Raw genomic sequence first — 140,807 nt, forward strand, 5'->3', positions numbered from 1 at the left:
ATTCACGCACCCTTCGGGCCAGAGCAGCGGTGGATTTTCCATCCCATAGCCTCACGTTTTCTCCACAATCACGCAGAAAGAACCACAGCTCAGCTCGTGGGGTGTACCTTCTCTCTCCATCTGGGGAACGTCTGCGTTGGGTACCAGAACCTCTGATCTGTACTGCCGAGATTTGGAGAAGGTCTTCTTTAATCTCTTCTCTGAGCTTCTTATGATTCTCCTCTATCTTATCCTCTAATCTCTGCAGACGTGTTTCCACCGCTGCGATTCTGGCATGTGTTGGGCCATGTACAGCATCTGCATAAGCTCGGAGCTTCCTTGCCATGTCAAGCACGGTCTCATCCATGTCATCCCGCTTCATAATAGCTAGAGCAGATGCATATTCATGTGGCCCAAGTCGTACCAGTTTTCGCCACATCACAGACGTGCATGGTACCAAGTCTGGATTCCTAGTTGTTATGTCATCTGAGAATATAATCTCCGCCACTGCCATTTCCCTCAAGCGTTGAATCCCTTGTTCTATGGTTTTCCACTGTGTTTGCTGCATGTAGAGATCATCGGCACACAGGTATCTTTGTGCTACACTGTCCAAGACCCGTGCCCAGAGGCTGTGAGGGTTAGCCCCCCTCATCATGCCTTGGTCGATGACAGGATCATGTGACAGGGATCCCAAATGCCTCGCTTCTGTGCCGTCCAGAATTGTAGCCTCAACTGCAGCATCCCAAAGACAGACTAACCAGCTAATTATGGATTCATCAGATAGTCGGGTGTAATCCTTCCTTAGGCCATGCAGGTCCTTCAGGGAGAAGGACTCAATATTGGCTTCTGATCTTGTGCCAGTTGCTTTGACTCCTGATTTTATGTCAGGAAATGTTGAGGGTCCTTCTCCTGCATCATCATCATCATCATCCACTGGTCGATCGGTCTTGTCTGTGCACTTCCCACTTCTAGTGCTAGTAGCAACAGCCATTGGTTGAGGCTTATTGTCTGGTTTAACTGCTGGCTTAGGCTCACTATGTGGTTTAGCTGCTGGCTTTGAGCCTGGGGTGTTGGCTGCAACCTGAGCGACTGGGATAGCTCTTGATGTATCTCCCTGCCCCCCTTCCTCTGTCTGCTGCCCTAGAGTATCTAGCAGTGTGCGATAAGCATATGCCAGGGCCCAGCTTACTGCAATGATCCTTTTCTCCTTAGGGTCATCATGATATTTCTCTTTCAGATATTTCCCCACCTCAGCTGGGTTCTGAATTTGTTCATGGGGAAAGTCCCAGACTACAGGGTCAGAGAATTCTTTCAGGATTTGGCCCATATTTTCCCATTTTCCACCCCACTCAGGATTCTCCACACGTGGGTCTACTTCTGGGTCAGGGTTCTCATCAGCTCTTCTAGACATTTCGGCCCTCATTCTAGAGAAGCTGCAGACCATATAGAGGAAGCTTACGAGATTAAATACCAGAAAGATGGTGTCTTTAACATTCAAGGGAAACTGAACATTCTCCAAAAGTGACATAACAGGTTCAAAGGAGAAGAAGGAAAGGAAAGGAAAGGCTGGAAAGCCTCATTCCCTGCTCCTCCTCTAACCAGCTGGGTGCAATTACTAATAAATTCCCAAAACATACTGCTAGAACTGGGATGCAGGGTAGGACGAAGAAACCATAAACCATACATATCGTAAACAGACGCCAGTATCTTTGTAAACGCCCTATAAATCATTATCACCAAGGCCAGCACAATAGCTAATCCAATCCGTGCCCCTTTACCGCAAAAACTACGTGATAGGGACAATAATCCTAGTGACCAGAAAGGTATTGAAACCTCAAAAAGGTCTAGAGACCAGAGCCACATAAAAGCCTCCCCAAGAGACATTACAAATTCAAATAACATGGCTACTGGGTACTTTAACCTACTGCACAGCAAGCACAACCAATCTGCAATCAATAAAGGGTTTTTTTCCACTTTCTCAAGCCTCGCATTGGGCGCCACTAACTGTATTTGTCCTGGTTTAGGGCAAGTTTGGGAGATAACCCCCAAAGGGGCTTCTCTACAAAAGCAGATTCAATTGCCCCTCCCCCCTCCAACCGGTTCGGGAGAAAATATCTCCTTGGAGAAAAGTGGAAAGAAACCTGTTTATTAAACAATAGAAACCAAACAATATTAAACAATAAAACTTCTCATTGCTCCAAAGAAAAAGCAAACTCAGAACAGTCCCCTCCCCAGGTTGCAGCTCGGCTCACTCAGTCTCTGATCAGTCTCTCTGGTGCTGGAAACGCCGCGGCCCAGGCCCAGCCAGGGGGGCCACAGGTGGAGCTGCCGGTGCTCTTCTGGGTGTTCAGTGCAGAGCAGGCTTGAACAGGTCCAAGAAAAAAGGAAAAAAAATCACAATTCAGAGAACTTCTTTGCCTCAGCTAGCTAAAACTAACTAAAAGCAAGAGAAAGGGAAAAAGGAGCTCTGTCCGGCTGTCTGTCCATCCGCAGACAACACAGTCCAGGAGCAGGAATGTGGAGGAGTGAGAGCAGTCTGAAAACAAACTGCGCGCTTCTTCCCTCCCCTCCTCACTGTCTGGAAGAGAGTCTTAAAGGTGTAAAACTTATTATTCAGTATAAACAGAACAAGACGATTGGGGATAAAAGCATCATATAGTCAACCCAGTACACCGGGCCGGAGGAAATATGTGGCCAGTATGATCCAGTGAGTTGTGTTTTGGTTTTCCCTGTAAATAGTTTTTCTTTTCCCTTCTGTTACCAGTATTGTTTCTGTTCTTGTTTGTTCTTTATCTTGTTGCTGTTCCCAGTAAATTGTTCTTATCCCTGCCTAGGATCCTCTATTTTTGTGCTTTCCATGGGAGGTGGGAGGGCAGCGAGCAGCAGCGCGGTTTTAGCGAGAACAGGAAATTGGGGAATCCCATTTCTGAGCCCCGGCCCATGGAAACCAAGCATCCCAGCTTGTCCCAGCCTGGTGGCCATGGCAACAGCCTTGGGAGCGGGTCCCTGGCTGGGGCTGTGGGAACCTCTTCCCTCTGGTGCCCAGGGACAGGACTGGAGGGAACGGCTGCAGCTGAGTCCCGGCAGGCTCAGGTTGGATCTCAGGAAAAGGTTTTTGCCCAGAGGCTGCTGGGGCAGTGCCCAGGCTCCCCAGGGAAGGCTCCCAGCTCCAGGGCTCTCTGAGCTCCAGCAGCGTTTGGCCAGCGCTGCCAGGCCCAGGCTGGCATTGTTGGGGTGTCCTGTGCAGGGCCAGCAGTTGGATTCCAGGATCCTGATGGGTCCCTCCCAGCCCAGCCAATTCTGTGGATCTGGGATCCCATGACCCTGGAGATGGGGCTGCCAATGGTTGCCATGGCAACGGGCTCTGGCTGCAGGCCTGAGCTGGTGTCCATGGCACCCACCCCTGGCCTGGGGTGTGCATGGAGCTGCCAAGGGACTGAGCATGGCAACAGGGGGCTGGGGATGGTTGCCATGGAAACTGACCATAGCAGCACGGGACTGGGGATGGTTGCCATGGAAACTGACCATAGCAACAGGGGGCTGGGGATGGTTGCCATGGAAACTGACCATAGCAGCAGGGGGCTGGGAATGGTTGCCATGGAAACTGACCATAGCAGCAGGGGGCTGGGGATGGTTGCCTGCTAAGGATCAGATTTGTCACAGGCCCTCAGAGGGGCTCCATGGTCACTTTCCAAGAGTCTCCAGGCTGTTCAAGAGCTGGAATGTCACAGGCAGAGACAGGGGCTCCATGGACACCTCCCAGGGGTTTCTGGGGATGGTAAAGAGCTGTGTGCTCAGAGGCAGTCACAGCCATTCCATGGTGACATCCCAGGGCACCTTGGGCTGCAAAGGCACCCATCTGTCACAGGCACTCACAGGGGCTCCATGGTAACATCCTAGAAGTCCCCAGGCTGCCAAAGAACCGGGATGTCCTGGACACTCACAGGGGTTCTTGTCATGGGCACAGTGGCAGCTTCAGGCAAAGTTTATTAGAGAAGCTCCTGTTGGGTCACAAGGCGAAGAATAGCCCACATAAATCCCCAAATGTCACTGTTGAGTCAGAGATGACACAGACTCAGATGAGAAGGCTAAGGGCCAAAAGCCACCCATTTGTTCAAGCCTATTCTTTTATACCTTGGCTTGCTACAGGTGGACTTCTTTGGTCATTTAATCAACACATTTCACATGACTGGCTAATTAAGATAACACCCTTCAGTAAACCACTTGTTTACAATTCTTTCTCTCCAGCTCCCTAACAGTTCCCAGACCAATGCATGGGAAAGCTTATTTAGCTTTCTCTGTCTTGACCAGACTGTCATACCCACACCCAAACACCCCCAAGGACCTCCAGGCTTTCTAAACTCCTTCTGAGAGAGGAGCCTTGGAGCATCTGTCCAGTCCCATCCCCAGACTTTTCAAGCATTCATGTGGAAAGAATTTTCAAGCTGGAATTAAACCTTTATAGAATTTGTCCCACAGGATTAAGGATAGCAAACCAGAGATATTTATATAAATATCTCTTATGGTAATGATGAGACAAAATTATCTTAATCAGAAATATTTACTCCAAGATATAAGAGCTGTAACATACTATAACATATTATCTTATATAGAGCACTCAGAAGTGATTTCAAAGCAACTGTATTAAAACAAAACCAGTAATTAAGCAGAGATTGATGTCACTCCCCCAGACCAATGACCAGGGGCAAATCCCTTTGGCTCAGTCTGCAGCAATGACCTTGAGTGGTGTCCCCACTGCAGGGAGGAATCTCCACACCCCCAGGAAGGGAAATGTCAGGAGATGCTGCCACTAAAATTTGGGACGGGGTTTTTCTCATCTCAAGTGCTGCCCTGTCAGTCAGATGTGCCCAGGCTGGGCCAGCTCAGCAGCTCTGCAGAAGCTCTCAGTGGTGTTGCTTGGTTGTTCCTTTCTTTGGGGATTTTTTCAGTTCTGCCACAGCTTCAGCTCCCTCTGAGGATGTGGAACTTTGGAATGGAGCAGTCAGGCTGGTTTCAGCATTATTCACCCCAAAAGCAGCGTGACCCCCTCTCCTTCATTTCCCACTGGGGGCTTTGCAAACAGGGCCTTGCTGGAGCCCACTGCAGGCAGAGCCTCCTGCTCCAGCAGGAACTGCCTTTCCTGTGCCAGGAGCAGGGCAGGTCCCGCTGCAGGAAAAGCCCCAGGCCAGCCCCAGCACAGGGAAGGGCTCGGGCACAAGGGCAGAGTGCCGTGCTGGGAGCTGTGCCAGGCAGAGCCTGAGGCACCAAAGGCACCTTGGCAGCAGCAACTGCTTGCAGGGCATGGCCAGAAGCCTCCCTTGGCAGCCCGGCCTGGTGGCCAGCACTGCAGAGCTGCTGCCTCAGGGCTCATTTCTGCCCGGGCTCTGAAAAGCCACTTCTGCTCCAGGAGCCGGCCTGGGAAGCCATTGGCCCCAGCACCCTGGGGACAAGATATGAATGACAAAACTCTTCATGCCAGCAGAGACAAGGCAGGGGCAGAGGAAAGGGCAGAGCCAGGCCCAGGGGACAGGGCTGCCATGGTGATGGCTGTGAGGTCACTGCCCCTGCAGCAGCCTGGCTGCCCTCAGCAGACATTCTGGCCAGAAGCTTTGTGAGGGCACCCAGCACAGCAGAGAACCCACACAACAGGAATTCTGTGCTTGGGGAGGGGAAAGGGTTTCACTATGTCAGGCTGCACAAAGCTCCTGCTCTTGGACAATTCTCTGGAAAAACAGTTGCAGTTTTGGGCCACTCTCATAATTGTAAAATATTTTCTTCTTTTAACAAATGTAAATCTACCCTCATTCAGTTGAAAGATGTTGGCCCTTGTCCTGTCACTGCAAGATTTGGGAGAAAATAACTTTGACTACTATTTTTCCATTTTCACAGACCTTGGAGAAGACTGAAAAATCTCCCAAGATGGGGTTTGGAGGCCTCTTCACATAACCAGCAGGGAGAGGCTGATGGCTCTGGGCTCAGTGGTGTGGAGACTGAGGACAGAACAGGAATAGCCTGGGAGGGAGTGAAGGGTGGTTTCAGAGAGGCTGGAGCTTTCCTTCATAGAGAATATAAGCATGAGAAGGCAATAATGGCACCAAGGGCAGCTGGGGAGGCGCAGACTGAATGCCATGAGAAAGGAATTTCCCTGCCAGGGCAGGGCTGTGGTGCAACACATCCCCCAGAAGGAGCCTGGAGCAGCCCAAGGCTTTGTGTGGCAGGCAGAGGCAGGCAGGAGGCAGAGCTGTCAGCAAAGGAAGGGGCCAGCCAGGTGGGGCAGCGGGGGATGAGGACAGCCTGCAGGGACAGAGGCACAGGGCAGGGACACCGTAGGACAGCCTGGGCTGCACAGGGCACAGGGATGGGCAGCAGCTGCCAGGCCCTGACAGAGCCACCTTGGGCAGCACTTTGGCCATGGCTGCTGGCCCTGGGCCTGAACCAGGAGGGGACAAGTGACCCTGGCAGGCCTGGGGCCTCATGGCCTCCTTGTCCCTGCTCAGCAGCCTGGCAGGGGCCGCCCCATGCTCCTGCCCCTGGCATTGCACATCCCCACATCCCAGAGCCCATCCTGGGAAGAGCCCTGAGCGAGGAGGGAGGGATAGGATCTGCCTGGCCAGGGGCTGGGGCTCAGGCCTTGGCCCTTTGCATTCCTGAAACACATCCAGGTTTGCTCAGCACCAGAGACACCTTTCCCTTGCTTGTCTGAAGCTGTCATCACTGCCTCCAGTGTTCTGCTCTACCTGGAACCTGGGGACACTTTCACATGAGTTTTATCCCTCAGTGGACCCCATTTAAACTACAAGAAATGTCTATGTTTCAGCTTAACTTGGAGTTCTTGAGAAGCTTTTTGAGCACACTCCAAGGGACGGAGTCTGATGCAAAGAGCAGCAAAGCCCCAGAGGGTGATTAAAGTCCTGGTGCTGTGTCTGTGCTGCTGAGCTGGGCCGGGCTCCTGGCCCAGAGGCAGCTCCTGGCAAGGGCAGCGCTGCAGAGAGACAGCTCTGGCCAGGAGCAGCTCCTGTGCACAGCCCAGCAGGGCTGGGGCACTGCCAGGGCAGCTCAGGGACACGAGCAGGGCACAGACAGAGCTGACAGGGCTCAGCACTGGCAGGGGCTGGGGGATGTCCCAGAGGGGGCTGTGTCACAGCGGCACCTCTGTGGCTGTGTCATAGAGGCACAGAGCAGCTGTGATGTCAGAAAGAGACTGTGTGACAGCACAGAGTGGGCTGTGTGAGGTCACAGACTGGGCTATGAGACCACAGAGTTTATTGTGTGAGGTCACTGAGCAGCTATGACATCATAGATGGGAGTGTGTGACATCACATAGTTTCTTGTGTGAGGTCATTGAGCAGCTATGACATCATAGAGGGGACTCTGTGACATCACACAGCAGGCTGTGACATCATGGCATATCTGTATGACACCATAGAGCAGACTGTCAGGTCAAAGTATGTGCTGTGACATTACAGAGTGGCAGTATGACATCACAGAGAGGGTTTTATGACATCACTGAAGGGCTTGTGACATCACAGAGCTGGCAATTGTTATGAGTTTTGTTTTAATGAAGTTGGGGAAGAATGGGGGTTGCTCGTTGTGGGGGAAGGGAAGCGTCCAGGACTTGGTGGGGGCTGGAGGTGGATGGTGATTGGACCAGGGCACCGACCAATCACTCGACGCCCTGGGGAAATGATTGGTCCAGAATGAACATCAGTAAGGACCAAGCAAAGCGCCCGAATTCCACCAATCGGTGCGTGGATCCAAAACCCACCAATCCTGGACCAGGGACTGTTATAAAAAGGGGGGTTTTTAGGTCTTCGGGGTTCTTTCGGGTTTGTTCGTGTTGGTGTTCATGTATTTTTGAAAGAACCCAGCGTGTGAGAAGCACACTGCTTTTGGAATTTTGAGCTGTTGTGAAAGACCTGGGCTTATCTTGGGTCTTCTGTTCTCTTTGACTTATTTTTAATAAATGAGAGCCTGTTTCAACCTCTCTTCTAAAATTTTGCCTTGTTCGATTTATAACATCTTTGGGGACTCGTCCGGGGTCAGCCACGACCCTGAAGCGGTCCGGGATAGCCCGGGCCCGAGAAGACGTTTCCAGCCACATTTTTCGGCTGCTCGGATCTTGGACTACGTTGGACCGAGGAGGGGAACGTGCTGACTCCCGAGGTCAGAGAAAACGACAACAGCTCAAAGGGTAAGCCCTCTGAGAAGGAGCGGGGCTCGTGTGGTCCATGAGCCACACGAGTGGGGTTTAAGGCATTGGGGGTGCGAAGTGCGTGTGTGTGAGCGAGACTGAGGCTGTTAGTACAGACTCCCGAAGCGAGTGTGGACCTCCTAGTACTGCGGTTCCCCCCGCGAGGGGGCCGGCTGGGATAGGAGGGAAGCGAGTCTTGAGGAGTGAGTGTACCCCTAGGGACCCCCGGGAGTAGGGGAGACGGGGAGTACCTACCCGTTCGTTGCCCTTACCCGCATAGGCTCCTGTTCCTCCTGAGAGTGGAGGCTCCTAGGAGTGGTCTTAGTCAGTGGCCCGAATTGCTCCCCTCGAACTAGGACCCCAGTTGAAGGGGGTCATACAGGGGGGCACGCCTGGCACTCTGAACTAGGACCTCAGTTAAAGGGGGTCATAGAAGTGTCTGGGTGGGGGTTGGTGAGGCAGATTTGCCCAGTGGGGGGTCTCTGCCCACTAACTAAGACCACCTGGAGGGCTGTTCCTCAGAGGCAGACTGAGAGAAGTCTGACTTCTGAGGCATTAGGACCTCAGGTGTGGGAGAAAATACTCCCACACGGAGACTGCAGCTTAAAGCAGCCACCGTGCGGGAGAGTGCCCCTTTTTCCAGGCCAGGGAAGGGGAGGGTGCCCCACCTGAGGGAAATAGTAGGGACCTCTGAACTAGGACCCCAGTGGAAAGGGGTCATAGGGGGAAAGTAGGCTACCCCGAGCCAGGATCCTAGCTAAAGAGGGTCGTAGGGGTAGCCGAAAATATCTTCACAGGAGCGGTGACCCACAGGGTGAAGGCGGGCCACCGGCTGTGAAAGGGCCTTTCCAGTCGCTAGGGCTGGAAAGGAGGTTAGAACTGACCTGAGGTTAGGGAAAATTTTTGGTTTGTGTACGAAACTTGTTTTGTTTGTGTTTAAATTGAGTTTGAAAATATAAGGAGGGAGGTTCTGGGGTGAGGGCTAGCCCAAAAGTCCCCAGACAGCTCCCAAGCAGTGTTTTTAAGTAATTGGCCAGGTGGTGGCCATTTTAAGTTTACTTTGAGTGTTGTTTTAAGTGATTGGCCAAGTGGAAGCCATTTTAAGTTTTATCTCGGTGGCTTTAAGTTGTGGGCCGAGTGGCGGCCATTTTAAGTTGGTAAAGTAGTGCTGTGTGAGGGCTGCGAGGCAGCCATTTTAAGTTCTCTTTTATGGTGCTGTGTGGTTGTGGGCCGAGTGGCGGTCATTTTAAGTTGGTGAAATAGTGTTGCGTGGAGGCTGTGAGTCAGCCATTGTACGTTTTTGTCGTATTGTGGTCGAGGGCCGAGTGGTGGCCATTTTGGGTGCGTACTGTGTTGTGTGTTCTTTTACTGTGTGGTGATTGTGGGCCGAGCAGCGGCCATTTTAAGTAAGCGAAACAGTGCTCAGTATAAGTTTAATAAAATTGTTAGTTAAAATTTCTTTTCAGAATATTTTTGAATATTTACTTCTTTTAAAGCAGATTAATTTCTTTAGTTGAGTTATTTCTAGTTTATTACCTTAGAGCTGCTATTTACTTTAAATCCTTATAGGTCCAAATACAATTGATTTCCTTAAGATTTGTTATTTTTATTACAATTCCTATATTTTACTATTTCAATTTACTGATTTATATTAGCCACCTTTATTTTAACTTCCACGTCCTGCTATTTTAATTTATCATCCTATATCAGTTATATTTAAGCTGTAGTATTTATTTCTATAAAATCTGCCACTTTATTTTGATTCTCATCATTAGACGCCATATTTATTTTATTTCAGTTCCATTAAAATCCGCCATCTTTATTTCAATTCCCCCACTTAGAGTTTCCCACAATCAGTTAAACCTGCTATTTTTATTTCAATTCCCGCCATCTTTATTTTAACTCCCACACCCCACTATCCGATTTATTTTATTTAAATCATCATATTTTATTTAATTTCTATAAAATCTGCCATCTTTATTTCAGTTCCCATCTTAAGTCATCATATTTATTTCATCTCATTTCCCACACTTGGTGTCTCCTATATTTGGTTATATTTGATCTCTTTAAACAGTGTTGTTGTTGTGTGTTATAGAGTAAGAGGCACAGTTTAAATTCTAAGCATGGGGCAGGGTACAGGAAAGAGTGCAGTTAAGAAACAGAAAGTGAAACAGACCCTTAAGAATATACCACCTAATAGTCCATTAGGGAAGATGCTGGATAGTTGGGATGATGATGAAGGATTGAAGAGTTTAAATAGAATACAGATGATAAAATACTGTACTGAGGTTTGGCCTCAGGAGAGTATTGCGGAAGGTCCAGTGTATTGGCCGTGGTATGGAACAGAGGAAAAATGGTTATGTGAGGCCCTAAATAGGTACGTTAACACCCGACTAGATCCATGCCAACAAGAAATTAAATACGCAAGATGTTGGATGGAACAAAAGAAACAAGAAAGAGAAGTAAAGATATATAAAGTCTCGAAAGAAAAAGAGAAGTTGATAAGTTGCCAGAAAGGAGGTGGGACCCCTTAGACCATCTTCCTCCTCCTCCAGATCCAATAGAATACCTCCCATTACCTCCTCCTCCCTCAACAGCACCAGTAAATGATTTGCCACCATCTCCTCCGGAATTATACTCCACAATACCAACCCCAAAGGAAAAATTAAGACAAGACCTAAATGTAGAAACAACAAAATCACCTCCCTCCTCAAATAAAGAACAACATATTGCAGATGTATCTTCCTCTGTGCCATCTCCCCTCCCAGTGACACATGAGCCTGAGCACTCAAATTTATCTCCAATTTCGCCGAGTGCATCAAATTCTACTCAAAGTACCCCTACCCCAATTGTAGTTCCTAAAACCTTCCAAAATCCTCCTTTTTATTTTTCTTCTATATTCCAGCCAATCCCTCAAAACGTGTCTTCTCCCATTTTTGGTACTCCTTTTTATATACCCCATGTACCCCAAAACCCCAAAAGTCAAACAGGGAAAGAACATCCAACAACCGAAACAGCTTGCTGCTGTAGAAATAAGGAAGAACATAAAATAAACGAGAAAGACAAATATGTTGAGAGTCACCCATACAATACTAGGTTCCAGGCCAAGAAAATACAAGAAAATCTAAAAAAAGCTGAAAAATTATTTCCTTCAAGGGAAGTACCTATGGGTGGAGCCAGAGGAGGTATAGGCTTTGTGAATGCACCCTTAACCGCCTCCAAGATTAGAAATTTTAAGACAGATATTAAACCCCTTTTGGAAGACCCACTAGGTATTTCCCAGCAATTAGATCAGTTTTTGGGACCTAACATTTACGTGTGGGAGGAGCTAAACTCAATCCTGGTTATATTATTTTCTTCCGAGGAAATACAAATGATCAGGGCAGCAGGTATGAGAATCTGGGAGAGGGAAAATCGAGGTGGTCCTAGAGGGGAAGATAAAATGCCTCTTAACGCCCCTGACTGTGACCCAAATGAAGAGGAAGGAAGAACAAATATGAGACAATACCGGACCTTAATAATAACGGCAATACGGAAGGCAGTACCAAGAACCAATAACGCAAGGTTAGCTTTTGACAGTCACCAGCAAAAGGAAGAGTCACCAAGTGCCTGGTTAGAGAGGTTAAAGAGAAATTTCCAGCTATATTCAAGTGTAGACCCAGACAGCCCAGAGGGACAAGTGTTGGTTAAGATACAATTTGTGACAAAAGCATGGGTTGATATAAGAAGGAACTAGAAAAGATAGATGATTGGCAAGACAAGGGAATGAATGAATTGTTAAGAGAAGCACAGAAGGTATATTTGAGGAGAGATGAAGGGAAGACAAGAACCAAGGCGAAAATGATGGTGGCAGTAGCAAGGGAGAGTGCAGGATTTGGAAGCAATGGATTAGCAGGAGGAGAAGGGGGCAGGTATAATGAGTCTAGAGGAAGTTCCAATCTTTGATGAAAAATAACAGGAAGAGTTACAAAAACATGGTGCAATATTAAAAGAAACAGGAAAATGGGAAATGCCAGATGGGAGGCAAATACTAAACAAAGCACTCACAAGAAAGAAATTAGAAGACCTGCATGCATCAACCCATTGGGGGACCCAAGCGTTACATGACCATTTCATGAGGACCTATGCATGTATCGGAGTATGGGAAATTGCAAGAATAATAATGAGGGACTGTATGATATGTCAGAGAATAAATAGAAAAGTGATGAGAAAACCACCTCAAGGAGGAAGAGAGTTAGCAAAAAGACCATTCCAAAGCATCCAAATAGATTTCACAGAACTGCCTCAAGTGCAGAGATACAAGTACCTATTAGTAATAATAGACCATCTAACCCATTGGGTAGAAGCATATCCGACCACCAGAGAAACTGCAGAAACTGTAAGTAAGATCCTATTAGAACAAATCATACCCTGGTACGGAATCATAAATACCATCGATTCAGATAGAGGTCCTCATTTCACAGCTAAAATAATACAACAGCTTGTAGAAGCCCTAAACATCACGTGGAGATTTCATACACCTTGGAGACCCCAGAGTTCTGGAAGAGTAGAACGAATGAATCAAACTCTTAAGAATACACTTACCAAATTAACAGGGGAAACGAAAATGAATTGGCTGAAATGTCTCCCTTTAGCTTTACTAAGAATAAGGACAAGACCGAGAGCAGATGTAGGAGTATCCCCATAAGAAATGATGTTTGGGCTACCGTTTTTAACAACCCTAGGACATGCAGGAACATACGAAGAAGGAGAAATGAGTGTAAGAAAATATATAAAGACTATCACCAGCACCTTAGAAGAACTAAGAGTTAAAGGATACCTTCCTCAATCCACTCCTATTGATTTTAAAATTCATAAATTTCAGCCCGGTGACTGGGTGTTAATCAGAGCCTGGAAAGAACAACCCTTAGTCCCAAAATGGGAAGGCCCTTTTCAAGTACTATTGACTACTGAAACTGCTGTGCGAACCCAAGAACGAGGATGGACACATATAACCAGAGTAAAAGGGCTGGTTTCTGCACCTAAGGAACCACCACCGACTTTAACAAAGTCTAAAGAGACCTCAGACACACCGCCAAGAGACCCATAAGCTATAATTCCTAAAAATTGTTATATAAATGTTTAAGTGAAAAGTTGTTAATATGTTTTTAATGAAATTTAATGTTTAGTGTGAAAGATGTAAAATTGTAAAATATATTAATTTCTGGTATCTCTTGTTTCAGATCAGAAGATCAAAGGAAAGAAATAGAGCATTCTCCCACACATCTAGCAATCTGGCCCTAAAAAGAACAGAAGAAACAAGTTGATAAAAAAAGGGAAAGTGAACTCCTGCAACAGTAACTGGTAAGAGTAACACGTTAAGAAAAAGAGCGAGAGGGGGGCAAGACCGGATCAAGTTACACTCTTGCCACAAAGAGTTGCTGATCCTCTACGGAGGGGAGACATGATTGGGAGAGTGGCTTGTACCGGACCCCCATTCCTAGGAATCCTCCTACTTATGATCATCGACAAGGGAGAGACAGAACCATGCGAGAAGTGTTACTACCCTTTGTATGCAGGAGAGTCTCGGACTGCCGTCCTCAGGACACACACTAACCCGAGTCCTAATTGTATCAACTTTTTGTCAGTAACAACTTGTATGGAGGATGGAAAAACATATTGGCTATTCGAAAATATAGGAAATTTTAAACAAAAATTGTTGGGGGAATGCCCTATGAAAGAGAAGTGGGTCTGTTCTGAGAAGAAACCCATTGAAGGACAAGTAGGATATGAGGATTATGAACCCGATTTGATAAAAGAAAAAGAAATAAAATGGGTGATTAAAAAGGGACCGAAAATCCCAACTCTGGGAGGGAAAAATCTATTCCTCGACCTAGCGGAAAAGATAAGTCACGAATTTAACATCTCTAACTGCTGGATTTGTGGAGATACTTGTATGGCTGAAATTTGGCCATGGGAGGGAATCCCCATGAGTCCACAGGACGTACTTAGAATTCTAGACAAAGAAGGATCCGAGCGAGACAACCGACCGGAGGAAGAGGCATGGAACCTACGATCCGAAATGATTGGTGAAGAGTGCCTTTGGAGGAGGCATCCAGAGTACACCGTGTATTTGGGTGAGATCCATTGTAAGAGTTATTTAGTCATGAATAAAACCTATCAGTGGTGGATTCCCAAACGTCCGCACTTATATTGGTCAAGGTCCAAAAGATCCCAATGCTCTTATATAGAAAGAGAAAAGTTATATGAATGCCCTACCAGAGAGCCCAATCCATTCTGGGATGCACCCCAAATTGCCAAATTTTGGAACAAAACCAACTATAACTTAGAAAGCCAACTTCAGTTTTGGAGAGCTCCAAAAAATTTATATTGGCTGTGTGGAAAAAGAGCGTATGTAGTCCTGCCAAAAGGATGGGCTGGGAGTTGTACCCTGGGCGTAATAAGACCCTCCTTCTTTCTCCTCCCCAGGATAGAAAGGCATCATTTAGGGGTACCTCTCTATGATGAGTTAGCCGGAAAAAGCGAGAGTTGTCCATAGGAGGCACTCAACAATGGGGAGAGGAAGAATGGCCACCAGAACGTATCATTGCCACCTACGGCCCAGCTACTTGGGCTCAAGATGGGTCATGGGGATATAGGACTCCTATTTACATGCTAAACAGAATAATCAGGTTACAAGCTTTATTAGAAATTATTTCCAACCAATCCACACTAACAATAGACCTCCTCAATGCCCAATCGAGGCAGATGAGAACCATGATATACCAAAACCGGCTAGCTTTAGACTACCTTCTAGCCGAAAGAAGGAGAGGTATGTGGGAAATTTAATTCCTCGGAATGCTGTATTGAAATAGATGATCACAGTGAAGTAATTACCAATATCATGACTAACATCAGAAAATTAGCCCACGTCCCTGTTCAAAGGTGGACCCCATTGATACAGACTGATTGGGGAAATTGGTGGAATAACTTATTAAAAGGTGATAGGTGGAAGAAAGTACTGATTGTCTTAGGTGGTGCCCTAATAAGTATCATGTTTCTTCCATGTATGATCCCATGCCTCATCCGGGTCGTTACGAGAACTGTGATCAACTCCCTCGAACTCACCCTCAAAAGTGGAGAAAAAGACAAAGATGCTAACAACATTTTAATGTTACAAGGACAAGGGATGGAACCCAACCCAGTGGCAGAGAATGATGAAACTGCGGCAGAGACTTACAGAAGATACCAGAAATTAAGAGAATTGTACACTATCAAAGAAGAAACTATTTAAAAACAGTTCAAAATGAACTGTTTGGAGAAACTGTTAAAAACAGCTCAGAAATGAACTGTTAAGAGACTATTTAAAAAGACTGTTTAAACTAAAGACTGAGTGGGAGTTGATGCGGGTTGATGAGGGCTAAAGCCTGATCAAAGTTTTAGAGGGGGAGTTGTTATGAGTTTTGTTTTAATAAAGTTGGGGAAGAATGGGGGTTGCTCGTTGTGGGGGAAGGGAAGCGTCCAGGACTTGGTGGGGGCTGGAGGTGGATGGTGATTGGACCAGGGCACCGACCAATCACTCGACGCCCTGGGGAAATGATTGGTCCAGAATGAACATCAGTAAGGACCAAGCAAAGCGCCCGAATTCCACCCATCGGTGCGTGGATCCAAAACCCACCAATCGTGGACCAGGGACTGTTATAAAAAGGGGGGTTTTCAGTTCTTCGGGGTTCTTTCGGGTTTGTTCGTGTTGGTGTTCGTGTATTTTTGAAAGAACCCAGCGTGTGAGAAGCACACTGCTTTTGGAATTTTGAGCTGTTGTGAAAGACCTGGGCTTATCCTGGGTCTTCTGTTCTCTTTGACTTATTTTTAATAAATGAGAGCCTGTTTCAACCTCTCTTCTGAAATTTGGCCTTGTTCAAATTTATAACAGCTGTGACAGGACAGGGTAGGGTGTGAGGCTATAGAGCAGACTCTTCCATCATAGAGGGTGGCTCTGTGACATCAGAGAGTGGGTTGTGACATCACCAGATGGCTGTGAAACATCATAGAGGAGGCTGTGACATCACAGAACAGACAGTGACATCACAGGGTGACTTTGTGACACCACAGAGTCTTCTGTGACATCACAGAGCAGCTGTATGACATCACAGGGTGACATCCCAGAGTGGGCTGTGATATAACAGGAGGCTGTGTGACATCACAGGTGCTGTGTGACATCAGAGGGGCTGTGTGAGGTCACTGGGGAGGTCACTCTGCCCCAGGCCCCCTCACAGTTCCCCCAGAGCAGTCCAACGCTGCTCGTGCACAGCGGGGTCCCCTGTCCCCCCGGGTCCTCCCGCCCCCGGTGCCGCAGCCTCCCCCAGAGAATGTTCCACGAGATCGACCCCAGAGCCTGACACGGGGAGGGGGGGCCGGGGCCCTGGGGGGTGGGACAGGGGGACAGGGACCCCCCGGCAGCATCCCTGTGTCCCCCAGGGCCAGAGCCTGGGCCAGGGCTCCTTCACCCTGTTCTGAACGAGGGCTTGAGAGCTCTGAAAAATCCCTGGCTAGGGATCAGCAAAAACCAGATTTAATATTAAGGGACAGCACCACAAAGTTCCTTGGCAAGAGTCACTCTGCTCCTGACTGGACACTTCAGGCACAGCAATCAAATGAACAACAACTAGGCCAAACAAAATCTAGGCAGTCAAACGAGAATTGAAGCGTGAACTGTCCCTGTGTGTGTCTGTCTGTGACAAAAGGACAGTGACGGCAAGGACAAAAGGAATACAACCCAAAAGCTTAACAGAGCTCAAACTTAACAGGACTTAACTTATACCTTAACCTTAATTTCTGCCTTAAACTTCACAATTTAGCAAAAGAACAGCACTTAACACTATTTAACCTTACTTATAACCTATGATATTGCAATATAACAGTGGAATAACATTAACAATATTTATATCAGCTTATAACTTACATTAAACTTAACAGAAGTACAACTCTTAGCAGCACCTCTTATAACAACTTAGCTTAGACATCATGACTTAACCTCACTTACAGGCCTGACTGACTCAGCTATGCAAGGCACTCCAACCCCTCCGAGAGCAGCATTTCTGCCACATTTCCCCAGCACAGGCACTCCTGTGTGCACACAGACACAAAGAGTCAGTGCAAGGCACCTGTGAGAAATTCCCCTGAGGGCAGGAAATGCTCCCTGTGGATGCTTTGGCATCTCCCCAGTGGGTGAAGGGTTGAGCCTGGAGGAGTGGGGGGATCAGCCCAGGCTCCATCGTTGTTCAGGATCCCCGAGTGCAGCAAACGGGAGAGTTCCCGGCTGGGAGAGGCCCCACTCAGAGGGAGTCGCTGGCCTAGGAGAGCTCCAAGGGGCTCCTTTTGCAGCGCTGTTTGTAGGGCCCCTAGAGAGGGGCTGCAGTCACAGCAATGGTTCATCCTGGCTGCACTTGGCATCAACAGCTTTCTTTGGCACTGTGCGAACAGGGATGTTGTGCCACTGAGGGAACAAAACCAGTTCCCAGTGCTGCTGCTACAGCAACCAGGAGCTGGTTGGACAGCAGCAGTGCCTGGAGCAGACAGTGTTTGTGCTGAGCTGCAGAGGAGCTGAGCCCAGGGGCTGTTGGCCAAGGCCAAGGCCCAAGGAGCATTTCTCAGCTTGCAGCATAACATAAAGAATGCTTGCTTATTTCAAATACATTACCTGCTTGTAAGCCTTAAAATACAAGGCACAGATCTCCATTATTAAGCTTAGAACTTCCTAATATCTCACTAGATATACTTCTCTGGAGCTTAGGGAGTTATTTTAGCCCAGCATTAATACACAGACCATTGTTCTACTTGTGCTTATTTTTATACTTCTTACATAATTTTCTGCTGACCTATCTTATGGCTACTGCTTAGCTCTAATCACAGTTCTCCTGTCTCTGAGGCTTGCCTTTTGCAGCTTTCCCAAAACCCTCTGATTTTATGGATTCCTACACAGAGGAGCTGAGCCCAGGGGCTGTTGGCCAAGGCCGAGGCCCAAGGAGCATTTCTCAGCTGGCAGGGCGGCCTGAGAAGGGGAGGGGGGAATGCAGCAGCACAGGGCTCATGGAATGCATGGACCATTGTGACACCGTGAGGCCTTGTGACACCAAGGGACCATTGTGACACTGTGGGGACCAGTGAGACCAAGGGACCATTGTTACACCGTGGGGCTTCATGGAATCATGGAGAGCACTGTGATATTTCGCTCGCCTCATGGAACAGGGGGACCATACTAAAGCTGTATGGTTCCATGGACACTAGGGACCATTGTGACACTGTGAGGCCCCATCTACAGAGGGTCCATTGTGACACCAAGGGGCCTCATAGAACTGTGGAGACCATTATGATGCTTTGGGGTGTCATGGAACCAAAAGACCATTGTGACACAGTTGATGAGTTCTCTTAGAAGATGTGGTTGTAGATGCAAGGAGAAATGAGGTTAGAAATGATAGGTAACAGCCTGTCCCTCATGCTTCTCTCTTGCCACAGACGACAAAAGCAACAGCCATCTCTCCCCTGGCTCCTTCTGCTCCTGGACAAGAAGCCAAAAAGGAGCAAAATGAGCAGGACAACCACATGCGTCCAGCTGTGCTCACAGCACAGCCCCATCATTCCAAGAGACTAAGTGCCAGTTGTGGGTGCTGCTGTCTTTAGTGCAAGGCAGAGGTGCAAGTTTCTGAGCAGCCAGCACTTGCTGTTGCTGGCCGAGGATGCTGAGTGCTGGAGTCCTGCAGGATGTAGCCATTTCCTGTGGGCAGTGACAGCTCAAAATTGGCCTTTAACCTGTCATGCTGAGGCACCGAAGAGCTGGGGGCTCTGGATGACCCTTTGGCTGCCTGACTCAGTGAAGCTCTATTTCTGGGCTTCTGCAGTGCTTTGTCCAAGGGCACACATGGCAGTGCTGGAGATCCCAGGGCTATGTTGGTTTTTCCATCGTGGAAAGGTGTGTTTGGCTTGTGGAAGTGTTCTGCAGTATTCCTGAGGAGTTCTTCACTCGTACAGACTCTTTTGGCCCAGCTGTCTTTTGGCTTTTGATAAGCTGCAAGGAGATGACTGCGCTGTCCCTGAAGCTGTGGGGGGCCATTTCTGTCCCGTGTGGCCAAGGAAAGGAACTGCGCAGTTGCGAAGCCTTCTTGTCAGGCAAAAGGCAGAAGTGGCGAATTTCTGTGGCTCTGTTCCATGGTGAAGTCTGCAGCTTTGGAAAGTGCCTTGGAGCCTGGAGTGAGGGTGAAGCTGCAAGTCCTTGAGTGCTCTCTTGTGTTGCTCTGCACAGGAGGGACGTATTGAAATGGAGGATGCAGTATTTGAAGTCAGATGGGCAACTTTTTGGCTGGCCAGCTGCGTTGGCCAAAAGGAGCCAGGGGTGCTGCCCGTCCAGAGCAGCTGAACGTGAGGCAGCCTGTGGCCAGGTGGCCAAGAAGGCCAAGGGCATGGTGGGCTGTGTGAGCAGCAGAGGGGCAGCAGGAGCAGGGCACTGAGCGTTGACCTGTGCTGGGCAGCGCTGCGGCCACAGCTGCAGTGACTGCTGTGTGCAGTTGTGGCCCCTGTGAAGCAGAATGTCACTGAGGGGCTGGAGCGTGTGCAGAGAAGGACACGGGAGCTGGGCAAGGGTGTGGAGCACAAGCCCAGTGACGAGGTGCTGAGGGAGCTTTAGTCTGGACAACGGGTGGCTCGTGAGGGGACCTTCAGCTTCTACTCTCTCCATTGAACTATTTTAGCCACTTTTTGTAGTTACTTTTTCCCCCCTTTTTTTTTAACTGCTATTTTGTCTTTGCTTGGAGAATGAGGCTTCTTCATTTTCTTTTTTTCCCATCCATGCTGCTTTTCCTCATTATTTTCTGTCCTTTTACAGGACTGGTACTGGTTCTGCTAGAATTTTAATTTCTAAGGTGTCACTGCTGTAGAATGAAATAATTTTGCATGACAAGACATCATTCAGTGCTAGCACCTTGGTGCAGATGAAACTGTGTATTTCTTGGCCAGCCAGTATGGCATTTGAGATCACTTTCAGGTTATCAACGCCTGTGGCTTTTTGCAGCCCAGGGAATCAATTTGTTTTGTGTTCGGGAATTGAGCAGGATATCATTGGCCTTTTATTCCAACCGGTCCTCAGAGATCAGAGGAGCTGGGAGGGGCTGGGCAGCATTTCTGATTTCATCCACTTCAGCAGTGTCAGTGTGGTTGAGTCCAAGAGAAGAACTTGCTCAAGCACAGATGCAGAAAGAGTGCAGTTCTCAGTGCAATGCTCTGGGTCAGATCGTTTTCCATAAGTACCTACAAGCTCCAAATTCCCCAAGAGTGTGGTTTATTGAAGCAACAGAACAGCAATCTCAGGATTGCTGCTGAGTGGGGGCACTGCCTACCAAGTTTTGATGTGAGAGAGGACAGTAAAGACAGATTATAGTAGTGAGATCTACCTGTCTGTCTGTCTGTCTGTCTATCTATCTATCTTCTATCTATCTATCTATCTATGTAACTTTTACATAATTGAATCTTCCCATCTCTGGGCCAAGGATGTTGGAGGTGCAAACCTCACCTAAAGCATCCCTTTCAGGAGAGGATTAGAGACATGTTCCGTGTACCAGTTCTGAGCAGGCAGAGATGTTTCCCCCTCCAGATATGGGTTTTTCCCCCTCAAAGCTGTTTTCCTTCTCCGGCCTCTTCTGCCCTGAAGTCCCCACTTAATTCTTTAAATTTCTGCCTGTCCTAGAGAGGTGGAACAATTCCATGGTTAGGTGCTGTTTGGTGACTCTGCTCATACATGCATTACATGACACATGGTTTCCTTCACTGGCATCCCCAGGGGTGTGTAAGTGCATTCGTTAATTGGGGCCTTATGAGAGTCTCTGTTACTGCTGGTCAGAATTCTCAGTTGACAAAAGAGGGAGAAAAAACACCTTGGTCCTCTTCCATATACTGAGGCGGCTGTAGAGGCTCTGTGACATACATCAAAGTATCTTTGCACGCATCCCTATCTCCTGAATGACCAGGATTTCTAACAAGAGTGTAGATGTCAGGAAGGCAGGAATGCTGGTGCAGGCCCGAGGAGAACGTGAACTGCAGAAGTGTCTCTCCCAAGGGCTGAGCTCAGCCAGGAAGCCACCTGCAGAGCCAGGATGGAGCTGTGGGACAGGGCTGGGTGTCAGTCACTACTGAAAGACAAAGAGGACATGGCAGGAGCAGAGGGAGGCCCTCACCAGAGCCTTGAGGAATGCCACACCTTCCCTGTCAGCTGCCTGAGAGGCTGTTGGAGCTTCAGTGCCAGATGGCCCCTGATTGTAGTGCCAGGGTCACTTTGGAATCTGTGCCTCCCCACGGGCAGAGAATGACCCAGGAGAGCATCAGCACAGTGCCTTGGGAATGTGTGAGCCCATCAGTCTCTGAGTCTTGGCTCACAAATATCACATGGGAAGTTGAAACCCATTTTCTCTTGCTTTCTGTGAAGGTCTTTCTAGAGAAAGAGCAGGGGCAGACTGCTTATCAGAGATGCCATGCCAGGCTCAGGGAGAGCTGTTCCCAGCCCGAGAGCAGGAAGAGCAGCTCAGGCAGCAGGTGGAAGAGCCATAGCAGAATGGCCAGGTAAGCCTGACTGGCCAGGTGACAGAGGGAAGGGCAGGAAGAGGGGGATAAAACAGCTCTTGGGACTGAGGAGGCCAGGAGTCCCACAGGCACTGAAAGCACAGAGCCTTGGAATCTGCAGAGATCAGCACTGGGACAGGAGGTTTGCAGTGGAAGCAGAGGTGGGTAGGGAAGCAGAAAGACGTGGCTGAATAGATGTGATTTTGAGGCTGCAAGAGGAAAAAGCTGAGCATGATGGCAGCTCCCAGTCACTTGCTCTGCATTTGTGTGTACAGAACATCAAGGCAGAGCCACAAGCAGAGCTGCCCGAAGCTCAGAGTGCCATCATGGCAGTGAAGAGAAAGAACAAGGAAGACATGAGAAGAATTCAAGAGGAGATGAATCTCCATCAGCACAGGGGCGATCAACAAAACCAGGTGAGAGAAAGAGTGGCAGCCACTCCACTCATGAAACTTCCTCTCCATTGTTGTTTACAAACCATCAAGGAAGATGTGCAGGCAGAGCTGCAGGAATCTGAGGCTAGGAACAAGGCAAGGGAGAAGAGGCTGGAAGAAGAAATGAAAATCATCAGAGAGAAAGTTAATCACCTCCCTCAGGCTCTACAAAAGCAAGTGAGTGAAGGAGGGACAGCCACTGCAGTCACCAAACTGATGCTTTCTGCCCTTCTTGCCTTTCAGTGCAGAGCAGCAGGGAGTGGGGCCATGCCTCTGAGTGCCATCCTGCTCTAGTATATATCACAGTCACTCTGAAGGACATTTCCTGCTGGATCTCAAGTGCTGCCCTGGACAGTGGGACTTGTTCTTTGGCTTTTGGCCAGCAATCATCCAAATTGATTCCTGCTGGCATGTTCCTGCTCTCTCTGTTTCTTTACAGGGGAACATGGTGACCCAGAGGAGGATTGAAACAAGCTGTCTGTATCCCTTGTATATCTGTTCTTTCCCTTTGCTCACAGTCAATGACTCTTGGCTGAGAGGGACAAGCTGTGGTCTCTGATTGTTTTGTTCTCTGACTTGAGGTGCAAGTGTCGACATCTCACCTGGCAGACCGCAAAGACTTCCAGCAAACAACGGGCAATGAAGGGCCCCAAGGTTGGTGTGAAGCACAGGAACTGTCCCCACCAGAAGTGCTACAGGTTCAGCACACCTACATGGACTCTGGCACTAAACCTGCTGCTGCAGCATTACCTGGGGGAATCTATTCTGTTGAACCTGGGAATTCGAGCTGGGGCAGTTTGTTCATCTCCAGGTCTGACAGCAGCATGGCTGCTCCGAAACTGGAGATTGAGAAGTACCTGGAGATACTGGGTTAGTGTGGCGTATTTCTTGTCTGAGGGACAGTGTACTCTGTGCAGGTGTCAGCACAGCTGTACCAAATGCTCCTCCTGAGTCTGGTGTCCCACTGGGGACATTCAGGACTCCCCAGAGGAAGTGCTGTGCTCTGAGGCAGCGAGGGAGCGCTCTGGGTGTTCCTGCTGCCTCTGAGGGCAGCTTGGACTGGCTTGGCTTTGCCTGAGCTTCCCTCTCTGCTAAAGGCTGAAGCAGCGATTGTTTTTGAACCAGATGAAGGCTGTGGACAAGCAAATCATCTGGACAAGTCCTGTGTGCTAGTGGCCAAACTGAACACAATTTTTAGCTTCTTAAATTCTCCTTAGATTCCTGACTCCCAAATAGTCATCAGAGCAAACAAACCTCACAGAAGTTGACTGGTTTTGGAGTTTTGTCTTTTTGGCTGGGGATTTATTTTTGTCATTTTGGTTGAGGGGGAAGGGTTGTTGTTTTGTTTTGCTTATTTTTGTGGGGTTTGTTTGTTTTCTTTTGGTTTGTTTTTGCTATTGTGGTTGTTACTATTGTTACCCAGCTGACCACAAAGGGCTCAGAGTCCCTGACAGTGGGGCTGCCTTTTGTATCTCCTGGAAGCTCGGATCTCTGCTTAAAAGTGAGCATCTTGTATTTTGTTTCCCTCAGAGAGAATGGTGACCATGGAAAACCCTGTGATTAAATACACAGAAAGGGGACGTATTGGCAGCGGGTGAGTCCAAATGCAGTTACTTCTACACAACCATGGGCCAGGAGTTTTTCTGGTGGAAATGTCTATCCAGCATGAAGTCAGGCCAGCTGGAAACATCTTCACACCCTGAGGATAGATTGTCCCATCTCTCAGTGCTGCTCAGAATTTGTGAGTGTGCTCAGAAGGCTTTGTCAGAGACATCTTCATGCTGCCGAGGTCTTGCCTGCATCAAGGAGCAGGACCTGGAAGATCTCCTTGTCTCTCAAGTGTAGGACAGCTCTGTGTTAATTTCTTTAGCATTTCTGTATGTCTCACAATCATACTGACACACTAATGAAAAAAGAAGAATCTTGCTTGCCTGAAAGGGCAACCCCCTTATCAAAGCTGTCAGGTTACAGTTCTCAGGAACATTTCTTTCCCATGGTTTGCTGAAGGAAATAATCTGTGGTTAGGATAGGAACCACACAGTTTAGAAACTGAAACCCAAGATGAAAGAATAAACTCCCTTTAGGAGCTGAGGCAGTGAACCCCAGTGCTTCAGGAACAGGCGCAGTGCCCATGCACTTGAGAGGAAAATGCATCATCTGCCTTCTGGCAGAGCCCTCCTGCATCCTGCAGGTTCTGGGCATTTGCAGGAGACATCTCCTGTGTGGGCTGGCTTTCACTCCAAGAGCTAAACAGCTTCTCATTTCACTGCTTCTCTTTTGTTTCTAGGTCTTTTGGAGAGGTGGTTAGAGCACTCAAGAATGCCACAGGAGGAGAGATAAATGTCAACAGCCCTGTGTTTTTGGTCTATAATTTCATTATTTTCATGAAAACATGCATTCCCATCTCCACATTTTTGTGTTTCTAATTATTCATATACCAAAATACTTCTTTTTTAACTCTTTATTTATTGCAGTTGGTAATTTTTATGTCCTCGTTCTTAAAAAAAATCCACAAGCCATTTTAGCCTCTGGCTCTCAAAGGTAGTTTCCTACCTGTCTGTTTTAAATCAGGGCTACAATTCTTTAATGCAATTGAGACAGGTCCAGGAAATGCACACCAGGCACACCAGTGATTCCTCTTGTAGAATGTCATGGCCCTGTCATAAGCCTCTTTTCTTTTCTTACCCACGCCCCCCCCAACCCCCCCCCCCCCCCCCCCATCAGCTCAACATTTAGTTGCAAACTTAAACAAGATGAGCAAAATAACAACATAACAATGCTGTTGTGGGCCTTTGGGATCACCCTTGCTGATCTTTCTGCTTTTTCTGTTGACCAAGGCTCTGATCCAGGCAAAGAGATTGCACTTAGTGACACAGAACCATTTGGCTGGAACTCTGCTGATTTCTAGTAACAGCTGGAGGCCTGGATCTCCACAGGATGCTTTGGCTGTCCCAGGCTTTGTTGGCTTTTGGCTGCAAATACCATTGCCCTTGCTTTCTTATCCAGACATACCATGGCTTGGCAAAAACTGCCCAGTGGGCCATATTCCAAAGGCAGTTTGGGCTGGAGTTTGTGAAGGAAGGAGACCCTTATCCAATTGCAAACCACATTAAAAAATTTGTAAAAGAGAACTTCCCATCCTTAACAAATAACTGACAATTCAGAAGTGGACACAGAACTTATTTACAGAATGAAAAGAAAGGGAATTTTCCAATGGAGCTGTGGGTTCTGTAGTTTTTATTCTGACTCCCACTCACAGATAGCACTGGAGAAAGTCATGTCTTCTGCCTGCCATGAATTGTTTGGCTGCAACCATCAGAGGCATCAGTCTGGAGACAGGCTCGGCTGATGTTAGGAACAGGAGCTGCCCCAAGGAGAAAAAAAATGAATGAACTTGTACCTCCCAAACCCATCTCCCCACAGGCTCCAGCAGGATTCCTTTGGTTCTCAGAAATACAACAGATATAGGGCTGAGAAGACCATTTGGATCTATGTGATCATGCCCAAGACCACGCTCATGCTGTTTGGGTTTTGCCATTTTTCTTTTCTATGTTTTCTGTATTCTTTGCACATATATTGGTATCTCTGTAAGCTACTCTATTAGTGACTAGTTTTCCCAATACTTTTCCACGGCCTTTCCCTAAGCAGAAAGACAAACCTCCAGAGCTCCAAGCACTACTGGGGGGGAGGTAGAAGGCCCCAGTGCTATCTTGGTTCTTCCTGGGACAGACCCCTCCAGACAGCTGGTGAAGTCACCATCCCTGCAAGTGTTTCAGAAAAGACTGGATGTGGCACTGGGTGCCATGGTTTACTTGAGGTGTTAAGGCATGGGCTGGACTCCATGATCTTGAAGGTGTCTTCCAACCCAGTGATTCTGTGATTCTGTGACTGAGGAAACTTTCCCTGCAGCCCTGGAAAGGGCTCCGGGAGCCCTTGGCCAAGGACAGGGATCAGGGCTCAGGGAAAAGCAGCAAAGGGCTCAAGGCGAAGGCGAGAGGGCAGAGCTGCCACAGCGTGGCCCAGCAAGAGCCTCATCTGCTCCTCCTCAGGCCGCGCCATCCACGCTGCCGTTTGCGGCGCCGGCGGCTCCTCTCGCTGCGGGGCTCCAGCGCGTCCCGGGGGCCGGGCCCGTCCTCTTCGGGAAGCGCCGGAGCCTCGGAGGCGAGCGGCTGCTGCTGCGGCCGGGCGGGGAGAGCTGCGGCCGCGGCCCCGGGCACGGCGAGCTGCCGCTATGGCCGGCTCCTGCTGTGGCTCCTGCCCGGCGGGCACAGACACGGCCGAGGGCTGCCCGGGAGCTCCGTGCCGGTCCGCAGCGGGCCCGGCTGGGCTGCTGCTCTCCGCGGCCTCTGCCCGCCGCTGCCGGCCCCGCCGCGCTCCCGCTGCCTCTGCCGCAGCTGGGCCCACACGGGAGGCGGCACATTCCGGCCGGCTCGCAAAAGCCCTGCCCGCAAACCCCCCGCATGGCCTCGGCTCAGGCACAGGCTGCCGGCGTCCTCGCAGCTGCGAGCCGGGCCTGGCCGCTGCCGGCCTCGGGCAGAGCTCCCGCCTGTGTCTCCATGGCCACGGCTGCTCGGCACAGCGGGCTGAGCACAGACAGCGCCAGGAGCAGCTCTTCACGGGCCCGGGCTCCGGGCACTCCGAGCTGCAGGCAGCACAGAAAAGGGCTCTTTGTTTCACCTCCTCTTTCAGCGCTGCTAAGAATGTAGCCTGCAGCAAGCTGAGAACACCAGAGCACGGAGCCCTTTGCAGGCAGGGCTGTGTCTGCTGGAGGGGCAGAGGGAGCCCAGCAGGGATCAGACACAAACCAGCAGGGCACTGAGGAGCCCCTGTGGTGGCAGTGAGCAGCTCCGGGCTCTGGGCGCTGCTGCTGGCATTTTCTATTGAGCCATCTCCAAGGTCTTCTCTTGTGCTCTGTATTTCTAAGTGTCTTCCCTCTTGCTTCTTGGTTTTGCTTGTCTTCTGCACCTTCATTTCTCCAAATTTTCCTACCCTGTCAGCAGCAACCCCCATCCACAACTGGCTATGAAATATGAACCAAGCAGCTGGCATCAGCAATGTGTAGAATCCAATGGCTCAGGAATTCTTATGTCAGGGCCCTGTCTGTGCCTTATGCTTGTCAGCACCTCCTTCTCTGTGCAAAAACTAGTGATGAGTGGAGGTTTTTTCCTAAGAGCTCTGAGAAGCAAATGATGTGCTGGGATTCTCATGAGTGGATCCATTAAGTTCATTGCTGGGAAACACAAAAGAATGCCAAGGTAGCAGATCAGCTGGGAGCTGGTCACTCCCTGCAAAGGGCTCATGTATGATGTGGGAATACCACGTTCCAGGGTGGGCAAGAAGGATCAATGTGCTCAAGGTGCAGCTGCTGAGGTTTGGGTTCACCTGGAGCACAGTCACGGGTGGTGAGCACTGGAAGATGCAGCTGCAGTCCCCATCCATGTCCCTTTCAGTGATGGCTTGAGGGTGTCTCAGCCTGGACCCAGAGCGCCCTGGGGGGCTCCTGGGGCTGGCTTTGCACTCAGGGTGAGGATGGCCAGGAGCCACTGAGGCCAGCAGTGGGGACCAAGGCTGGGGCTCGTGGCCTGGCAGGTGTGGCTCTGGGAGCTGGGACATGCCAGGGCATGGCTCACTGCCACTGTCCTCCGGAGCCCTGGCTAGCTCTGTGATGCTCCAGGGGCAATGGCGAGAGCAGGGAAGTGGCTAGACTGGGGTTTTGCCTGAGCCAGAACCTCTAAGCCAGCCTGGCAGTAGAGACCCTGGAGGAGCCACAAGCACCGAGTGAAAGAGGCAGAGGAGGCTCTTCTGCAGTGCAAAGTCCAGCAAATTTATTAGGAGAGGCAAGGACAGGTTACACAGGACAGAACTGCCAAACGGGAACACAAGCCGACCTCTCGCTCGGCTCTTGCTGTCTGGGAAGGTGCTGCGAGCTGTGGTGGCTGCACTCAGCCTTGGCTGGGAGGATGATCTGTTTTTAAAAACTCTTAAAACAGGGCGCAGGCACCATATAGTAACCAATAAACGAGTCCCAGGGTGTGGTTTTGAGGGCTGAAACAAATCAGAACAAGGGGAGGACAGAGGGTTGGGATAGGGATTGGATCTTAGGGTGAGGTACAGGGAACTTTCTGGAACAAAGGGCAAGGTTTGAGCTGATGGACAGGGCAAAGGGGCCGGGTTGTTTTGACAGACAGGGAAAAATCTGGGAAGGAGGGAGGGGATTCCTGGAGGGCCAGTTGGATAGGAGGGCATAAGGCAGGGGAGAAACTAACTGTGATAACTCGGGGAACACCTGAACATACGACAAGCTAATAGAACATTGGACTCAATAAACTAACACGCCGCAACCCAGGAATTGAGGCTCTCAGCAGCTGCGAGGTGGCAGTGTTAGAGCACGCAGCAGCTGGGGGAAGTCATCTCTCGGCTCTTGCTGTGCGGGAAGGTGCTGCGAGCTGTGGTGGCTGCACTCAGCCTTGGCTGGGAGGATCATCTGTACCAGGGAGAGCAGAAAGCTGCCATGGTGAGCAGAACATGCTCAGAGCACTGCAGTGCAGAGAATGATACTGCCCCTGAAGTGCAAAAAGCTTGAAAGCATAGAATTCTGTGCAGCACTGTGGTACAAATTTTCTCTTCTAGGACATGTCCCTTTTTGTATTCTGTAGACAAATTATCAGGATTTATAGAATACATTGGGGCTTTTTCATAAGGGTTTTGGGAGAACTCTCAAGTTTATTTTTATTTACATTTTACATCCAGCATTTATACGGATTTTTCTTATTGTTCTTTTGTAAGTACTTAGGGAACAAATACGCAAGCATTTTTAATCCTTTGGGATATTGTGATTTATATCTTCAGAAAGAGAACCTTGTTGAACAAGTGTGAAGACACCGAGAGAGGGAAAATAGCATAAAAGTCTTTTAAAACAGGGCATATAATGAGGACTGCAGAACTGAGTAATTCCTCCAAGGGGGGAATTAGCAAGGTATATTACCAAGAGTTACTGCCAAGATACTTCCTGAAATCAAGGGAAATGTGACCTGCAGCCATACAAAGTACAGCCAAAGCAAATGAAAACCCTTTGGAAAAGAGGGAATTTTGCCAGTGATATCAATCTGCTGGGATGACTGAGGGATGCCCACCATCCTTGCACTGCATTCCTCAGTATCTGCAGTGTGCTTTCTCCCAATTTCTGTCAAGTGAACAAGCAGCTGCCGTTGCTTTACCATTAACTTCAGCTCTTAGGAGAATTACCTAGCATCATAAATGGTTTTTGGAGCTGAGCAGGACTTTCCCAAAATCTTCTACAAAGCAGAAAGGAACCACACAGTTACTTCTGCTGATGATAGTGAAGGGTTTCGTGAAAGGAGATGTATGAGAACATTGCATTCTAAAACTTCCACATTCAAGAAAACATGAATGCACTTAGAATAAAACATACAAGGCTAGCATAACATCAGAACAGGATAAAATGAAATTACTAGACTGGAAGTGATGGATCAGAAATTAAATGTATAATTTCTGATACATCTGCATGCATTTGCAAGCTAAAACAGAAAAAGAAAGACAGATAAAAAGGAATGAAGATTTTAAAATTGCACTGCAGGAGAGTAAACCACAACTATAAACAGAGCTGAGAGATTCAGCTTGGAGTTGTATTAGAGTGGAATCCATTCACTGAAGGTTTCTGGTGCACACAAGTGCACCAGACTGAGGGAAAAAAGGAGCAAAGTTTAATTTCTGAAACCCATTTAGATTCCTGGAAGCATTGTCTAGAGATCTAAAAAGCTAAAGCCTCAGAGAATCTGAACCTAAAACCTCCCCAAATCGATTAATAAGGTAGGATGGGCACACCTCTGGTGTTTTCAGAGTCAATGAAACTGACAAGGAGTGTCTGGAAATTAGGAATGCCAACCCAGATTTTATCTGCATTACTTTAAGAACACCTTAATAAGGCACATTAGGAACTCAACACTAACATTCTCACCCTGCTCTATTTACTTTACATTTGAATACAGGCTGGTAGATGTGGGAACTCAGTACATCACTCCGGATGTCCAGAGCTACCGAGACAACCCTTGGGGGGCTCGGAGGCCCTGGAATGTTGCCAAAGGTACCTGGTGGCTTGACTTTGATCCTTTTAAAGAAATGACACCTGAAGGTGAAGAGATGAGAGAATTTCATGTCTAAATGGTGAGGGGATGTTATTCACTTGTTAGAGCTTAAGTTAGAATGCACTGTACAGGGGGGTTTTATGTATTGTACAGGGGGGTCTAGAATTCTGTGCATGGATCAGGAGTCCCAAGATGGAGGAATTTGGGCGTGCCCTGTCCTTCTTCTTTCTTCTCCTTGGCATCCATGTTCAGGATGATGTTGGCATGTGTGGATTGGTTCATAGAAAGAGTACACTTGCCAACAAGGGCAGAAAGTATTGGGAAGTAAAGGTAAATATCGAATACGTAATTTTCATTATAAAAGAGACAACCGCCTCGTGGGCGGGAGAGAGTGCCTTTGGCTGTCCTGCTGAACAGACCTCGGCTGGACAGACAGAAAATCTTTGTAGATAAGAAATAATAAACTCGACTGAAGACCGAAAGCAAGAGTCCAGACTCCTTCTTCGAGAGCGCGGCCTACCCAGAACCACTTTTTCCCGTGCTGGGGCAGAGACAAGCAACAGCCGACCCCGGCATCTGGCGTCCCTGGGTGGGCACGAAGGGGGGCCCGAAGGTGGGCACGAGGAGCGACAGCTCGAGCGGAGAGCCGAAGAGTGAGCTGCAAAGAGAACACCCAGGTGGGCAGCACCCGAGCGGGCAGCTCCCAGGCAGGCAGTTCCCGGAGCTGGACTCATTCCCAGGAGAACACTGATAACTCCTTGGGAAGGCAGCCAGAAGAGTCTGAAGAAGCAGCAGCCAAAGAGAGAACACCGCACTCCACTTCTCCCGAAGAAACCTCGTATCAGAACAGCCCGGATCGGAATCGGAAAGGCGCCTCCGAATCCATCTCCTGTGACCTGCTGGACGGGAACCGGGAGCCTCCAGACTGCTCTGACGACACAAATTCGGTGAGAAGGTCAAAATTAAGAAACATGGGGAACACACTCACACAGGAACAAATAGAAACATTGTCAGCCTTACAAGGCGTGACAGAAGCGTACGCAGAGGGGGTTTCTAAAAAGGAGCTCAAAGAGTTATTATTGTGGGTCAGATTTAATTATCCGTTTGCAGAAACACATGTGTTGTTTGAGGTGGGCTTTTGGCAAGAAGTTAACAGACATTTATATTTTTTAGCTACCAGAAAGGAAGAGACGGCTTTCAAGCTGTTATCTCCAGCAAGAATTATGTTAGAGGCTATCTCTGCAAGGTGTCGGAGATCAGCCAGGGAATTAGGTTCCACAACTCCCACAAGGGCGGGGAAAACAGAGCATGGCTCGGTGCAGAGATTGGCTCTGGTTCCAATTGGCCCGGGGGGGACAGCTCCCGAGGGAGAGGAGCAAGGGGAAAAGGCACTGCTTTCAGCCCTGTCATCCCAAAGTCCCAAGAGACCTCCAAAACGCCCTGAAACCCCGGAAACTGAGGGGGGTTCAGGCTCCGATTCAGACGCGAATACAATCCCAACCCCAGAACAGCTAAGATCTTTACCCAGCGAGATCGAGGGGTCGGGGACGATTGTTCCTGAATTTCGAATCTCGGGGGACGAAGGGGCGGGGGAGGCGGAAGAATCGGGAAGGGGGGTCCGCGGGGGATTGAAGGGAGATGGGGAAACGCTTTCTCGCGGCGGCGTGGCGGCGACGGCGGCGGTCGCGACCGGCGGGGGGGGCGCGGAAGCGGTGGGGAACACGAGTTTTGGCACGGGTTTTGGGGGACCCACACCGGGGGTGGCGGCCTTGGCGGGCGCCGTGCCAAAGACGCACGCGGGGGGCGAGACACGCGGGACATCCGGGAAGGGCTCCCAAATCACAGCGTCCACGTCAGACGCGGGGAACAAGCTCAGAGCAGCCGCGGAACTCCGAGCAGCACCCGTAAGTAGACGTAGGGGACGCACGGCGGTGACGCAGGACCCGGAAGTCGAACCGCGGCGGTCTGCTCGCATCGCGGAGCAAACACGGGCACGGGCGAAGCAGGGATCGTACACACGGGTACGGGGTATGGACACAGCATCAGAGAGGGAGGAGTCGGGGACAGACACTGGGGAGGAGACATCAGAAGGGGAGCGGGGCGGAGACAGTGACGTCAGTCCAGGGGAGACGGGAAGCATTCCCGAAAAAGCGCACACGCGAAAAATGCGGGCGGAGCGCGGTCGGGGGCGGGTCCGATCCTCGGTGACGTCCCAGGCGAGGAGGGGCCGATCTCGGGGCTCCGTATCCCGGGGCTCCACCCCTTCTCCAGTTCCAGTTTCCTCGATCCCAACCCCTGTGGTTCAGACCACTCCCATCTCAGGGCGGTGCTCAGGTGTTCAACCTCCATTGCTGGCTCAGTCAAAATCCGTGCAGGCTCAGGTTCCACAAACACAACTGCTGCAGCCAATCGATGTGGCTGAAGAGCCGATCGAGCTCGTGACGTCATCGCACCTGTCCAGGCAACCCAGTGGGGGGATGACCGAAATGCAGGGCAGAGCCACAACGTTATCTCGTGGCAGGACTGCAACCATGCAGCAGTTTTTTCCAACAACGTATAAAGGGAAGGCAACGTTAAAGAAAACAGTACCACAGTTAGAACTTAAAGATACATTATACGAGGATCAAGGGCAAGAAGAAGACGTGATACGAATCGCAGCATCAGAGGGAATTCCGGCAAGGATGTTTTCAGCAGCAGAAGCAAGAAGAGGATATATGCCATCATTTGATGCGATGAAAAGGATGCAGACGCAAGAGTTTCAAATTCCTTATTTAAGTCCAGGAGCGAGGCCAAAGACCTCGAGTCAAAGACTGTTTGAAAAACAATCACTGTTGACATCGAAGACTCCACTGTGCATGCAATTTTAAATGGGCGATGCAGAAATCAAAAGATTTAATAATTGCATTGTTAGCTTTCCCAGGAACTTGCACAATTCATTTTCCACAACACAGAGTGCTGCAGTCGCAAATATGTTACAGAGCAAAGCCAAGAATAAGTGAAGAACCTCTGGACGGGATCACAGTATTCACTGATGGCTCAGGGAAGATACACAAGTCAGTGATCACATGGGTGAACTCAGAAACAGGGAAATGGGACTCGGATGTGAGGATGATTCAGGGTTCTCCACAAATTGTGGAATTGGCAGCAGTCACTCGAGCATTTCAGTTGTTTGAACAACCTCTCAATTTGATTACGGATTCCGCATATGTCGCGGGGGTAGTCAGACGCTTGGAAGGTTCACTCTTGAAAGAGGCCAACAATGAAGTATTGTATTCACATTTGGTGAGCATGAAAACTTTGTTGGAAAATAGAGAACATGAATATTTTATCACACACATCAGAGCTCACACAACACTTCCAGGATTTTTAGCAGAGGGGAATGCTCGAGCAGACAGGTTGACAATGCCCATTTCACATTGTATGTGTTGAATTTCCTAAATAGTTCATCTTCAGAACCCAATCCTCCGATCTTGAGACATTTCTCAAATAGTTCACAGGCAAGATTAAGGGAGAATCCTTTAGTTTTGGTCAGAAACCCAGAATCAGGACAGATAGAAGGTCCTTTCAAACTAATCACTTGGGGCAAGGGTTTCGCTTGTGTTTCCACAGAGCAAGGTCCGAAGTGGGTGTCGGCACGACACGTGAAGCCGTTTCGAACGCAAGAACAAAAGAACACAGATCCCGGAAACAGAGAGACAAGTACTCAGACAGAGGAGGAGACTCAAACTACAAGCAATAATCTAGAAAAAACAGAAGAATAAAAGACTTTGGGGGGTTTTCTGAAAAACTTTGGGTGGAAAATGGTGATATTTAGTCAGAAAGGTGGGATGATAAACTTTGCAATGTTCATGTGTTTTGTCTCATTGCCAATGGTTTTGAACAACAAAGCAAATTTACCAGTCAATCAACCAGAGAAAAATGTTTGGGAAGCTTTAGCCCAAGCAGCAGATTTAGATAGCATTTGCCTGACGCACTCCAGACCAGGGAGGCCATTTTCAGCATGCATGATTGGATTGCCAGTGAGTGAATGGCCAATTCCAGGACACACTGCAATCGAGATCTCACAGATCGTTAAAGATCCTGTGAATGAATGGTATACTTGGACACATTCTCTTCCTGTGGCTTCTTCTGAACCTCAGGAATTGGAGATTTTCGGGTCCATGACAATGAATGTATGCATGAAATTTGAAATTTCAGGTACAGCAAAGCCAAACAAAACTATTGATGTTACTCCCAGTCATGAATTCTACAGAAATGCGTCAGCCTGGTGCAACAACACCATGGTGACAGACAAAGGGTCACTCCAAGTCCCAGTGCAACTGCCAAGGGGATTCTTTTTGATTTGTGGAGACAGGATTTGGCATGGTATTCCTGCGAATGCCAAGGGAGGTCCATGCAGCATTGGAAGAATTTCAATGCTGACGCCAGATTTAAAGATGCAGAGAGAACAAAAACATAAAGAAAAAAGATCTTTACAATATTTCGATGAGAATCGTGATGACAGGGTTTACACTTGGAGCAAGGCAAGGAGAATTGCGATAGCAATTTTCTCACCTCAGGCAGCATCAGGAATTGCTTTGACTCAATTGGATCGTATGGGTTGTTGGCTGAGCAAGCATGCTCAATCAGTCTCTCTTGCACTGAGTGACATGTTGCAAGACATGAACAGTGTAAGACAGGCAACTCTGCAAAACAGAGCAGCAATCGATTATCTTTTGCTTGCTCACGGCCATGGGTGCAAAGAATTTGAAGGAATGTGCTGTATGAATCTCTCCGACCATTCCAGGTCAATTCATGAAAATATTGAAAAAATAGAGGAGAGTGTGAAGAAACTTGGCGAAATCACTGGATCTTGGATTGAGGACATGGCAAAGTTTTTTGATCTTTCACCTTTGGGAAAAGAAATTTTAAAGATAGGGTTTCAAATTTTGGTGATTCTCATAGTCCTCTTGATTGTAATCCCATGCATTCTTTTGTGTGTGCGGGGTGTCATGAGTCGAGTTGTAAAGAGGGTGCTTTTGGTGCAAACAGAAGGGGGAGATGTGGGAACTCAGTACATCACTCCGGATGTCCAGAGCTACCGAGACAACCCTTGGGGGGCTCGGAGGCCCTGGAATGTTGCCAAAGGTACCTGGTGGCTTGACTTTGATCCTTTTAAAGAAATGACACCTGAAGGTGAAGAGATGAGAGAATTTCATGTCTAAATGGTGAGGGGATGTTATTCACTTGTTAGAGCTTAAGTTAGAATGCACTGTACAGGGGGGTTTTATGTATTGTACAGGGGGGTCTAGAATTCTGTGCATGGATCAGGAGTCCCAAGATGGAGGAATTTGGGCGTGCCCTGTCCTTCTTCTTTCTTCTCCTTGGCATCCATGTTCAGGATGATGTTGGCATGTGTGGATTGGTTCATAGAAAGAGTACACTTGCCAACAAGGGCAGAAAGTATTGGGAAGTAAAGGTAAATATCGAATACGTAATTTTCATTATAAAATTATAAAATTTATAAAATTCATTATAAAATTCATTATAAAAGAGACAACCGCCTCGTGGGCGGGAGAGAGTGCCTTTGGCTGTCTTGCTGATCAGACCTCGGCTGGACAGACAGAAAATCTTTGTAGATAAGAAATAATAAACTCGACTGAAGACCGAAAGCAAGAGTCCAGACTCCTTCTTCGAGAGCGCGGCCTACCCAGAACCACTTTTTCCCGTGCTGGGGCAGAGACAAGCAACAGCCGACCCCGGCAGGTAGAAGGAGAGATCTGGCTTTAATTTCTCCCCAAGTTATCTGTTGCACTTTCAGGTTAGGAGTACATGTAAAATGCAGCTAATCACTCTCTCTCTCCATGAATATTCCACTAGTGGACTGACATACAGAAACATCCTTCTTCTCTTTATACCTTCCCAAGTGGTGCCTTAACTAAAAGGAGATTTGTGTAAATCACACAGAAAATCACCAAAACTGCTGAAATTAACACTCAATTCCATGATAAAGGCTTCTGAGAAAACACTCCACAGGATCACTGAACAAACTCAAGCTTGGAAGAGAAACATTCATTTTAGCACTGATCAAAGGGAAAGAAAGAAAAAAAAAATTCAGTGAAAATTCCAAGTGGAAGATAAGGAGAAAGACAGGAAGCAGAGGAAGAGCAAGGCCCTGTCAGATGAGCTGTGGAAGGTAACTTTGTGCCCCAGCACTGTCAGAGGACGTTCCCTGTCACTGGTGCAAGCAGCTGGAGACAGAAATACTGCTTGATTTGGGGGCCACAGTCTTGGTAAGTGCAGAGGTGGTTCAATAACGTGACATGAGGGAGTTCCCCCAGAGCAACTGGGATGCCTGAAAGAAGTGAACAGCTCAGCACAGCCTGGCCCGCTCGGCTGCTTTTCCTTCTGACCCTCCTGGGGAGGCTCTGACATTTCCTCTTCCCTGCTGGAAGTGCAGCTGCTGCCAAGGGAAACGTCCCCGTACTGACTCAGTGTTCCCTTTGCTTCCCACATGTCCCATCTGCTGTCCCTGTCCAGGAGAGCTGCTCTGCACGGGAGGAGGAGACCGAGGGAGAGCCTGGGAACATGGGGGGCTGCAATCCCTGCTGATCTGGTTCTGTTTATGGATGGGCAGAGTTAGACTTGGATAGTTACAAGTGTAGGGATATTTACATACATTGACTGATATTTGTATAGGGATATTATGAATGTGTATCTACTTGCATTTATGGATGTATGTTATGTATGTATATATGTGTGTTTGTGTGTGTGTAAACATATATAAAAATATAGATATGTATGCAGTTATATATATGTGTACCTATGTTCACTTTATGTCCCTGCTTTGTTATATTCACATATGTGTACAGTTGTACAGCTCTATAGTTCCACTGTTACAGTTAGATGGATTTTTCTATTGGTACACTGATATTTGTATTTATAGATAGGATTCTTAAGAATATGTTTACATATGTCTTACTATATGTCATATGTAACACTTAATATATATTTACACTGCACATTGCTGTGGTGTATTTAATTCTATTGAAACGCGTATGGATTTGTACAGTTCTGAAATTGTGTTCATTTAGTTCTAGGCTAGGGTTGTTTAGAGAGGAATATTGATATTCCTGTGTTTGTATATGGGCTGTTCAGTTGTAGTAATTTGTAATAAATTTAATTGTTAAACTTTGATTGATATTTGTTTCTAATGAGTGTTTGTAGAGGGTTTCAGTACATTAGATTTTTTAAACTGTATTTGATATTTCTATATATTTACATTGCATGATAGTAACAATAAATTTGTTTTGCAACCTTAAATTGATATTTGTATGTTGACATCGCCAGTGTAGCAATTTATAAAAAATTTCATATTTTTAACCTAAGTTGATTTTTGTATATTTGTTTAGTGTTGCAGTGCTACAGGGTGGTAGAAATGCTGCAACCTTCTTGGAGGCGTCTCCTTCAGAAGCCGCTCCGAGGAAGGCCACGAGAACAGCCATTTCCAGTCCATGCACATGCACACGCCACAGACAGCTCAGCACAGGAAGGCAGGAAGGGTCTTTGCATGGCATATTCCAGCAAGGGTTTTACTGCATCCAGCACGCCAGAGGGACCAGAGACAAAAGACCAAAGCCTGTTGTCTGCAGGACTTCAGTGTGGGGTCAGTGACCGGTGACCTGAGGGCACAGGGGCGGGCACAGGGCAGGGCCAAGGGCAGCAACCTGTAGGGGGGATGAGGGATGAATAATTGGGGTGGGCGGTGTCAGCTGGCCAGTGGGGGAGGCAATCTGATGTGGATTGGCAGAAGTGCTGCAGAGCGTCAGGGGTTAAGTCTTCTCTATCAGCCTAGGTTGAGAAAACTCTGTGATCTGATCTTCCTTGAGGGGGAGGAGTCAGAGGATTCCACAACTCCCCTGTTTTTACTTACTATGAAGATTTCCCCAGTGGACCTCTGCAGGCACTTAACTAAACAGGGAAACATGAGTAAAAACAATGATTGCAACCCGAAAAATTCCTCTAACAAATGATGAAACCTATCCTGTCAACCCCCATTGTCTGAAAAGTTAATTGATGCCATCTGGGTTCTTCTTAACTTTTAAGTCCTTAAAAAGTCCTTGCTCCCTCAGCTCTGGATGTTTAGATGGATGGATGTTGGGTGTGAAGAAATTTGAAGCAGTACATCCTTTCAAAGTTGTGGCAGCTGTGTCCATGGTGACCAGTGAAAAGTGTATTGCTGCTGGTTTTAGAGTGTTACATGCTTGGTGTTATTAACATTTGGTAGCAGCTCACTCAGTGCTTTGGAGGTAGCACTGGTTTGCTTACTGAGCGAGCACTTTCGATTCTCTTAGCATTTATTTTTTTAAGTTTTTGCAGCAGTAACCCCAGGGATCAATACTGAGGCTGCTATTTTCTTTATTCTGCCTCAAAAATCAATATTGTTTCTGCAGCCAGATTTAAACTGATGGACAAATCTGTTGTGCTTAATTTTTTTGGTCACAAATTATGGTAATGCTAGGTGCTAGCAGAGCAGGCTTCCCAAGTCACAGGGTGTTTTGACCATGGCACCATTTATTTGCTGGTGGGGAGTAAGGTTTCCAAGAGGCTTCATGGGCGAGCAGGGCTCCCTCGGAGGTAATTTCTCAGAGAACAACCTGTAAATAGAATACATTGGCAAGAAAAAATTAAATTGTGATAGGCTGCAAGATTTAGTAAACACTGAGTATTTGCAAATTTCAATTCACAGATTTGTTACGTCCAGAGTACACAGAGAGACAAAATTTTATTTAGTTACACATCCTTTTAGTAAGGCTGTTAGAGGGTTTTACCTCTCTGCTATCCAATGGTTTTAAAGACTTGATATTCTTAAGACAAATTTACTGGGGTCTTCTAACTACCCTTATAAAAAGGAGACACAGTTGTGCTGTTAGAATATAACAGAATGTTGAAAACAGAAAGCATTCTTAAAAGGTCACAAAAATAGCTATAAAAGAAACCATGCCTATAAAAAAATTAATTATTAGATGACTTGAATATGTTTGAGCAATTGCACATTGGTATATATCTTTGCATGAAATTCACACATGTAGAACACAAAGTCTTATAAACTTCTGAAGTTGCTGCAGCTGAGGTTTGGGTTCACCTGGAGCACAGTCAGGGGTGGTGAGCACTGGAAGATCCAGCTGCAGTCCCCATCCATGTCCCTTTCAGTGATGGCTTGAGGGTGTCTCAGCCTGGATCCAGAGCACCCTGGGGGGCTCCTGGGGCTGGCTTTGCACTCAGGGTGAGGATGGCCAGGAGCCACTGAGGCTGGCAGTGGGGACCAAGGCTGGGGCTCGTGGCCGGGCAGGTGTGGCTCTGGGGGCTGGGACATGCCAGGGCATGGGTCACAGTGGGAGCTGTGAGCAGGGGCACGGCCAGTTTGGCAGCTGAGTGACATGGTTCTGCTGGCTGTGACATCACAGAGGAGAGGTCACACTGACATCTGTGTCAGGAGCAGCTCTGGGCAGTTGGATTCTGGCAGCCAGTGAGTGCACATGCAGGGGAAATGCTGGGCTGGAGGGGGGCTGGGAAAGGTGCCCTGGGGATTTAAAGCCAGAGTGAGAGCTGGGACCCTCAGGGCAGGGCACTGTCCCCAGGGCTGAGGGAAGTGGGGCTTGGGGCTCTCAATGTGGCAGGTGCCCAGAGAGGCTCTGGGGACATTGCAGGTGTCACCAGCTCCCTGGTCCCTCCCAGCCAGACATGCTGAGCCCCCTTTCTCCCACCAGGCCATGTCTCCAACACTGGCCTTCATCCTGGCCCTGTTATTCACCCCCAGTGGGTTGAAAGCGGACATGAAAATTGATAAAGATGCGGTCAGGCGGATCCAGGAGCGTGAGGAATTTCTGCATCGGGAGATGACTCGGCTCCTGCAGGAGGTGGATGACAACAATTCCATCATGGAAAGCCTGCTCTTTTCTGTACGACAGCTGCTGTGGCTGCCTTGGCTGACCATAGCTGCGCAGAAAGGGAATCCAGAAATTGAAAAGAATGAAGCTAAACGGATGCAGGAACACGAGGAGTATCTGCTTTGGGAAATGACTCAGCTCCTGCAGGAGATTGATGGCAACAATTCCATCATGGAAAGCCTTTTCCTTTGTCTATGGCAGCTGCTGTGGCTGCCTCTGCTCTCTCTTGCCTTTTGGCTGGTCACGAGATGGAAGTGTGGCTCTGCCAGACACAGCACGCAGGAGGAATCCAGCAGCAAGATGAGTATTGTCAGGGTGAAGTTCAGCAGCAAGGAGAAGGTGAGTGAGCATGAGAAGAACAAGGGTGCAGACAGGGGTGGCAGCATTTTGGCTGTGCCCAGCCCATCACCACTGGGCACATCTGGGATAGGGCTGGAGGGGGCTGTGAGCAAACTGATCTCATTGGAATGTCCCTGCTCATTGCTGTGGGGTCACACTGGACAGTCCTTAAAGCTCACTGCCAAGCCCAGCTGTTCTGTGATTCTGTGATTCTGCAGCAGGGCCTGCCCAGCACGAAGGTGCTGCAGGAGCTGGTGGACGAGCTCCTGGGTGTCTGCCGAGTGCTCTCCTGGAGGAGCTTCATGCCGGAGCTGCACCCAGCTGCCGGGACGGACACCAGCCCTGCAGCCTGCAGCATCCAGGAGAGCAGCAGCAGCTACCGCACGCTGGTCATCCTGCGGCCACCCCCCGCCCACTCCTTCAGCCCGGAGAGCACCAAGCGGCCGCCAGCCAGGCGCATCCATGTGGCGCTGGAGTGCCTGTGCTACGGGGAGCAGCTGCTGGGGCACACGTGCTTCCTGCACGCCGCTGGTGGCCAGCTGCCCACGGATCAGGAGTGGTACCTGCTGGACACCCTCTGCACGGGCTCCTACTTGGACCTGCAGAAAGTCACCCGCTGGGTGCAGATGTTGGTGCTGTCGGCCTGGCCGCTTCTGCTGCAGTCGCGCCACTGCCAGCTCACGGCGCTGCCCTCCGGCAAGTCCTGCAGCTTCCGGCTGAGCGGCGCCTCTGGCCTGCACTGCAGCATCGAGATGGCTCTGGCCGTGCAGCTCGGCAGCTCAGGGGCCTGCCTGAGCCTTGAGTAGGCAGCAACCGGCTCTGCCAGCAGCACCATGTGGGCCAGAGAGCTGCCACCTCTCAGACTCACTGCCGCGATGGCACTGCTGCTGGGGTGACAGCATTGCAGGCAAAAAGGAGTTGGGGAAGGTGAAGGGAACCATTCCTCATGGGACATTTTTGTTTTCTGTTAGGATTCTTTAGTTCCTTATTATGAAATCTGAAAAATGTAGCCAGATCATAACAATTCTGAAGCTTCCCAAGGCAGTGCTGGGAAGGTTAACATGATTTCAAATATGTAGAAATTTATGTTGAGAAAAATTAGACATCTATAGGAGTTTTCCTACACCGCTTTTTTTGTTTTTCATTTAAAAAAATAAAATGAAGTTCTTTGACTCATATTTGGTCTCTCAACATGTCACTTGTGATGAGAATGCAGACAAGTCACAAACATTAGTAAATTGTCAATAGAAGCAACTGTGGCAATTCAAAATTGCATTGGTTCTCCCACAGCTCCATCTCAACTCTAGGAAGGTTTCTTTAAAAAGGAAGAAGGAAATTTGACCCACGACATACCCATTATGAAAAAGAAGGAAAGCCTCTTGTATCTAAGCCAAAGGTGACAGAGCCTAAGTGAAAAACGATCATCACATCTCAATTTAAAACTACTGGCAGCTGCCCCGCTCCCAGACTGGTTCTGCTGATCTTCAGCAGGGAAGTGGGGGTGTTCCTAGAAACAGCAAACAAGACAAACTTCCTGGGCAAAACCAAGGTGTGAAACTGCATCAACTCTGGGATCTTTTGGACTGGGTCCTAACTTGTAATGCGTGAAGTGCTCACTGCACTGCTCTTGTTGCTTTCCCCAACTTAATGACTACTATTACACTAATTGCAAGTAACTTAGCACCAGCAGAGAACCTCCTCTTTGTCTTCCTTCTGGGTTAGAACAAAACAGATTTGAAGAGGAATAGTCCCTGAAAATTTGTTCCTCTAGAACTCCAAGTTGATATATACCAGTTCTGACTAAGACACAGCAAGAGACAATAAACTTTTCCAGAAGCTCTTCTGTGGTCATGGCTGAGGGAGCTTTTCCTGCAACCCCGGAAAGGGCTCCAGGGGCCCTTGGCTGAGGATGGGAATCAGGGCTCAGGGGCTCAGGGAAAAGAACCAAAGGGCTCAAGGCAAAGGTGAGAGGGCAGAGCTGCCACAGCGTGGCACAGAAAGAGCCTCATTGGGTTTTTTTTTTCCTTTTTTTTTTTTTTTTTGCTGTGAGGGAATGAAACCAAAGAAATTGGTCTCAGCATGCCTTCTGGGACTGCAGAGATCCCCACACATCAAACCCTAAGTGAATCTTTACCTTTACTAATTAGACAAATCTTGCATGTATCCCTCACTTACAAACTCTCTGAAAACTGAGGCAAAGGCTTAGGGATGCCAGATGTGAGTAACGGCCTCATTCTAGTGACTGCATCTCTGTGCACTTTGCAAACTTGCAGAATTTTTCCAGACAACTTAAAGAATGAAACAGATTTTGTCTCTCCTTTCTGCTCCCACAAAATCCCTGATGTTTCAGTTTGTTCAGTGTCTTTTTCTTTATGGTAAGGACAAGAGAATGTCTAGTCAAGAGCACGTTGCTTTGGCATTTTTCCAACAGGCAAAAGTATTCCGGTCTTCTGCTCACAGATTCTAAAGAAGAAAGAAAATCCAAAAAAATTAGAGGTTTTCAGAGGTGTGAGGAAGAAAAACAAATTTGTGAGAGTACAAATTGTCTTATCACTTGATCGTACATGGGTTTTGCCAGTCCATCTGCTTGGAGAAAGATTTACTTTGGGAGGTATTTTTCAGAAGTATCCCTTGGAACTGAGGGGCATAATGTCACAATGCATCCCCCTGTGATGTCACAGCCCACTGCTCTCTGACACCAGCCTCCAACCCCTGTGACAGCACAAAAAGCATTGAAACTCCTTGGAACCCCAAGATAAGCAGGGAGAGAAGGTGAGGTCACAATCCAGCAATTCCTGATGTCATCATCCAGAGGTTGGTGACATCAGAGTCCTCTACCCTGTTGTCAGCGATAAGGTAATATTTTGCTGAACCTAAAAGGTTATTAGGTAAAAAAATGAAAGTCGTTCATTCTGTGTGTTGTAACTTCTGGTTTGGAATTGCTCCAGTTAATTTGTTGCTGTGAGCTGGGAAAACAGCCAAGTTAAAGACATGACCAAAAAGGAAGTAGGATCAGAGGAGTGGGGACAGAAAAGAAGGTAGTGAGGAGAGAATAGGAATTCCCAAGTACCCAGGCAATGGGAAAGGGGACAGGGATCGCCCCTGGCCAGGAAAGGGGATAAAATGTAGTCCTTTTTTGGAGGGTGTGTGTGTTTGGCTCTTGAGGGAAAGAGGGCATACCTGCAGCTCAGGTGAATTGTTACTAATAAACAGATTTCTTTTGCCTCCACAACATTGTCTCTCCATTTATTTGTATCTAAAAGTTCATTTCTAACACTGTGATTACACAGGAGGCCTTCCATCCCTGCAGGCACATGTTGTCAGAGAACAAAGGAAATCCTGTTTCCTAGTTTTAATTTCCTAGTTTCATCTCCATGATGCTCTCCCTCAGCCACCTGCATCACATCTCCCTGGCCCTGTCTCTAATGCCTGCTCCTGACACCTTGCCATGGTTTCCTGGGAACAGTCCTGGTCTCTACTCACAGGGCCTCTGGTCTCTCTCCCTGGGAGCGGCCATCACATCCAGGCCTTCCAGGCCAGGCCCTGTGCATGATTTTGTCCCTTTTGGTTTAAAGCTCAGAGTTTGTCCTCTCTGCAGCCCTTCTGGATCGAGGGTGATGGGCACAAGGACACTTTGCAGCTGTGTTTAGGGCTGTGGGACTGTTCAGCCTTGCTTGCTCAGTAGAATGGGTCCTGTCTAGGGGGCTCCAAACCCAGGAAGGAATTCTGCCTTTTGTTTTGGCAGCAGTTCTTTCATCTGCACAATGACAAGGCCAGGCCTCCATGCTGGCAGCACCCCTGAGGTGACAAGGACAGCATGTAGGCCCCTGAACAAAGGAAATCTGCAAATACACAAATGGTGCCCCAGGGGTGCAGCTCAACTTTTCTCCTCCTGCCTGTGCTGAGTTGTCCTCCCCACCTGAATCCTGAAGCCTGGGAAGGGCACTGAGCCAGCAAGGTGCAGTCTGACACTTCACTGCTGACCAAACAAGGGCCCCTTCCCATTGTTCAAGCTGCAGAACTGTGGGAAGAAAGGAAAATGTGTCTGAATCAGGGCAGCCAGGCTGCCAGCAGGGTCTTGTGGGCCTCGCTGTGTTGTTGTGGGACACCTCGTAGGAACTGACCAAGTGAGGGACAGCTGGAAGCTCGGCTGGAGGAGAAGGTTGGGATTTTTCAAAGATTGGGATGCCGCAGTTAAATGTCCCAATTCAAGGCTGCTGCTGATCTCAAACTGGGAGGGGCTGTTGACTCTCTTGAGGGACAAGATGTTGTGGTGTAGAGGCTATGTGTGCCCAGCCCAGCGACAGAGAGACCAGGGGTGTGACAGATCCCCCTGGCAGACCCCGCAGAATTCCAGCTGCCAGCAGAGGTTTGGCACAGATTAACAAAGCAGCACGGGTCTTGGAGTCGCAACAGGGGTAGCTTTATTTGATGGTAAACTCCCCAAGTCCAAAGTCCCAAGACCCTGAACCAAGGACAGGTACTAACTTATATAAACAGGGATGGTCTTGGGGGAGAATACAATTGTTAACCAATTGAGAGGACTGACGGTGGAACACAAGGTGGGGAAATACAATCTGTAAACCAATAGAGGATCTGAAGGGAGGGGAAAGGCTTAAGTAAACCAATGGGGTTTCAAAGGATAGAGAACTGACAAAGAAGGTTCTGGAGAAAAAGGCAGGCTTAGGGAAGGATTGACATCTGAGGAGGGAAGGAGCAGGGAAGGTGTTGGGGGAAAAAGAGTAGGGACAAGAGGGATTGACAATTTGGCAGGGAGTGGCCAGGCAACAAACACAAAGACAGTTAACCAAGCTGAATAACAACGAGGGAGCGAGTCTAAATTTAGCAACATAAGATACAAAATGGGGAACCTGTGCTACTCCAAAGGCGGGGAGAAAAACACAGAGGGATTAAAAAAACCACAAATCAAGCAATAAAATATAGCAAATAAAGAAAATGAAAACCCACCACAACAACAAGATGCCATGCAGAGAGATCCAGAGAGATTGGAGCCTTGGATTTCCTGTGGGAAAAGGTGCTGCCCCCATGGCCCTGGGCCTAAGGCTGTGCCCCACAGGACATGGGTGCCACCCGTGGTGGGGCACAAGGGGAAGGCTGAGGAAGCAGAGCCCAGAGACTCTGTGGGGGAAATAACAACTATTTCTTTCTTGTCTCTGAAATAAGGGGCTGAAGGAGCCTTGCTGGTGCTACTGGCAGGGGGGACTCTGGCAGGGGTGGGGAGACTCCTCAGGGTCTGGGGCCTTTCTCTCTCTGCCATGGTCAGGGACACTTTCCACTAGACCACATTCCTCAGACCCTCATCCAACCTGACCCTGAACACTACCAATGATGGGACATCCACAACATTCACAGGCATCCTTTTCCTGGCTTTCACTCCAGCAGAGGGGCAGAATTCCCTCCCTTGACTTGTTGGACATCCCTGTTTAGGCACAGGTACAGAGGGGTGTCAGGGCTGCAAGCACACAGTGCCAGCTCATATCCAGTATTTCCTTTCTCAAGGATGGCCCAGTCCTTCTTCACAGGGCTGCTCTCAATCCATCCATCACCCCTGCTGTTTTGCCAGGTTCTGGAATATGCCTTTCTAAAGAGGAGGCATTTCACACACTGGGAAAAAACTTGTAGGTCTAAGGAAAGGAGGCTGAGCCAAGTGGTGGCATTGAAATACAGGTGGGGTAGACATTCCTCCTTGATGAGAGGAATGGTTTGCAGGTTTGGAGTGCAGAATGTAACAATTGGGGAAGGAAGAAGGGGCACAGAAATTGAGGCTTTCAGCAGCTGCGAGGTGGCAGTGTTAGAACACACAGCAGTTGGGGGAAGCCATCTCTCTCATTCAGGTTCTTGCTGTGTGGGAAGGTGCTGCGAGCTGTGGTGGCTGCACTCAGCCTTGGCTGGGAGGATGATCTGTGGAAACTCCCCCATGGATCACCTGATGGAGAGACCCCTAAAACGTTCTGTGCCAGGATTGAGAGATGAAACAGGACTTTTGAGTTTTCAGTCTTCAGGTTGTTGATTTTTTCTCTTATCAACAGTTCAGCACACTCTGCACACAAGACTTAGTGTACAAAGAGAGACGCACCAAAAAGTCACAAGACACACAGGTTCAGGGTCTTTTAAAATTATTTTGTCCAATTAACTCTTAAAACATATTTTATTTCTACCTTTCTATCAATAATTATTTGTCTGTTCATGCAACATCTGCATTGCAGCTCTTTCTAACCAATCACTCTGTGCTTGCAACAGTGCAGAAAATGGAGTAGATGAAGAACAAGAAGGAGATCAGACAATGCCCAAAAACACTCCATCTTGTGTTCTATCTACCTCCACACTAAAAACCCAAAACTCTAAGTTTTTTACCCTGTGATAAACTACGCAACTATCTATTTCACACACTCATAGATCCCAATTCATCCCAAAGTCTTGGAAGCTTTCTCCATGGACAAAGGTTAAAAGCAGTGTTCTCCTGGGGATCAGGACTCCTGAGGACAGGCAGAGAAATATTCCCTGTGCCCTGGGTTCTGACAATGATCTGCACCAGGGGAGAGCAGAAAGCTGCCATGGTAAGCAGAACATGCTCAGAGCATTGCAGTTCAAAGAATGATACTGCCCCTGACGTGCAAAAAGCTTGAAATAATATCATTCTGTGCAGCACTGTGGTACAAGTTTTATCTTCTGGAACTTTTTGTATTCTTTTTGTATTCTGTAGTTGAATTATCTGGTTTTATAGAGTACATGGGGGTTTTTTTAAGGTTTTTGGGAGAAAGGTGAAGTTTTTTGTTTTGGTTTGTTTTTTTGTTTGTTTGTTTGTTTTTTGTTTGGGTTGTTTTGGGGGTTTTTTTGTTGGTTTTTTTTTTTTTTTTTTTTTTGCATTTGCATTTGCATTTTATGTCCAGTATTTATACAGTTTTTAAAAAATTGCTCTTTTGTAAATACTTAGATAAAAAATACCCAAGCACTTTAAGCCTCTGGGATATTGTGATTAATATTCTTAGAAAGGAAACCTTGTTGAACGAGTGTGAAAACACAGAGAGTGGGAAAATAGCATAACAGTTTTTTAGAACAGGGCATACAATGAGGACTGCAGAACTGAGTAATTCCTCCAAAGGCAATTTCTTCAAGAACTGCCAAGATACTTCCTTAAATCAAGGGAGATGTGACCTGCAGCCATACAAAGTACAGCCAAAGAAAATTAAAATCCTTTGGAAGAGAGGGAATTTTGCCAATGACATCAATCTGTCCGGAACACTGAATCAGTATGGGGACATTTCCCTTGGCAGCAGCTACACTTCCAGCAGGGAAGAGGAAATGTCAGAGCCTCCCCAGGAGGATCAGAAGGAAAAGCAGCTGAGCATGCCAGGCTGTGGTGAGGCTGTTCACTTCTTTCAGGCATCCCAGTTGCCCTGGGGGAACTCCCTCATGTCACGTTATTGAACCACCACAGCAGGTCCAGGGCCTGCAAGGCTTCCTTGGAGGCCACAAGCCTGAGCTAGGAAAGGCCAGGACATGATGACTGAGCCTTAGCAGCCCCTCTCTTCTGCCTTTCGGACCCTGCTTATCTCTCTGTAAGCCCATAGGTCACTTTCCCTTGACCCTTACTATTGGACAATTTCCAAAACCCCTGTAAGGTATATAAACCCCAACTTCTGCCTGGTCTAGTAGAAGAGCTGTCACTGAGAACCTTCATAGAAGACACCAATAAAGAATTCTTTGGAACATCACACAGCGCTTCCCCTCTCTCTCCCAGTGTCTGCTGTGGCACCAGCAGGCTAAAGAGCTGAAATCACAAAGAGCTGATAATCACTAAGAGCTGATATCACTTGAGCTTGCTTAGGTTGCCTGCGGCTGGCAGCTGCTTGGGAACTCGGACGCTGTGCTGAGCACCACTGAGCTATCCTGGCCAAGGCAGCCCACCGGGCACAGCCCGGCTGGAAGCCGCCTCAATAGTCCTCACATGATTCTTTGGGGTCTGTCTTCAACATCCGATGTCCTTTTTAGGTGGCTGTTCCTCACCCCCACTTTGCACTAAGCACAGTATCATTTTTTGCACAGCAACTTCTGCTTTGTCAGCCTTGCAGAAATGAGCTGGCATCCTGCTTGTGTTTTTCATGACTTCTACGTGCCAAAGAAGTTACATCCTTCATCCACTTCTTCAAGGCTGTGCTGCTCTGTCCTATGGTCCTTATCATGTGCCCCCTTTTCTTGAGACAAAGTTCATTATGGGAACTAGTTTCTTAATAGCTATAATTTCATCTTACAGGATAAGGCACTACAACAGCTACAGACCGATGTTTTAACCAAGTCCAGCTGGGTAACCATGAAGTAAGCTTGGCCCAGATTTCTTCAAATCCCAAGGAAATGTTGTCTTGAGCTAAGAGGCTTTGGCTCTTTTGATTCTGGAATAATGTATCCACGATTTTATCCTATCCATTTCAATGCAGCAATATTGTCTACAGAAGTTGAGAAGGCCCTGCTTTGGCTGTAGCAGAACAGCTTCCCCAGCCTTTCAAGTACACCCAAGCTCTTGGGTGGAACTTGTGCACTGGTATGTCCAGTCCTGTTGGTCTGGAGATCGCCACTGCTTGCTGTAAGTCCTGTAAAGTTTTGCTAAGAGAAATGAGGTAATTATTCAAATCAACCTCTCCTTATATGTGTGTGTTTCCTGAAATGTGTGGTACTTGGTAGGGTCAACCATACAGCAGCTTACAGGGCCAGATTTTGCTGGTGCCCCATGTCTGAATCCTAATTCAAAGCAGAGCCACGGGTAAGGCTTGGAACCATGTCAAGGAGGTTTCCTGACGTATTTTACCCAAGTTCAATTGGATTGTATAATTCATTCTCTCTCCTTTGTCGCTAGCATGGGGCCTATAAGGAGCACAAAGATCCCAAGCTATTCCCAAGGCTTTCCTAATCTCTTGTACCTCTTCTGCAAGAAAGTGGGAACCTCTATCTGATGACATTCCCAAAGGTACCCCAAATCTAGGTATTATTTGATTCAACAGTATTTTAGCCACTTCCCTAGACTGGTTGGTAAGACAAGGGAAGTCTTCTGGCCACCCGGCAAAGGTATCCACCAGATGTAGGAGGGATTGATACCCCCATTTTCTGGGAAATTGAGTGAAATCCATCAGGCACTATTCCCTTGGAACACCTTCAGATTTTATGGCTCTTAGCACTACATTGTGAGCTGTGCTACAGTTGTCTCTTTTACAAACTATACACTTTTGGAGTCTTGATTGTACAATCTGAGCCATTTCACACCCAGTTACAGATTTTTGCAAATGTTTCCAAAGTTTTTTAGTACTCCAATGAGTGGCTTTGTGTTTGCAATCCATTTTTTCACACAGGAGTGATTCTGGGACTATTCTTTGCCCAGTTGGGATAACTGTCTAACCCTGTGGATCAAATCACAATTCTACAGTTGCAGTTAATTGACAGTCCCTAGCATTATACTCTGTTTTTTCTAGTTGGAGAGGTATCTCTGGCAAGGGTATTAAAGATAAAGCTTTGTTTTCTAACATGTCTTTTTCTGCAGCCTCGTTGGCTAAATGTTTCCCCAATTCCAGTTTGGTCTTAGCCACTTGGTGTGCTCTGCAATGCCTGATGGCAACTTCCTCTGGTTTCTGGATACTTTCAAGTGTGCCCAATATTTCTTTTCCATTTTTGATTGATGTGCCTTGAGAGGTCAAAAGGTCCCTTTCTTTCCAGAAATCCCATGTGCACGTAGCACTCCAAAGGTATATTATGAATCAGTTCAAATGTTAACTCATTTTCCTCTACTCAATTCCAAAGCTCGGGTGACTGAAATTAGTTTTACCTTCTGGGCTGGAACATCAGAGGGGAGTGCCCCCGATTGGATTACCTCGGGCTGTGGAGTCACTGTGTATCCAGATGTTTGGATAGGAATATTGAGGGCATGGTCCTGTGAGAGAGCAGATGCTCCTGCTGCCCGCTCTGCCTTTGGCATCTGATATGCTGCAGGTGTGGCAGCTGCAGCAGGATTTCCTGTGGAAGAGGCAGCACTGCTGCCATGGCCCTCAGACTGCAGGGGCCCTTGGCTGTGCCCCCAGCACAGGAGTGTCACCCACGGTGGGGCACAAGGGGAAGGGGAAGGGCATTAGGAGGGAGAGAAACCAGTGTCTAGGGAGTGTGTGAGGGAAATACCAATTGATTTCCTTTTCCTTGAGTAAAGAGTTGCAAGAGCCCTGCTAGAGCTGCTGGTGGCTTGGCCTCTTGCAGGGCTGGGGAGAGCCCTGGGGCCAGGGCCCCTCCTCTTTTTGGGACACCAGGTCTAGCTGGGCAAGTGGCCCCTGTTCCAGCCAGGAGCAGAGGTGCTGTGCCTTCTGCCCTGGGCACAGGGACCTGCCACTGTCACCAGCTCTTTCCACAGCTCGTCCTGATGCTGGGCCTGCCCTGAAGGGATGGGCACAGGAGGGGAGTGGCTGTGAAACCCAGGGCGGGGCTTTCACATTGCCTGCTCTCAGTGAGTGTCTGGAAATGACAGTTTTCCATCTTCTGCCAACCAAGGCTGCCGGTGTTTCTGTGTTTGTATTAATGAGAAGAGTAAAGTGTGGGCTTGTGGTTTCATGGGGAGCAAAGCAGTGTCTGAATTCAATTGATTTCAATTTTTTCTTTCTTGGTATTTTGTCTGTGAAAAGTCTGAAAATCAAGGACATCTTTCTGGAATCCGCTGTCTGTGACCTCAATACTGGCCGAGTGACCTTCAGAACCTTGACCTGACTAAGCGAGTGCATGAACTCTTTTAGCTCTTTTTAGTGGGAGAAAATAAACCAAACCCAAATCTGTTTGTTGAATCTTTGGAAAATCTGGCTTATCCAAGAAAGTATAATTTGGAATGTACAGATCTTCTGTTCATCATTCATTCAGGTGCCTGTGAAGCCAGACCAGCAATGCTCTCTTCAAAGATTTAACACAGCTCATTGACATCAAGTCACTTGAAATTTTGGCCTCAACTTTTAATGATATTTTGAATATGAGAATTTTCATTTCAGGGAGGAAGAGAATGCATTTGCACAGTTCCATTACAGGTTGTTTTTTTTCAACACACAGATTCTCTCATTTCCTCTTCTGTAGCCTTAAGCATTAAAGTCAACCATCTGCTTTGGAAATGCAGCTCAAATGTAACTCTTTCTGCTATTTTGCTTAACTTTTTTTTTAGGGGCTGAAAATATTCAGTTGTAATTTGCTTTACTTTCTTTGTATTCTTTGCCACTGTGGGATTGGAAAAAGTTCACAGGAGTTTCTCCCATCTTGGATTTTAAAATAATTTAAAATGTTATTATAAAGACGGTTTGGCAATATTTAATTTTTGCTGCTTGTGTAACTTTATTAAATCTGTAGTTTAAAACAAGTGTTACCTAGCAGGCTTTCAGTTCAATGACAGCAGTTGCTTTTCAGCAGGCTGATTTTCCTGTAGGACTAGCCAAGGAAAGTACCTTAGGAAACTGAGTTTTCCACATTGTTGCAGTGTAGGAATGGTATTCCCCAGTTGAGTGCTCACACTGATACCCCTCAGAGCACGTGCCCCTCACTGACTTCCCCACCACTTTCCCTGTGGCAGGATGGAGAGAAGAGCACAAATAGGTAAAGATCACGGGTTGAGATAAGAACAATTTACTAGAAAGAGCAGTGAAAAAAGAACACAAACGGTAATAACAACACTAAAAGGAGAGCATACAAGAGGCGAACGAGTCACACGTGATCGTTCTCCACACAGAACTTGGCACAGCCCGTGACTTGCAGCACACAGGTGGAGGAAGAACAAACCCTTCCATTTGCCCCTGCCACGTGGCAGGTGGTATCCAGTTACCCCAAGGTCCTGGCCGTGCTCCTCCGAGCTGCTGCAAAGATCACCCTCCTGGCCGGATCCAGGACACAGGATCCTTCCTGCGGGTCCTGGCTCTTGCTCTGGGTGACAGACCCCCGTGGCATCTGCCCCGGCAAAAGGGACTTGAGGACAACCTCTCACTTACTGACATCAGCCCCTCTGCCCCGCCCCAGCTCCCTTTTTGCCTCCAGAAAACTTTGAACAGAAGTGGCACTTAAGTGCAGTTCTGCACATGCTGAAGTGGCAGGAAGGTGACCCACATGTTGCTCTAGGCACATGTGCAGCAAGGACAAAGAAAGTGTTTGAGGGGCTGGCTCTCAAGGCATTCACTCATGCAACAGGAGCCCTGTTTCTGAGAGGCACAGCCAAGAGTGGAGCAGTCAAGCGTGGAGAACGGGGGATCTCCTGAGCCAGGGAAACCCTGGGGGAGCAGAGAGACGCAGACACCGGGCAGACCCCAAGTGACACCTGCTGCTGGCGCACAGGCACCGCGGGGACACGCACACTTTGGGGTGAGCTTGCTGTGCTTTACTGCAGTATGCAGCACACAGGCATTCCGTTTCTCAGAAATCATTAAATATGTATAAATTGCTTGAGTCTGCACAGTTAGTTTCTGAGGGTCTACTGGGGATCTTTAGAGACCCTGGGTGTTCACTGAGCTTTTGGCCTTTTGTTGACTTTTCATTGTGGTCTTCCATATAGTAGTCATTTTCATCTTGGTTGTCTGAGCAGCAGAATGTGTTCTTGAAGAAACTGTGTTGTTCTGGCTTGGCTTGGGACATAGAGGGTTTCAGAGCTTTCAGTGTTCCACTACCCACTCCTCCCTCATAAGCTATTTGCAACAATCCCTCACAGAGATCCTTTCAAGATTTGTCTTGGAAGTCTCACTTCTAAAACTAATTTTCTTTTCTAGGATAAGAATGTTTGTTATTACAAATATTTGCAAACCATCTCATGAAAGCTGAAATACAATGAATTATCACACAGAAAAAAATGCAAACAGTCACAATTCCAGCACGGGTTAGAAATACTTCTGTAAGCCTTTAAAGGTCTGGTAGCCATGAGGAAAGCCAGTCCCACCTAGAGTGGGGACTTCTAGTCTTCTCCCATTCTTACACTCCTTTTTCTGACTGATGATATGCCAGATTGCTGGATATCAAATCAACCAGCATTCTTGTAACAAATCCAGCAATTTGTAACCTTTACTCAGGGCTCAAGGCAGTAGCTGTCTTTAGCACCACGTGTTTTGTTCCAGGAGTACCACCTGTTACTTTCAGTTTCTGTTCAGGGATAACCAGTGACCTCCTTTTTGTGCTGAACCAGACATAACCATGTTGGGCACATAAACTATCACTTTTCTTTCCCATTTATTTTCAAGTATATTCTATCAATCAGGACCATGGTGGTTCCTGCTCTGAGGTGCACTGACCATGCCTTGAGTACATTTTTTAGTTATTTTTTGAGAAATACGCCCAAAATACCACAGGGTTTCTTCCTTCGTTCCCATTCTTTGAGCTAAATATGGGGCTACTGTGCAGGGCAAAGGCACTCATGGATGAACAGTGCAAAGGGTTCCATCAAATCTGGTAACTCCAGAGCAGGGGTTGTCATCAATAACCTTTAAAAGGTATGGAAAGGCTGTTGGACATTCGAGTCCAGTGTAACAACCTCCATGGATTCCTTTCATGGTTCATACAAAGACTTTTCCAACAGTCCCTAACTGGGGCTCCATAATCAACACAAACCAGTCATTCCCAAAAAGGCACACAGTTCTTTTACAGATCTGGGCTCTGGTGTTTGACAAATTGATTCCTCCCTTTGTGTCCCCAGACTACACTGTCCTTGTGAGTGTGGCAGCCAGGAGATGAGACATGGGTAGATATAGACATGGACTTCAAAACTAACACAAGATATCATTGAAAATGAACTTTGGATGGTAATATTCAACACATTTTAACCTACATGCTTTATTATTTCTCCCTGTAATGCCTGGACAACTTATGGCTAGCACTTATTTTTGGTGCCAGCTGACTGAAATCTGGACTAATCTTGGGTATGGGGGAAATGACAATAAAACCATCATAAATTGAATATAAAATGTTTTTCTACATGTGTCAATAACTTCAATGGTCACTTGCAGTCAGCACAAATGTCAGCCTAGAATTTTGCTCGGGGCCAGCACTGGCCTTTCCATGTCAGCTCCTCCTGCAGAGGCTGTGGGGGCCTGGGCATGCTGCTGGCTTGTTTCCTTTTAGGGGACTGGGATGAGGAAAGGTCGGGGGATTTTGTCAAAGAGATGATGTTTGAGTGACCGTGTACGTGCTGGAAGCCTCACAGACTGAAGGGCCCAGGACAGGAGTGCCCAGTGCTGGGAGGGCTGCACCTTGCTGCCCTGGTGAGAGGTGTTAAGCTGCTCCTTCGCCTCCGAGAGAGCCAAGTGCAGCACGTTAGAGCAGAAACCCTTCACTAGGCCTGGTTTGCACAGCTGCAGCACCTGGGGTTGGTGGAGTGCCCCTTTCTGCACTTGGAAATGAGCTGAGTCAGTCATGGGCCAGGCAGGGCATTCCCCACCTGTGCCCATTGTGAATTCCCTCTGCCCCGACTGTGACACGTCCCGCTCCTCAGTGACATCCCGCCCAGCCTGGAACATGGAACTCCCCGTTTCCAAGGACACGTGGCCATTGTCACCGGCACACGGCAGGACCGCTCAGACCCTTCGGCGGCTGCAGCCAGAGCGGAGGTGTCAGAGGGACAGCGAGTGTTGTTCCAGCTTTGGTGGTTCCAGCACTCGTTGTTCAAGAGGCCGATCCACACACTGAGTGGAGGTAATTATTTACAGCTCTGGGCAGAAAGGGGGGGCTCAGGGGCAAATTCACAAAGCCAGCACCACAAGAACCAGAGTGTCTTAGTATTTATACAATTGAGCAAAGAAAGGAATTAGTGTTCATTGACTGCAAGTCTCCTAGTTCTTTTCATAATTAGTATTATGTCTGCTGTTGGGTAATTTCCTCTCACTTCTCATGGTCAATAGTCTGCATGCTCAGTCTCCCCCTTATTCACAGTGAGGTTTCTGGAGTGGGTGGCCATGGTCTGCTCCTGCTGGAATGGCCTTTTACCCTGTCACAGCTGATGCAGCACAGTTGCTGTGTTGGCTTCATCAGTTTGTTCCTTTTCTCGGGGGTTCTGCCAAATGTCCTTGTGCCCATAAATCCTGCATTCTTTGTGTCCACCATCAGAGGTGCATCCTTCTTCCCAAGCCTTGCTAACCTCCCCTGTGTCGAGGTCACTGAAGGCTGTCAAGCCCTGCACCTCACCAAGGCAATTGAGCCAACAAGTAACCTGCCTTTCAAAGGCCGGGCCATCCCTTTGAGCTTGGTGGCTGCTTCTTGTTTCATGGGGGTGATCTCCCTTCTTCTTGATGAGCCTTGAAAGCCACCAAGGCCAAACATCCAGGAACACATTTTGCTAAGAAGGATTTTGCATTTTGCAGCCTTTGCAGCAGGATCAGTGTCTGTGGCAGCGGGAGCAGCCGAGGCAGAGCGGGATGGTGGAGCTGCGGGCCTGGGCAGGATCCAGCGTGTTCCGCAGGGCCCCAGCGCGCGCTGCGTCCCGCAGGGCCCCCAGCAGCACTGCCATGCCCGTCAGGGTGACCCAGAGGCCCCAGGACCAAGAGGTGAGGGGCAGCTGTGGGGCTCTGCGGGCTGGCAGCGGGTGGGGGCTTGGCCATGGTGTTGGTGTCAGGTGCTGCTGAGCCCGCGGGACCTGTTGGGCAGGGCTGGGGCCCCACGGCTGCTCCAGGGCCCCTTGGAGCAGCTGTCTGGGTGGGAGCCACTCACAGGGATGACACACAGGAGGTGCCAGTGGATGTGGGAGGTTCTCTGGTGGATGTGGCACTCAGTGATGACACTGAGGAGGTGCCAGTGAAAGTCACATGTTCTCCATGCTGGGACACTTGGGAAATTCATGCCTGGGCATGGCTCTTGGCCAAAATGCATGGATTTCTCATTGTTCCACGTTGTACTGCACTCACCGAACATGTCAGGGTAAAGGAAACTCTCTGACAGTATTTTCTAGTATTAGGAGGATGTATTAGTATATTCCCAGCTGTGATGCCTAGTGGAGAACTCCAGCCACATGCACATCATTTTCAAAGCTTTTCCACTCTTTGATACAGTTTTAGCAAACATAGAAATTAACCTTAATTGGTTCTAAAGTACAATTCCACTAAGTAATATGCTATCCTCTATTTGGGATTGATGTCTCCTTTCTCATGCTAATTAGTCCACATTTTCCAGTCCATTTATCATACCTTTTTAGATTTTATCTCAGCCAATTGTGCCTTCAGAATGAAGCAGTTGGATGGCAGTAGTTGTTTTTGTTAAAAAATGTACTTAGGCTGAAAAACATTTTAGAGATTTTTAAGTTCTACTGGAATGTGACACTTTCTGTACTAAATTATGAGATCAGCCAAGTAACCCAAATTTGGTATATCTGACTTACCGAGGAGAAACTCTTTCCTCTTCACATCTATGAAGAATTGCATCTAGAGCTGAGGAAAAGAGAAAGGGTTTTCATGCCTCTTGAGAGTCGAAATTCACCTCATGCAGATGAAATTCTTCTTGGAGCTGACTCTACGATGTACTTCCATAGTGCCAGATAAATCCCAGTGTTGGGTCCTGCTCTGAATTCTTAATCTTTTTGTGAACCACTCTCACCTGGATTGTTAGCTGAGCACTGACCAGTTCAACTGTACTCAGGCACTTGATTTCAGGGGAAGCCTGTGCCTATAAATTCCAGCAATTGGGAAAGGATGACCTGCTACTTGAAGGCTTGGCTGCATTAGAGGCTAAGTGAGGGTCGCTCTCTCAGGGCACTTTTGTAGCTGGTTGCTTTCAGAGGGAGAACTGTGTCAAAGCAGCCCTTTTGAGTGATGGAACAGCAAACCTTTGCAAGTGCAGCTCTTGTTTAAAATGAAGGGCTTAGTTAATCAGCAGTGATGGAGAGTAGGCTGAAGATTTTACAGAAAATTTCTTCTTCCTTTTAGCCAAATGCCAGCGAGGTGTCGCACAATGGAAGTGTGCAGGATGTCAAATTGTATAACCCACTTGGAGGTATGGTTGCCTTTCATATTTTGCTCAATGTCTGTAAGATTTTCACCTTGGCAATTCATTTTTGCAGCATATTTTTGGGAGAGGGAATCTCTTGTGTTCAGAGCTCTCAGCTGGAGGTGGTTTGGCCTCAGGTCAGCCTTGCAGTCTCTTGTCAGTTCATTCAGGCACTGGTTTGTTTTCCCCTGAGAAAGCCTGCCAGTCCTTCCTTGTTCCCATACTCCTTGATGGGCTGGAATTTGGAGCATGGAGGTCAAGATTTGGACCACCTTATGCACTTAAATTCACAGTTTTGGTAGCTAATGTTTTTGATTTACAATTAGATTTTGGAGTACCTAGGCATTGTGCCTATCCATAAGAATTAATTGCAAATTGAAAGAAAAAATGACTGAGAGGAAGTCGCATGGAGAATTTCCATAAAGTCATTGTGGAGAACCATGCTTTATTTAATTTTTTTGGTCTTGGTCATTAATAAGTCACTGTTATCATATTACTGTGTTGGGTTCTTTTCAAGGAAATTGGAAGGAAGGCATTGGTGTCATCTTCCCAGTGGATTCCATCACTTCCCACAAAGCACAATGTGCTTAGGGGCTGCCATTTGTTGTTAACCTGTTCTGAGTGCTGTTTCCCCAAGGAGCCTGGCTCCAGGCAGACACCAGGTGCACATTCCCCTTGCAGGCACTCCGTGGTGCTGCCTGCAGCAGTGAGCTGAGCCAGGTACAGCCAGCTGCCCTGAGAAAAACAGGCTCTCACCTGGCTGTGGCTGCAGTCACCTGCCTGCAGGGACATCTCTGCCCCTGCACATGCAGCTCTTGCTCTGCCTTAGCCTAGTGCAGAGCATTTTAAGGCAGCACCCTTGGTGGCTTTTTGGAGAGACAACGCTAAACTTCTGAATTCCTCATTCAGGACATTCTGTTTCACATGTGAATGAAGATTTGTGTGATTCTTGGTGGTGGTCTACATAAATCCTAAGGGAATATTTAACATTCAGTAACTGGGGTCTGAGGACTGGCAGTAGTGAGACGATTGTGGAACTTGGGGCCACTTCTACTTTGGGCTGGCACAGAGAATCTCAGGTGAGACAGCTCTGGTTGCTGATAGGGTAGAGCGTGCCTTTGCAACGTGCTCCATGCAGTATCAGTTTGGGACTGGTGTTTGTCACAGAATCAGAGAATATGTGATTTGGAAGGGATCCACAAGGACATGCAAGTGCAGCTCTGTCCCCAAGAATCCCACCAGGTACCTGTGGACCTTGTCCAAATGCTTCATGAGCTCTGCTGGACTTGGTGCCCTGAGCCCACTAAGGGAGCCTGTCCCAATGCCTGACTACCCTGTGGTGAAGAACTCTTACCTACTTTTCATCCTGATGCTTGGTTATGGTTTCAGGTAATTTTCATTAGAAGTCATTCAGGGGTATCATTTTGGGAGGTCTTTTGCTTGAATGCTGTGGGAAGTCTCTGTACCTACATCGGATTGAGCTTCTCAAAACACCAGCAGTGCCCCCACTCAATAACTGGCATGTTTACCTTGTTCTAAGTAATTGAAGTGTGTGATGTTTGTGTCATTAGGTTTGCAGGCACATATCAGAGAGGCATGGTCCAAAGAACAGGAAGTGGAGAAAGGCATTAAAAGTTTGACCTACATTGAAAGATTGAAGGAGCGTGTAAAGAAAGGTCAGTCTGTGTGTGTGTGATGGGAGAGACAAAGCTCCCGGATGTCTCACCAGGACTCAGAGAGTCTCCATCAGACACCAAGCACGAGTTCCTGGTTTCAAAGCAGTGCCTGGTGTGTCATATCCCCTCCCTCGACCTGCTGGCCACGCTTCCCCTGGTGCAGCCCAGCACACGGTTGCCTTTCTGGGCTGCCGGCACACGGTGCCAGCTCATGCCTGGCCTCTCATCCACCAGCACCTGCAAGTCCTCCCCACCTTCATCCCCAAGCGTGTCTCAGTGCCAGGGCATGTCCCAACCCCAAAGATGCAGCACTTTGCACTTGGCTTTGTTGAATCGCAGGAGGTTCCCAGGGCCCCACTTCCCAAGCTTGTCCTGGTCCTTCTGGATGGCATCCCATGCCTCTGGTGTTGGCAAACTTGCCAAGCTTGCATTTAATCCAACTGTCCATGCCATTCCTGACATAGCTCACTGCTTGAGCTTACAAACTGGGAAAATCATACAAAAGCACCATGCATAAAAGTAATTTTTCATTAATACCATCCCTCCAATATCATTCGTTTACCAGGTATTTTTAAGGATTGTTTCTTCCCAATGCTTTACTGTTTGGATTCTTACTGATCTATCAATGCTGAACAAACAGAATTTCAGCAGTCTCGGTATATCCTTTTGAATCAACTTCCTTGCCTTCTCCCAACCCCCCATTTGACAACTCTTTTTCTGTTTTTCCTTTACTGAAGTGAAAATACCAGAGCTCAGGAGAGCCCCATGCAGCTCTCCAGATCTTGTGCCTGAGAGGAAGAGAACGATGCCCACGAACCCTGCCAAATTCTTCCAGAGACTTTCCAGGACTGTTTCCCAACGACCCATCAGAGACAGGGTGATTCATTTACTGGCTCTCAAGAATTACAAGAAGCCAGAGCTACTTTCCCACTTAGAAAGAGAGGGAGTTGTGCAAAAGGACAAGGAATCTCTTGGAAAGATCCTTCAGGAGGTGAGATCCTGGAGTCGCTGCCAGCAATGCTAACTCTCAGCTGTCTTACTTCAGGGTTTCAATTAGAAACTAATGAGAGGCTTGGGAAATGCTCCTGGTTTAGATTTTTCCATCAGCTTTACCCAGTTCCCCCCAATGGCAAGCCCATGTGAGGAAAGAAAGAAACCTTCCAAACTTGGGAGGCATTGTTGTTTTTCTAGAATGGCTGGCAATGATAAATTCTTTGTAACATGCTTGCTTCTCGTGCCTTTTTGTAATCCTCTCTCTTTTCCTTGGACTCTTTAACTGCTTCATGGAGGAACTTCAGAGGGTGAAAGTCTCAACTGGATGAAACACTTAGTTGAGGTCCTTAAAATCCTGGGACAAGTTTCAGAGGAGAGAATTTTGGTAGCTGCCTAGGGCAGTATTTCACTTGAAGGGATTTGGTGGCCACTCGATGGTACTTGACTGCTGCTGGGATCTGTGGGGATTGCTTTCCAGGGGAGGGTGTTCCAGGAAAATCCTCCATGATAGAGATGGTTCCCAACTTTGAGCACAGGGGTTCTTTGTTGTCCTGTGTATCAAGTCTTCAAATTCCTTGGCACCTATTATTATTCAGTAACTTTTCCAGGTGTTTGTTTAGTTCCACTGGTATTTCTTTATCATTCCTACAATTCACATTTATGGAAGGATTCAGTGGCTGTTTCCTTCCTTTTCCATATTCCCCGTCCATGTAGGCTGTTACTGAATTATGCTATCATTAAATAGCATATCATGCAGCAATATTTCCTTTTTAGCTATGAAAGAAGGGATTATAGGATTTCAAAGCTCAGCTCCTTAGAAGGTAAGAGGTGGAAAAATCTCCTTTCCCTTTTCTTCTTGTCAATGTTTAAGGAGATTTTGAAGGAGTAGTTTCATGTTTGCAGTGTGAACTGCCTCAAGGTACTGGTTTGCATTCTGAAAGGGCTGTGTGAACAGCACTTCATCCTGAAAACTATTATTCACATTTTTCTTAACTTCGCAGCAGGTGGCATTGTTTTTGGGTATAGATGAAAAACCAGTAGGGTGAATTTGCTGAGCTCTTACACTCACAGCCTTCCTTCTCTTCCAACACAGACTTAGTTGTGCTTTTAAGAAGTAAATTCCTGATTCTGGGTATCTTGGTTACTTTTTAGCTGTTGAAGTGTAGCTCTAGGTAGGTTATCTCCCACAAGTGTTCCATAGGAACCTGTAGTTTCCTCTGAGCAAGCACTTGAGAAAGAAAAGCAGTTCTGTTTGCAGAGACAAATGCCAGCATCCTGTGGAGCTTCATGGGATGGTGAAAGCATGCCCCGTTAGAGGCCCAGGCTGTGCTCTGCCATGGCAATGCAGCTGGGTGAAACAAGAGGGTAGCCAATGTGTTCCTGAGGGTGGAAAAATATGGATTTGCCCATGGAGATGATGTTCTTCAGGTCTTACTCAAAAGATAAGGAAACAGAAAGGAAAAGCCTGGCCTCTCCTTGTATTTCAAATGGTGAAGATTGAGAGCTGTGGCATAGGGGACTTTGACTCTCAAAGCTGTGTTAAAGACCAAAAAACCTGGATCCCTGCTGCAGGGAGAGGTTTTCATAGCATCCATTTCCTCCATGCTTGCAGCACTTTGGCATTTATTTACCTCCCAATTTCTAGAGCCCAAATGGACCACACCTCTTTAATATTGTTACCTCTTACATGTCAGCTGCATTGTTCTTCACATTGAACAAAAGTCCAGGAAAACTGGTGCATGATTTCTTTTCACCTTTGCTTTAGCTTTGCAGTATCAGTTTGACATCTATAGTCTGCCTTTAGGTGAAATGAACATTTATGTTTTAAATGTCTGTCCTTAGGTAGCCAACCTGGATGCAAATGAGAATTCTTTCAGCCTGAAGGAACATTTCTTTAAAGACATCCAGGAAGATTGGCCTGGCTACACTGAAAGAGATAGACAGACATTGGAGGTGACCCTTTCTCAGTAAGTTCAGTCAGGACAACAACCATTTCAAAAAACCATCTGGGAAATGAAGGTCTGTTTTCCCTGTGAGAAAAGAACGATAACTGTTGATAGTTTTGCTTTGTAACCTGAAATGTTGGACCATCCTTACAGAAAACCAACTCCATCTCAGAATTCCACCAGCACCAGCCAGTCACCATCTCTGGGACCTTCTGAAGGAGATACTCCACCCAGAACTGCTCAGGTATTTTGTGAATTTTTTAAACATTCTCTACTATGAATGATGTTTTATCCCACTTGCTCCTGGTGTCCAAGCTGTGATATGAAGCAGTAGTGCTCTCTTTATATTGTATGAACCTGAGGCGTGTACTTCCAATGGGATTCCTGTATAGTTTTCCAGATGGTTGCAATGTCAAAGCCTGCAACAAGCTTGCACACATGACTTGTTTCTCATGGTGCGTAGGAAACTCTGCTAAGGACAAGATGTGGACATGTTTCTGGTACCTGGCTGTGTCTGTGCAGGGTTCTTGATGATATGGCAGCTCTAGTACTTAAAACATGCACGGTCATGCCAGTGCTACTGTTTGAAGAGAAATCTAAGGGAAGTCTAGAATAAGGACAAATTCCAGTAGTAAGGCATTTGTAGGAAACTTGTTTTTCTGTCCTAAGCAGCATTTAGGCTCCCATTTTGATTCAGACTATCCCATGTGAGAGGAGGGAACTCTGAATCATCATGGAATAGCTCGGACTTGTTAGGCTTAAAATCAGAGCGTGGTCTTTTTGAAAGAATCTTGGAAAACATTGCATGAAAAGGTTAGTTTCCTAAAGATTAAAAATACTCTTTAAATAGAGGAGGGAGGACACAGCTCTGTTTTTCCCTACTCTTTTCCCAGCCACAGTAGGAAATGTTGCAGGGCCCAGCATCCTCTTAAGTCCTGCCTCCTTGCCCACAGGATTTCTGTCAGCAGGCAGGCACAGAGCTGTGTCTGGCACTCCTGTTCTGAGCTGCTGATGTGCACGGATAGGAGCAGTGTTTGCTCGGTAGTGAAGAGGCTGTGATCCAGGGTTTCCTCTGGAGAACAGCAGGAATGAGACCTGCAGCCAGACTGGGCCTTCCCTCTGTTGTTATCATGTCTGCTTTGGACACGCTGTGATCGGCACCACACCGGTGGCTCCTTGGGGCTGCTTTAGGGAATCATGTGGGTGTGTGACAGCAAGAGCTGAGTGTTTTCCTGGTGTGTCTAAGGAGAAACAGGGAGCAAGATAAAACCAACTTGAGCTCCCCGTTTTGGGGAAGCCTTTGATAGAGGTGCTGAAGGGAGTGTCTTTGTCCCAAAGCCTTTGAGCTACAGACTAGGAGAAAGACTTGCTGAATACTGGGGTGAGAAAGTAGGGATGAAATAGAGAACATATTTAGCTGCAGCACTCCTTGTTTGAAAGGCTGTTTTAGGTAAGAAAGGTGTGTTTTCAACCATCGCCAGTTCAGAAATGCTGTTTGTTCAGAATGGGAGGAAAACTAATCGGGATCATCTTTGCAGAAACGGCCTCTGGATTCTGACTTTCTCAGTCCTGTGATGGGCAAGAAGCAGAGGATTGACCAAGAGCCCAGTGATGTCCAGCCAGCAGCTGGTGGCCACTCTCCTTCTTTCTTGGACCTGCCTTCCACATCCTGTTCAATTTTGAACATGTCTCCAAGTGTCAGATCCATTTCCGCTTCCACCGAAGTACAACTGAAAAATAAGGTTCTGACACATTCTGGATTCCCAGTGTCTGCCAGGGTGCAGGGGAAGACTCCCAAGTCCAAAGGTGAGTAAACAGAATGAGAGAGGGTAAAAAAATCCCATCCTTTGGATTTTTATGAAATGCTTGCCATGCTCAAAGCCAAAGAGAAGAGCAGAGAGCTCAGGACCCAGGCAGAAAAGGAGTCACACAATCCAAGTGCAAAGGGTATTAAACTGATGGACTCCTTTCAGATATGCTTCCATTTCATTTTTTTACTGGATATCTATATGTTTTTATGCCCATATCCAGCCTCTCATCCACCAGCACCTCCAAGTCCTCCCCACCTTCATCCCCAGGCGTGCCTCGGTGCCAGGGCATGTCCCAACCCCAGAGATGCAGCACTTTGCACTTGGCCTAGTTGAAACCAATGAGGTTCCCAGGGCCCCAATTCCCAAGCTTGTCCTGGTCCCTGTGGATGGCATCCCATGCCTCTGGTGCTGGCAAACTTGCTGAGAGTGCACATATTCCCACTGTCCATGCCATTCTTGACATAGCCAACGCTTGAGCTTACAAACTGGGGAAATCATATAAAAGCACCATGCATAAAAAGAAGTTTTCATTAAAACCTCCCATCCAGTATCACTCCTTTACCAGGCATTTTACTAACTGTTTCTTTTTAATGCTTTACTATTTGGATTCTTTTATATTTGTAAATGCCCAGCCAATGGAGGTTCAACATTCTTGGTGCATCCTTTGGAATCAACTACCTTGCCTTCTGCAAACCTGCAATTTGAACTCTCTGTTTCTGGTTTTCCCTCACTTTAGGAGAAGAAGCAGAGGTCAGAGGAGCCCAACAAAACAATCCAGGTCCTGTGCCTGAGAAGAAGAGGATGGTGCCTATGAGACTTGCAGACATCGACTGGAGCGGCTGCGCTGCTGTTTACGGCCGACCCTACAGGGACAGGGTGATTCATCTGCTTGCTCTGAGGGATTACAAGGAGCCAGAGTTACTTGCTCGGCTGCAGAGAGATGGAGTCAGGCCAAAGGACAAGGATTCCCTTGGAAAGATCCTTCAGCAGGTGAGATCATGGAGCTTGTACCACCAATTCTTCCATCATGCTGTTCTGCTGTTCATAATTTTACTACTTCCTCACCTGTTCAAATTAGAGACTTTCCCAATACTCCTTCAAGGTAAGTTCCACTGGTATTTCTTTCTGATAGGCTTTCATCAGAGGCACACCCATGGAAAGATGCAGTAGCTCCTTCTTTCCTTTTTAAATATTCCCCATGCACCTGAATGGTGCTGTTGCTGAATTATGCAAGCATTATTATATTAAATTGGATTATTTCCTCTTTAGCTAAGAAAATAGTTTTGGAGCCTAGGCAAAGGACTCAAATTCAACGTCGATACAGTTTTAGTTGATCCCACAGTGACTTTTAAGAACTCATTCCCTGAACCTGCAAAGTTTGTTGCTGTGTTTGCCCAGGGTAGTGGCAGGGCTTTTTCACGCTGCAGACATTCACAACATAATGAGAGCCATGTTCTGCCATCCCAGCTGAAGTAGCTCCTTTAGATTTCTATAGTTTGCATATAGGTATAATGAAGATTTGTTTTCCTAAACGTCTGCCTGTAGGTAGCCAACGTGAATGCAAAGGAGAATTCCTTTAGTCTGAAGGAACATCTGTTTCAAACCCTTCAGAGTGATTGGCCTGGCTACAGTAAAATCGAAAGAAAGAGTTTGAAGTCAATACTTTCTAGGTAAGTTCAGTCTCTTGGGGAAGGAAAAGAGCCTTTTTAGAAAAAAAGCCCTGGGAAATGAAGCCTAGATTCTTAGAATATGCTGCACCAGCAGAGGCCCATCAGGGTCATGGAATCCAACTCCTGGCCCTGCACAGACACCACGAGAATCACACCCTGTGCCCAAGAGAGTTGTCCAAACTGTTCTTGAGCCCTTGCTGCAGTGACCACTGGCCTGGGGAGCCTGTTGCAGTGCTCAAGCACCCTCTGGGCCATGAATGTTTTCCTGATGTCCTGCCTAAAGTTCCCTCAACTCTGCTTCATGTTTTTTCCTTGAGTCCTGACACTGAAGGTCTGTTTTCCCTGCAAGGAAAGAACTATGACAGTTGATATTTAGGCTTTGTAACATGAACTCTTGGACCATCCATACAGAAAATCAGCTCCATCTCAGAACCCCACCAGCAGCAGCCAAGCAACGTCTCCAAGGCCTTCTGAGACAGATGCTCCAGCAAGACCTGCTCAGGTATTTTGTGCATTTTTAATATTCTGCATTGTATAGTAAATTTTAGCAGACTTGCTGGTGATGTAGAAGCTGTGATGGGAATGTGCAGGATCAGGCCTAGGCATGTTTTGCCACACACTGCTGTGACCTCAAGGTTATGATAAGAAGAGAGGATCCAGCAGGGGTGGAGCAGCATTGTCCTGATCCAACTTTCTGCTCTGCCTGGAGACTTGAGCTCAGTCCCCACCCTCAACTCATTCCCTGGAGAAGGGCTCAAATGGCTGGCTCTGCTTGTGTGACAGAACTGCATGAGAAATCTCCTGTGCATAAGAGGCTGCACCAGGCTGGGGCAGATGGAACCCTCTTGCTATCTTCTCCCTCTGTCTCTCTGTCACTCTCATTGTTGACCCCAGCTCTGCACTATCCACATGGCTGGACAAAACACAGCACCTACAGAATGGTGCTATTCCCTCACTCCCTCCTCTGCCTTAATTTCTCTCCTCCCTCCCTCTGCCTGGGCACAGCACGGCTGTCCTGTTCTACTCCATCCCCGGCCCTGAGGTTTGCTGTGCCTGTGGGGAGCTTGTGGCCGTGTGTTGTGGCTCGTGAGGCAGCACCTTTGAGAAGCTCCTTGGGAGGAGCTGAGAGATGACTGAAGGGCCCTGAGCAACAGCAAGGGCTCCTTGGTAACCACTTGTGAAACTCTCTTGTACAAGTTTAAAGGCTTGTTAGCCAACAGCTTTTGAGTCTGCGGAGTGGGTGAGCCTGCTGGATTTAAGACAGCTGTACCTAAATGCACAAGAGTTTCTGGACATGTGACTGGTGTCTGTGTTCATCCTGATGAGAATTCACAACCAACCACAACATCCTGTACTCATGGGTTGTAATAGTGAAGCATTAATCTTGTTTTTAATGCATAAAACTCCAAAACAGCCAGGTTCCTCTGTAATAAATTATGTGGGTGTTTGATAGCAAAAGCTGAGTCTTTTCCTGGTGTGTGCAAGCAGTAATTGGGACCTAGACAAAAGTTACCTGGCATCCCCATTTTGGGGAAGCTTTGCTGGAGCTGCTGAAGGGAGCGTCTACTTCCCAAAGCCTTTTAGCAGTAGACTTGGAGAAGGTCTTGCTAAGTGCTAAGATGAGAAAGTAGGAATGCAGAAGAGCAGATATTTACCTGCAGGTCTTCCAGGTTTGACAGTTATTTTTAATTAAAAATAGTGCATTTTAAAACTTTGCCAATTCACAGATGCTGCTTTTTTAGAATGGAGAGCAAAACCTGATTGTGATCATAGAAGAATGAATTATTTTGTTGTTGTTGCAGATACGGCCTTGGGCTTCTGGCTTTATCAGTCCTGTCAGGAGCAAGAAGCAGAGAACTGAGCAGTAGCCCAGTTACATCCAGGCAGCAGCTGGTGGCCACTCTTCTTCCTGGGTGCTGGCTTTAACATTCCATTCTATGGGGATGTCAAAGCCATCCCTGTAGAATGGGATGTCAAAGCCAGCACCCTGTCTCCAAGTCTGGGCTCCATTTCCCCTGCACCCTTTAGGTTCAAGAAAAAGACAAATGTTGGAGTTCTAGAATGCCAGCAGTTGTGTAGAGGACTAGCATGTCCAAAAAGATGTGAAGAGAGCTGGGGAGGCTGAAGCAGTAGTGTCCCTTGGATTTCAATGAAGGTATTAATGTGCTGCTTTTCCCAACTCCAGTGTGGACAATGATGGAGTAAAATTTGATTATTAAGAGAAGCCTCTGCCCGAATTTTGGTGCAACCAAGACCATATTTCAGAGTTAATACTACAGATGTTGTTTACAAGTAAATGTGAACTAGGGAGCTAGAAAGGTAAAGGAGGAGATGGGCCAGGTGGGGGGAAGTGCAGAGATGAACACCGAGGTGGGTGAGGCCCGGACGGGCCCTCCCTTCCTGCAGTGCAGCTGCACAGGCTCAGCTGCAGCAGTGCTGCTGCATCCCCTCATGGCATTTGCAGGAGGGGAGGGAGAAGTGTGTGTGTGGTCTAAAGCCCTGGAAATTGCTCACAGCTTGTGTCAGGGCAGTGGTGTTGGCAGGGGCAGCCAGGCCTCCTGCAGCTCTGGGGCTCTGGGGCAGCTGCGGCCTTTGGAGCAGGCGCGGCAGGGCCCCGGCTCACATTGCTCCGGGACCACCCAAAATGTGGAAAGGCATCTGTGGTTTTCTTTTCAAAACTATCCTGCATACTACTGAGGTGTATCAGGCCTGGCATGCATCCTTGGCACAAGTTGTTGTCTGTCCTGCTACTGAATTTCAACTTGTTAGCAATTTACTGCTTGTAAATATTAATCTCAGGGTGGTTTGAAGGAATTGAAGGAAAAACTGCCTGATGTGGAGGGAGTTTTTTTCATCCAATAAGAACCAGACCTTAAGGCCTAGAGGAGCAGAAGCATTGGTGTGAGAGTGCTGGGAAGTGGCATCTATTATTCTCATTGCCACTTCATCTTGGATTTGTATCATGAGCTTGATAAACCTCACACCTGTTGATTTGAGGGAGAAGGGAATGAAGAAGGTTTGACTCCCATCGGTGGCTTTGAGCATTAATGAGTTTTGCCCTCCTGAGGAGCTGACGCGCTTTGGGTTTTTGTTGTTGTAGTTTCTGACTTGTCTAGAGTTTGTTTTTTGGTCTGCATTATAACTGCCTCAGTTTGCCATGTTCCCTCAAGAGTGGTGCTCACAGAGAAAAATAGCTCAAAAGATAAACTCAGTGTATATTTTCTGTTTTACATGAATAAAGCCAGACTGGACTAGCTGAGTGTGCCTCAAGGCTATTTTGTAGGAAAGGTCAGGAAATTCTAAACTCTGCAGAAATGTTGGCATGCACTGATTTTCTTTTGATTTCTCCTTCATAGGGTAGCCCCAGCTACTCCGAGATGAAGAGCAGGTGCCACAGGAGCAGTAGCTCCACAAAAAGCTGTCCCACATTCAGCAATGAGTATCTGAATTTGGCAAGCAGCAAGTCCTGGAGTCCTGGCACCAGTCTTCTGCTTCAGCAAAGGATCATCTATGAGCTCCAGCTGTTTTATTTTAAAAGATGATTAGCTTTTTAGGTTTCTTCAAGTTAGTAATAAGGAGATGATTATTTGTTAAAAATGTAGGATTAGTTAGTCTACGATTAGAGACTTTAGTATTGAACTTTAGCAATAAAAAAGTTGCATTATTGTTAACTCCTTCTCTTATCATCAGTTTTATCATATTTGGAGAGTCTTTCTTCTGGTCAATTCTTCTCTTCAAGACTTAGCTCTGTCCACTGAATGAAACTTATCAGTAGAGAATGGAAGCCCAGTACCTTTATTATAAAATTGTGCACATATTAAGAAAATATTGTAGCAAATGGAATTTCTTTATGACAAGAATAAGCCTGTTTTCTGATTTACTTGTTAATTTAAAATCTTTGCCTTAAGGGATGGAAAGGGTAGAGGACAACCTCCACCCCAAATGACCTTGTTGTGGAGGGTTGCAGAGGAGTGCCCATGGGCTGCTCTAAGCTGTCAGCTGAAGCAGCTCCCAGGACTGCTGGCAGATCATGGCCTCACCTTGTCATGAGCCGGGGAAGATCCAGATCTCTGTAAGGGTTTTGTAAAAGACATGGAAAAGCGTTGGAGGCAAGGTACATCAATTGGTTTAAAAAGAGAAATTCCGTTCAAGTGTCCCTTCAGGATCGCTATCAGTTTTGTAGATTTCTCCAAACTAGTCAGTCACAACCTGTCTTTCTAGAGAGACACAGATGTTGATTCCTGCACAGACCAATGGGGACTTTGATGTCTAGTTATTTTCCTAAATTTCCTGCCATTTATTTATTCAGCTGAAAAAGAGGACATGTTAGCAACAAGACCATAATCTTCTCTTGGGAAAGGATATGAAATTGTCTGAGGGAGGATAATATTTGGGAACACTCAAAGGTGGCTGGGAATGCCCCTTTCTTCCTTGCAGAGTATTCTACAAATTCCTCCATTGTCCCCAAGACAACGATATTGAGTCCCTGTACCTGAGAGCCCTTGGGGTGTTTTGTGATTGAACACCTGAGCCGTTGTTGCCCTTCTGTTCTCCTTCAAGCCAAGTTCAAGAAATGTCACCTCCTAAACCCTGAGACTTGGGTCCATTTTTGCCTGGCTCAGGGGGTGCTCCTCCAGCTCTGCAGTGCAGCAGCCCCAGGGACGCTGCCGTGGGGGGCATGGGGTGAATTGTGCTGGGCTGCCTCCCCTGGGCCTGCTGGCTGCTGCTGCTTGACAGAGTGTGCCAGAGTGCTGCTGCCCAGGGTGGGCTGACACTGAGGACTTTTCATAGTTACCCCTTCATGACATATCTTTCCCTTGATGGGATTTCTTCTAACTCACTCTACACTGCATTAGAAAATTTTATTTCCATGCTTTAACAAATTGAAGCTTCAAATTCTCATCTATATTTTCCCCTCCAGTCCCTTATGTGTTGGGGCTGGCTTCCCTTGGGGGCAGATGTATCAATGTACTGATCCCATCCCCTTTTACTGCTGCAGGAGTGCTTAGGAACACTTCAAATGGTCCTTTCCACTTTTCTTTAAGTGCCTTTTTACTCTGCTTTCTGACATAAGACACAGTCCCCAGGTTGATGAGGAAGTGCCTGAGGCACCAGGGATGGTCAGAAATTTGTGGAAAGATGAGAGCACTTTCCACAAAGAAGATAAAAAGGGACTGAAATTATTCCTATCATAAGACTTTCTCTAGAAAGGATTGGAATTTGTAGTGCCTTCCACAGGGCATTTCCGATGGGCTCACTTTTTCTTTAGAAGCCACTGGAATTCTGAACCTCAAGAGTGCAAGGGGAAGCACTGGTGGGCACTTCAGTGAGTTTTCCTGGCCATATTTACTAATTTCTGCTTTTAGACTCTGCTTTGTTCTCTCAGCCTTGCTGCTGGGAATGACCTCCATGGGCTGAGTAGGTCCCATTTAACTGGGAGTGTTTTACATAACTTTTGCAGTTTCAGCTATGAAATGAAGATCTGTATCTGATGACATTCCAAAAGGAATCAGGGAATTCCGAATCTTAGTAGTTTTTCTCTTATTATTACTTGAGGTAATTATTTAGGCTTCTTGTTGTTGTTGTTTTGGTTTTTTTTTTTTTTTTTTTTTTTTTTTTTTTTTTTTTTTTTTTTTTTTTGTGACAAGGAAAATCCTCTGGCCATGCAGAAAATGGGTCCACTAAACTGTAGAAAGATTGCTGGCTGAACAATGCCATGACATTCTCCTGTGGGAACTGGACAACCTGGCCTGCAGTTTACAGAGTTACTCTGTACTGTCCCCAGAACAAGACAGACCATGTGCTGTCCTCAAACAGATACATCAAGGAAGAAGGAGCATTGTGCCCAGATGAAACTAAATGCCAAGCACGTCATGGGAACCCCTGCAGAGGCTCTGGCTTGGTGGCAGAGGCTGTCACAGCACTGCCAACAGCAACTGTGCAGCCAGAGCCGCAGAATTTGTCACTGCTGGCCTGAAAGTGCCAGCCCTGGATGGAAATGTCAGCAGGAGCTCATGCTCTGCCTCCCCATGCTGACAAATCCCTGCAATCCCTCCTGCTGTGCTCTGTGGCAGCACTGCCAGAGGAGGCAGAGGATGTGACACATCCTCAGGGACACCTCGGGCTGGCTCTGCAGCAGGACCTTCCCTTGGCCCATGCTCACTTCTGCAGACAGCTATGGCCATGAGCCTCACACACTCCTTGCTTTTTGGGGCAAATCCCTTCGGCTTTGGTAATTTAACGCTCTGAAAGGGGCCAAAGACTTAACCCTCTTTTTCTGAAAAAGCAGATGGTGGGCAGTTCTTCAGCCCACTGAATTAAAAATAAATTCTTTTGACCCAAGTAGCCTCCAAGCACATATTTTGGGAAGGAATTACTTTCCCACACATGGTGCACTTTCCCTCTTTTACTGCTAACAAAATCCCAGTGTTTGATGCAAACAGCCCCAGGATATGTTCATGAATAGCTCATCAAATAGCTCACAATCAGCCCCTTGAGAAAAGCAAAGTGTGCTTTCTAATGTAACCAGTTAGTTTGAGTTTTGAATGTTTTGCATTTGCAACTGAGGCCCTGTAAGCAATTCTAATTGTTGTCAGTAGGTGAGATACTTCTGAACAAAGAAATCACTTTTACCTGGCATGTACCTGGTCATACAAAAGAATGGATGTTTGGAGAGTGTGTTTTTATAATGTCATATGTTCAAGATGGGACACACACAGAGTGTACAACATCTCTCCTTTATACTTTTCTTTTATAAATACATAGTTCTAAGAAATTATAATTTTTGCTTGGCAGGAAAGGTCAAGGACTCAGTAGTAAACACCTGTCAAGCCTCCTGGACCTCCGTTCTGGCCATCCACAGTCATAGGGTGCTACTTCAAATTATTTTTTTCAGTCAACAGTAGCAGACATAAGCCCCAGGGCACCAACGTGCCCCCTTTCTGTATCATCAGCAACAGAAATCAGTTTTAAATTTTTAGAATTTCCAATTCCCAAATGTAAAAAATTATGTATTTTCGCATGCAAACTATGATGGCTTTTGCTGACGTTTTTAACATTTCACAGGGCCAAAGAGGATTCAGATTTCTGAAGTTTTACAAAATAGAGATGCAAATGTCATAGAAAGCACAGCAAGGACGAAAGTTTAATCACCCTGAAAAAACCTCTCTTACTGAAGTATCCATAGAATCACAGCTTCACCCAGAGTGCACCGATACCACCTTACCCTGTCCATGAGCCATCCTGGAAATGCAGAGCATGCCAGCCCCAAGTCTGGTTCTAGTGCCCGTTCTTATGCACAATTGTCTCCAAAATCTGCAGCAGCACAAGCCAAGGTGAGGGCAAAGCCCATTCTGAGGATGCCTTGGGGACCCTCCACGCCTGTTCCGAGCTCAGGGGACAGCAGGTTCTGCCACAGCAGCAGAAATTACATTACGTGTTAGTAAATGCAGCACTTAGAGTAGCAACTAAATAGTCCTATCTCAGAGTTAAATGTTCAATTCTTCATAAATGCAGTACCTAAACCAGTTAACTCCCACCTACACCCCAGACATCCACCTATACCTGCTTGTGTAAATTGTATTTTCCACTCCACTCCCTAGCCCTTCTCTCAGCACAGTCCTCAAGCCCTCAACCAGGCACAAGCCAACTTCTCACCTGGCTGTTAGTAATTACCTGTTGGTAATTACCTGAGCACCTGCCCCACCCACAGCAGCTGTGCAGGTCCCTGACTGCTGGGAGAACAGGCTTGAAATGCAGACCCAACCCCAGAACAACAACAACAACAAAAAAAACCCCAAAAAACCAAAAACAACCAAAAAAACCCCCAAAAAAACCAAAACAAGACAAAACAAAACAAACAAACAAACAAAAAAAAAACAAACCCAAAAAACCCCCAAAACAAACAAAAAAAAACACCACAAAGAAACAAACAAACAAACAAAATTTACGACATTTTTAAATAATTTCAGACTGGTAAAAGATCAGGACATAAAGAGATTTGTTTATTCCCTTCAAGAAAAAGTTTACATCCTTCTCTGTGAAGGGAAGTCACGGTTTTTTGTTGAAGCAGAAGAAGCATGTTTTATGAGCCCAGTTTCCTACCTCTCTTGTCCCTGCAGTGGGGACAAGCCTTTGTTCCAAGTTTGACTGAAGCTTCGGGAAGCAGCTTTGCCTGCAGAGGGCACACAGAAGCATGACACCTTTGCCTCCTGTGCACCTACAATTTCTACACCATCATTATCACTGCTCGGGTGACTGAGCAAGCTGACAGAGTGTGACAGATAGTCTGTCGTGTACAGAAAGTCACAGAAAGAAGAAGGGAGGGAGAAAACAGGGAAGATGACAATGCAAAAGATGTTGAAGGAGTGTGGCAAGGATTGAGGATTAAGAGACAGAAATAAGAAGAGACCATACCCCTTAGCTGTCAAGTGCTGAGGGGAAACTGCAAGTACTTGCATATTTGAGCTCACCACCTGGACTTGCATGCCTTGTCCACATTACCATTATTTCAATAATTTTGATTCCTGGACAAGCTGTCAGGTCCCCAGTACCAGTCCTACCTCCCTTCCAGAAGTCTCTGGGCAGAGAGTTGAAAATAGATCAGGGGTTACCTGTTACTCCATAAGCATTCAAGACAGCCAGAGAGCTTCCAGGAAAAAGGCCTTAGTGAGTGCCCAGGACAAAGAGATTTTAAGCAAGTGGAAGAAGGAGGTATTGATGGAGGATCACAGCTCTGTTGAGGTTTAACCTTTCAAAGGTTTGTTGCTTTTGAAATAGAGATTTTTGGAGCTCCCTTGAGTTAGCAATATGAATTCAGCATTTAAATTTTAGCTTGTAGAATTATGTGTTGAATTTTAACCTATAACTTAAGAAACCTTTTCACACAGGCTCAGCTGTGACCAGCAAGACCTGGGCCTGGAGCTGCAGCTGGTCTCCTCTGCTCTGCAGGTGCTCTCGTCCTCAGTGGGAACTGGGGGAGGCCAAAGGACACTGGTTCTTCTGATCCTGCAGATGAAGTTCGGCACATCTCCTGGACAGGGACAGCAGATGGGACATCTGGGAAGCAAAGGGAACACTGAGTCAGTATGGGGACGTTTCCCTTGGCAGCAGCTGCACTTCCATCAGGGAAGAGGAAATGTCAGAGCCTCCCCAGGAGGGTCAGAAAGAGAAAGCAGCCGAGCGGGCTGGGCTGTGGCGAGCACAGCCGCGGTGGGACCGTCCCGCAGCCCCGGCAGCCCGGCAGAGCCGGCACAGCTCCCGGGCCCTGCCGGCACAGCTGCCTTGCCCAAGGACAGCCCCTGTGCCAGCCGGGGCAGCTGCGCTGAGCAGCCCCAGCACGGGCAGGGCCCACGGCCACAGCCCACGCCAGCCTCAGCCCACCCTGCCTCCCCGGCCATGGGGCCTCACCCGGGCTCTCTCCAGGCTGGCAGCAGCAGGGCCCTGCTCACTGCTCCTGCTGCTGGCACTCAGCTTCTCCCTGCTGGCTCCTGGCAGTCTCTGGCTGTTCTCAAGGTTTTCTTTGCAGCTGTGGCAAAAGTGGAGGCTCTGGAATTGGTTCCAAGGCCTGTCAGAGCTGCAGTCCCAGAGCCCTCTGTGCTCCCTGCTGGCCCCTCCATCCCCTCAGCCCCACCCATGCTCTCGCCAAACCCCCAGCCCCCTTCAGCTTCTTCAGCCCCTCACAGTCCTCTCACCTCCCTCAGTCCCTTCTGACCCATCCCATCCCCTTAGACCCGCCAGCCCCTCAGCCTGTGCCACTTGCCTGTCACCTCAGTGCCACCATGGCCCTGGGCTGCCCCACAGCCCTCAGCCCCAGCAGCAGCTCAGGGTCAGCGTCCCTTCAGCACCACCGCCCCCTCAGCCCCCTCAGTCTCACCATCCTTCAGCAGCTCCTCAGGGGACAGTGCCTGGGGCCACCGGCAGCTCCCAGCGCTCCAGGGACAGCCGGGGCTGGAACTGCTGCTGCGCCCGGCCCGGCCGCCAGCTCGGACCCAGCACAGGGAGAGGGGACAGAGCGGGCACAGGGGGAAAAGCACGAGTGAGGGAGGAAGCAGAGCAGGGCAAGAGGTTAAAAAGAGGCGTCTACAGATATCAATCTATTTAGCTAAACCCCCATATACAAATATAAATATGCATTTACAAATGTATATATATAAATGTAACTATACACAGGTATAAGTGCAACTGTGCACATCTATAACTACACCAACACATCTAAAGCTATAACGATATACATCTAAAACAAAAAAAAAATTAACTGTACAGATCTCTACCTATATAGATAAATATAATTACATAAATCTATAAATACAACTACCTAGATAAATAAACATAACTATGCGCATCTATAAATATAACTAGAGACAGAGGAATTCTACCTGCCCGATGGTCACAGCCTCTCCCTCTGTCTCTTCCTGCCACACAGGGCAGCCCTCCTGCAGAGGTCAATCACACAGGATCTGGGAAGCAAAGGAAACACTGAGTCAATATTGGCCCTTGTGCACGTGTTCCTTGAGCACCAATTGTCCTTCTATGAGGGACTGTCAAAGATGGCCCGAAAGGCAAACTCTCACTTGGCAATTTGAAGCCTGCTCTTTAAAGAACAGGGATCCTTCCAAGTGTTCAAAACTGAATTGTGTAAAGCATTTAAGTATCCTGATAAAGTCTCAGCAAAGGCTTGAGCTTGAAACACAGACAGTCTCAGTGACAGAGAGACCTCAGTCCTCACTGAAGTGGCCGAAGCTGAAGCTGCTGGGAGCTGAGTTATGAACCAAACTGGGACACCCAGCTTGGTGACACAACTGCCACAAGGTCAGCTTTATTCCCTGCTCTCTTGCCACAGCAGTGGACTCAGTGTCAGAGCCTCTGGAGAAGCGTGGAGGGCAGGGCTCGGGGAGGCTGTGGCAGTGCAGGATTTGAACTAAAGGCACCAGGCAGCACCAGCCCTGCAGACAGGAACTCAACTCTGCTCATCTCCCTTGCTGCCAGAGGCAGGCTCAGAGCAGCCATCTCACACCTCTCTAAACCAATGGGGGCTCTGTCCTTACCAAGCTCCTCAGGCTCTGGCAAACTGTTCCTCTCAGTGCCAGATGAGGCTTCCTCTGCTGCAGCCTGGTTCACAGGCTCGCCTCCAGAAGACTTAGGCACAACATTAATATTGCCCTTGAAAGAACAATGGAAAGAAAGAAAACTCAAGATCATTTGGTATTTTCTTGGAATCATATCAGGGATACAGTTTCTCTTCTTCTCCATGTAAGCTCTCAGCTCAGCCTCTTACTTTCCCCTCCAATGGAGTTACCTGTGCAGAGAGAGACCTTTCAGGCAGGGATCTCCCGGATCATTTGCTCAATGGCAAAGCCAAGATCCACTGGTGACTGCTCTTCCCCAGGTGTGTTCTGTGTGGAGCTGGACACTGTCAATGCTGCACAACCAGCACTGCCAGCTGGAGTGCTGGACGCTAAAGTGCCTGGGGTGGCTGCAAGAATCCAAACATATTGGTCAGGCTCCACAATGTGGCTCTAGGACACAGATCTCTATTGCTGCCTTGGATCAAACATCACAGGAAGCATGCAGGAAAAAAAACAGGCAGAGAATTTTTTGGCCTTCTAGGTTCCTCTTCCTAATAGGCTTGACAATTTCTGGCTGAGAATGACAGAGCCTTGTGGAAAAATACTTCAAACGTCACTTTTCATTACGTTTTGGAAAAACAAGGCTACAACTCTTTTCCTGCCTCGTGGGTTGAAGGCTGGGGGCTGCTGCTCCCTGTGGAGCTGCTGGAAGCTGCAGGGCTGGACCCTGAGCACCTCCCGCTGGGCGGGCGGTGGCCGTTCCCCGTAGAGCTCCTGCAAGCGGCTCGGCCCCTCCCGCTGGGCCGGCACTGGCTGGTCCCTGTGCAGCAGCAGGAAGCCGCAGGGCGGGCACCGGGCGAGCAGCGGCCGCTCCCGGGGCAGCGACTGGAAGCGCCTGCACCGGTCCCGCCCGTCCGGCAGCGGCCGCGCCCCGGGGAGCTGCCGGGAGCCGCAGGGCGGGTGCCTGCGGCCCTCCCGGCCCGCCGCCGGCCGCCGCCTGTCGGCCGCGCTCCGGCGCCTGACGCGGAGCAGGAGGTCGGGGCGGTCGCGGCGGAAGCAGGGGCTGCTGTAGTGCAGCCAGCCCCCGGCATCGCCCGGCGCAGCCGTGCCGAGCCAGCCCGGCACCTTGCGGAAGCTGTAGCGGTACAGCTGGTGGACGAAGCTGCGGAACTGCGCGGCCCTGAAGGGGCGCGGCACCGGACCCGCCCCAGTGCCACCGCCCCCGCGGGTGGGGCCCGGGCCGAGCAGCTCCCGCTCAGAGAGGGAGCGGTCGACGAGCAGCCCCTGGGCCCGGCTGTCCCAGCGCACGGAGCGGACGCGGGGGCTGTTCACCAGGCACCACAGCTTGGCGGGGCGGCTCCTGGGGCTGGCCGGGCTCCGCACGGCACGGCAGGGAAGGGCAGGTTACAGCAGGACTCGGCGGGCAAGGCAGGCAGGGAGGGCAGGGCAGGGCACTGAGAGCAGCGGCGGGCTCTGTCCCTGCGCTGCATCCCGTGCCTGGGTCACCATCGGTGACAGGGAGGAAGGACATTGCTCTGTCTTGCCTGGGGAAAGGATGAAAAGGGGGCATTAGAAAACATTCATTTGGTCTCCTTTTCAGCAGACTGGCTCTTTTTATCTCACCAGGTCTGCCTGTCTTTGGCAGAGTTGGCACATTTCTCATGATTTGGAGTCAGCTACAGCAGCAGGAAGGGGCAGCAATTTTGTCTGCATTGTCATCCAAGCTAAAGTGCTGGCCCATGGGTGGATGTTGCTTTACCCAAGGAATACAGATAAACACGAATAGATTCTAGACAAAACAAGGGATTCAGGGTACTTGCGGTTCAGTTGTTTTGGTTTAACTATCAGCTTGTCTACAGGAACAAATCAGCTGTGAATACTAAAAGTTCTTAGCAGAGACTTTTTTTTCTGGGCCTGTGCAATGCTCTAAATTTATTTTTGTCCCCTACCACAATATTTCCTGTAAGTTGACCAGACTGCATCACAGAAACTCCAGGCAGAAAATTGATGAACATCAAAAATCCATGGCTAAAGCCTCTCCCTCAGCTCTGGAGCCACCACACAAGCTGTTGATACAGCCTTTTGTAAGGAAGGGGCATGGTACCACCACAGTGATGTTTCCATAACCAAGGTGCAGATGTGAGATGAATGGCCAAGATGAAGGCCAAGATGAAGGAGTGCCTCAAGAGTAAAGTAAACTGCAAATCACCAGGAAAAGAAAGAAAAAATACCCAGGTATGTTCATGCACAGGCACGCACACTGATATTTCTCAAGGGGGACTGGTTTGATAAAAATTATGACCTTTTTTCCTCTACCCTATTTTGTTTTCCAGTACTAAAAACATTGCAAGTGCCTGAGGCGTAAGTCAGAGCAAGCCTCCATTATCACTGCAGAGACTTGGCAGCTTTGCTCATTAGGCTTCCTAGGATCTGACTGAGTGACCTTGTTTGGTGGGAAGGCACAGATGGAGTCTGGCAGTAAATCTTGTTCATGTAGCAAGGATTCCTGCTGCTGGATGAGGTTTGCACCTCGTACGAGCGTTTCTAGCCCCAGTAAACAACCACTGTTCCCTCCTCCCACTGTCAGCCCCTTATTTCATGCCACCAGGTACTCCAGCACTTCTTTTTACTGTCAATTACCAAAAATAAAGAGAACATCTCGCTGTGAGTGTAGGATGATCTTTCTCTCAAAGGCAGTCATGCACCTCACTTCTAGAGAAGCTGATGTTTGCTTTTAAATTTGGTTGTGTTACCTGATAGACCCTAAGGCTTTCTTCTGCTGTGAGTCTGTTCCTGAGCTTGAGAAATAATTCTATGATAGGAATGCAGTTTTTTACTAAAGTCATACTCACACAGTTTACAATACAATATAAATAACTAATATATAAGTAATAAATAAAAGGTTTATCTATCAGCCAATTTTAAATGGTCTAAAATTTCAGGATGTAGCCTATTTAGTTTCAGTGAGAAAATAAAAAGCTGCTTTTAAAGTTCATTCAGCTTCTAAAGGGCAATGCTAAAAATGTGACACCACCTTGGTTCAGTGAATGCCTTTGGGTAAAAGAAGAGGGATACAAGAGTAACTGAAATATTTAAGTAAAATTCAGTGTTGTGACCCTGAACACCAGGACAAAATTCACATTGTATAAGCCATATTTCTAAGTGCAATAAACCATATCTATAAGTGATATTTTCTAAGTGTTTTGCACTGCTGAAGTACAGTGGCAAAGCTGAGAGTGGTTAGGGACTCCCATTTTTCAGTTCTGCCTTCAGATTTATTTACTAAGTTCCCCATCCAAAGGCAGATGTGAAGACATCATTCCAAAGCAACAGCTTTGCAGATTTTGAAATGATATTCCATCCTGCTTTGCAGATGAAAGAATCAAGCTTGACATCAGAAACCGGGATGGATTTCTAGTGTCTCTTCCCTGACCACTTGGTTCTACAGGCTAGTTCAGGGCTCCCGCACAAAGAATTCTGAGCCTGACTCCAAGGAAAAGCAGCTTTCTGCTGCCTGTGCCTGTCCCTGCAGGAGGGGCTGCTGCAGGGTGCTCTGCAGCACCTGGTGACTTGGATTGCTGAGAAGGAAGGAAGGGAACAGACAGAAGCCACCACATGGCTTTTACTGCTGCCTTTGCACCCCTCATCCCTCTTCTAAAAGCCAGCAAGGCTCTGCAATGGAAAGCCAGCACTGCTCACAGCCCTACTGAGGCTTATAGTGCCTGCTTGTTTGTTTTTAAACACGATAATTTATCTTATCCCATGGGTGTTTCTGCCAAGTTCTTGTTGCTTCCAAGGTTCCAACACTTTATTATTTAAAACTCCTCTGTGCTGCTTGCTCCTGTAGGGATTATGAAAAGAAATTAAATTTAGGGCACCAAAGATCATCACAGGCAGAGGAATAAAACCTCCCTGCAAGCTTAATTAAGACAAGAAGATGGGCTGATAACAGATAATATTTTGCTAACTAGTCACCAAAGGTAGGAGAAGGTAGGCCTGCAGAAAAGGACACACTATTACTATTAAAAAATGCATAATATTACAATATAATAATTATATTATATTATATTATATTATATTATATTATATTATATTATATTATATACTATTATTATTAAAATCTTTAAGTTGCATAGAAGGTGATGTCCAGGTACTGATACAACAGGAATGGGAAAGGCTTCTCAGGGTCTGATGGGAAAGAAATGAGCAGAGTGTGTTAAACAGACAAATGGGACAGAGGAAGATGTTCTAGGCAGAAATATGCTGGAAATATTTTGAAGCAGAGTCCTGGCAAAGTGTTTTCAACATTGTTGTTAATAAGGTTTGAATAACACTGGTGTATCTTGACCTTGGCTTCGGGCTTTCAAGCAAGTGAAATTATGTGCTGGTATGATCCATGACTTCAGAGAGGTGTCCCTTTCCTGTGCCTGTGCTAGGGGTCTAAAAAGTCACCTAATCTATGTTGCTTGCTCCTTTGAAACGACTCAGTAGTGTAAGAGATAACTACATCTGTTTTCAGACAATAAAACTTTATATAATTCCTTGGGAAAAATCCTCCCTCAGTGTGTGCATGTAGATAATCTGCACACTTCACAGGAAATATATGCTGGTCAGCATAAGTTCTGTAAATTTAATAATAATAATTAAAAATGTAGGCAAATATATTTTAGCTTTGCCTTTTCCTCAGTGAGGACTAATTGGGATTTGCATGTTATGAAGACTTTTTAAAGATGTGAGCTGATATTTGTGCCAATTTTGCACGCTGGATTTCACAATCAGATTGATTCTTTCTGAGATTGGTAGGTCAGGATTGTCAAGCCCTTCCTTCCACTTGTCCTTGTTCACTGGAGCTATTTTCTTGTGAGAGTGGCTCTGTATTGCAGGGATCAGAGCATTCCTTGCACTGCACTACCATTTCTGCAGGTGCCTGCAGCAATGAAGGAGCAAGCCTTGGCAATTCTCCCTGGTAAGAGTCTGTTCTCATGGGTAAATGACACAGCCATGGAAGTGGAGCCTCAGATTGCTCCTGCATCTCTGCAGACACACTTGCAGAGAAAATATTCTGGTCCTAGGAAAACACCATTCCCTTCAGCTGACAGGCTCTGCAATGAAAGCCTGGGGGAGCTGCAAGAAGTGAAATTCAGATTGCCTTCATTTTATCTAAATATTTATCAAAATAAAACTACTTTTTTTTCCCCTGCAGAAAATTCATGTTTCCATTGCTAGTTGATTTTACCCAATTCATCCTAAACCATGCAGATTTTTTTGGTGAGGTGTTGTTTTTCGTTACATGCAAATGCAATTTCCCCTGAATAAAAATTCTCCATTTGTACTGTACTATTATTGTTGGGTTTTTTACCTAACTTGCTAAATTTATAAATGGAAACCTTCAGCAATGAATAAACTATTCTCAGACAAAAAAAAATACCTAATGCAAGTGCTGTACTTTTTATCTCTATGTTGAGTTTCTCTATTGAGCTATACTTGACAAATACTTGAATTACTGAGATGTTGGTTTTTCAAACACCAAAACAAATTTGCCACTGATTATGGCCACCTGGAAATGTCCTGGAGAAACATTTTGCTTCACAAGGCTGGATTTGCTGCTAACAGTACAAACTTATTTCCTGTTTATTTGTTGAAATAACTGTGCTTATTTCTGTAAATTTGGACTAGGACTAGTTTATTTCACATCACTAATGGGTAGCTCACAAAATAGCCATTAAAAGTTTTCAGATTATTAAAAATACTGAAGGGGAAATAAAAATTTATCACTACATCATTAATTTAACCATAATTCTTTACCTTCCTATAGGCCAATGTCAACACCTTTAAAGCAAGCTCTGAAGGCAAAGTCAATGAGTTGTGTTTTGGAAGGTTTCTGATTTAATTTAAATCCATGCAAATCCAGTGTAACACCATTCAAGTGTATCAATAATTGAAAAAACGTTCCACTGAAATTAGTTTTATATGTGGGGGAAATACTTTTTTTTTTTTTTTTACAAAACTAGTCATCCTTTAAAAAAGCCCAGCCAAGAAGAACAATGGTCTGATTTTCATGGGAAATTTTAACAAAAAGTGATGTAATATTACTTCTCTGTATTCTCATATGGTATATAAAATAATCCTACAGGAATCTGGAGCTTTTTAATGACTGGCAACAGCTCCAATATCCTTGATATGTGTCATGGCATGGATTATTGCTCAAATCAATGCGCAGCAATTTCCAGTCAAGGGAAACAACTGTCCATTGGTTTGCTCTGATACATTTTCAGAGTATCCCTACAGCCTCCCATGGATGTGCAGCTGCTCAGTTACAGTTTAATTGCATGACCCCGTAGGCTGACACCCAAGGAGTGCTCGTGGTAGGTGGTGACATTCAGAACAAAGCAAAAAAGCAAATACAGTGAAGACTGCAGTTCACACAGGAAGGGAAAGCAGACCATGTGAAAAGAAAGATGTCATTCTATCATACAGTTGTCACACATGTTCTTGTTTACAAATCTCTAGGGTGTGTGTGTGGCCCTAAAATGCCCACTCTGCCCCATCAACTTATCTGAAGACACACAAAAACACTGTTCGTTTCTTATCTACAGGAGAAAGAATAAACCAGAAGAGAAGAAAACAACCAGTATCTTTCTCACCAAAGCTCCTGGAGAATCTCCTTGTTAAAACCAAGCAAACACCTTTCAGCAAGGCTAGTGTGCTAGACAGCATCACCAGCCACTGGGGAAATTGGAAGGCACCTTCAATCTTCTGGATATTCCATATTTGGGAATATCTACTGCAACAGAAACTGGCCAAAAGCAGCAATTTTATGGCAGGTATTCAGACCTCACCATACGCTACCAAATACACCTGGTCCAGGGAATAATCCTTTTTGTCACACATAATTGTATTGTGGAGTTACAGGAAATTGGTTGGACAGAGAATTTCTACCCAGCTCCCAGCTCTGTCTCCTATGATGCTTCAAATCAGGTTTAATTATTCCTTTTTTTTTTTTTTTCCTGGCAGGATGTTGTGATGGTTTTATGCCAAAAGGTTTGAAGAAAACTCACTTTTAATGCAGCATTTATGGCATGGCTTTTAGATATTTTACTGTTTACTTGAAACAATATTTGGACATTTTGTTATCCACTTTGGAAAACTATTTTATATACATTTCACAGTACATCCATCTTAAGGAATGTCTTAAAGAAATTACTGTAACTTAAGGAGCCAACAAACAATAGATATAAAAATGATGTGTGCATAAATAAGACAATGGAGAGCTTAGAAAATAATTCCATCAGTCTATATCATCTTTTTCCAGACCAATGTTTTAAAAGAGCAGCACCTTTTTCTTTGTGACAAGGCTTTTCTCCGTGCCTAATAAGATTCTTCTATGTCCTAGGAGTAACCCATGCAATTTGAAGAAACAGGTGAAAGACAAAAAGATAATATAATGAAAGTCATAGACTGACAGGGAAAGAAAGAGTCTGTAAAGCAGAGTTGTCATATTACCATAATTTCTGTCACTGATCTAATATAGAACATGGTTCTTCAAAATATTCACCACATTTTCAGTACATGAGCCAATCCTTCTTTCTTAGGAAATGTGTTTATTGCTTGTGTAGTTACTAAGATTCAAGCACACACTTCAGATGCTTTCCTAAGTGAGATTACAGTAGGAAACAGTAGATTCTAGAGATCTTGCTTCAAGTGTTTCCACTTCTAATTATACCTCCACTCCCTCTCTTCAGAAACCATTATTATTCAGTAATAAATTCCTCCAGAGATTTCTTGGAGGGTTTTTTAAGGATAAATGCTATAGAAGGGCAGATGTGTGCCATGTCAGCTGGCTGTAAAAGCATTGCTGGCAGGAACTGAAGTTTAGAACAAGAACTGCATCCTCACATATCACAGGAGAAGACAACGTTTTTGGTATCTGGGCAAGTTCATTTTAAAACTGAGGAAGCTGTTTATGTAAAAAGCACTAAAATACTATAAGTGACCACAAAACACACTTTCTCAAATTAAACATTCTGAGCTAGCTTCAGATTTAAACAAAATTTCCAACTATTGCTCTATGGAATATGACAAACTCAGTGGTGCTGACCACTTCCAGTCACCTAAGTGGTGTGGGAAAAACAGAAGGGATCAGGATTTCTTTTTCCAGGTGTCACCCCACACCCTAACTTTGCAAACTCTTCAAACTTTTTAAAATAGAAATGATAATGTGTCTTATCTATCTCCTTCTCATTCTGCAGCTAAACCAGTTTGATGATCTTACATGTTTTGGCTCTTTTCTCCTTGCTTGCAGTGTGGAAGAATGGGGATATGTGGCTTCTTTGGGGCATGGAAAGAGCTGACAGAAATGTTTCCTCTCCAGCTTGACATTATCCCTAGGAATATTCTGTTCCACATCACCTGAGGGACAAGCTGAGTGTCTCTGAGCCCCCAGGGTTTCTGTCTCCTATCAAGCACTGAGAGCACAGCTGAAATTCTGGAGCACAGGCAGCCCCAGACACCCCCACACTGCAGTTTGAGTGCTGCTGCACTTTCCTTGGGCAGGATTTGGTACCACAAGAGTGCAGAGTCTGGAAGAGAGACCTGAAGTGCTCACAGCAGGCTGCATTGCTAAACAGCCACTCACATGCCACGAGCCACTGTCTTGTGTTTCCAGTCAGCTGAAATTACAATTCCTGTGCCTGGAACACAAAGGTCTTCAGCACAAGGACAGCAGAACAATCTCACCATGTTCTGGTGGGCTTTCCACAAACCACTTGGCAGTAGCTTTATTCCTTCCTGTGCAAATGTTCAGGTTAACCTCAGCAAGCATGAGCTTTGAATACCTGCTCTGGGAGTCCATACTACCCATGGAGAAAAGGATTTCTAGTTAAAATTGCACTGTGGGCAGGACACACTCGATTCCTCTCCCTCTGTGCATGGGCTAGAGGAGATGTGGTTTGAACACTTCCAATTCTGGAAACTTACTTAGGGTCCTCAGTCAGAAATCATAAAGCCAGTCCTGAATGCTGCTATTGACAATAAAATAAAATAAAATAAAATAAAATAAAATAAAATAAAATAAAATAAAATAAAATAAAATAAAATAAAATAAAATAAAATAAAATAAAATAAAATAAAATAAAATAAAATAAAATAAAATAAAAATCAGGCTGCATGTACGTGCTGAAACGAAAGTTTGCAGTTCTGTCCAGTGACAGAGAACCATGAGAACTCTTATATCAGTTGCATTTGGACAAAGCAGAGGAACACTCCTTCCTAGTGATAGAGAAGACATTTGTAGCCTCCATCTGCTGCTGAACACACCAGCCAGGCTTTCAGCCTTTTGCTCTCTGTAGGGAGCTGGTACAAGTCAGTCACCTTGGACTGAGACAGATCAAAGGTCTCCAAGTCTGGAATCCTTTCCAGCACCCCTCAGGGACCAGCACTGAGCCAGCCAGGAGTTAACACACAGTGCTTCCAGCATGTTTGCCATTCCAGGAATCCCTTTTCTTTTGCATGAACACCCATAAACATCCACACCTGTACAGTCTGGCTCTGACATACCCATTCAGCACTCTGCCTCGTGTTTCCCCAGCCTCTCCCTCAGCTTTTGTGGGCAAAGCACCCTGTGCACCCAGGCGTTCTGCAGAGCCACACTCTGAGCCTGCTGAGCCTGTCAAAACAACTCTGTTGTTGTGGTAGCCAAGAATATAGGGTTTTTTCTCCACTGGGAAAGTCTCAGACACACGAGGTGGTTTCTGAGTTTTAAATTGTACTGGACACAGGAGGTTTTACAGAGGGTCACCCACTACTGATTAAAGAGAACAGCTTGCCTTCTGTGCTATAATTCAATCCATTGTTCCTGTACCTCCACTTGCTAGGCCTGTTATTACCTTTTTCCCAACCCTTTTCTACAACATCCTTCTCTCTACAGATCTAATTCAACTACTTTTGCTAATGCCATTATATGATTTTCTTCTGAATAGGGAAAATGTTTTGATTAAAAACCTTGACATTATGTTCAGGATAATCTACCAACCAGTTTCTCAGATGACAGCTGATAGAAGGCAGCATGTATCTAAAGAGTTTACAATCATATCCCTGTGTTATCTTAATTAATGCAGTAAGACCTGTGCATAGAATTCACTCTCTTCATAATATATTGACAGCTGACCTCATTCCTCCATGGCATTTTTAAAATGCATTTATTGTGCTGCAGTGTGAAAACTTATAGAGAAACCCTCTATTACAGAGGAAATTCACATATTGTAATATTTACTTATAATAATTAGTCTCAAGGTGTTCTGAAAGATACAACCAAAGGAATAGAATGAGAGTCCATGAAGACAACAATTGAGTGTGCTGCAAAACATATGCTTGTGGTATTTATCATGCTTTTCATGCATGAAAGGGAAATAAAGGCCTTCTACATCAACCATTTCTGTTACTATTCCATTTTTAAAATTTGTTTTCCTCTGGCCAGTGGTTTCAGTTTGGTTAGGATAAAAAGAAACAGAAAAAGAAAGGAAGAGAAAGAAGAGAAGGAAGAGAAGGAAGAGAAGGAAGAGAAGGAAGAGAAGGAAGAAGGAGCTTCTGCTTCTTAATAATTCAATTTTTTTTTTACTGAGGAGTCCATAGCATTTTCTGGACCAAGGTGACACACACTTTGAATTGTATAAGCAATAAAAACCCATTACTGTGGACAAAGGCAACTCAATTTAAGAGTTGTAAAAATACTTGAATATGAGAAGCTGGAGAGTACTCTTGTTATAATTTATTGATTTGAATAGAGATATGTGTTTCAAAATGGCCATTCCACTAGCCAAAGTTCTGATCTGACTGCTAACCAAAGCAAACAGAACAAGCCACAGTAAGATGACCTTTTGCTTTGTACTTTGGTGGGTTTTTAGCTTATCCAATTGACATGTGATCACAAAGAGGCCCCAGTTAAGTATAGTTATATCATCTACACAGACTTGGAAAATCTTGTAACTACTGTCTGGTACTAAGAACAGTAAAGACATGAGAGGTTTTGCCATTCTGCTAGACTTGTCCCGTGTGAGTCAGATGGTTTGGTGTGGAGCAGGGTGGCACCTCCACAGACAAGGGGCGTGAGTCAGCCCCTGTGAATGCCCTTGTGGGGCACAGCTGGGAGGGACATTGGCCCAAAGTGGCTTCCCAGGGAGCTCCAGCTGCTCTTCCCTCCAAGCTCAGCAGCAGGATTTCAAGCCTGAGAGCTGTCCTGAGCTGCTCTTTGTGGCCAGGTTTGTTTGTGTGAGGTGGGGCACAGCCTGGCTGCTGATTTCACCAAGTCAGCTTCTTTTCCATCTGTCTCTTGGGGCTGCCCCGCTGCTCTCTCTCGTCTTTCATGCTTCACAGAGGGATGGTTTGGCTATTAAGCCAAAGGCTGGCTCAAAAACTGTGCCCTTCTGTGGAGCATGAAAAGCAGCAGGGAAGAGCAAAGCACCTATGGCTCCTGGAGAAAAGCTGGCAGGGGCTGAGAAGCCAAATCCTCTGTACACTGAAGTTAAATATCTCAGATGGAGTGAAAGGACAGATGGAGCCAGACAGAAAAGCAGTGCCAATGTTGTATAGCACTGAAGTTTAGAAAAGTGATACAAAATTCAGCAAGAATGTGACCAATGTGACTGGAGACATCAAGGGAGGGACAACATTTGAAATCTACATCCTCACTCAAACCAGATGCTATGAGTATCTTGAAGCCAGTATCAATCTGAATTCTTCTACATTGTAACTTCCTAAGGTGTATCATACTATGCAAATGTCCTCAGGAATTGAATTGTGATCACATATAGACTGAAAAAAAAAAAAGAATTATTTTCTCACACCTCGTACCGTTCCACAGGAATCAGCAATAATGTGTTACACAAAGAAAAAAAGGAGAGTACACATCTCAGCCGACACCTCGTCCTCCATTTTAATTGTAACAGCCTCCCAGAAGACTTTTTGCTCTTTAAAACTCATCTTTTCATGCAATTCACCACACACTCTTCATATAGCTCTCACCACTCTCTTCTTCGACAGCTTCCTAAACACTTAATACTCCTGACTCTTGACATTTAAGAATCTGTTTTGCTTCAGAAAAATGCCAAATCCACCATACTAATCTCCATCTTACCCACCTCACTGCTCCCTCTCCCACTTATGCTCCAGATGGGCTCAGGAAAATTTTCTCAATTATTTTTATTTTTCCCTTTTAAGCTTCCTTATTAAAAAACAACAACAACAACAACAACAACAAAAAACCAACCCCCCCCCAAAAAACCCCAACAAACAAACAAAAAAAAAACCAAAAAAACCAACCAAACAACCCCACCCAACCAATTTTTATACAAAAATCTCAAATTTTCTCCCAATTTTCAAGTCCCAAACAGTGCATGCCAGATACTATTTCTTAGACCTGCATTAAGTTTTCACTGTCACACAGCTATTCTCCAAAGCTGCTGTTCACCTGCTTCTTAACCTTCTACAAGTCTGGGTTTTTCCACAGTGTCCTCATTATTATCTGAATTTCTGAGGCACTGTGATCCTCCTCCAGCAAAGTGCTGAGAGGAAAAGGAAAGGCCAGTGCAGCTGTTCCAGTCTCCTCTCACCCCATTCCCCTGCTGATATTCACACCTTCCTCTCTTCACAAAGGAGACTTTCCAGTCTGGTTTTTTCCAAAACATCATCAGATGGTTGCTTGTGAATACAGGAGGACCCTGTGGAAAATCCTATGGGATACACTGCAGTAACAGTTTTGTCTGTTCTGGGATTTTGGAAGCTTTCCCTTGCCACGCAGGAGTTTTTGGTCCATTACAAACACAGTTGTGAGGAATATGTGTGAGACTGAAGCTGCCAGAGGTCAGGCAGACTTGTCTCCTGAGTTTCAGACAGAAGGAATCAAGACAGGGACAGAATTATGAATCATCACCTTTCAAGATGTTTTGGGTTCAATCCATGCCTCAATCCAATCTCTGACCCACTGAACTTCTATTTTCAAACAATAAATCCCCATGACCTACTTCACCACTCTTGCCACCTGCCCAGTAAATCAGGGCAAAATAATAACAGGGAAAAAAAGTGAAAAATGTTACCTCTCAACACTCTCAGCTATTAAGCTGCCTACTACTGAAACTAACACCCAGTCAGGTTGTTAGTAATGCTAAATTATTAGATTTATCTACATTCTCACGCCTACACTTACAACTAATAATACGTGTTTGTATAAATATAATTTCACACACAGACACTCTATATAAGTACAATAAACATACTCAGAAGGCATTTTAGGCACTGGTTGAAACAAAATATTGAGGTGTGTCAGAGTCAATAGACAGAGGAGGGGGAGCTGTGTTTTATGTCGAGGAAGGATTTGTTCTTCTTTTGTTCCTGTTTATTGTGGGAGCAGTTATTTTTTGTTAGTTCACTTTGATCCTCCATGAAATCAAGTGAAACTTGTGAAAATGAAAACAAAGAATTCTCTACAAGTTTGAACACATTTGGTTGCTTGTGCTTCATTGGCCAAACCAAGTAGTTTTTAATTTTGCTGGTGTTTGCAGGCTTATTTCTATATTCATGTTTTGAAAATACAATGACAAAACCCAATTCACTGGCTGTGAACATTTCATCAAAATTTTGGTTTTCAGAAGCACTTAATCCATGCCTAGAACTTAAAGGTCTCCAGTAGGAATGTGAAGGATCAGGATTTAAATTACCAAAAAGTAAAACCCAAACTAGGTACCAATAGCACATTGCCAACATTAAATTTTTCACATCTCCCCTTTTAACCAATTTTGTTTTGATACATTGTGGATGAATAAAAGCAGTATTGTGTTTTTTGCAGAGGCTGCTTTCTACTGGACATACACATGGGGAAAATGCAAATGATATTTCCCTCATTCATTTTTGAATCACTGTGAATTACACAACTGAACTTTCCGTATTCCAAACATAAACAGACTAAAATGAGCCAAACAATCTCTTTTGGGATGCTCCTCCTCTTTATGAGCTGGTTTTACAGATATACAGGCAGTGTGGTGCTGAGACAGCCACTGGAGGTTTAGGAAACGTTTAGCCAAAAAGTTGAAGAAGGAGAAGCCAAACATCAACTGGCATTTAACTGAAATGTTACAAGGAGATAAGGTTCCATAAAAGAACATTGTTCTGCACTTATCATTATCCTACAGCCTAGAAAAACTAGTAAAAGATACATTAGCATCTAAGGAAGAAAAAGTATTTTTAATTTCCCATTCTCCCTGAAAAAACTAAAATAAAAATCCCTTGCTACTGATAGCTGGAATTGTGATGTAAAAATTGAGAATAGAAACTGCTGAGAAAGCTTATGAGTACCCCTCTAAATACCTGTAAGCCCCAACTATCAGTGTGCAGTTGGAGGGAAAATTTCCCCCACTCTACTCAGCGCTGTATTGCTCATACTTTACCATATTCATTAATAAATAAATTGATTGCTGCTTGAATATTGGCGTAGTCAAGCTTATCATTTATAACACCTGTGATAAACAAAACCCTCCCCCACCAAGGAATCCACAATTTGCTTATAAACTTCCTTCTCCTAAGCAGACAGTCTCCCTGTACCCCATTGCACCCCGGTCGGGTCTGTCCTGGCCACTAGAAAACTCAGACTGAGACTATTTGCTAGGTTCTTTTCCATCCATCTCCCAGGTCAAACAAAAACACCCAGGAATCACCAGCCATAGGAGTTTTTAATGTTGTGCACTGTGCCTCCCCTAATCCCCGGGAGTCACCCCCACCCAATTTTAAGGTGCCCCAGTCCGGTCCGTCCCAGCCACCGGAATACTCACGAAACCCAAGATTCTTGAAACGAAAATCTCGGAGGTAGTCCTTGAACCAGGGGAAAACTCCTCTCACGTCTGGAATGGAGGGGGTTGGTTTTCCCGGGAGCTGCAGCAAGCAGAAAGTGTGCGAATTCACCAGCAGCGCTTGACGGAGCACGAACTTCACTTGGCAGCAGCGTCCGTGCACCCTGCAGACAGCTGAGGTGTGCACCAGCGTGCCCCAATCCCTGCAGGCGATCGGGGCAGGCCCAGGAGCGGCCGTGCCCGACCTCTGCCGCCGGCCGGCAGGGTCACGCTTCGGCTGCTGAAACGCGGGCTCAGCCTCTGAGATTCATTGTAAAGGAAATAAGGAACGACCCCGTGCTGGCTTCTCCGAGCCGCTTTATTTCTGTCCCGCGCCAGGATGGCGCTGCTTGGAATCGGCAGCGTGGCACAGGAGCTGTTCTTTGCCGCGGTGGCAGCAGCGCCGGCATGAGAAGATGGCGCAGCACTCACAGGCAGCGGCAGCGCGGCGGGGACAGTCTCTGTCCTGGTGGCGGGGACAGTCTCTGTCCTGGCGGCGGGGACAGTCTCTCTCCTCACGGCGGGGACAGTCTCTCTCCTCACGGCAGGGACAGTCTCTCTCCTCACGGCGGGGACAGTCTCTCTCCTCACGGCGGGGACACTCTCTCTCCTCACGGCGGGGACAGTCTCTCTCCTCACGGCAGGGACAGTCTCTCTCCTCACGGCGGGGACAGTCTCTCTCCTCACGGCAGGGACAGTCTCTCTCCTCACGGCGGGGACAGTCTCTCTCCTCACGGCGAGGACAGTCTCTCTCCTCACGGCGCTGGCAGCAGCGGTGCTCGTGTGGGCGATCCCCTCTCGCCAGGAGCCGTGGCTCACGGGAGGCTCAGCGGTGCCGGCGGCGCGGGCAGGAGCCAGGCGGCCGATGCCCCGCGGGGTGACCTCCTTTCCCGGGCGGAGAGGGGTGCCGGCTGCGGAGGGGGAGCCGGTGGGGCACGGGATCCGGCAGAGCGCGGGAGCCGTGCAGCTGGAAGGGCAGACAGTGGCACAGAGCCGGGAGGCAGAGAAAACAGCGGCTTTTGCGTAAGAGAGAGCGGGAAATCGGGGTGGGGGTTAGGTCAGAAGCTAAGATGGGAAAGGCATAAACCCATAGCAAAGAGAGAAACCCGGAACTGACAGGGAACTTACCAGGCTAGGGGAAAAAACCACTGCAAGTGCCCTGGCTAGACAGGAGGCAAACATAGACTAAACATCTTCAAACTGCCATTCCAGCCAGACAGGGAAAGACCAAACATACTCAAACCCAGTGCAACAGGAGACCAAACAACCTCAAAAAACCCCACTGCCACAGGCAGAGTTCAGCTGCCCTTGGGGGCTGCAGGAACAGTCAGGAGCCCAAAGAGCCTCCATGGCTGTGCTGAGACCAAGGCTGGAGCAGGGAAATGCAGGGCTGCTGCGGGATGGGGAGGGCATTGAATTCCAGCACACACCTCAGCTCTCTGATGATCCCAGCACCATGCTGGGCCCTGTTTCAGACTGGAGCAGAGCAGATGTTGATGGGACAGGAGCCCTGCGGGGCTGTCAGGGACCTGCAGCTTGCAAGGTGCTCTGCTCTCCCTCAGGTGCTCTCGGAGAGATCCAATCCCAGCTGGGCACCTCAGGGCACAAGTGGCACTGCCTGTTCATGGGCACACAGCTGATGGCTGCCTGGAAAGGGGCACAGGTTTTAATACTTGCATATTTCATCATATACAAGCAAACCTTTATTACCTGGGTCACTTGAGTACATTTAAGAAATGGCAAAGTTATCCCATCGGGAACAGGAAATTATTTCCTGGATCTCATGGATTCTTCTACTGATGTCAGGAGAAGAAATACTGATCTTCCCCTCTATTTGAGCCACCAACATTCAGTCTAATATTTCATGACCCCCTCCTTCAGGTGTTTCCAGCTCTCCTGGTTAAATGGCCATGTCTAAGGACATCTCTTCAATTGGAGCAGCTGGATCTATGCCCTTCCCCTTGCTCCCAGATTTCCTCTTGCAGCTGTTTCCTCCAAACAACTCTCTCAAGAAGACCTTTAGAAGGACTTATTATTATTTTGTCCTTTGAGTTGGCCTCCCTGGAGAAATACCAACAAGAGATTCTCAGAGGCTCAAAACAGCCTTTACTGGGAACTTTAGAAAATTAGAGAAATTTTGGCAAAAGGTTTATTGTGACATTGTAGTGTTATAGTTTGTTAATTTAAGATTTTTCTAATTTTGAGATTTCTTAATTAATGTATTCATGAGTGTGGTGGGTTTTATTGTCACTTGAATATTTATATATTTATTTTGTTGTGAGATAGGATTAGGAGAAAAGTAAAGCAGGCTTAAAATTTTAAAAGGTTATAAAGAAAGTGTTAATAAAAGTAACAAAAAGAAAAAAGGGAGTAATGTGAAATACAAAGCTGTGTTTCATGTCAGGTACATACAGGCAACGTGTATATCTGTGATTGTGATATGTGTAGAAACTGACTGTGGGACAGTTATAAAGACAATTCTAATAAATAACTGAGGAAGGAAAGCATGGAAGAAGGCCTTTGAACCTCTCCTTTGTTCACAATTAATCTTTATAAATCTTGATTTAGGAGCATTTGAATTAAAGCTTTAAGGATGTTGCTGTTTGACAGGAATTTTCTGCTTTGAGCTAAAAAGAGTTTTGCAATAATAACCTTTTGAAGTATCATTTTAGAATATTGTTTGTAGTAAGGATCTTTGAAACTATAGCTTTAGAAGATATCAAAAGGAAACATGCTTATCTCGACGCATTAACAAAACAGTGAAAAGCAGCTTAACAAAGGAAGATGAACATCTACCCAAGGATTGATAGTTTCCACCAAGGGAAGCTGGATATCACTGTTATGAGATTTGCAATTAAAAGGTGAACCCATCTGGAATCTGGACCTCACCAGCTGAGAGATTTCTTCCTTCTTTCAGAAGACAGACACCACCATCTGGGGATACTCCTTTCTGGGATACATCCTGAGAAAAACTAAATCATAATAGTGTATAGAATTGTGACATAAAAATTGGGAATGGAAACTGCTGAGAAAACTTATGAGTACCCCTATCAATGCCTGTAAGCCTCAATTATCAGTGTGCAGTTGCAGGGAAAATTTCCCCCACTGTTACCAAGTGCTGTATTGCTCATACTTTACCATATTAATTAATATATTGATTGCTGCCTGAACATTGGTCTAGTCAAGCTTCTCATTTATAACACAATGAGACATAATCCCTGCTGGGATTGCATGGGACATGGGTGCCAATGCTGTGCCCAGGCCGGCTCTGCTGTGCCCGTGGCAGCGCCAGGGGAGTGCCCTGTGCCTGCCCTGAGCCCAGCAGGAGCCTTTCCTTGGCTGTTGTGTGCCCTGCCCGGGGCAGGAGGGCACTGCCAGAGCAGCTTTGGTGGCCCCGGGCACCCGGCCGGGCTGCAGCCGCTGCAGGGGCTCCTGGGGCTTTGCTCCAGAGCAAAGCTGAAAGCAAACAACAGTTTCTGGAGGGGATTCTGCCCCTGGGCTGTGCTGGGAGCCCAAGGGCAACAGCCCCAAGTGCTGGAGCTCAGTGTCCCTTGGCCAGGCCGTGTTCCCTGGCTCTGCCCTGTCCCCTGTCCCTCTCCTGTCCCTGTCCCTGTCTCCTGTCCTTGTCCCTCAGCTCTCCCCTGTCCCTGTCCCCTGTCCCTTGGCTCTGTGGGGTCGGAGGTGGCAGCAGGACCCGGGGCAGCCCTGGGGGAGAACAACCCTGAGCCCCAGCTGGGCCAGTTGCCCCAGTTCCCCCAGGGGTGCCCAGGTCACTCCCAGCATGGGCTCTGCGGCTCCCAGTCACACCTAGTATGATCCCAGTAACTTTCAGTTGCATTCATTACAATCCCAGTATGATCCCAGTCACTCCCAGAATGATCCCAGAATGGTCCCAGGTGTTACCATTCACCCCTAGGATGGTTCCAGCCTCTCCCAGTATGGTTCCACTCACCCCCAGTATCATCTCAGTCACTCCCAGTACTCTCAGTACAATGCCCTTTTCCCCCACTATCATCCCAGTATGGTTCCAGTTACTCCCAGTACCATCCCAGTCACTCCCAGTATATTATTCCAGTAGCTTCCTTTATGATTGCTCTGTGATTCCACTCACTCCTGGCCTCTCCCAGTATATCCCAGTTGCCTGCAGCGTGCTTCCACGCACTCCCAGTTGCTCCCAGTAGCTTCCACCATGATTCCAGTTGCTCATAGCGACTCCCAGTCAACTCCAGCATGATTCCAGTTACTCCCTGTATATCCCAGTTGCCCCAACATAGTCCCAGCTGTTCTCAGCTTGCTCCTAGTGACTTCCAATATGATCCCAGTATGACCCCAGTCACCCTCAGTGTGGTCCCAGTTGCTCCAGTATGATCCCAGTTGCTCTCAGTTGCCCCTAGCACTGGCCCAGTCATTCCAAGTGTGATCCCATTCTCCCTCAGCATGGTCCCAGTCAAACCAGTCACCCCCAGTATGGTTACAGACACTCCCAGTATATCCCAGTTGCCCTCAGCATACTCATGGTCCTTTCCAGTCACATCCAGCTAACCCAATATAGTTCCAGTTTCCACCAGTATGATCCCAGTCACTCCCAGTATATCCCAGTTGCTGCCACTATGATCCCTACTGCCCCACTTCTGGTCCTGCTAGGTCCCAGTGTGCTCTGATCCTGCTCCCAGTGGGTCCCAGTCCTGGGTGTGGTGTGTCCCAGTGTATTCTGGTGTGTCCTGGGGTATCTCGGTGTACCCTGGTGTGTCCCAGTGTCCCAGTCCATCCCAGCCTGTCCCAATCCATCCCTGTCCCAGTCCATGCCTGTCCCAGTCCATCCCAGCCTGTCCCAGTCCATGCCTGTCCCAGTCCATCCTAGCCTGTCCCAGTCCATCCCTGTCCCAGTCCGTGCCTGTCCCAGTCCATCCCTGTCCGAGTCCATCCCAGCCTGTCCCAGTCCATCCCTGTCCCAGTCCATCCCTGTACCAGTCCATCCCTGTCCCAGTCCATGCCTGTCCCAGTCCATCCCAGCCTGTCCCAGTCCATCCCTATCCCAGTCCATGCCTGTCCCAGTCCGTGCCTGTCCCAGTCCATGCCTGTCCCAGTCCATCCCTGTCCCAGTCCATGCCTGTCCCAGTCCATCCCAGCCTGTCCCAGTCCATGCCTGTCCCAGTCCATCCCTGTCCCAGTCCATGCCTGTCCCAGTCCGTGCCTGTCCCAGTCCATCCTAGCCTGTCCCAGTCCATCCTAGCCTGTCCCAGTCCGTGCCGGTCCCTTCCCAGCCGCCGTTTCCCGGATCCTGCCCCTCCCGCCCCCGGAGCTGCCGCCGGACGCCCCCCAAGGTGCTGCCGGGGCTCGGGGGCTTCGTGTTGGGCTTCGTCTGCTGGGCTGGGGCTCGGCCTCCCCTGCTGGAGAAGGTGAGGGGGGTCCCCGGGGGTCGTGTCCCCCCTCAGAGCGCGTCTGACTCCCCCATGTCCCCCCCATGCCGGGGTCACCCCCTTTTCTCTGCCCAGAGCTCCCGACCCAGCTCCTGCTCCCCCTGGGAGGGGCTTTGGGGACTCCCCCGGGGACCCCCTTGAATCCCCATTTTGGGGCACTGGGACCCCCCTGCATCTCCTTCCCCAGTTCCAGGACCCCCTGCACTCCCTTGTCCTGCACCAACACCCCCTGCACCCCCTTTCCCGGGTATCCCCCTCTGCCAGCCCCTGGATTCCCTGTTTCCATGAGCCCAGGGACCCCCGGACCCCCATTCCTGGCTAGCCCGGGGCACCTCACCCCCAGGCCTCCCTTTGCTGGGAAACCCGGGCTGGGCACGGGGCTCTGCAGCTGCTCTGGGATTTGTGATCCCCCAGAGGAAAGGGAGGGAACAGGAGAGAGAGAGACAAGGGGATCGACAATCAGGGATCGCAGTCCCAGCTCCCAGTTCTGCTCCGCTGGGGCTGGGACCCGCAGCCACAGGAAAAATGGATCCAGGATCCCAGTTGTCTTAGGTTGCAAATAGGGGAATTCTATTCCTATCTGTTAGAGGTGGGGCACTGATTGTCTGTTCATTGGGCACTTCTCTTAATCTCTTCCACAACCAATCCCCCCCCCCGCCACTTTGTACAAGGGCAGGCAAGGACAGGACAAGGGAGAATGGATCCAAATGGAGACAGATTAGGTTTAGCTAAGGGATTCAGAAAAAAAGACTCTCCTGGAACAGGTTGCCCAGAGAAGGCGTGCATGTCCCGTCCCTGACAGTGGTCAAGGCCGGGCTGCACGGAGCTCCAGACAAGCCGGTCTAGTGCAAGGGCTCCCCAGCCACAGCAGCGGGGTTGCAGCCATGGGATTCTTCAGATCCCTTCCAAGCTCAACCATGGCACGACTCCATGATTCTGGGATGCTTCCCCTCCTCATCCTCTGGCAGAAAAAGAAACTTGGCCCCAAGTTCCACACTGCAGCCCATGTCTTTTGGCAGCCTGCAACTGTCTCAAGAGAGGATGAAAAGAGATGACATTACTGACACGATTTCCCTTTTCGACTTCAAAATTCAATGCTGCACTCCTGTCCACTCTGGCAAAACTGTCAGAAGAGGCAATTCTTCCCCATGAAATGCTTCGTCTCACCCAAAGAAGAAAGAAGCCACAAGCCAGCACTCTTCTTTATTGCTCCATTGTTTTCTTTGGTTATTTCTCTAATAGGAATGACTTTGGGGTGTGATTTGTTTCTTTCTCTCTTTCGTTCCGCGGGGCACAGCAGCAGCAGCAGCAGCAGCTGCAGGGGCAGCAGCAGCAGCAGCAGCGCTTCTCTCGATGGGTTTTCCGTTCGACTTTCCACTGGCTCCCCATCCCCTTGGCCCTCTCACACTCGCTCTACTCCCGTCCCGTCCCGTCCGTGTCCCGCCTCTCCCGCCCGGCTCACGCCGCGTCCCACACGGCGCCCCTCGGCGGGGCCGCCCCGTGCCCGCCGCTGCCCGGCCCGCCGTGCTTCCGCCTCCGCCGGGCTCTCTCCGTCCCGCCCGTGGCGCCGCTGGAGGTGCCGCTCGCTCTGCTGCCGGCGGAGCAGCACGGTCTTTCGGCTCCGCCCGGCGCGGGCTCTGGCCCGGCCCCGGCCGAGGCCCCGGCCCCGAAGGAAGCCCCTGCCGCGGTTCCGCCCGCAGCCGCCCCGCTGCCGCCCGGCTCCCGGCCCGCCGCCGACAGCGCTGCCGGCAGCTTCCCCGCTCCGAGCTCCGCCGCTCGCCAGCTCGGCCGCCGGCCCCGAGCCGCCGCAGCCCGGGGCGGCTCGGCAAGCAGCAGCGCGCCGGGCGCTCGGCTGCCCCGGGCACAAGAGCGAGAGCGCGGTGCCGCCCGCACGGGCGGAGAAGCCTCGCCCAGAGCAGCTCTGCCGGGAGGGCCGCTGCTGGGCAGCGGCGGCTGCGGCAGCGTTTACTCCGGGACCCGGTAAGAGACGGGGCCGGGTCGGAGCGGGGCGGCGGGCGGCGAGCTGAGCCCGCCGCTGGCCTTGGCTCGCAGGCGGCCATCAAGCGAGCGTGCCGGGAGCGCGTCTGGGAGTGGGCGCGGCCGGTGAGGGAGCGGGGCCCGCGGAGGAGCCGGCGGGGCGAGCCGGGCGGGGCTGAGGCGAGGCCCGGCAGGGCGGCAGGCGGAGGGGAGCGAGCGTGGAGAGAGCGGGGCCCGCGCAGCGTGCCGGGCCGGGCAGTGGCGAGCCGCGGCGGGGCTGGGCAGGGGGCCCAAGGCGCGGCGCAGCATCGGCCCCGCTGTCGGCATCGCGGTCCCCCCGCAGCACAAGGGCGCCCTTGTGGCCCTGGAGCTGGCGCTGCTGTGGAAGGTGTGGCGGCCCAGCTTCCGCGGCGTGGTGCGGCTCCTGGGCTGGTTCGAGGTGCCCGACGGCTTGGCGCTGGTCATGGAGCGTGCGGAGCGCAGTCAGGAGCTCTGGCACTTGCTGGAGGAGCGGGGCTTCCTGACGGAGCCCGTGGCGCGGGGGCTGCTCCGCCCGGTGCTGGAGGCCGTGCTGCCCTGCAGCAGCCACGGCGTCTGCACCGCGACATCAAGGCCGAGAACATCCTCGTGGACCTGGGCACGGGCGAGGTGAAGCTCATCGACTTCAGGTGCGGCACGATCCTCCAGGACATGTTCTACACCCGGATGTCAGGTGAGCCCGAAGCCGGGCCCAGCCGGGCAGCGGAGGTTCCCCCCTTTGCTGGCAGAGGGGAAACAGGGAGGGAGGGAGGGAGAATCCTTCTTCAGCCAGCTGCAGCCCAGTTGCTTTTTGGCAGGGCAGGGGCTGGCTGTTGTGGAACGGGAGCTGGCTGGGAGGGAGGGAGGGAGCAGCATGGGCCTGATGAGCTGCGCCCGTGTCCCATAGGAATGCCGGAGTACAGCCCAGCGGAGTGGATCCTCTTTGGCTGCTCCCATGGCCAGCCAGCCACCATCTGGTCCCTGGGCATCCTGCTGTACGAGCTGTGCTGTGGGCACCTTCCTTTCCACAGAAGATGTGGAAAGGCCATTGGAGCCACACCATCCAAAAGACCTGGTTTTCTGTGCCTCTCCCTGGCTAGAGGCAGGGCCCCTTTAGCCGTGGTTATTCTTTCTTTCCTGGGCATTCATACTAGAGGTACCTTTTAAGGGGATCTGACAGATCATACCCAGCAGCTTGGTCATGGCAGGAGGCTACCTTCACCTTACTGGAACTCCCTCGATTAGTGTTTCCTTCCTTGAGTTGAGTTTTCCCTCCTTGTGCTGCTAAGACAGAAGTGGGTTTCCCATCCCACGTTCCCATGCCTTCCCCATGGTCACTCAGGAAGAAGCACAGGTCAGCTCGTGGGATGTACTCTCACAGTAGCTGGGGGACGTTGGGCTCTGACTTTGGGGCCTGTGACTTGCACTAGTGCTGCATTTATCTTACCTCCTGCCTCATCTCCCTCATTTCCTCTTTAAATTCTTTTCTGAGGTCCTTAACCACAGCACAGACTGCATCAGGCCTGCATGGGGCCATTGATCACACTCTCATTATTTCTAAGCTTGTTGGTGGCAGAGCCCACTGTCTCTCGGTTGGTATGGGCATTAATGGTTGCAGTGAAGGTGGTGTATTGAGATGGCCCCAGATTTGCCAGACTCCACAGCATTTGGGTGCTCTGATTTCATCTTCGATCTCCTTGGTTCTACAGGGGCGACTGCTGCTGGCTGTGGCTGCCCTTGCAGTTCAGCTGGAACCTGGCTGGTTGTAATGTCTGTGGGTTTCACTCCTGCACCGTCAGACTCTTCCTCTTTGAGGCAGGGGGAGGGTTTCTCACCAGCTGGGGATGTGTGTGTGCTCCTTCAGCATCTGGCCACCTCCTTGTTTGGGGAAGGGTTTTCTTTTCTGTTCTTCCTTTTCACCTGTAGAATTTCTTGCCAGTGAGTTGCTAATGGCAGGTGATTGCTGGGTGCTTCAGACAAAGGGAGAGCTCTGTTTCTTTGGGAGTTTTCCCTGGGGAAGCAGGAGGAGGGCCAGAGCTACGGTGGGATTTGGGCTGGGGGAAGGGGCTGGGTGCAGCTCCTAGCCCTGTCTTGGCTTTGGAGGAGCACTGTGGGAGCCACTGCTCTTGGGGAAAGGAATTCCACTGCTGCTGCAGGAGCCCAGCCCAGAGCTGCTTCCTCTGCCGTGGGGTGAGCCTCTGCTGGTGAGAGCAGCCACTGAACTGGGACCTTATTAACACCCACCTCAATAAAGGAGACACCAATCCCCTTCTGCTCGGATGCCTGGGATCCTGAGCTCGGCTCTCCCTGCCCTGCTGGGAGCCCCTCACCCCTGCCTGTTAGCTGTACTTAGCCGAAGCAGGAGGCCCGAGGCATCATCTTACAAGGGTAACAAGGCTCTTCTTTTATAGGGCTTTACCTATATGCAACATTGACATACGATTCTTTCAGTCTTAAAGAATAATCTTAAATTTCATTCACGTGAATTTTGACCTCTGTAATATTTGTGTATGATAGATTTGAGTTAACTCTGTTCTGAATCATGTCTTCATAGAATCATAGACTCATGGAATCACTAAGGTTGGGAAAGGTCTGTGAGACCATGGAGTCCCAGCAGTGCTCGATGCCCAGCTTGTCCCCAGCCCAGAGCCCTGAGTGCCACCTGCAGGCCTTCCTGGGACAGCTGCAGGGATGGGCACTGCAAAGCTCCCTGGGCAGCCCCTGCCAAGGCCAGAGCAGCATTTCCCTGGGGAAATTCCTCCTGGTGTCACTTCCATCTCCTTGATGTCATCCTCCACATCTACTTCCATGTCCTCAACCTGCTCTTCCACGTCCACCTCCATCATTTCTTCCTCATTCAGCACCATGTCCACTTCCATCGCCACCACAGTGTCTCTGTTAGTCTGCAAGAGACAGCACAATCTCACAGTGGGGTTCCTGTCCCACACCATCCATTGCCACATGGCTGCAGCCTGCTCAAGCAGGCTGCCTCCTCCCTGGAATGGCACTGTACCTCCACTGGCGCAGCAGTGCTCATCCTGCTGGGGTTGGTGCTCCAGAGCAGGCAGCAGGAAAAGGCCAGGCAGCAGCAGCAACAGCTGAGTGCTGACGGGCAGAGCGCAGAGCGAGCGCCAACTGAGCGCTGGCAGCAGGCAGAGTGTCTGCTGTGGTGGTTTCCAGGTGCTGGACGTTCCACCTGGAACGCTGTGGGAGCTGTGATGTCACAGAAGTTTCAGGGCCGCTCCACACTGGGAGATGGGCATGGTGGAATGATGAAATCCTTGAATGGTTTGGCCTGGAAGGGACCCTAAGGATCATCTGGTTCCAAGCTGAGCAGCCTCCCAGCACAGCAGGTTGCTGCGGCCCCTGTCCAAGCTGGCCTTGGATGTTGGTGGGCATGGGGTATGCACAGCCTCTCTGCGCTGGTCCCTGTGTCAGGGACAAGCACCCTGACAGGAAAGAACTTCTTGCCATCATGGAATGGATTCCAGCTCTTGCAGTTTCATCCCATTCCCCCTTGTTCTGTGACTTCAGTTGCTGACAAAGAGTCCTCTCCCACTTCCCTGTGGGTCAGGCTGTTCCTGCAGTGTCACACATGTGGCTGAAGCTGCAGCCAGGAGAGAGAGAAGCCAAGCTGGCAGAGAGAGGAAATGGGGAAAGTGACATGAGAGATGAGAGGAGAAGGAAAAAGTAGAGACATGCAAGGCATTGGGTTGGGTGGGCTGTGGCATTCATGCCTTTTATTAGAGGCCAGGTTCTCTGGTGCACTCAATGACTGTGTGATTGCGGCGTGTCCACAGTGAGCCCGTGTGAGCGAGCTGCACTCCCAGAGGCCGGAGCACACTTGCTTCAAGTGCTGATGAATGAGGCCAGAGATGGGTCTTTGTGTGGAACTCCAAACGCTGTGCATTGCCATGAAGAGGGTCCAGGGCCAGAGAGAAAATGAGGCTGGGGTCTGAGGGTTTCATTCGGGGGGGAGAAGGGGTGAAGCCAGGACCAGCAGGGGAGAAGAGAGAGGAGAACATTCTCTGGAGAGTAGATATAAGGAAAAAATGGCAGTTGAAGTGGGTGATAGCAACAAAACCTGCAGATTGCAAGAGGCTGCAAGTGGCCATGGGTGAGAGCCTTGCATTCAGAGGGGTTTCTCTGTTTCACCTTGGTCCCCTTTGCCCTAAGGTATTACAGTTGCAATGAGAGGCCCCTGGGCCTCCACAAGTGCCCCCTTTTTGTTTTCAAGAATGAAGGCTTCTGCCATGGACTTTTGCAAGCGTTGAGCAAAACTGGATAGAATAACCAAGACAATGAATACAAGAAACAAAGCCCACAAAACAGTCTTGACTAAATCACAGAATCACAGAAACATGAGTTTGGAAGAGACCCCTAAGATCATCAAGTCCAACCTATGCCCTAACATCTCAACTAGACTATAGCACCAAGTGGCATGTCCAGTCTTTTTTTAAACACATCCAGTGATGGTGATTCCACCACCTCCCTGGGAAGACAGTTCCAGTGCTTTATTATTCTTTCAGTGAAAATTTTTTTCCTAATATCTAACCTATACCTTCCCTGACGTAGCTTGAGACTGTGTCCCCTTGTTCTGTCAGTTGCTGCCCGGTGGAAGAGACCGACCCCCACCTGTCTACAACCTCCCTTCAGGAAGTTGTAGAGAGCAATAAGGTCACCTCTAAGCCTCCTCTTCTCCAGGCTAAACAACCCCAGCTCCCTCAAATGTTCCTCGTAGGGCTTGTTTTCCAAGCCCCTCACCAGCCTCGTTGCTCTCCTCTGGACACGCTCAAGTATCTCAATATCCTTCCTAAATTGAGGGGCCCAGAACTGGACACAGTACTCAAGATGTGGCCTCACCAGTGCCGAGTACAGGGGGAGAATGACCTCCCTGCTCCTGCTGCTCACACAAGTCCTAATGCAGGCCAGGATGCCGTTGGCCTTCTTGGCCACCAAGGCACATTGCTGGCTCATATCCAATCGGCTGTCAACCAGCACCCCCAGGTCCCTTTCTGCCTGAACACTATCCAGCCACACCGTCCCCAGCCTGTAACGCTGTAGGGGATTTTTGTGGCCAAAATGCAGAACATGGCACTTAGACTTATTAGACTTCATATTGTTGGACGTAAAGATGAAAGCCAGCCTTTCATGCCCCAGTCTTTCAACAGTCCAGTGAGCCAGTCGTTGTTGCCTTTTGTCTGGATCTTATTGATTTGATCTGTGAGCAGCTGGCCGCTCTGGTATACTGAGTCCCTATGTGAGAAGAGGTTGACATGCGTGGCCATGGGCAAGAAATTGTGGCTTGGCTGTGGAACCACCCATGCGAAGGCATGCAGCATAGTTAGGAGCATCCAGCTTCCTGCTGCAGTGGCAAGAAAGGACAGCATCCTTTGACTTTAGCTAATTTACTAGTGGGTGGAGGCTTGGGTGGCCTGAAAGTAAAGAGATAGGGAGATTGCAATGTGAAACTTAAATTCTGGTCCCACTAAACTTTCTCTTCTGTAAGGCAAGGGTTTGAAGTCTTCTTATTAGAAGAATCAAATATCAAGGCTAGAATACAGTTTTTCCAATTGTTAAGCGGTATATCGCAGTTAGTGGTGTCTGAGCTCTCTTGGTATTGGTGTGTGTGGTCCACACTGCTTAGGAGATCTTCTTCTGTCCTTCTTCTTCTTTTGCAGGCTGCTGCTGTCTCTCTTAGGCTTTTGTTCTGTTTTTCTGATGGTGGCTGTGGTGTTTGCCTGGCCATTGGCAGAAGAGTTTTATGTTTTTTGCTGGGATGCGTCTTGGGCCTGCTGCTGTAGAGACACAAGCATATCCTCCCTCCCAAGTAATGAATGGGAAAGGGCCCATAATTTCTTTGGATTCAGGGTCTTTGATCAAGACAGGTGGCTTTTCTTTTTATTGGGCTGCCAATTAAATATAAAATGCCTGATGACTGGGGGAGTTGTTCAAAAAGTTGAGCACATCAAGGGCCTTGGCCAGGCTCTCAATGGGAGATAATATGTGGACTCCCTGTCTCTGTTGATCAAGGATCCTTTGGATGGAAGAGTGGGCCCTCTGGACTATGGACTGTCCTGTGGCAGAGTGTGGTATGGCTGTGACATGTTTTGTAGCCCACTGGTCAGAAAACGGTTGGAATCAGTGGGAGGTATAAGCAGGACCATGATCAGTTTTAATTTCCTGTGGAACAGGGGAGGTGGAAAAGGCTAAAAAGGAACGTTTTATAGCATCTTTTGATTTTTCAGCAGCATGGGCAGGGGCAGAAACCGCAGCGTTGTCGGTGTGGATTGAGACGGGGATGTATTTTAGTCTCCCAAAAGGGGCTTGGTGTGTGATGTGAGATTGCCCGATCTGGAGAGTCTTTAGTCCTCTTGGATTGAGTGCAGCTCTGACAGAAGCAAAGGCACGTTGCTGACAATTTGGGCAGGTGGCTGCCATGAATCTTGCCTGATCTTGGGTAATTTTAAAGATGCTGAGCGGTGCAGGAATGTTTTGATGGTAGAAGTGGTGGCGGATCCTAGCCTGGTCAGAAAGATTCCGTAGGGAGGTTTGGAGAAGCATTGCTGAGGCATCTGCTCTAGCATTGCCTACTATAAATGCAGGAAGGGTGGTATGAGACCTTGTGTGCATGATATAGTGTGGGTGTTGTCTGTGGGACAGAAGAGAAATGAAAGGGGAAAGCAAATGCTCTAGTTGGGGTTAGAAATGTCTTTGAAAATGGAATTTTCGGCCCGCTGCACTAGGTCATAGACATGTGCCGAATCAGTGATCAAAGGAAGAGGTTCTTTGAAAGTGGAGAAGGTCCTAAGGACTGCAGTCAATTCAGCAATTTGGGCAGGGTGAGGATCCCCTGGCTTGGCTTTTGTCTCTTGAGCAATGCGGGCCCAGGGCAGTGCAGAGCAGGGTGGGAAGCAGAGCCCGGAGCCTTTGGAGGCTGCAAGCCTTAAACATCAGCCCCTGCAGCAGCCCAGATGCAGGTGCCACAGTTGCCAAGGCTGTCAAGGCCTTGAGAGCGGGCAGGTGGATTTTGCATCCCTGTGGGCTGATGGCGGCTCTGGAGCCAGGAGTGGCTGTGGCTGCAGCAGGAAGGGTGGCTGAAAGTTTCCTGCCTTGCTTTGGTGGCATGGCTGCAGGGGCCAGTGCAGTGAGAGCCCCCTCTGTGCTGGTGCCAGCTCAGCTCTTGGGGACGCGGCTGTGCCCCAGCCCAGGAGCAGCAGCAGTGGCCAGCGGCAGCAGTGGTGTCAGTGGAACCCCCTGTGCACAGGGAGCCCCAGCCGCGGGGTGGCCGTGGCAGCAGCCCCAGGGAGCTCCAGCCCCGGGATCCCGGAACAAGTGGAAATCCCAACTGTGCAAACGCTGCCTGTGCCTCTTGGGTTTTCTTTGGTTGAGGGGATTTCGAGGTATGTTAGAAGTCTCTTTTTCTCTAACTTAGCTGTCGAAGGAAGAGTTGAGAAGTATGTGCTTCACTCTCTTAAGGTTGATTTTTATATTTTGTCTAAAACATTTTTTTGCTGGCCTGCTGAGGTTTGTTCAGCAGGTCAGCTTAAGGTACTCTTTTTGCCTCTTGGGTTGGTGTTATCTTTTATATTAAAACCTGACTATACTATGTTTACAAGAATGTTTTAATAGCTATTACTTAAGTTAGATAGTGACTTTCTACTTGAAACCAATATGTGAATGGTAATATCGTCTTTCATATGGATGCTAGCGAGAAGAAAGAGGAAGGACTGGGTACACCCAAATTTTTCTATCTATGTAGATAATACCAAACTCTTTCGTACAAGGTTCAAAACCTCTGTCTACAGTGCTCTAAATGTTTTCCGTTCACTTTGTGATTACTATTACTAGACTATCTAAATTGTTGTGACTTTTAATTCTTGACATAAAGGTGGTAACATGCTTTATGGGTTAAATTCAAAGGCCCAGGGGTCTTTGGCTACATGCCAGGGTCTCTGAACCCCCTGCCAGGGATTTAAAGCCCCCTGGCTGGGGCTGGAATCATTTAGGATGGTCAGGGGGAGGTCCGGGCTTCTGACAGTGCCCAAAGGAATGAGAAAGAGAAGTGAAGTTTTATAAAGAATCATTATTTATTTGCTGAACATCGGCAAACACGAGGATTTACAGAACACATTTCATTACAACAATCCTCATAACAACAACAACAACAATCTACTGCACATATTTCCATGGGATCCTATGGAGTAACAATCTTCAAAACATATTTACAAAGAACTACTAACCTAAGAACATATTTACAAAAATATCCTAACTTTTCAAACATATATACACCGCCGTAATATCTACAGCCATCATCTGCATCAGTCCTGGAAGGAAGAAAGAAGCAAAGCTGGAGTCAGCTGCCAGCACTGGGCCCAGCTGGGCCCCAGGAGCTGGGACAGGGCTGGCAGGGCTGGTGTGGCCCCAGGCAAGTGCAGGGCAGGCCAGGGCTGGTGCTTGTGGCAGCACAATCCAGGCCCCCTGCGGGCAGCGTGTCCCTGAGCGGGGCCATCCAGCCCAGCCCCAGCCTGGCGCCAGGGCAGCCACTGTGTCTGTGGGCAGGGCATGGGGAGCATCTGCCTGTCTTACTTGTGGGGCTCCATCTTCATCCAAGGACCATGGGCTCCTCCTCATCCTTCTCATCCACTTCCATCGCCTCGATGTCATCCTCCTCATCAACTTCCATCTCCTCAACCTGGTCTTCCACGTCCACCTCCATCATCTCTTCCTCATTCAGCACCATGTCCACTTCCATCGCCACCACAGTGTCTCTGTTAGTCTGCAAGAGACAGCACAATCTCACAGTGGGGTTCCTGTCCCACACCATCCATTCCCACATGGCTGCAGACTGCTCAAGCAGGCTGCCTCCTCCCTGGAATGGCACAGTACCTCCACTGGCGCAGCAGTGCTCATCCTGCTGGGGTTGGTGCTCCAGAGCAGGCAGCAGGAAAAGGCCAGGCAGCAGCAGCAACAGCTGAGTGCTGACGGGCAGAGCGCAGAGCGAGCGCCAACTGAGCGCTGGCAGCAGGCAGAGTGTCTGCTGTGGTGGTTTCCAGGTGCTGGACGTTCCACCTGGAACGCTGTGGGAGCTGTGATGTCACAGAAGTTTCAGGGCCACTCCACACTGGGAGGTGGGCATGGTGGAATGATGAAATCCTTGAATGGTTTGGCCTGGAAGGGACCCTAAGGATCATCTGGTTCCAAGCTGAGCAGCCTCCCAGCACAGCAGGTTGCTGCGGCCCCTGTCCAAGCTGGCCTTGGATGTTGGCGGGCATGGGGTATGCACAGCCTCTCTGCGCTGGTCCCTGTGTCAGGGACAAGCACCCTGACAGGAAAGAACTTCTTGCCATCATGGAATGGATTCCAGCTCTTGCAGTTTCATCCCATTCCCCCTTGTTCTGTGACTTCAGTTGCTGACAAAGAGTCCTCTCCCACTTCCCTGTGGGTCAGGCTGTTCCTGCAGTGTCACACATGTGGCTGAAGCTGCAGCCAGGAGAGAGAGAAGCCAAGCTGGCAGAGAGAGGAAATGGGGAAAGTGACATGAGAGATGAGAGGAGAAGGAAAAAGTAGAGACATGCAAGGCATTGGGTTGGGTGGGCTGTGGCATTCATGCCTTTTATTAGAGGCCAGGTTCTCTGGTGCACTCAATGACTGTGTGATTGCGGCGTGTCCACAGTGAGCCCGTGTGAGCGAGCTGCACTCCCAGAGGCCGGAGCACACTTGCTTCAAGTGCTGATGAATGAGGCCAGAGATGGGTCTTTGTGTGGAACTCCAAACGCTGTGCATTGCCATGAAGAGGGTCCAGGGCCAGAGAGAAAATGAGGCTGGGGTCTGAGGGTTTCATTCGGGGGGGAGAAGGGGTGAAGCCAGGACCAGCAGGGGAGAAGAGAGAGGAGAACATTCTCTGGAGAGTAGATATAAGGAAAAAATGGCAGTTGAAGTGGGTGATAGCAACAAAACCTGCGGATTGCAAGAGGCTGCAAGTGGCCATGGGTGAGAGCCTTGCATTCAGAGGGGTTTCTCTGTTTCACCTTGGTCCCCTTTGCCCTAAGGTATTACAGTTGCAATGAGAGGCCCCTGGGCCTCCACAAGTGCCCCCTTTTTGTTTTCAAGAATGAAGGCTTCTGCCATGGACTTTTGCAAGCGTTGAGCAAAACTGGATAGAATAACCAAGACAATGAATACAAGAAACAAAGCCCACAAAACAGTCTTGACTAAATCACAGAATCACAGAAACATGAGTTTGGAAGAGACCCCTAAGATCATCAAGTCCAACCTATGCCCTAACATCTCAACTAGACTATAGCACCAAGTGGCATGTCCAGTCTTTTTTTAAACACATCCAGTGATGGTGATTCCACCACCTCCCTGGGAAGACAATTCCAGTGCTTTATTATTCTTTCAGTGAAAATTTTTTTCCTAATATCTAACCTATACCTTCCCTGACGTAGCTTGAGACTGTGTCCCCTTGTTCTGTCAGTTGCTGCCCGGTGGAAGAGACCGACCCCCACCTGTCTACAACCTCCCTTCAGGAAGTTGTAGAGAGCAATAAGGTCACCTCTAAGCCTCCTCTTCTCCAGGCTAAACAACCCCAGCTCCCTCAAATGTTCCTCGTAGGGCTTGTTTTCCAAGCCCCTCACCAGCCTCGTTGCTCTCCTCTGGACACGCTCAAGTATCTCAATATCCTTCCTAAATTGAGGGGCCCAGAACTGGACACAGTACTCAAGATGTGGCCTCACCAGTGCCGAGTACAGGGGGAGAATGACCTCCCTGCTCCTGCTGCTCACACAAGTCCTAATGCAGGCCAGGATGCCGTTGGCCTTCTTGGCCACCAAGGCACATTGCTGGCTCATATCCAATCGGCTGTCAACCAGCACCCCCAGGTCCCTTTCTGCCTGAACACTATCCAGCCACACCGTCCCCAGCCTGTAACGCTGTAGGGGATTTTTGTGGCCAAAATGCAGAACATGGCACTTAGACTTATTAGACTTCATATTGTTGGACGTAAAGATGAAAGCCAGCCTTTCATGCCCCAGTCTTTCAACAGTCCAGTGAGCCAGTCGTTGTTGCCTTTTGTCTGGATCTTATTGATTTGATCTGTGAGCAGCTGGCCGCTCTGGTATACTGAGTCCCTATGTGAGAAGAGGTTGACATGCGTGGCCATGGGCAAGAAATTGTGGCTTGGCTGTGGAACCACCCATGCGAAGGCATGCGGCATAGTTAGGAGCATCCAGCTTCCTGCTGCAGTGGCAAGAAAGGACAGCATCCTTTGACTTTAGCTAATTTACTAGTGGGTGGAGGCTTGGGGTGGCCTGAAAGTAAAGAGATAGGGAGATTGCAATGTGAAACTTAAATTCTGGTCCCACTAAACTTTCTCTTCTGTAAGGCAAGGGTTTGAAGTCAGCTTATTAGAAGAATCAAATATCAAGGCTAGAATACAGTTTTTCCAATTGTTAAGCGGGATATCGCAGTTAGTGGTGTCTGAGCTCTCTTGGTGTTGGTGTGTGTGGTCCACACTGCTTAGGAGATCTTCTTCTGTCCTTCTTCTTCTTTTGCAGGCTGCTGCTGTCTCTCTTAGGCTTTTGTTCTGTTTTTCTGAAGGTGGCCCTGGTGTTTGCCTGGCCATTGGCAGAAGAGTTTGATGTTTTTTGCTGGGATGCGTCTTGGGCCTGCTGCTGTAGAGACACAAGCATATCCTCCCTCCCAAGTAATGAATGGGAAAGGGCCCATAATTTGTTTGGATTCAGGGTCTTTGATCAACACAGGTGGCTTTTCTTTTTATTGGGCTGCCAATTAAATATAAAATGCCTGATGACTGGGGGAGTTGTTGAAAAAGTTGAGCACATCAAGGGCCTTGGCCTCCAATGGGAGATACTATGTGGACTCCCTGTCTCTGTTGATCAAGGATCCTTTGGATGGAAGAGTGGGCCCTCTGGACTATGGACTGTCCTGTGGCAGAGTGTGGTATGGCTGTGACATGTTTTGTAGCCCACTGGTCAGAAAACGGTTGGAATTAGTGGGAGGTATAAGCAGGACCATGATCAGTTTTAATTTCCTGTGGAACAGGGAAGGTGGAAAAGGCTAAAAAGTAACGTTTTATAGCATCTTTTGATTTTTCAGCAGCATGGGCAGGGGCAGAAACCGCAGCGTTGTCGGTGTGGATTGAGACGGGGATGTATTTTAGTCTCCCAAAAGGGGCTTGGTGTGTGATGTGAGATTGCCCGATCTGGAGAGTCTTTAGTCCTCTTGGATTGAGTGCAGCTCTGACAGAAGCAAAGGCACGTTGCTGACAATTTGGGCAGGTGGCTGCCATGAATCTTGCCTGATCTTGGGTAATTTTAAAGATGCTGAGCGGTGCAGGAATGTTTTGATGGTAGAAGTGGTGGCGGATCCTAGCCTGGTCAGAAAGATTCCGTAGGGAGGTTTGGAGAAGCATTGCTGAGGCATCTGCTCTAGCATTGCCTACTATAAATGCAGGAAGGGTGGTATGAGACCTTGTGTGCATGATATAGTGTGGGTGTTGTCTGTGGGACAGAAGAGAAATGAAAGGGGAAAGCAAATGCTCTAGTTGGGGTTAGAAATGTCTTTGAAAATGGAATTTTCGGCCCGCTGCACTAGGTCATAGACATGTGCCGAATCAGTGATCAAAGGAAGAGGTTCTTTGAAAGTGGAGAAGGTCCTAAGGACTGCAGTCAATTCAGCAATTTGGGCAGGGTGAGGATCCCCTGGCTTGGCTTTTGTCTCTTGAGCAATGCGGGCCCAGGGCAGTGCAGAGCAGGGTGGGAAGCAGAGCCCGGAGCCTTTGGAGGCTGCAAGCCTTAAACATCAGCCCCTGCAGCAGCCCAGATGCAGGTGCCACAGTTGCCAAGGCTGTCAAGGCCTTGAGAGCGGGCAGGTGGATTTTGCATCCCTGTGGGCTGATGGCGGCTCTGGAGCCAGGAGTGGCTGTGGCTGCAGCAGGAAGGGTGGCTGAAAGTTTCCTGCCTTGCTTTGGTGGCATGGCTGCAGGGGCCAGTGCAGTGAGAGCCCCCTCTGTGCTGGTGAGAGCTCAGCTCTTGGGGACGCGGCTGTGCCCCAGCCCAGGAGCAGCAGCAGTGGCCAGCGGCAGCAGTGGTGTCAGTGGGACCCCCTGTGCACAGGGACCCCCAGCTGCGGGGTGGCCGTGGCAGCAGCCCCAGGGAGCTCCAGCCCCGGGATCCCGGAACAAGTGGAAATCCCAACTGTGCAAACGCTGCCTGTGCCTCTTGGGTTTTCTTTGGTTGAGGGGATTTCGAGGTACGTTAGAAGTCTCTTTTTCTCTAACTTAGCTGTCGAAGGAAGAGTTGAGAAGTATGTGCTTCACTCTCTTAAGGTTGATTTTTATATTTTGTCTAAAACATTTTTTTGCTGGCCTGCTGAGGTTTGTTCAGCAGGTCAGCTTAAGGTACTCTTTTTGCCTCTTGGGTTGGTGTTATCTTTTATATTAAAACCTGACTATACTATGTTTACAAGAATGTTTTAATAGCTATTACTTAAGTTAGATAGTGACTTTCTACTTGAAACCAATATGTGAATGGTAATATCGTCTTTCATATGGATGCTAGCGAGAAGAAAGAGGAAGGACTGGGTACACCCAAATTTTTCTATCTATGTAGATAATACCAAACTCTTTCGTACAAGGTTCAAAACCTCTGTCTACAGTGCTCTAAATGTTTTCCGTTCACTTTGTGATTACTATTACTAGACTATCTAAATTGTTGTGACTTTTAATTCTTGACATAAAGGTGGTAACATGCTTTATGGGTTAAATTCAAAGGCCCAGGGGTCTTTGGCTACATGCCAGGGTCTCTGAACCCCCTGCCAGGGATTTAAAGCCCCCTGGCTGGGGCTGGAATCATTTAGGATGGTCAGGGGGAGGTCCGGGCTTCTGACAGTGCCCAAAGGAATGAGAAAGAGAAGTGAAGTTTTATAAAGAATCATTATTTATTTGCTGAACATCGGCAAACACGAGGATTTACAGAACACATTTCATTACAACAATCCTCATAACAACAACAACAACAATCTACTGCACATATTTCCATGGGATCCTATGGAGTAACAATCTTCAAAACATATTTACAAAGAACTACTAACCTAAGAACATATTTACAAAAATATCCTAACTTTTCAAACATATATACACCGCTGTAATATCTACAGCCATCATCTGCATCAGTCCTGGAAGGAAGAAAGAAGCAAAGCTGGAGTCAGCTGCCAGCACTGGGCCCAGCTGGGCCCCAGGAGCTGGGACAGGGCTGGCAGGGCTGGTGTGGCCCCAGGCAAGTGCAGGGCAGGCCAGGGCTGGTGCTTGTGGCAGCACAATCCAGGCCCCCTGCGGGCAGCGTGTCCCTGAGCGGGGCCATCCAGCCCAGCCCCAGCCTGGCGCCAGGGCAGCCACTGTGTCTGTGGGCAGGGCATGGGGAGCATCTGCCTGTCTTACTTGTGGGGCTCCATCTTCATCCAAGGACCATGGGCTCCTCCTCATCCTTCTCATCCACTTCCATCGCCTCGATGTCATCCTCCTCATCAACTTCCATCTCCTCAACCTGGTCTTCCACGTCCACCTCCATCATCTCTTCCTCATTCAGCACCATGTCCACTTCCATCGCCACCACAGTGTCTCTGTTAGTCTGCAAGAGACAGCACAATCTCACAGTGGGGTTCCTGTCCCACACCATCCATTCCCACATGGCTGCAGACTGCTCAAGCAGGCTGCCTCCTCCCTGGAATGGCACAGTACCTCCACTGGCGCAGCAGTGCTCATCCTGCTGGGGTTGGTGCTCCAGAGCAGGCAGCAGGAAAAGGCCAGGCAGCAGCAGCAACAGCTGAGTGCTGACGGGCAGAGCGCAGAGCGAGCGCCAACTGAGCGCTGGCAGCAGGCAGAGTGTCTGCTGTGGTGGTTTCCAGGTGCTGGACGTTCCACCTGGAACGCTGTGGGAGCTGTGATGTCACAGAAGTTTCAGGGCCACTCCACACTGGGAGGTGGGCATGGTGGAATGATGAAATCCTTGAATGGTTTGGCCTGGAAGGGACCCTAAGGATCATCTGGTTCCAAGCTGAGCAGCCTCCCAGCACAGCAGGTTGCTGCGGCCCCTGTCCAAGCTGGCCTTGGATGTTGGTGGGCATGGGGTAGGCACAGCCTCTCTGCGCTGGTCCCTGTGTCAGGGACAAGCACCCTGACAGGAAAGAACTTCTTGCCATCATGGAATGGATTCCAGCTCTTGCAGTTTCATCCCATTCCCCCTTGTTCTGTCACTTCAGTTGCTGACAAAGAGTCCTCTCCCACTTCCCTGTGGGTCAGGCTGTTCCTGCAGTGTCACACATGTGGCTGAAGCTGCAGCCAGGAGAGAGAGAAGCCAAGCTGCCAGAGAGAGGCAATGGGGAAAGTGACATGAGAGGTGAGAGAAGAAGGAAAAAGTAGAGACATGCAAGGCATTGGGTTGGGTGGGCTGTGGCATTCATGCCTTTTATTAGAGGCCAGGTTCTCTGGTGCACTCAATGACTGTGTGATTGCGGCGTGTCCACAGTGAGCCCGTGTGAGCGAGCTGCACTCCCAGAGGCCGGAGCACACTTGCTTCAAGTGCTGATGAATGAGGCCAGAGATGGGTCTTTGTGTGGAACTCCAAACGCTGTGCATTGCCACGAAGAGGGTCCAGGGCCAGAGAGAAAATGAGGCTGGGGTCTGAGGGTTTCATTCGGGGGGGAGAAGGGGTGAAGCCAGGACCAGCAGGGGAGAAGAGAGAGGAGAACATTCTCTGGAGAGTAGATATAAGGAAAAAATGGCAGTTGAAGTGGGTGATAGCAACAAAACCTGCGGATTGCAAGAGGCTGCAAGTGGCCATGGGTGAGAGCCTTGCATTCAGAGGGGTTTCTCTGTTTCACCTTGGTCCCCTTTGCCCTAAGGTATTACAGTTGCAATGAGAGGCCCCTGGGCCTCCACAACTGCCCCCTTTTTGTTTTCAAGAACGAAGGCTTCTGCCATGGACTTTTGCATGCGTTGAGCAAAAATGGATAGAATAACCAAGACAATGAATACCAGAAACAAAGCCCACAAAACAGTCTTGACTAAAGATGAAAGCCAGCCTTTCATGCCCCAGTCTTTCAAAGTCCAGTGAGCCAGTCGTTGTTGCTTTTTGTCTGGATCTTATTGATTTGATATGTGAGCAGCTGGCTGCTATGGTATACTGAGTCCCTATGTGAGAAGAGGTTGACATGCGTGGCCATGGGCAAGAAATTGTGGCTTGGCTGTGGAACCAGCCATCCGAAGGCATGCGGCATAGTTAGGAGCATCCAGCTTCCTGCTGCAGTGGCAAGAAAGGACAGCATCCTTTGACTTTAGCTAATTTAGTAGTGGGAGGAGGCTTGGGTGGCCTGAAAGTAAAGAGATAGGGAGATTGCAATGTGAAACTGAAATTCTGGTCCCACTAAACTTTCTCTTCTGTAAGGCAAGGGTTTGAAGTCAGCTTATTAGAAGAATCAAATATCAAGGCTAGAATACAGTTTTTCCAATTGTTAAGCAGTATATCGCAGTTAGTGGTGTCTGAGCTCTCTTGGTGTTGGTCTGTGTGGTCCACACTGCTTAGGAGATCTTCTTCTGTCCTTCTTCTTTTCCAGGCTGCTGCTGTCTCTCTTAGGCTTTTGTTCTGTTTTTCTGATGGTGTCCCTGGTGTTTGCCTGGCCATTGGCAGAAGGGTTTGATGTTTTTTGCTGGGATCCATCTTGGGCCTGCTGCTGTAGAGACACAAGCATATCCTCCCTCCCAAGTAATGAATGGGAAAGGGCCCATAATTTGTTTGGATTCAGGGTCTTTGATCAACACAGGTGGCTTTTCTTGTTATTGGGCTGCCAATTAAATATAAAATGCCTGATGACTGGGGGAGTTGTTGAAAAAGTTGAGCACATCAAGGGCCTTGGCCAGTCTCTCAATGGGAGATAATATGTGGACTCCCTGTCTCTGTTGATCAAGGATCCTTTGGATGGAAGAGTGGGCCCTCTGGACTATGGACTGTCCTGTGGCAGAGTGTGGTATGGCTGTGACATGTTTTGTAGCCCACTGGTCAGAAAATGGTTGGAATCAGTGGGAGGTATTAGCAGGACCATGATCAGTTTTAATTTCCTGTGGAACAGGGAAGGTGGAAAAGGCTAAAAAGTAACGTTTTATAGCATCTTTTTGTAGCAGGCACAAGGCCTGCAAGGCCTTGGAGATCAGAAGCCTGAGCTAGGAAATACCAAAGTCAGCATGACTAAGGTTTTAGAAGCCCCTCTCTTCCCCCTTTGGGACCCTGTTGTCTCCCTGTATATCCATAGGTCACTTTTCCCCTGACCCTTACTATTGGACAGTTTTCAATACCCCTGTAAGGTATAAAAACCCCTCACTCTGCCCGGTTCGGCAGAGGAGAGCTGTCACTGGACCCTTCGCGGAGACCCCAATAAAAGAACCCTGCGGAACCCACACAGCGCTGCTCCCTCTCTCTGCGTCTGCTGCGGCAATACCTAGGGCGACGGCCCCAGGCCCCAGGCAAGCTGAAAGAGCTGAAATCACTAAAGAGCTGACTGCAAATCACAGCTTGCCTGGGTTGCCTGAGCCCCCCCCGCTGGGCGATCCTGGACCCTCCGTGAGCTATCCTGGACAACCGGCCTCCCCGCTGGGCTTCTGCCCCTGGGGGCCATAGCTGGCGCACCGAACATAGCGGACGCCCGAACAGCGAGGGGCCCCTGGGCCAACATCTGAACCGCCGTGATATCCTGGCCGCGGAACTGAATGCCGGACCTGGCATTTCAGAGGAGCAGCATTTCTTCGTGAAATTGTCATTGCCTCCGCTCGCCAGAGATCCTGGAAGGAGAAGCTCTTCGTTTTAGAAGGACTCTTCTGGACAGGAGGTCAGCCGACCCGCGCCCCGACACCTGGGCACGCGAGTGTCCGTGGAGGCTGACGAGCAGACGACCCCCAGCAGAACTTTGACCCACAACAGGCTGAAAAGTGTAAGTTTAACACAGCCTCTCTTGCGCGCAAAAATATTTTTCCTTGGGTCCTTTTTTTTGGGTTTTTTTCTTTTTTTTTCTCTTTTTTCTGCTGGCGGGAACTGAAAAATGGGATCAAAGCTTAGTAAACGATCCCAGAACGAGAGAGATTTATATTCCCTAATCCTAGAAATCCTATCTTCTAACAACTTCTCCTTTTCTAAAGGTAACCTTTCAAAAACTAACCTGAAAAAATTTATAAAGTGGATTCTCTGCCACTTCCCAGATACTAATACACAGACTATTACCTTAGACTCCTTTTGGGATACAATTGGGACCACGATATGTAAGTTTCAAACTAACCAAGACTTTTCTGTAACCCAGTTTTTACCTATGTTTCACGCTATCACTAAAGCTGTAGAAAAAACTAACAAAAAGATAGTAACTTCAGAGCTAGCTTCTGTGGAACGAAGCGGAAAGTCCTTATCTCACTTAACAGAAGCGCCTATTTCAAATGCTAATGGAGGAGATAACACCCCCTCCACCCTGGATTCCAGCACTTCGCTGGGTCCTAGTGTCCTGCCATCTGCGCCGCAATCCCCCAACCCCAGGGCGCCCACGGCCCCTGCCCACCCCCTCTTCCCCCCCGCCTTCCCCTCGGGAGCCACACCCTGCGCGCCTCCTTGCTCTGCGTTATCTCCGAGAGCATCTGCGCCAGTTCCCGCCGGGACCGACCCAAACCCCACCCCTCCCCCTGCTCCCCCCGACCCTGCTGGGGCCCCCCCCACCCCCTTTGCCGTCCCTCCTGTCCCCGCCGCGCCCGCCCCCACTCCCTCCCCCGCCCTCGCCCCCCCCGCTACCATCGCGTCTTTCCCTGCCCCCGGCATCATCCCTGCTGCGGCACCGGACCAGCCCGCATGCGTACCCGCGCCCCCCCCGCCATCGCGCTTTCGCCTGCCGCCGGAATCGTGCCCGCTCGCGTATCCGCCCCTGACCCAAGCCATCCTGTATCCGCCGCACCCTCCCTCAGTCCCGCCGCCTCCTACATCCCGCACACCACCTGCCCCCATACCCTCGCTGCGCAACCCCATACCCACGCTCCGCAGCCCCCGGTCGGGACCCCCCAGACTTCCTTCAGTTCTGCCCCCCCTCCCCACGCCCCCCGGTCCTGTGCATGCTGTATCACGCATTGCACGGCCACCCCGGCCATGCGGCCTCCCTGTAGCCACGTCCTGCCATGTGCTGCCCTATACCCGGTCCAGCCACATACACCTCTGCCTAATGGTGCTCCAGCCAGCCATAACAAACATAAGGCACGACCTGCTAGCCCTCACTTGCCGTCATTTGATGACAGCAGTGACAGCGATTCTGATTTGGAAATAGAATATGTAGATCCTTGGGCAAAAATAAAAATGGAAGCCACACAGGCAGGAGACTGGCAATTAGCTCAGAGAATTACTGCCTTTCCAGTAGATTATAAGAAGGGAAAAAGAAGAGGTGCCACTACTAGAAAGACATGGGAACCTATTACAAATAAAGAACTTGTGCAATTAAGAAATACAGCCACAGAACATGGTAGAAGTTCACATATTTTTAGAAATTTCCTAGAAGCTAGGTTCTCAGCACATGTTCTGGTACCCCATGATATTAAAAATATTGCCCAGTGCCTCCTTTCTCCCGCCGAGTACATGCTTTGGGAAAGGCATTGGAAAAAGCAATTAAAAACATTATCAGATAACTATGCTGCAGATGCTGATAAGACAAATTTTACACTCGAACAGCTGGCTGGTGAAGGGGATTTGCAAAAACCCTCTGACCAAGCTGATACTTCACCTAAGGCAACATTACAAGACGTGGCTATAGCAGCAAAAACCTCCTTACTTCTCACCCCAGATGATTCTACCCCCACCCAATATTTTTCTACTATCAAACAAGGAATAGATGAAAGCTTTATCAAATTTGTGGATAGAATTAAGGATGCTCTGGAAAAACAGATAGAGAGCACAGAGGCAAGAAAAGAACTGTTGTGTAAACTTGCCATGAGTAATGTGAATGAAAAATGTAAAGCAATTCTGAGAGCCTTACCCTTAGACACAGAGCCTACCATAGAGCAAATGCTGGAAAGCTGCACACGCCACCTGTCCACTGAAGACACAGTGGCACAAGCAGTAACTAAGGGTGTTGCAGAAGGAGTTTCTAGTGCATATGCAGTAATAACTTCTAAAGACCAGGTCCGCTGCTACCACTGCGGAGATTTTGGACATTTTATAAAGGACTGTCCAGAGAGGTCACCTCCCAGGTACCCTCGCAATTTCTACCAAAGGCCCCAGAACCAGCAGTACTACCAGCCGCGTCCGGGAAACTTCCATCGGAGCGTGGTGGGGCCCCACGCAAGGACACCAAATCAAAGGCCATCCAGACCCAGTCACGCACCATCCCAGGAGATTCCAGACCACATGAGGACGACCCAACACATGGAGCGATACCAAAGGGAACGCGCCGTCAGCTGGTAACTGCACTGTCCATTGACTTTAAAAATGACAATGTTTATCGTGTTCCCACAGGTAAACGTGGGCCAAACAGAGGTCCTTCTAACATCCTAATTATAGGTGATTCTCTCCATAGCCCAAAGGAAATATTTGTTGTTCCAGAAGTACAAACAGTGCACCCGGGACAAGAAATCTTTGTCCAGGTGTACTGCACAGACTTACCATATTTTCTTCCAAAGGGTACCCCATTTGCACAAGCCTTTCTACTCCCTAAGAATCACAGGGAACAGCTTCCTCTCAACCCCACAGCAATGTGGATACAAGTTGTGGGACCGAGTAAGCCTGTCATCGAGTGCGGTCTTACCTGCAGAGGAGAGAAGTTCCACCTACCAGAGATGCTGGACACCGGTGCAGACGTGACCATCATCGCCCGCTCAGAATGGCCAGCACACTGGGAGCTACAACCTGTGGCAGGCATGATCACAGGGATCGGTGGAACTACAGTTTCCATGCGGAGCAAGAACAACATCCTCGTCGAAGTGCCTGAAGGCAAGCTGGCAACCATCCGCCCATTTGTGGTAAGAGCCCCCATCACCTTGTATGGACGGGACATTTTATGTCAGTGGGGAGCCTCCCTACGTATTCCCAGTCCGGATTTCTAATTGGGGCCACTGAGGAGCGCGCACTGCCAGACACTCCTCGTCTCACCTGGAAATGCCATGACCCAATCTGGATCGAGCAGTGGCCCCTCTCTAAAGTCAAACTGCGCGCACTACATGCCCTTTTGGATGAACAGCTCGCCAAAGGCCACATCATAGAGACCACCAGCCCTTGGAATTCTCCAGTCTTCGTACTACAAAAGCCTGGAACGGAGGACAGGTGGAGGCTCCTCCACAATCTTTGCAAAATCAACGAGGTCATCGAGGACATGGGTCCCCTCCAGCCTGGCCTGCCCTCACCATCGATGCTGCCTAGAGACTGGACACTTGCTATCATTGACATTAAAGACTGTTTGTTCAGCATCCCGCTGCATCCCCAGGACGCTCCACGGTTTGCCTTCTCCGTTCCCTCTCTTAACAGAGAGGCTCCACTCAAAAGATATCATTGGCGTTTTCTTCCTCAAGGACTCAAGTGCAGTCCCAGTATATGCCAGTGGTATGTTGCTCACATCCTGTCTCCTGTTCGGAACCTATTCCCGGATGCGATCATCCATCACTATATGGACGATATCCTGGTCTGTGCACCAGAAAAAACGTACTTGGACAAAGCGGTTAAAAGGACTATTGAAACCATAGAAAAGGCAGGATTCGAGATCCGTGAGGACAAAATACAGTACACCAATCCATGGACTTACCTTGGACTCCAGATCCGGGAACGGACCATCGTACCCCAGCAGCTCGCCATCCGAGACGACCCAAAAACCCTGAGAGACTTACACAGTCTGTGTGGATCCATCAACTGGGTACGTCCACTGCTAGGAATTACAACAGAGGACCTCGCTCCACTGTTCAGCCTTCTCCGGGGCAAGGAGAATCTGGACTCTCCATGCACTCTAACACCAGAGGCCCGAGATGCCATCACCAAGGTCCAGGAAGCCCTGTCTTCACGCAAAGCCCATCGCTTCGAGCCCAGCCTGCCTTTCCAGTTCGTCATTCTGGGAAAAGCACCTAGGTTCCATGGACTGATTTTTCAATGGGACACTCAACTTCGAGACCCTCTACTAATCCTGGAGTGGATCTTTACAAATAACCAACCCACAAAAACAATTACCACCTTCCAAGAAATTCTGGCACATTTAATAAAAAAGGCTAGAACTCGCCTCCGTTCCCTTGCAGGGTGTGAGTTCACATGCATATATTTGCCAATGACCACTGGGGACCTGGAACATTTGCTCCAGACCAATGAGAGTCTCCAGTATGCCTTAGATAGATATACAGGCCAAATTTCAGTACATATCCCAAAACATAAGCTTTTTAATCGTGATGTGACATTTCATCTGACCCCAAAATTAGTCCAAAGTAGGACACCTCTCAAAGCTCTAACCATCTTTACAGATGGCTCAGGGTCATCCCACAAGTCGGTAATGACATGGAGGGACCCTAAGACCCAAAATTGGGAATCTGACATAAAAATAGTGGAGGGATCTCCACAGATTGCGGAGTTAGCAGCTGTTGTAAGAGCCTTTGAGAAATTCAAAGACGAACCTTTTAATCTGGTCACAGATTCAGCTTATGTTGCTGGCATAGCTATGAAAGCAGAACATGCTCTTCTCAAAGAGGTTTCCAATCCAAAGTTATATCAATTGATTTCCACATTAACACGCTCAATTTCCCACAGAAAGCAACCTTACTATATAATGCATGTGAGGTCACACACTGACCTCCCAGGTTTCATTGCAGAAGGGAACAGGAAAGCAGACACCTTAGCCATGGCAATAGAGACTGCTAATGTCCCTAACATCTTTGCCCAGGCAAAGTTGTCACACTCATTTTTTCATCAAAATGTGCCTGCCCTTATCAGAATGTTCAAGCTTTCAAAAGATCAGGCAAAAGCTATTGTTGCCACATGCCCGAACTGTCAAAACTACCAGATACCATCTGTGGGGACGGGAGTCAATCCCCGAGGTTTAAACAGCTGCCAGCTGTGGCAGACAGATGTAACCCACTTTGCACCCTTTGGAAGGTCAAAGTACGTGCATGTATCGGTTGATACGTTCTCAGGAGCAGTATTTGCATCAACACATACAGGAGAAACTGCGCAGCACACCATAAAACATTTTCTCCTCGCATTTGCAACCCTGGGAGTACCAAAGGAGATCAAAACAGACAATGGACCTGCCTATACCTCTCGTAAGTTAAAAGAGTTCTTCAGTGAGTGGGGAATACAACACAAGACAGGTATACCTGCAAACCCCACAGGACAATCCATCGTGGAAAGGACACATCAAACTCTCAAAAGAGTCCTCAATCAGCAACAGAGAGGAACAAAAATCACCTCTCCAGTTGAAAGACTCTGCAAGGCTCTCTATGTCATCAACTTCCTGAACTGTACAACATCAGAGCCTGATCCACCAATACTTCGCCACTTTGCAAATACCACCCAAGCAAAGCTCACAGAGAAACCACCTGTGCTGGTGAAGGATCCAGAAACACATAAAGTCTCTGGACCTTTCGAACTCATCACGTGGGGAAGAGGATATGCGTGTGTTCTGCTACCATCTGGTCCAAGATGGTACCCAGGGAAAAACATAAAACCATACCTAGGCACTGCAAATACCACTTCCACAAGCAGTGACAAGAATCCTCCTGAGTCAAACACAAGACCTCCTCAAAACCAGACCAGCTCGGCCTGGAGACGAAGACGTCGCCAAACATCCACAAGTGGAGGAGACGACTGTCCCATCACACAGCAGCAGACAAACCAGACAGCTGAACAACATTCTGAGGCATCAAGCCCTAGGCCAGGCACAGCCTGAAAACAAACTGTTCTCTGAATTAGATGTTATTACCCTTTTTTACCCAAAAAACCCTATTGTCCCTTTTATCTACCCTTACCAAAAGCCTCTAACCTTTTACCCACTCCCCCACCCTTAGTACCATAGAAAAAAAAAAAAAAAAACCAGTAAAAAACTAAAAATAAAGGGGGGAGGTGGAAGGAACAGAGGAAAGGAACAAGAAAGGAACCCTAACCCTCCCCTCCTACCATAAAAATAACAAGTTTTGCTTATATTCCCTATCAGAAGCCCCATTCCCGCCCAAAGATGAAAAATATCTCCGTTGGCGGTGTCCTCACTGCTGCCTGGATGTTCCTCACCGTGCCATGTGCCGTCGGTTGGATCGGCCCACAGCCGAGCCATAATGTCTGGGTAACCTTAGCAAGAACATTAAAACAGGATAACATGTGCTTATCCATGGGGAGCGTTGATAACCCACTTTCCACATGTCTAGTAGGAATTCCTTTCGTAGCCGATGACTGGCCCGCCTATAATTCAGAGCTTCTCCACACCACAGGTAAGAGACCCCACCAGGTAGAAACTTGGGACGAGTGGACAAAAATACTGCCCAATGCTCTTGAGGAACCTCAAGAATTGGATCTATTGGGGTCCTCTAAGGCCACCTTCTGTGTCAAATTTTACTTTAGACGTCCAAAGAATAATTTGCCTGAAATTGACCTGAACAAAAACACATACTGAAAAGACATATCACCAATTAACAAAGCCTACAACCCTCACGATTGGTGTAATTACACTGCTCGTGTGATCTCTGTGCCCTCTCTCCATCCCAAAGTTCTACCCAAGGGAACATTTCTCATCTGTGGTGACAGAGTATGGGCTGGGATCCCCTCCCGACTCCAGGGAGGTCCCTGTACCCTAGGAAAACTTTCTACCCTTACTCCAAATATCACCTTGTTGCACGATTGGAAAAAAGAGAGCGAATTAAAACACCACAAAAGGTCCTACACAGCATTTGATGAAAATTGCGATCCCAAATTATACGATTGGAACAAACCTAAAAAGATAGCGGTCTCTATATTCCTACCATGGGTAGCTGCAGCTAAGGCCCTGGGTGACATAAATCACCTTGGGTGCTGGCTCAGTAAGCAAGCTAACGCTACTTCTGCTGCCCTGAGTGATCTCTTGAAGGAAGAAGAAACCACAAGACACGCCTCACTCCAAAATCGAGCAGCGATTGACTTCCTGCTGCTTGCCCACGGACATGGCTGTGAGGACTTCGAAGGGATGTGCTGCTTCAATCTCTCTTCACGCTCGGAATCCATCCACGCCAACATCCAGAAACTGAAGGGACTTGTGAAGGACTTAAAAGTAGAACAGACCCCAGACTGGGTCAATGACCTCTTCGGTCAATGGGGATTAACGGGATGGGTTGCATCTTTGGTTAAGGGAATGTTGTGGATTTTTCTTGTAATTGTCATAGTGTTACATATGTTCTCATGCCTTCTCCACTGTTTTAAAAGAACCATAGGGAACGCCTTTTTTCTAAATACAGAAAGTGGAGTTGTAGCAGGCACAAGGCCTGCAAGGCCTTGGAGATCAGAAGCCTGAGCTAGGAAATACCAAAGTCAGCATGACTAAGGTTTTAGAAGCCCCTCTCTTCCGCCTTTGGGACCCTGTTATCTCCCTGTATATCCATAGGTCACTTTTCCCCTGACCCTTACTATTGGACAGTTTTCAATTCCCCTGTAAGGTATAAAAACCCCTCACTCTGCCCGGTTCGGGAGAGGAGAGCTGTCACTGGACCCTTCGCGGAGATTCCAATAAAAGAACCCTGCGGAACCCACACAGCGCTGCTCCCTCTCTCTCTGCGTCTGCTGCGGCGATACCTAGGGCGACGGCCCCAGGCAAGCTGAAAGAGCTGAAATCACTAAAGAGCTGACTGCAAATCACTATAGCTTGCCTGGGTTGCCTGAGCCGCCCCTGCTGGGCAATCCTGGACCCTCCGTGAGCTATCCTGGACAACCGGCCTCCCCGCTGGGCTTCTGCCCCTGGGGGCCATATCTTTTGATTTCACACCAGCATGGGTAGGGGCAGAAACCGCAGCGTTGTCGGTGTGGATTGAGACGGGGATGTATTTTAGTCTCCCAAAAGGGGCTTGGTGTGTGATGTGAGATTGCCCGATCTGGAGAGTCTTTAGTCCTCTTGGATTGAGTGCAGCTCTGACAGAAGCAAAGGCACGTTGCTGACAATTTGGGCAGGTGGCTGCCATGAATCTTGCCTGATCTTGGGTAATTTTAAAGATGCTGAGCGGTGCAGGAATGTTTTGATGGTAGAAGTGGTGGCGGATCCTAGCCTGGTCAGAAAGATTCCGTAGGGAGGTTTGGAGAAGCATTGCTGAGGCATCTGCTCTAGCATTGCCTACTATAAATGCAGGAAGGGTGGTATGAGACCTTGTGTGCATGATATAGTGTGGGTGTTGTCTGTGGGACAGAAGAGAAATGAAAGGGGAAAGCAAATGCTCTAGTTGGGGTTAGAAATGTCTTTGAAAATGGAATTTTCGGCCTGCTGCACTAGGTCATAGACATCTGCCGAATCAGTGATCAAATGAAGAGGTTCTCTGAAAGTGGAGAAGGTCCTAAGGACTGCAGTCAATTTAGCAGTTTGGGCAGGGTGAGGATCCCCTGGCTTGGCTTTTGTCTCTTGAGCAATGCGGAGCCAGGGCAGTGCAGAGCAGGGTGGGAAGCAGAGCCCGGAGCCTTTGGAGGCTGCAAGCCTTAAACATCAGCCCCTGCAGCAGCCCAGATGCAGGTGCCACAGTTGCCAAGGCTGTCAAGGCCTTGAGAGCGGGCAGGTGGATTTTGCATCCCTGTGGGCTGATGGCGGCTCTGGAGCCAGGAGTGGCTGTGGCTGCAGCAGGAAGGGTGGCTGAGAGTTTCCTGCCTTGCTTTGGTGGCATGGCTGCAGGGGCCAGTGCAGTGAGAGCCCCCTCTGTGCTGGTGACAGCTCAGCTCTTGGGGACGCGGCTGTGCCCCAGCCCAGGAGCAGCAGCAGTGGCCAGCGGCAGCAGTGGTGTCAGTGGGACCCCCTGTGCACAGGGACCCCCAGCCGCGAGGTGGCCGTGGCAGCAGCCCCAGGGAGCTCCAGCCCCGGGATCCCGGAACAAGTGGAAATCCCAACTGTGCAAACACTGCCCGTGCCCAAAGGAATGACAAAGTGAAGTGAGGTTTTAAAAAAAAATCAGTATTTATTTGCCAAAGGTCGGCAAACACGAGGATTTACAGAACACCTTCCATTACAACAATCCTTATAACAACAACAATAACAATCTACAGGATTTATTTACATGGGATCCTATGGACTAACAGTCTTTGAAACATATTTACAGAGAACTTCTAACCGCAGAACATATTTACAGAATTCTTCTACCGTTTCAAACATATTTACAGAGGCGTCACATCGGTGGCCATCATCGGCATCAGTCCTGGAAGGAAGGAAGCAGCAAAGCTGGATTCTGCTGCTAGCACTAAAACCAGCTGTGCTAACAGCAGGGCCCCAGGACCTGGGAGAGGGCTGGCAGGGCTGGTGTGGCCCCAGGCAAGTGCAGGGCAGGCCAAGGCTGGTGCTTGTGGCAGCACAATCCAGGCCCCCTGCGGGCAGCGTGTCCCTGAGCGGGGCCATCCAGCCCAGCCCCAGCCTGGCGTCAGGGCAGCCACTGTGTCTGTGGGCAGGGCATGGGGAGCATCCACGCTGAGCCTGCCCTGGCCCAGCCTGAGGCTGTTCCCTCTGCTCCTGTGCCTGTTCCTGGGAGCACAGCCCGAACCCCGGCTGTCCCTCCTGTCAGGAAGTTGTGCAGAGGCAGAAGGGCCCCCTGAGCTTCGTTTTCTCCAGGCTGAGCCCCTTTGCAGCTGCCTCAGCCCCTCCTGGGGCTCCAGCCAGGATAGAATCCTGGTGCTGTACAAAGAGCAGTGTACAGACCTGCCATAGGTGCCTTTGTCAGCACATTTTAAACTTTCCTGGCTACAGAAAGGCTCTGCAGCAAGAAGACGAGTCAAGTCAGCAGGGACAGTGCCAATGTCCTTTGGCAATGCGTGCGGCCCGGCCCGGCCCCGCGCTCGGTGCCGCGGTTGCCTGGTAACCGTGCCCGGGCCCTCAGCGTCTGTGCCGGCGCCGCGGCCTCAGCGCCAGAGCTCGGCCCTGGCTGCTCGTTCGCAGCCTCGGCGCCTTTAGGCGGCTGCACTCGGCCATTGCCACGGCAGTTGTTGGCACAGCATTGGTTTCTGTCAGCCACTGCTGTCAATTGGCAGAGAATTGGTCTCTGTGAGCGACTCCGGAACTCACAAAGCATTGGTCTTTTTGCGAGGGACTCCGGAACTCGCAGAACATTGGTTTGTGCCAGGGACTCTGGAACTCGCAAAGCATTGGTCTTTGCGAGGGAGTCCTGAATTTCGTTTGAAGATAAAGATTGACTCAAGTTGTACTTTCTGGTTTTGTCCCATCTGTGCTCTGAAAGAGAATGCCACAGGGAGATACAGGATGGTGGCATGTACAGCTGAGGGGATGAACAATAGATGGTCTACTGATGGTGCTTTTTGCTCACTGAACAAATGCAACATTTCCTAAGTACACTAGTCTATAGAGTTTTTCCTGTAGTATTTATTTAAACTACTTATAGGTGAGTGAGTTCTGTTCAAATTTCAGTGGGTTATTATGATCTGGTTATTAAAATTATTAAGGAGGTGCCCCTGAATTAAGGTGCAAAATGAGACCATCTGCCAAAGTGGATAGTCTGGATTTTATGTAACAGTAAATGTGAGGAAGAGAGAGGGAGAAAGAAATAGAAAAAGGAGGGGGGGACGGAGGTTGATGGGAAGGGGGCATGAAAGAGAGTGACAGAGACAGATTTAGTAGAAAAGATCACCATTCCATGGATCCCATCCCATCCCATTCAATCCTCTTCTGGTCTTCTTTGTGGTGAGGTTTCGCAAAATGTAAGACTCCAATGGATGAATGCAGGCAAGGTGGGACAGCCCAGGTACCTCCCTGGGGAAGGGCAAGTTGGGCTCTGTCTTTTGCTACTTTCAAATAATATAAATTGCTAGCACCAGTATATCCTTTGAGTCTGCCACGAATTGGGCTGTGGATTTTCGGATCTGTTGTGTTACTTTGCATGCCATGCAGTCATCTGGTGCAAGGCCTCAGAAATGGCTCTGGGGGCACTTTGGGGTCTTTGATGGGCTATGACACCCCCTGAGCTGCCCCTGATGGGAATGTCCCCTGGATGTGGCCTTCTGGGGGTGGGGGGTTGTAGAGCTGAGCCAGTTTGTGGGAGGGAGGATGGGTGTCCACTGCCCCTTACCAGCGGTTGTGCCACAGACCCAAAATTTCCTCCTGCCCCTCTGTTGATGGGAGGTGTGTGTGCAAACCTGGCCTCAGCAGAGGAGTCTGTGGCTGTGACTTGCCCAGCCTGAAGGCAGACAGAGCTGATTTTCAGGACAGCTGCTGGCTGTGGCTTTGGTGTGGATCTATTTTTCTCCCTTGGCCTTGTTCACTTCTCCCGAGACCTGAGCTAATGGGGCAATAGTGTCACCTTTATCTTGCCTCAAGTTCCCATGTGGGCCTTAACTCCCAGTCCCAAGTTCAAGTCAGGAGGCATTTTCAGGGAAGGGTGGGCTTGGGTGCTCTCAGCTTCTTTGTACAGTTTTGTCACAATTGGAAAAAAGTCCTTTGTAGCAATATTTAAGCCATGAGCCATAACATTGCAGTCTCTCCCAAGTCCAGTGAGGAGCAGCTGAGAGAGCAGGGGTTGTTTAGCCTAAAGTAGAGGAGGTCCACTCAAGCTGGTTTTAAGTAATATTTAAGCTACAGCTTTGTCTCTTCTAAGTATTATTAATGTTCAGCTTTTTAGCTCCAGATTTCAGCAAGATCCATTTTTGAATTGCACAAGGGAGCCATCTAGTCCAAATAAAGTCCAACTAGAGGCCTAACAATACTAGCTACTTATGCCAAGCAAGCACTTAGCTACTTTCAAATGATATAAAATGTTTAGCAGCAGTGTATGCCTTGAGTCTGCCACGAATTGGGTTCTGGATTTTCAGAGTTCCATTGTTGCTCCTTCCAGTTTTGTTGAGGCCTTGTTGCTCCTCTGTGACATCCTCCCTTCAGAATGGCTTCTGGATTCCCAAAAAAGACACCGACACCTCGTCTTTTGCTGAGGGAAAGACTGCAGCCTAACACTGTGAGTAGCCAGTGGGGCTGTGCTCAGGCTGGCAAGTGCCCTGGTGTCCCTGGTGTCCCTGCCCCTGTTGTCCAGCAGCGCTGGGAAGCTGCAGAGCCCCTGCCCAGCTCTTTGTGCCGTGCTGCTGTTGGTGGGGGCTGTCCTGGTGCAGTAGGGAACACTGTGTGATGTTTCAGGGACAGCCCAGCGCCTTGCCTGGCTGTGCCATGGGAGCCAAGTGAAAGCAATGTGCAGCTGAAGCCCTCAGCATGTGCTTCTGTGCCTGCCCTTTGCCACAGGAATTCCTTCTGTCAGGCTGGGCACTGCCCTGTGCTGCTGTGACCAACCTGCCCTTGGGCACCTGGGCATGTGGGGGGAGAGCTCAAACTCTGCCCAAAGCCTTGAGAGCCACGGCTGCTCCCAGCCAGAAGAGCTCCCAAAGCAGCTGTTCTCTCTGAGCTCCTGGGTGGGCACAGCTCCAGCCCTGCAGGCAGCACTGCAGTCAGGGCCACAAAGGTCCCTTGATGTCTGGAGCTCACTGGGCTGAAGATGCCCCAGTGCTGAGGCTCTGGCAAGGAGATCCCTGTGTTTTCTTCTCTGGAGGGCTCTGTCAGCCCAGACAGAGAAAACAAATGCTCATTTAACAGAGAGAGGAAAAACTTGGACACATTCCTGTGCACCTCCCTCTTGGTACAGCTTTTCTTTCTTGCTTCTCTTGGACTCAGCCAGCAGTGGTGTCTCCTGGCTGTGAGTTGTGAGTGTTGTGCAGGGATGGAGTTGGGGCAGTTCTGAGAGCTCCTTCCCACTCTCTGAAAAGGTCACTGCCTCAATGCAGTGAAACGTAAGAGGAAACAAATGGCCAAAGAGCAGAAATCCCCAAACATGTCACATCAGATCACAAAGAGTCTAATGGGACACAGCCATGTGGTTGGAGTGTGTGTATTGCACTCTGTATTATTAATTGATTGGTACTAAGTATTTCAGCAAGTAACTTCCAGGGCTTCCAGAACTGCCCAAGTGGCTGTGATCGCAAATTATTCACCAGAGCCACTTGCTCAAGATAAACCCCTCTGAACAAGCACATTTCTGAGCTTCTTTCTTGCTTAAACTGCAACCCCTTGGACGAGGACATGAGGCTTGACTCCATTTTCATCAGAAGGCTGATTTATTATGTTATATATTATACTAAAATACTACATTACAACTATACTAAAAGAACAGAGAGAAGAAGATCAGAAGGCTACAAAGACAAGAATAGAATAGGAATGAATAACAAAAATCCTGTGACTCTCACAGCCCCAGCACAGGTGGCTGTGATTGGTCAGTGATTGAAAACAATCTACATGAACCAATGGAAGATGCACCCGCGGCATTCCACAGCAGCAGATAGCCATTGTTTACATTTCTTTCCTGAGGCCCTCAGCTCCTCAGGACAGGAAAAATCCTAGCAGAGGCTTTTTCACTAAAAATCCTGGCAACATCTCACCCTTTTAAATTATTAAATTAAATAGAAAAAGAAATGTTTGCAATCTCTTCTACTGGGCCCTTGCAGAAGAGAGAACAAGCACCTCTTGAGGTTCATCTGTTGCCAATCAAAATCTCAATCATCTGCTGATGTGGAATGGTCAGGGAAATTCTTCACCTGTAGAACATTCAGGGAAATTCTTCACTTATCAAACATCAAATTCTATCATATGACTAAAACAATCCTAAAATATAAGAAAATGCAAAGACTCATGCACAGAAAGTTCATTGTTTCAAGTCCAAGCAGCTGAGTTTCAGGACAGAGTCCATGGACTGAAGATGTTCCTTCTTTGACATCTCTGAAAGTCCCCTTTGGTCCTGAAACAGGCTTGCAGAATTCTGAAACAAAGAACTGCTAAAGAAAACAAGAATCATGAAAAATCCATCGACAGTCATCAAACAATTCAGAGAAAATTTCTGGAATGCCCTGGCCACAGCCCTTCATTGAACCACTTGGGCTGAGGCTAATTTTTGGCTTTTCAATGCTTTTGAGCTGCTAGCTCTTTCCACTTTTCTTTATAATTTTTTTTTTTTTTTTTCATCAGAAGAAGAGTAGCAGCAGCAGAGGGTCTCTAGGACCCTTCGGTGGCCCTGGTCCTGGTGGGCGGACCAGAGAACCCAGACCTGGCTCACAGAATGGTGGCCCAGGTCCCTGCGGGGAAAGCAAAGTCCCCAAACCCAGCACTGGACGGGGCAGTGGCCCCGGCCCAGGGAAATGAGCCAAACGGCCCAGAACCAGCCTGTGAGGCGGGCTCTGCATGCTCAGAACCTGGCAGGACCATGCTGCCAGTGTCTTCAGAGCAGAAATGACCCACTGCTTCCTCCCCCCAGCAGCACCGGTGCACACCGGCAGCTCGAGAAGAGAAGCTTTCTCAGGAATTGTCATCCCAGATCTGAGGGTTTCTTGTCCCCAGAGCAAGCGAGCAATGCTGGCTTTGCTCTGTTTCTCTTGCTCCTGCAAGGCAAATGGCACTGCTCCTGCTTTCTGCCCCTCGGCACCCCCATCCCCACTGGGCTGGGAACCAGAGGCAGATACCACAGGAGCCAACTCCCCCACGCCGCTGGGGCGCTCGGGGGGAGGCAGGCACCCCAACTCCCAGGGAGAAGCCCCCGACCACACACAAAGTGACCCAGAAACCACACTGATTTTGAACACAGCCAGCCGAACTGCTCCTGCAGTCAGCTGGAGGGCCATGCCTCCTCCACGGAAGGACAGGCTCTTCGCAGGGTCTGATGCGAATGACGGGGCTTCAAAAACCTGCGGGACAACTGGGGTGGGTGGTGCGGGCAGCACGGGCGCCGGTGTCGGCTCTTGAGGCGATCCCATGGGCTCAGCACCATTCTCGGCAAGCTCTTGCACTGCAATTGGATCGGCAGGGAGCGGCGGGACAGGCGGGGGCGGCGGGCTCGGAGCGGGGTCGGCCCGCGCAGGCGCCGCCTGCACCGTTGCGAATTCAGTTGCCGACTGGGATGCAGAGAGAGAAGGCACGGAGGCAGCTCCGGCAGCTCCCGGGGACAGCAGCACAGCCGGGGAATCACTGTTGTTGATGGCGCTGCCTGGCAACAAGGGCGGATCGGCGGGAGGCGGTTCCGGGTGCCGCGGCGCAGGCGCAGTCATCAGAGCCGGCGGAGCTGGCCCGGGCGGCTGCGGGGCCGCGGGCGGAGCCGGCTGAGGCGGAGCCGCGGGGTCCGGTGCCTCCCGCGGGGCTGGCTGAGGCGGAGCCGGATCCCTCCCTCCCAGGGTGGGGGAAGCGGAGAGTTCCGCGGCGAAGCGGGCGGGGCCGGCCCGGAAAGCGGCGGGTTCGGTTTTTCATCCCCCCCAAGAGAAGGAGCGGGGGGGGAAGGTAGATCTGTTTGCTCCAAGGGAGCAGAGAAAAACTTTTGCTCAGCTGTGGGCAGTGCGGGGGGAATGCAAACTCGCGGTTCGTCTTCTTGGAGAGGCTCCTCTCGTGCCGAAGCTGGCGGGGACAGAACGCGACTGCGCTCCCGAGCCATGATGTCCCCCGCAGCCCGTTCCCATTTCAAGATAACACCATAAATCAGTACGTGCACTGCATGCATCATTGGGGATGAAACACGCTGGACTATTGTCCACCTAAAAAGAGCGTCCATGAACTCCCAAAACCCTAAATCAAGGGAGTCTATGACATTTGTAATAAATGTATGAAATTTTGCCCATCTGAAGAACTCATAACACCGTCTCTCCAACATACATTGAGGAATTCTGTCCCTGCGTCCCCATCTGCACCAGAGTTTAATAACTTTCTCCTCTGACGCAGTAAACGGAACCTGAGCTTCCGAAGGTACATTTTTCCAACTTTCCTCCCACCTTTTGCGAATGGCAGGATCTTCAGGAAGGGAAAAAATAACAGTACCTGTAGACAGTGTCCTTGTGGATCCAGCTGTGCAGCTCTGCTGCTCTGCGGTTTCTGGACACAATCTCCAGGAAAGTCCAACAGGTTCTCCTGTTTGCCTTGGCTGTGAACTCTGCCCATCTTCAGGGTCTCGTTTCTTCAGCTCCAGGCTGGACTCCGTGGTCACTCTTGGGGTGACCATCAGTTTCACACGTCCAGGGTTCACCAATTCTTGCTTAAACTGCAACCCCTTGGACGAGGACACAAGGCTTGACTCCATTTTCATCAGAAGGCTGATTTATTATGTTATATATTATACTAAAATACTACATTACAACTATACTAAAAAGAACAGAGAGAAGAAGATCAGAAGGCTACAAAGACAAGAATAGAATAGGAATGAATAACAAAAATCCTGTGACTCTCACAGCCCCAGCACAGGTGGCTGTGATTGGTCACTGATTGAAAACAATCTACATGAACCAATGGAAGATGCACCCGCGGCATTCCACAGCAGCAGATAGCCATTGTTTACATTTCTTTCCTGAGGCTCTCAGCTCCTCAGGACAGGAAAAATCCTAGCAGAGGCTTTTTCACTAAAAATCCTGGCAACACTTCTTGCTGTTTTTTGTTTTTGTTATTGTTTTTTGTTTGGTTTTTTGTTTGTTTTTTTTGTTTCCTTTCAGCTGCTTCCCTCTAAGTTCCAGCAGGAGAAGTTTCTCAGCACAAAGAAGGAGGCCAGCACTGGGGGGAGTATTCTGCCCAGAACTGGCCCATGTATAGACCTGAGCAAGACTGGTCCAAAGGTAGCCTTTTCCTGCTCTTTTCCTTTCTGTTTGATGGGAAGTTTGAAGAGGGTGTGTGCTTGTGACAGGCTTGCCTCCAGCAAAACACCTCAGTGTCCAGGTGCTGTTGTCATTGCAAGCTGCTGGCAGTGGTGGACTGGGAGTCCTGATGTGCACTGAGCCAACACAGATAACCTCTGCTGCAGCTGCTGGGCTGTGCTGGAGTGTGGCTGCCATTTCTAAAACAATGGGGGAAGGCTGGGGACACAAAGGCACAGCATTGCCATGTGCCATTCTCCTGCTGAAGGAGCCACCTCTTGCTTTGGTGTGGTCACCATCAAACGCTCGGGGTCACAGGATTCCCTCCACAGTGGCAGCGTTGGCCTTGGAAGGCCCAGGACCTGCAGGAATTCCTTCGGATTTAGCAAAACCAATTGCATTCCTGCTTTGGGTTGGAACAATGTGCTGGACCCTGACAGGGTGTTAGATTTTGCAGGCTGCCAGATGTGCAGGGGAGTGGCCCTGGGCAGAGGGGAGTGGATGTGCTTTCTGTGCTCAGTGCCTACTTAGAGGTGTGTTTCAAGCTGCTTTTGTGGCAGGACTGGCTCAGTAGAAAGCACAGTCCAAAGGGGCAGGTGAGCCAGGTGGGCTGTTGAGCAGGAAATGGGCAGCAAGAGGCATGGAACACACTGGTTAAGGATTGGCCTGGAGAGGGGCCTTGGGAACACCCCAGGGAAGGGCACAAGTAAGGGACAGTGTGCTGCAGGCACTCCCTTCAGCAGGCTGTGTCTGCCCTGGAGTCACACAGGAGAGCTGCTGGTGTCTCTGCAGTGACAGCAGTGTGGCTGCAGAAGGCAGACAAAGCAGGGCAGAGTCTTCTCCAAGCAATGTCTCTGCTCCAGAAGCATTTGCTGCTGTTGTGTCATTCCAGACGTGCCTCTACAATGGCATTAAATAAGATAGCAAGAATGACAAGAAAGCACCCAGTTAAAGCTCATGGGAAAAGGAGATACCAACTCCACTTTTACCCAAGTTGCTGAGGAAATAACTGAACCTTATCCACATTCAGCATTCACCTCATTTGTCCTTTTCCTGACTTCTGTTGTACTTTGTTTTTGCCTTTACCTCTGTTAGAAAGGCAGTAACTTTTAAATGCACAGAAAGAGGAAAAAATCATCAAGGCAAAAGAAAACTGTTTATTAGTAACAATTCACTTGAGCCGTGTGTGTCTCCTTGCCCCTGGAGAGGAGCAAACACAGCCTCCAACAAAATGGCAATCTTTGTATCCCCTTTGTACCCGGCCGGGACAGTCCCTGTCCCCTTTCCCCTTGGAGGGGCACTCAGGAACTTCCCTTCTCTCTGACCACCAACTTTTGTGTCCCCTCCCCTCTCATTCTCCTTCCTTTTGGTCAGGTCTTCAACCCCGTCCCTCTGCCAGCTCACAGCAACACCCAACAAACCAACCTGAACAAATCCAACCCACAAACAACACACAGAACCAACAAATTCCATCCTTTCACTTCATAACCTTTTGGCTTCAGCCAAATGTCACCTCATCTCTGACACCTCCTCTGGTACTGTTCTCGTCATCCTGAGGCCTAAGTTCTAGATCCAAACAGAAATTTGCAGTTGTGTGGGCCTCAGTTTCCCTGTCTCAGAGTAAAGGACATCCCAGAATTGTTTCCCATAGAGTCTGATGTAAATTTGTGGGTTTTACTTACTGCATGAGTGCTCAGGCCGTGCCCCAGGGGGCACAGGGCTGTGCTTAAGGAAAGTGCTGCCTGGCATTGTGGAGAAGGAAAGCTGGAGAAATCAAAAGAGTAGCTTGGCTTGAACCTGCTGGAAGCTGACCAAGCAGTTCTTGATCAGCTCAGAGCAGAGGTGGGTGAGCCACTGTTTGCCCAGTGTGTCCTGGGCAGATGTGCTCCCCCAGAGTCTGCACTTCACTGGGGGTCAGTGTAAGATTGTCCTTCATGAGCCTTCCTCCCAGCAGCTGAAGCTGTCCCTGCTCTCTCTCGCCTCTCCAGCTGCCGTCAGCTGCCCCGAAACAGAGCTTGTTTCAGGTTTCCCCACCAGAGATGGTGTTTCAGAACTTCGTGGCTCGGGAGGTCTCTGAAATGGTGCTGTCTGTGACGAATAAGGACAAGGTAAGTGCTGGCACCTGGAGCTTGAACCCTGTGCTAGAAGAGGAGAGTGCTGTCATTGCCCAAGTGGGCAGCAAAGCAAGTTATCTGCTGCAGCACATGCAGGAGAAAATGTCTCAGCCCCTTGTTCTGCAAGATGATGGAAATCTTCCTGTGCTGGGAATTGTGCCCTGATTTTGTCCATGCATTGATGGTGTCTATCCCAAAGGAGTTTCCTTCTGTTGAAAGCTGTGGATTGATAGGAATGTTGAGGCCTGTACAGTTCTGACCTGCTCTCAAGCTTTGCCTTGAGTCTATAGCACCTCCTGTGTGTCCTTGGTTAATCTTGGCTCCTGGTAGGAATCTCTGCCTCTCTCAGCCTGTTGGGCTCCCTTTGTGCAGCTCACAGTCAGAGCTCAGGGGCTGAGTCTGCTCCACTTGATGCTGGAATCACTTCTCATTAACGGCCTTGGCACTGCAGGAAACGTGTTCTGGAACAGCCCTGGAATCAGAGTGATGTAGCAGAAGCAGTGGGAGCCCTTTAGGTGCCACTTGAGGCTCCTGCTAAGCTTCATCCCGCTCTGCTCAGCTTTTCCAAGAGCAACACGGTGCTCTGCTTTCCCTTTGGAGAGCCACAGCACATGCAAAGCCATGTGCTCCTGGAGGTTTCCACCTGCACTTGAAGAAATTGTGATGGTTTTGCAATTTCCCAAGAGAGTTGAGAGGGGAAAAGTTGAAAAATGTCAGCAGTTGTGTTCCAGTGTAACAAGGAAAACAGAGACCATTGGAATTTCAGTCAGGGCAACTTTTTCTTAGATGAGCCTTGTGCCAAGGGTAGGCTGGTGGGAACAGAAAGGAGGGAGTCCAAATCATCCGGTTTAGACTTGTTGAGATTATTTTGGTGCTCAGGGGTTGGTGATATCAGTGTGCTAAAAAATGCATGTTTGCTGTGTCTGTGAATGCCAGAGGGCAGACCCTGGCCTGTGGCTGCAGGCAGGAATGCCCAGCAGCCCAGCTTGCCTGCATAGGCAGCAAGAAGCCCTGGAGAGCCAAGATTGGCTTTTCATACTGGAAGCACAGTGTCAGTCAGTGCTGGTCATGTTTCTCCAGGCAGAAAATGCCTTTGAAGCCCACAGTCCATAGGCACAGCCTGTCTGTGTTTCTGTCACTTTTGACAAGATGATTGCTCTCATGGTTTTATGATTCTTCCTTGCTGCTTTACTGCCCATTTAAATTCTCTTTGCCATCTCCTTGTTTTAGGGATTGTCTTGTTGTGTTCCTTCTTTGGCTTTTCAGGTTTGCTTTTATTCCCAGTAAGGCCACAGTGTTTGGTCTCCTCTCTTGCTGGTCTGCCTGCATGACTGTATCCCCAGAATGTGCCTACCCAAACCTGATCTGCTAGAAGGGAATTTCTTCCTTCCTCCAGGAGAATGTGCTGGTTTGCTTTCAGGGAGCACATTCCCCCTCTGGAACATGACTGCATGGCTGAGTGCAGGCAGAAGCCAGCAGGTTTCTTGGCCTTGTTGAATGTGCAGATGACTTGATTCAGGTGCTCTGTCTCCATCCTGCTGGTGCTGACCTGCTTGGTCCTTCCTTGCCACCAGGCCCTGCCCCGCTGGCCCTGGCCAAAATGCTGGAGCCAGAGAGAAGGGACTCCAGCTGACCCTTGTGAATGATGTGCCTGCACCTGCTCAGCTGGAAGGGCTTTGGAAAAGGGGTCAAGGAGGGATGTCAGCCGGGCAGGGACAGGTCTCCTGTCGTCCTGTTTGCACAAGTGTCAAAATCATCATTTGATGTCTTTGCTGCAGATTCCTCGGCTGGTGAAGGTGTGCATGGAGAGCTGCCCTTATTTCCAGCTGGCGTGGCCCAGGGGTGTGTACCACACGGTGCCAGCAGGCGCCTCTGCCCCTGTGCCATCCGCTTCAGCCCCGAGGAGAACAAGGTGAGCCTGGAGGAGCCCAAGCACAGAATTCTCTGCAAAGCCATTGTTTTCCCTGCACTCTGGGTGCAGCCCATTCCATGCTGGGAGCTTGGCTCCAGGCTGTGGGCAGGCAGCCTGCAGCCAGTCCCAGCTTGGCACGGGCTGCCAGGCACTGCAGCCAGGCCTGACAGGCTCTGCTTCCCCTCCCTGCACATCCCTGAGCATTGCCAAGGGAAGATGCACAGGGAACAGGATGAAAATGACAGAGGGCTGTTGATAGATGTTGGGCCATCTCTAGGTACAGCGGAAGGGGGTTCATGATGATGAGGAACAAAGAGGTCAGAGAGCTTTCCTCCTTCCTGGCTGGCAACAGCTTCCCTGGATCCCCCTGGGCTGGAGCAAGGACGGTGCTTTTTCCCAGCCTCTGCTCTGCAGCCTTGCAGCTGTGCTGTGCCAGAGCGCAAGTGAGCATGGTGCAGCTGCAGGGCCAGGGCAGAGGATGTGCTGTGCCCGTGAGCCCGGCCTGGCACAGGCACAGGCACACTGTTGCCAGGTTTTTAGAAGGTTTTTGGCAGGTTTGTAGAAGGTTTTTGGCAGGTTTTTAGAAGGTTTTTGGTTGGTTTTTAGAAGGTTTTTGGCAGGTTTTCTGAATATTTTGCCAAGTTTTTAGTAGGTTTTTGCCAGGTTTTTTTTTTGCTGGATGCCCTTGGTCAGCAGGAGGTTGCTGAGCTGCAGGGGACTTGGACAGCTGCCTGCAGGAGCTGGTGTAGGGCAGGTGCAAGCTGCAGGCAGAGCTGTGAGCCCAGAGCCCATGGCAGTGACACTGCTGTGCCTTTGTCTTCATGCCTGTCCCTGTGCTTGCTCTGTCAGCTGGCACCCATTGCGTGCCAAAGGTGCTTTTGTGTGCAGGTTTGAACAGCAGTGCTGAGGCCCTGGCAAGTCTGATCTCAGTGCTGGGATCTGGGGGGTCAGTGTTGTGATCTGGGGGCTTGTTCATACAGAAGGGTTGAGGACATGGCATGGAAGGGAGGAAGCCTTGCAGGGAAACAAAGAGAGGCTCTTTCCAACAGCATGCTAGAAAGCAATGTTAGCACTGTTACCACTGTTCTCCTCCTGACTTGGTTGGAGAGGCAAAGTTGGAGGGGAGTTCTGAGCCAACTATGTTTCTACACCAAGCCAGAGGTGCAGGAGCTCTTTGGGTGCAGCTGTTTTCTCATCTTTTTTTTTTTGCTGCTTTGAGTCAGTTTAACTTTGTCCTATTCTCAAACAGTGGGAATATAGAAACCTAAAGAGGAATGTCCTGTGTTCCCTAGCTCCATGTTCCTTAGAAGGGACTTAGGAATTACTGAACATCATTAAAATTTAGAGTAAAATTGATGGTGGCCTAGGGCAGTTCTCTGGATGACCAAGTGACAGAAGAGCTTAATGCCACTAAGATAGGTTTTGCAAAGTGCGCTAGTGCCTCTAAAATGTGACATATTAGTAGAGCTTAATGTTCATTTAGGGTGGGATAGGTAAATTGATGCCCGTGAAGAGTTATAGGAAATGGTTTTTCTTCTGCCATGGGGACAGCACTAAATGCCCTGTGCTGAGGCAGTTTCTTTTCCTGCAGGATTATTCCCACGAGCTCACCTGCATCACTACAAGGGGAAGGATAGTGGTGCCAATTCGGGCCATTGCTGCCCGAGCTGTCCTGGACTTCCCTGAGCAGCTGGACTTCTCCAGGTGTCCAGTCAAGAGCAGCAGCCAGAAGACTCTGCTGCTCCGCAACTCTGGGAACCTGGAAGCTCGTTTCCAGCTGAGCACCCAGAGGTGAGGATCTGTCCTTGTGCAAAACACCTTTGGGTGATAACAGGGCTGGGAAAGAGCAACAAAAGAAGCCTGAGCATCCCTGCAGCCCTGGCTGGAAGGGAGCAGGATGGATGGCAGCTGCTCTCGCTTTTGGTCTTCTGAGCAGGATGCAGCCTTTGAGCTTTCTCTGTCCCAGCTTTCCTGGAGGCTGCTGGAACATGTTGGCAGCTGGCTTGCACCCTCCTGAGCACAAGCAGCTTCTGAAATGCTTTCTCAGCACTGTCAGCCAAACAGAGCCATTCTCTGGGAGGCCACAGGCACGTGGCTTTCCAGGGATCCCTGCATCAGATGTCCAACATGAGCTGTGCTGCAGGCAGCCAGTGCAGTTCCTGTTCCTGAAGCTGATCTGATTTCCCTTGTCAGCGGAGGGCATCAGTCACCTCTTGTGTTCCATGATGAACCTTTGAAAGCCAGTTTAAAATTTCAAACAGAGATTTAAATCTCTGAATAAGGTTGTGCCCCCTTTTCCTTGAGATTTCTTTTTGAATACTCTGAAGTTCCTGTGTTTCTGCTGGTTTTTTTCATTTTGGTTTAAGTGTTTGACAAAAGATCATGAATTCTTCCTTGGGAACTTCCATGAAGGTCGAGCTCCTCTAATGCCTATCAATATACCACATGCCCATGGGTACTTGCACATGGTGTGTAGGAAATATGAGACATTTAGTGAATATTTGAAAAGCAATTGGGCTGATTTAGAAGATAAAAGTATAGAATAACTTTTGGAGGGGACCTCTGGCAATCATCTGAGCAGACACACTGCTCAAAGCAAGAGCAGTGTCTGGGGATTGGCAGGTGCCATTGGGAGATCTGGACCTGCCTTTAGATGCTGTGCAAGGAAACAAACATTCAAAGGGCCCTAGTTAAACAGCAGAAGAAAACAACCTATTAAACCCCTCTCCATACCTTATCTTTTTTGCCTGTCAGTAGTGCGGTAGTGCCTGTCAGGGTGCAGTAGTGATTCATTGAAACGGTAGATGTAACAGGATGAGAACTATCTTAAGGAACAGCTCACAATTCACAGATAAAAGGCCAAAAATTTAGCTTGTCAGCCCCATCTATTGGCACTGGTATTTTCATTTGGTTATTACAATGTCAGGAATGTCTCCTTCACGGCTCTTCTATCTGTGGGCT

The 140,807-nt window shown here is 48.6% G+C and overlaps 2 protein-coding genes and 8 long non-coding RNA genes across 15 annotated transcripts in view; 5 read left to right on the forward strand and 5 right to left on the reverse strand.

Moving 5' to 3' along the window:
• The first annotated feature begins 18,569 nt into the window (after positions 1 to 18,569).
• Positions 18,570 to 22,713, forward strand: LOC135292998 (uncharacterized). Its single transcript, XR_010355144.1, has 3 exons — positions 18,570 to 18,613; positions 21,621 to 21,754; positions 22,030 to 22,713. It is a non-coding gene; the product is annotated as an uncharacterized LOC135292998 (long non-coding RNA).
• A 33,343-nt stretch (positions 22,714 to 56,056) lies between these two features.
• Positions 56,057 to 69,558, forward strand: LOC135292964 (uncharacterized). 3 transcript variants are annotated; one of them, XR_010355102.1, is made up of 12 exons: positions 56,057 to 56,097; positions 57,469 to 57,535; positions 59,101 to 59,205; positions 59,943 to 60,196; positions 62,041 to 62,165; positions 62,298 to 62,388; positions 63,683 to 63,950; positions 64,692 to 64,945; positions 65,501 to 65,625; positions 66,037 to 66,127; positions 67,428 to 67,780; positions 68,982 to 69,116. XR_010355102.1 is itself a non-coding variant. In XM_064406996.1 (11 exons), the coding sequence occupies exons 1-11, from the start codon at positions 56,059 to 56,061 to the stop codon at positions 69,165 to 69,167; spliced, it is 1,605 nt and encodes a 534-aa protein (XP_064263066.1). In that variant the 5' UTR covers positions 56,057 to 56,058; the 3' UTR covers positions 69,168 to 69,558. The 3 variants fall into 3 exon arrangements, 2 of the variants coding, with proteins under 2 accessions (XP_064263066.1, XP_064263067.1); XM_064406996.1 differs by lacking the exon at positions 67,428 to 67,780 and having other exon boundaries at positions 68,982 to 69,558; XM_064406997.1 differs by lacking the exon at positions 68,982 to 69,116 and having other exon boundaries at positions 67,428 to 68,161.
• LOC135292965 (uncharacterized) lies at positions 69,398 to 75,281 on the reverse strand. The gene is made up of 4 exons (XR_010355103.1): positions 75,034 to 75,281; positions 73,189 to 74,682; positions 72,851 to 73,033; positions 69,398 to 69,695 (listed from the first exon to the last, which is right to left on the reverse strand). It is a non-coding gene; the product is annotated as an uncharacterized LOC135292965 (long non-coding RNA).
• A 427-nt stretch (positions 75,282 to 75,708) lies between these two features.
• Positions 75,709 to 91,836, reverse strand: LOC135292968 (uncharacterized). 3 transcript variants are annotated; one of them, XR_010355108.1, is made up of 3 exons: positions 91,508 to 91,836; positions 76,671 to 77,098; positions 75,709 to 76,082 (listed from the first exon to the last, which is right to left on the reverse strand). It is a non-coding gene; the product is annotated as an uncharacterized LOC135292968 (long non-coding RNA). The 3 variants fall into 3 exon arrangements; XR_010355107.1 differs by lacking the exon at positions 91,508 to 91,836 and having other exon boundaries at positions 76,671 to 76,785; positions 76,922 to 77,448; XR_010355106.1 differs by lacking the exon at positions 91,508 to 91,836 and having other exon boundaries at positions 76,671 to 77,448.
• Positions 78,101 to 87,117, forward strand: LOC135292967 (uncharacterized). 2 transcript variants are annotated; one of them, XR_010355105.1, is made up of 4 exons: positions 78,101 to 78,926; positions 79,025 to 83,202; positions 83,288 to 83,515; positions 84,994 to 87,117. It is a non-coding gene; the product is annotated as an uncharacterized LOC135292967 (long non-coding RNA). The 2 variants fall into 2 exon arrangements; XR_010355104.1 differs by having other exon boundaries at positions 83,288 to 87,117.
• Positions 91,837 to 101,437: 9,601 nt separating the features above from the next.
• On the reverse strand, positions 101,438 to 102,111 carry LOC135292999 (uncharacterized). Its single transcript, XR_010355145.1, has 2 exons — positions 101,993 to 102,111; positions 101,438 to 101,882 (listed from the first exon to the last, which is right to left on the reverse strand). It is a non-coding gene; the product is annotated as an uncharacterized LOC135292999 (long non-coding RNA).
• Positions 102,112 to 107,089: 4,978 nt separating this feature from the next.
• LOC135292954 (uncharacterized) lies at positions 107,090 to 107,987 on the reverse strand. Its single transcript, XR_010355100.1, has 3 exons — positions 107,869 to 107,987; positions 107,569 to 107,758; positions 107,090 to 107,306 (listed from the first exon to the last, which is right to left on the reverse strand). It is a non-coding gene; the product is annotated as an uncharacterized LOC135292954 (long non-coding RNA).
• Positions 107,988 to 112,961: 4,974 nt separating this feature from the next.
• LOC135292952 (uncharacterized) lies at positions 112,962 to 113,859 on the reverse strand. The gene is made up of 3 exons (XR_010355098.1): positions 113,741 to 113,859; positions 113,441 to 113,630; positions 112,962 to 113,178 (listed from the first exon to the last, which is right to left on the reverse strand). It is a non-coding gene; the product is annotated as an uncharacterized LOC135292952 (long non-coding RNA).
• A 135-nt stretch (positions 113,860 to 113,994) lies between these two features.
• Positions 113,995 to 116,454, forward strand: LOC135292973 (uncharacterized). The gene is made up of 3 exons (XR_010355113.1): positions 113,995 to 114,129; positions 114,262 to 114,398; positions 114,528 to 116,454. It is a non-coding gene; the product is annotated as an uncharacterized LOC135292973 (long non-coding RNA).
• A 21,125-nt stretch (positions 116,455 to 137,579) lies between these two features.
• The window catches only part of LOC135292957 (hydrocephalus-inducing protein homolog), a 16,031-nt gene continuing 12,803 nt past the window's right edge, over positions 137,580 to 140,807 (forward strand). Inside the window, exons 1-2 of the mRNA XM_064406989.1 lie at positions 137,580 to 137,846; positions 139,438 to 139,637. Of these exons, the coding sequence (XP_064263059.1) occupies positions 137,580 to 137,846; positions 139,438 to 139,637 (467 nt within the window). The remainder of the gene's footprint in view (positions 137,847 to 139,437; positions 139,638 to 140,807) is intronic.

Source organism: Passer domesticus, unplaced genomic scaffold (assembly GCF_036417665.1).
Source record: "Passer domesticus isolate bPasDom1 unplaced genomic scaffold, bPasDom1.hap1 HAP1_SCAFFOLD_60, whole genome shotgun sequence".
NCBI classification, from domain to species: Eukaryota; Metazoa; Chordata; class Aves; order Passeriformes; family Passeridae; genus Passer; species Passer domesticus.

Bases quoted from the DNA above. Each gene is read 5' to 3' on its own strand.
- LOC135292964 (XM_064406996.1), top strand. From the start codon at position 56,059: ATGCCCGTCAGGGTGACCCAGAGGCCCCAGGACCAAGAG. The intron at 62,166-62,297 runs GTAAGTTCAGTC...CCATCCTTACAG, and splicing joins TTGGAGGTGACCCTTTCTCA to AAAACCAACTCCATCTCAGA. The intron at 62,389-63,682 runs GTATTTTGTGAA...TCATCTTTGCAG, and splicing joins CTCCACCCAGAACTGCTCAG to AAACGGCCTCTGGATTCTGA.